The sequence below is a fragment of the Sapajus apella genome, unplaced genomic scaffold (genome assembly GCF_009761245.1).
Source record: "Sapajus apella isolate SASKATOON/1434 unplaced genomic scaffold, GSC_monkey_1.0 scaffold124, whole genome shotgun sequence".
NCBI classification, from domain to species: domain Eukaryota; kingdom Metazoa; phylum Chordata; class Mammalia; order Primates; family Cebidae; genus Sapajus; species Sapajus apella.
The window spans coordinates 3,749,307-3,892,409 of record NW_022437064.1 but is presented as its reverse complement, the minus strand read 5'-3'; the positions used below and the strand labels follow the sequence as shown (position 1 = coordinate 3,892,409).

At 37.9% G+C, this 143,103-nt stretch overlaps 2 protein-coding genes, 2 long non-coding RNA genes and 1 pseudogene across 12 annotated transcripts; 2 read left to right on the top strand and 3 right to left on the bottom strand.

Moving 5' to 3' along the window:
• Positions 1-19,281: 19,281 nt before the first annotated feature.
• Positions 19,282-20,212, bottom strand: LOC116538956 (annotated as a pseudogene).
• Positions 20,213-36,534: 16,322 nt separating this feature from the next.
• On the bottom strand, positions 36,535-91,976 carry LOC116538955 (alcohol dehydrogenase 1C-like). Of its 5 annotated transcripts, none has more exons than XM_032261555.1 (9): positions 91,832-91,976; positions 88,105-88,206; positions 46,760-46,898; positions 45,125-45,212; positions 44,811-45,030; positions 42,745-43,005; positions 40,541-40,676; positions 39,807-39,945; positions 36,535-36,816 (listed from the first exon to the last, which is right to left on the bottom strand). In XM_032261555.1, the coding sequence occupies exons 1-9, from the start codon at positions 91,847-91,849 to the stop codon at positions 36,792-36,794; spliced, it is 1,128 nt and encodes a 375-aa protein (XP_032117446.1). In that variant the 5' UTR covers positions 91,850-91,976; the 3' UTR covers positions 36,535-36,791. The 5 variants fall into 5 exon arrangements, with proteins under 5 accessions (XP_032117446.1, XP_032117445.1, XP_032117444.1 ...); XM_032261554.1 differs by lacking the exon at positions 88,105-88,206 and adding an exon at positions 47,479-47,580 and having other exon boundaries at positions 91,832-91,970; XM_032261553.1 differs by lacking the exons at positions 88,105-88,206; positions 91,832-91,976 and adding exons at positions 47,479-47,580; positions 51,205-51,299.
• On the top strand, positions 47,959-101,498 carry LOC116538958. Of its 2 annotated transcripts, none has more exons than XR_004263859.1 (3): positions 47,959-48,690; positions 91,872-91,927; positions 100,542-101,498. It is a non-coding gene; the product is annotated as an uncharacterized LOC116538958 (long non-coding RNA). The 2 variants fall into 2 exon arrangements; XR_004263860.1 differs by lacking the exon at positions 47,959-48,690 and adding an exon at positions 88,921-89,304.
• LOC116538959 lies at positions 65,312-70,574 on the top strand. Of its 3 annotated transcripts, none has more exons than XR_004263863.1 (3): positions 65,312-67,578; positions 68,427-68,531; positions 70,276-70,574. It is a non-coding gene; the product is annotated as an uncharacterized LOC116538959 (long non-coding RNA). The 3 variants fall into 3 exon arrangements; XR_004263862.1 differs by having other exon boundaries at positions 68,416-68,531; XR_004263861.1 differs by lacking the exon at positions 65,312-67,578 and having other exon boundaries at positions 68,302-68,531.
• A 4,232-nt stretch (positions 101,499-105,730) lies between the features above and the next one.
• Positions 105,731-133,571, bottom strand: LOC116538952 (all-trans-retinol dehydrogenase [NAD(+)] ADH1B). Of its 2 annotated transcripts, XM_032261549.1 has the most exons (10): positions 133,441-133,527; positions 132,869-132,945; positions 125,032-125,133; positions 123,982-124,120; positions 122,192-122,279; positions 121,873-122,092; positions 119,822-120,082; positions 117,604-117,739; positions 116,892-117,030; positions 105,731-106,011 (listed from the first exon to the last, which is right to left on the bottom strand). In XM_032261549.1, exons 4-10 carry the CDS (start codon positions 124,118-124,120, stop codon positions 105,987-105,989), a joined length of 1,008 nt encoding a protein of 335 aa, XP_032117440.1. In that variant the 5' UTR covers positions 125,032-125,133; positions 132,869-132,945; positions 133,441-133,527; the 3' UTR covers positions 105,731-105,986. The 2 variants fall into 2 exon arrangements, with proteins under 2 accessions (XP_032117440.1, XP_032117441.1); XM_032261550.1 differs by lacking the exon at positions 132,869-132,945 and having other exon boundaries at positions 133,441-133,571.
• Positions 133,572-143,103: the final 9,532 nt, after the last annotated feature.

Sequence of the window (143,103 nt, the reverse complement as noted above, 5' to 3'; positions counted from 1 at the left end):
AAGGCAGGAGAATTGCCTGAACCCAGGAGGCGGAGGTTGCGGTGAGCCGAGATCGCTCCATTGCACTCCAGCCTGGGTAACAAGAGCGAAACTCCGTCTCAAAAAAAAAAAAAAAAAAAAAAGAAATAGCATTCCATTGCATGTGCATACCACATTTTCTTCATCCATTCAACAACATTCTATAGCCAAACATTTAGGTTATTTCTACATTCAGATTGTTGTGAATAGTTCTTCAATGAACATTCAAGTGCAGATATCTCTTCAATATGCTGATTTCAGTTCTTTTGGATAAATACTAAGAAGTGAGATTGCTGAATCGTATGGTAGTTCTAGTTTTAATTTTTTGAGGACTTTCTATACTATTTTTGTATGACTGCATAATTTTAAATTACCACCAATAGTATGCAAGGATTCCAGTTTCTCTATATTCTCACCAACACTTGTTATCTTCGGTTTTTGATAATAGTGATGTAACAGATGTAAGTGATATCTCATTGTGATTTTGAGTTGCATTTTTTTAGTAATTAGTGATTTGAGAATTTTTTTCATATACCTGTCAGTCATTTGTATGTCTTCTTCAGAGGAATGCCTATTCAGGATTTTTTGCCCATTTTAAAGTTGGATTATTTGTTTTCTTGCTACTGAGCTGTTTGAGTTCCTTATACATTTTAGATGTTAACCCCTTATCAGTTGTATGGTTTGCAAATATTTTCTCCCATTCCATAGATTGTCTCTTCGTTGTTTTCTTTACTGGGCAGGAACTTTTTAGTATGATATAATCCCATTTGTCTATTTTGCTTTTGTTGCCTGTGTTTTGGGGTCATATTCAGGAAATCATTTCCTATACAAAAATTGCGGAGCTTCCCCTCTATGTTTTTTTCTAGTAGTTTTACAAGTTTCAAGTCTTTGTTTATGTTTTTAATCCATTTTGAGTTGATTTTTGTGTGTCGTGTGAGTACAATTTTATTCTTTTAGATGTGGATATTCAATTTTCCCTACACTAATTATTGAAGAGATTATCTTTTCTGCATTTTGTATTCTTTTTTTTTTTTTGAGACAGAGTCGTGCTCTGTTGTCCAGGCTGGAGTCCAGTGGTGTGATCTTGGCTCATTGCAACCTCTTTCTCTCAGATTAAGCAATTCTCCTGCCAACCTCCTGAGTAGCTGGGACTACAGGTCCATGCCACCATGCTTGGCTAATTTTTTTTTTTTCATTTTTAGTAGAGATGGGGTTTCACCATGCTGATGAGGCTGGTCTTGAACTTCTAACCTCATGATCTGCCTGCCTCAGCCTCCCAAAGTGCTGGGATTACAGGTGTGAGCCACCACGCCTGGATGATTTCCATTCTTTTGCATTTTCTGATGAGTGTTTTACTTTCAATTATGTGGTCGATTTAAGAATAAGTGCTCTGTGGTGCTGAGAAGAATGTATTTTTTGCTGATTTTGGGTGGAGAGTTCTGCAGATGTTTATTAGGTTTGTTTGGTCCAGAGCTGAGTTCAAGTCTTGAATATCCTTGTTAATTTTCTGTCTCGTTGATCTGTCTAATATTGACAGTGAGGTGTTAAAGTCTCCCACTATTATTGTGTGGGAGTCTAAGTCTCTTTGTGGGTCTCTAAGAACTTGCTATATGAATCTGGGTGCTCCTGTATTGGGTACATATACGTTTAGGATAGCTAACTCTTCTTGTTGCATTGATCCCTTTACCATTATGCAATGCCCTTCTTTGTCTTTTTTGATCTTTGTCGGTTTAAATTCTTTTGTATCAGAGACTAGGATTACAACCCTGTTTTTTTTCACTTTCCATTTGCTTGGTAAATCTTCCATCCCTTTATTTTGAGCCTATGTATGTCTTTGCCTATGAGATGGGTCTCCTGAATACAGCACACCGATGGAGGTCTTGATTCTATCCAATTTGCCAGACTGTGTCTTTTAATTGGGGCATCTAGCCCATTGACATTTAAGCGGCTGGCTAACATTTAAAAATTTTTTATATATATTTTATTGCGTTTTAGGTTTTGGGGTACATGTGAAGAACATGCAAGATTGTTGCTTAGGTACATACATGGCAAAGAGATTTGCTGCCTTCTTCCCCACCTGTATCTGGCATTTCTCCCCATGTTATCCCTCCCCAACTCCCCACTCCCTGCTGTCCCTCCCCTAGTTCCCCCGACAGACCTTAGTGTGTGATGTTCCCCTCTCTGTGTCCATGTGTTCTCATTGTTCAACACCCACCTATGAGTGAGAACATGCAGTGTTTGATTTTCTGTTCTTGTGTCAATTTGCTGAGAATGATGGTTTCCAGGTTCATCCATGTCCCTACAAAGGACACAAACTCATCATTTTTTATGACTGCATGGTATTCCATGGTACATATGTGCCACATTTTCCCTGTCCAGCCTATCATCGATGGGCATTTGGGTTGGTTCCAAGTCTTTGCTATTGTAAACAGTGCCACGGTGAACATTTGTGTGCATGTGTCTTTATAGTAGAACGATTTATAATCCTTTGAATGTATACCCAGTAATGGGATTGCTGGGTCAAATGGAATTTCTATTTCTAGGTCCTTAAGGAATAGCCACACTGTCTTCCACAATGGTTGAACTAATTTACACTCCCACCAACACTGTAAAAGTGTTCCTATTTCTCCACATCCTCTCCAGCTTCTGTTGTCTCCAGATTTTTAAATGATCGCCATTCAAACTGGCGTGAGATGGTATCTCAATGTAGTTTTGATTTGCATTTCTCTGATGACCAGTGATGATGAGCATTTTTTCATATGTTTGTTGGCCTTGTGTATATCTTCTGTAAAGTGTTCATATCCTTCACTCACTTTTGAATGGGCTTGTTTTTTTCTTGTAAATCTGTTTTAGTTCTTTGTAGATTCTGGATATTAGCCCTTTGTCAGATGGGTAGATTGCAAAAATTTTTTCCCATTCTGTTGGTTGCCGATTTATTCTAATGATTGTTTCTTTTGCTGTGCAGAAGCTGTGGAGTTTAATTAGATCCCATTTGTCTATTTTGGCTTTTGTTTCCAGTGCTTTTGGTGTTTTAGTCATGAAGTCCTTGCTTATGCCTATGTCCAGAATGGTTTTGCCTAGATTTTCTTCTAGGGTTTTTATGGCGTTAAGTCTTCTGTTTAAGTCTTTAATCCATCTGGAGTTAATTTTAGTGTAAGGTGTCAGGAAGGGGTCCAGTTTCTGCTTTCTGCACATGGCTATCCAGTTTTCCCAACGCCATTTATTATACAGGGAATCCTTTCCCCATTGCTTGTTTCTGTGAGGTTTGTCAAAGATCAGATGGTTGTAGATGTGTGGCATTGCCTCCAAGGCCTCTGTTCTGTTCCATTGGTCTATGTCTCTGTTTTGGTACCAGTACCATGCTGTTTTGAATACTGTAGCCTTGTAGTATAGTTTGAAGTCAGGTAGTGTGATGCCTCCAGCTTTGTTCTTTTTGCTTAGAATTGACTTGGCTGAGAGAGATCCAAGATGGCTGATCACTAGCAGCTCAGGATTGTAGCTCCCACTGAAAGAGCAGAGAACGAGAGGACGCCACACTTTCAGATCAATTTTTGTTGCTCACCCACCGGGAGATTCCCAGCAGAGGAGCCCCACGTGTCGCCAGCGCGACTGTTGAGGCCGGTGAGGCGGTTTTGCCGCTGCCTTGGAGCGGCGGTTCTTCGTGCAGAGTCAGAAAAGCACCATCAATCTTAAAGCTGCTGTTTTTTGGCTGGCGCAGTGGGTTGCTCAGATTCTAGCGCCAGGAATCAACAAGTTGGACATCCATTCAGAAACCCAACTATAAAGACGGTAATTATAAAGACCACAGATGGATAAATTTATAACGAAGGGAAGAAAACAGCCTTAAAAGGCTGAGAATACCCAAACTCAGAGCGCCTCTCCCTCTACAGAGGATTACAGTTCCTCATCAGCAACAGAACAAGGCCTGATGGAGAAAGACTGTGTTCCATTAGCAGAAGCAGACTTTAAAAAGTGGATGATAAGAAACTTCTGGGAATTAAAAGAACTTGTTCTAACCCAATGCAAAGAAACTAAGAAATTTGAAAAAAGGTTTGACGAAATGTTAAAAATAACACACAATTCAGAGAGGAATATAAGTGAATTAATGGAGCTGTAAAATACGACACGAGAACTTCGCGAACTATGTACAAGTTTTAACAGCACCATATTAGATACTCTGGTTTCCCCACATATTTCAACTTCTTTAGATTAGAATTCTCTAGCCATTTCTTAAAATAAGAAAATACATTTACAAATACCTGAAATGTGTCGGGCAGGATGCTTAGTGTGGGGGAAGATTTTTTGAAGCAGCACCACACATCTACAACCATCTGATCTTTGACAAACCTGACAAAAACAAGCAATGGAGAAAGGATTCCCTGTTTAACAAATGGTTTTGAGAAAACTGGCTAGCCATGAGCAGAAAGCAGAAACTGGACCCCTTCCTGTCACCTTATACAAAAGTTAACTCCAGATGGATTACAGATTTAAACATAAGATCTAATACCATAAAAACCCTCGAAGAAAACCTAGGCAAAACCATCCAGGACATAGGCAAAGTCAAGGACATCATGACTAAAACAACAAAAGCACTGGCAACAAAAGTTAAAATAGACAAATGGGATCTAATTAAACTCCAGAGCTTCTGCACAGCAAAAGAAACAATCATTAGTGCAAACCAGCAACCAAAAGAATGGGAAAAAAATTTTTGTAATCTACCCATCTGACAAAGGGCTAATATCCAGAATCTACAAAGAACTAAAACAGATTTATAAGAAAAAAACAAAGAAACCCATTCAGAAGTGGGTGAAGGATATGAACAGACACTTCACAAAAGAAGACATCTATGAGGCCAATAAACATATGAAAAAAATGCTCAACATCACTGGCCATTACAGAAATGCAAATCAAAACCACATTGAGATACCATCTCACGCCAGTGAGAACGGCGATCATTAAAAAATCTGGAGACAACAGAAGCTGTAGAGGATGTGGAGAAATAGGAACACCTTTACACTGTTGGTGGAGTGTAAATTAGTTCAACCATTGTGAAAGACAGTGTGGGGATTCCTCAAGGGTCTAGAAATAGGAATTCCATTTGACCCAGCAATTTCATTACTGGGTATATAACCAAAGGATTATAAATTGTTCTACTATAAAGACACATGCACAAGTATGTTCATTGCAGCACTGTTTACCATAGCAAAGACCTGGAGCCAACCCAAATGCCCATCAATGATAGACTAGACAAATAAAATGTGGCACATATACACCATGGAACACTATGCAGCCATAAAAAACGATGAGTTTGTGTCCTTTCTAGGGACTTGGATGAATCTGGAAACCATCATTCTCAGCAAACTGACACACGAACAGAAAATCAAACACTGCATGTTCTCATTCATAGGTGGGTGTTGAACAATCAGAACACATGGACACAGGGAGGGGAGCATCACACACTGGGGTCAGTTGAGGGGTCTAGGGGAGTGACAGTGGTGGGTGGGGAAGATGGGGAGGAATAACGTGGGGGAAATTGCCAAATGTAGATGATGGGAGAATGGAGGCAGTGAACCACCTTGCCAACCTATGCAACAATCCTGCAAAATCTGCACATGTACCCCAGAACCTAAAGTGCAATAAAAAAATACCTAGACACAAGAACCTATAAAAAATTTTAAAAGATGAACTGCAAAAAAAAAAAAAAAACCCAAAAAACCCCAACACTGCCTCAGTGTCTTCTCACAAATCAGTGTAGTTCTGTTAGTCAGAGATAGCCACTTTAACATTTGGCACAAAGACTCTCAAATTTATTTATTTATACATACCAAAACAAGATCATAACATACGTGTTGTTTTGCAAACTGCATTAGATACCTGGATTTATTTTTAAACCCAACAATGTATCATAGGTGTGTTTCCATATCAACAAATGGAGGACTATTTCATCATTTTAAAAAACTGTGTGGTATAACATTATATAGATAAATAATTATTTATTTAGTTGATTGTAACTGTTAGAAATTTAGGTTAAGTTTTTACTGTTATAAACCATGTTTATATAACTATCCTTATACAAACAGGTATGCAAAGTTCTTCATTCTCTGCCTCCTTCCTGCCTCTCTAGTCTCATTCATCGCTACTTCCAAACCCGTTCTCTGTATGTATATTATAATGAACTGCAATTCCTTACATGTACCACGTGTTCTCCTGTCTCTGAGCATTTGCACGTTATTCAGAGACTCAGAGTTTCCTCAGAATACTCTTCCTAATCACTCACTGCTAATTTTTACTCTACTGAAATCCTTTCCTCTGGGAAATTTCTTGGATTCTTTGAGTTACACTAGCTAATAGTGTAACTACATACTGCAGGAGAACCCTGACCTACCCAGGCTTTATTATAACTAAATATGTAGCCCAAAGTCTCTTCTTGTCTGTAACTCCAAGAAAACTGAGGATGGGGAGCACAGCATTTCATTCACTGCCAATCCCCCACATCTATAGGCATGTATGGCATATAGAAGATTCTCAAAATTATGTGTTGAATGAAATGGAGACATTTATTAATTTGTTGTGTGCTTAGGATACATTGTCAGAAGAAAAGTTGCTGGGTTAGGGAATGCTTAAGACTTTTGATATGTTACGGCAAATTGCCTCCAAATAGTAGCATAAGTTTCTCTACATCTTGGAAAATATTGAGTGTTATTTTATGTTTTGCCAACCTGATATACAGAATTATTATATTATTATTTGATTTTACATTTCTTTTTTGGTGAATTACTTATTAATGTCATTTTCCAATTTGTATTGTGGTATTTATCACATTTTTATTAATTTTTAAAGAATATTTATATATTTAGATATTTACATATTACTACTTTTTATAGAAGATATATATTTTTCAGGTATGTCATAAATATTCCCCTCTACCTTTTCACGGATCTTTTGCTTTATTTATAATCTTTTTCTGCAGTCAAAGTTTTAATTTTCTGGTAGTTGGATAGATGAGCTTTGTCTTCATGGTTTCTATCTTTAGCGTCATGCTAGGAAAGGCCTCCTCCATCCGAATGTAAAAAAAATTGCCTTTACCTTTTTTTTGAGGTATGGTCTCACTCCATTACCCAGGTAGGAGTGCAGTGGTGCCATCTCAGTTCATTGCAACTTCTGCCTCCAGGGCTCAAGTGATCCTCTCACCTCAACCTCGGGAATAGCTGGGACTATAGGTGTGCACCACCATACCCAGCTAATATTTGCATTTTTTTGTAGAGATGGGGTTTGGCTATGTCGTCCACGCTGATCTTGAATTCCTGGACTCAAGTGATCTGCCCACCTTGGCCTCCCAAAGTGCCAGGCTTACAGGCGTGAGCCATTGCTCCTGGCCTGCCTTTAGTTTAATTTAAGTATTTTTATTATTTAATTTCTATGTTTTAATTTTTAATCCATCTGGAATTTTGAGTGCAGACAGTGTAAGGAATCTAACTCAAGCCACTTCTCTCCACCAACACACACATGCCAAACTTAGCCAGTTGTCTCAAGCAAAGGATGAGAGTATTTATTAAGTGCTTCATTCTTCTTAGACTGAATTTGTGGTCTTCACATTAGCTGGATAATTTGGGGGCCATAGGGCCAACCTGATGTCTCTCTAATCAGGCCTGGTAACACCAGGCTGTCACTGAAGGCCAAGAAAACCCTCCCATGAGTGCTGCCTGCTACAGCCCTGCTGCATGCTTCATCTTTCCCGCTTCCAAGCTTCCCTGCAAGAGCAAGGTCCCCTAGCTGGGAAAACTGTCCTTGCTGGCTGGGTATTGCCAACCACAAACTTCTAATAAAGATGCAATTCTGCCTCCAGCTCTTTTCTCTTTTTTCCATTTGTGTTTTATTAAGAATATGTTCTGTTTCTGTTTAGTTATCTTTTCTTTCTCACGATTTTAGGTTGCTTTGATAGTTTTTATACCTTGAAATATTGTTTTACTTTTTTGAAACTAAATTCCTCCTAGTTTTAATTGTATCTTTATTCTTCACAATGTTTTGATTTGATAGTTATTTGTTCTAAATTTCTTAGTTTAAGTTCCAAATATTTTATTCTTTATAATTTTAGAATTTTTCTGTTTTAGTTCTGTACTTATTCACATTTCTTCAGTCTCAAAAATCATTCTACAACATTGCTCTTATTCCCCCCATTTTGGAATGAGAAAATGGATACTCAGAGATGGGAGGTTTGTGAGCTAGCCTGATATGATCGGATTTAAAATATTCACTTTTTTTGGGTCTTTCTTTATTCTCTTTGATACTTGGACCTTCCCCTATTAAGCAAATGATGCTATTCTGAGCCCCATATCTCAGGAAGGGATATTTTAAGTGAAACAGTGGTAAAAGGAATTCTTTTCTTGGCTTTTGTGTTTCTAAAGCTGAAGAATTGAGGAAAGAGGAAGTGACCCAAGGTTGAGATTAAAAAAATACATGTGAGGAGGAAAAAAAGCAGGATAAGACGAGCTAAGTTTTTCCCAACTTCCCAACCCCAAATAAGGAAATGATAACATCTTGGTGAAGACAAAAGGCTTGAAAGGAAATAGGTGGTAGATGTGGATGAGTCCTTCTGATAGGAGGCCTTCTCCTTGGGGGTGGAAGTGCCAACTTTTCCCATATGGTGGTGTATGTTTGCAAGCAGGTGAAGACCATGCCTCCCTTCTTGGATAGAGGTATATAAGATGATATGAAGACCCCAGCATAGAAAATGGCTCATTTCATCTTGAGATACCCTTTCAGAGATCTATGACACCCCAGCATGTTGGAGAAGCAACAAAGTCATCACGCCACTTCTAGAGTGGCATGAAATATGCAAAGAAATCTACCAGAAATGAAGGTATCTCAAGGATAAGAACAGGGGATAACTCAGGGGCAGCGTTGATGGGCTGATAACAGAGATCAGTTGGATTGATAGACATATTAGTGTTGTTTCCTTTCAAGCTGTGCTCTTTACCAGTTGAACCCCAGCATTTATCGTTTTAAAGTTGCAAGATGAGTTATATAACATCAGCTCTCAGAGCTTATTTTTATTATAATTACATTAAAGAGGCTAAATTCTAAGAAGTACTAACTGCAGAGAATAAAAGGAATTGCTCTTTCTTCACAGAGAGAGACTGTTTCTGAGGCATTTACTACAGAGGGTGGTTTTTGGGCTATCTATGGAGAGGATATTGATTATGTTTAGATCCTGTCATTAGCTAGCCTTTCTAGGCTCTAGGGTGACAGGCTGGGTGGGTGGGATCTGGGAAGAAAGTCAATTAACACAGTTATTGCAGATGTGAAATGAAACTGTAAATAAGACCTCAAGCTTTCGAGATGAGGTGGACTCACTGTGGTTGACAGAAACCAAATTAAGATAATAGGAATGCAGAGGTATGATGAGTGAGAGCAAGACCATCATGCCTTCTTTGCTCCAGAGAGGGCGCCTCTAAACATGTTTGTGTCTCTGAGCTAAGATGGCTGGTTGCTGTTCCTCGGAAACAGTGCTGGAAAACTCCTCCCACCAGCCACCTGAAAGGGGCACGCAACTCAGATGTCTGGGTTTGAGTTTGAAAACTATCTAACTGGGACTTAGTTGTTTTCAACCAATCAGGAATTAATGAGTTTTAATCCTTCAATTGCATATACAAACCTGATTGAGGGGTAAGGTGGAAACTTTCCCTGTTTAGCCCTATTCCCTCTTTGATTCCCATAGCACTTTCGTTTTATATCAGTGTCTCCCTGATCTGCAGATTTTTTTTTCTTGTTGTTAATAGATTGGTTTTTATAAAATTTGTTTTTTGTTTCAGTAAAAAAATAAAGGTCTCCCCCCTACCCTTTTTTTCCTCCTTAGGCCTCATGGTCTTTCGCTTACACAGACTTATTAAGACCTGGCCAGAAGTGTACAACATTGTTTTGTTAAATTTAGCCTAAAGCTGCCTCCTTACACATTTTAAGTTCACCCTAAAGATTTCTCCATACACAGTAAACGGCAACCTAACTGGCTGTGTAAACAGACTGTAACCTACTCTTATATCAATCACCAGGTTTCAGCTAATCAAGGGTGGCCAACTGTTCAAACCATGTTCAAATAAGGCAGGCACCGAGCCGAAACCAATCTGGCTCTTTCTGTACCTCACTTCCATTTGTTTTGTATATCACTTTCCTTTTTCTGTCCATAAATCCTCTTCTGCCACACAGCGGCACTGGAACCTCTCTGAGCCTATTCTGGTTTGGGAGCTGCCCAATTTGGGAATCATTCTTTGCACAACTTAACAGTTAAATTTGATTTGTTTAACTTTTTTTTTTTTTTTAAACAGTTTCCATGCTGGTTCTTATAAATATTTGTAGAACAAAAACAATTCCTCTTTGGCCTCTTGCAGAGATTAGATGGCATTAAAGGTGTCTGGTAAGTTTTGATAAGGCACACCTTGGCTTAATTGCCCTAAAAATTTCCAAAGATACTAGATCTCAGATTCAGAAGTTCTGCTCTCTTGTCTGGCCTTTTCCTTCCTATGCTTGTCATCATTTCCCACAAAACTTCCACTAGAGTTTTTCTGGCTAAATAGGAGTTAGACTGTGTATGTCTCCTACTTGCGTTATGTTGCTGGACACACAGACCATATCGTCTTACTTTTGTCCCTCCTACTATGCTTAGTGTCAGATGCATGGTAGCCACTTTATAGCTACCTGCTAATTGAATACACTCCTGCATGTCCTGACACAGAAGTGCTTTCCTCAGGTTGGCCAAATGAACAGCTGCCCCATAACCAATAGTTACCTCACAGCTCGTGAGATAAACTTTATCTACAGGAGCAGCATGGTCAATTTTTGCCACTGCAATCTCAGGCACAATAATATATTCAGTGAACATGCTCATGTGAAAGCGTGATAAGCTCACTTCTTGAATCACTTCAGTTTTTTAAATCTCTTCATGTGCCAGGCTGCAAGATGTGGGAGTCCCATGTTACCTTAATCATGTGATTTTCCTCATTCACTCTCATCATTTCAGGCATGCTAAGAATAACAATGTCAAGATCCTTTTTGATATGCCTGGGGAAGAGCATGTAATTGCTTTCTATTGATTCTTTGAAATGTTACTGTCATCCTGTCAACTGAAATTTAACCTCTATTTTCCAGTTGATTAGAACATTCATTCATTTGTCAAACATTCAGTGCATTCCAACTCTGAGACAGGCACTGTGCTGAGCACTCTGAGGGATGTGCATATGCATGTACATATATATACATATATATATAACCCTCAGAGAGTGATGTGAGAGAGAGAGAGAGAGAGAGAGTGTATGTGTGTGTGTGTGTGTGTGTGTGTGTGTGTATGGCAGTACCTATCCCAAGAAGTTCTCAATCTATTTAGAAGTACACTGGTTCTATCTCAACCTTCATTTGACTGTAAATATATAATCTTGGCTTGGTCACTGTCCCACTAGATTACCAGAATCAGAGGACACAGATAATAGTGATACAACTCTTGGAATCACAAGATATATCTGATATTGTGATTTGTCATTAGTTAGAAGACTCTAGAGGCATAATATGTGACTAGTTAGAATAATCTATAGCAAACTAATTTACTTTTCTGGTAAATATGTTAATGCACTTTAAGTTCCTCCTCTGTGCAGGAGGAGCTCTTTGGAATGCTGTGGTAGGAAGGTTTTTGCTGGCCCATTTTTCCCTTGGTTTCATAGAACTCACTCCATTGATAATATCTTCCACAATTTCAGCTCCTTCATAGCCTGGAATTAAAGGAAAATTTACTGGGAGTGCTCCTTTCAGAACATGTTCATCAGAACCACAGATCCTTGAAGATATCATCTGCATAGAAATAAAGTGATCAAGGATCAATTGGTTGGTGATTTTTTCTTACTTGTATCTGAGACTGAATATTAAAACATTTTTTACAGTAATTATCTCATTTGATCTCTATGGCAAGACTTAGAGGAACACAGGGCAGAGCTTATTATCCACAACTTAGAGATGAGAAAAGGGAGATTCAGGGACTTAGAATGACTTGTCCAAAGTCACATGGCTCATGTTCAGACCTGGTGATGAACTTAGGCTTTTGAAATCCAGTCTGTATACCTCATATCATCAAAGTTTTGAAATATGAGGGACAGTCTCATACAATAAAGGGCTTTTTTTGGACCAAATGTCAATAATACCATAACTGAGAAACACAGAATTTTAGGCCCCGTTTTGTGGAAGATTTCTCCAATGCTCTGGGAAGATAGACTTTCAAAATTTTAAACTTGTACATTGAAAACATTCTTTAGATTAATAATGCAAAGTAAGTTTAGGTTAAATAAAGTAACTACTGAAAAATTTAACCAACATTGAAAAGTTCAAAAACTTCTTAGTTTATGGCCTAAGTTTTCATTAGTGTGGTTAGGACAAACCCCATTACGTTGGATCATAAAAGTGAAATATTTTATGTACTGTTACCCATTTATTATTGTTCTTCTTGGAATGCTGCCAGAAAAGCATACTAACTAGTTTTCTGATATCTGTAGTGGGAGAGGCAGCATTTTATAGCTGGAGCACTGGAAACTGCTATGGTACAATTATAAAATGGGTGAAAAGATATACCCTTGAGAACGGCTGTGGCTTTGGCTCCACAGTCTTAAAATGACTTCAAGATGCTATTAAAGGGTAGGAGTTATTATCTTATGTATACAGTAGTTTTGTATTATATATCAAATAAGAATGTGCAACAGTCTATGGGAAGCTGTCCATAGCATAAGCTGGGTGTGAAATTATCTATTCTGAGAAACAGAGGCAACCATCAATTGATTTTATACAGGGTTCAGGGTCCGTGATCCTGCAACTTTTACCTTGGTGGGCTGATCTGGATTTATTATTTAGGGAATAGCCTTTGAAGTTAAAGAATATATCAGTGTGAGAACAGAAAATAGTGGCTAATTAACTAGTAAACATTTCAGTGAAAGGTGACCCAGGATACAGTAGCCATTGACTAAATACTGTTTGGATGAATGATAAACGGAAGAATATAGCTTCTGAAGAGCAGTCAGTTAAAACAGATTATTGAACTCTTTCCTTTGCGTACATTCTTATCAATTTTCATTTTGTTCTTCACTTTCTTTCATCAATAAAATGAAGTCCTTAGCGTACAGTCGGTCATGGAATTGATAATTTGTTGTGTTAGTTCTTTTTCGTTTTCCTGTTTTGTCTTTCATTCCCCATCTATCTTTCTCTTACCCCTTTTTCTCCTCCATCACTTTTTCTTTAAGCATCTTTCCAATATTCTTCATTTCTTTTCTCTCTTACTCTTGTAACCATACCCCAAACCTTCTCCCACTTTGACGGGTATAATATAGACTAGAAGTATATAGCTTTTTGTATTTGTTGTATTCATTGAATCAACTGTTAAATGTCCTGGACTTAATTTAAAAGATGTGTGAATTTAATGTGTAATGAGATTCTAATGAATAATATTCCTAATCTTGATATTTAGCAATTTCATAAAATTCGAGATGCACTGTTTGAGAGCTTGATTTGAGAGTGGCAAGGTGAGGACTTTGATAGGTCTATTTTTTCCAGTTCTAAGCTCTGTTCAATAATTGTTATCTCTTTCAATTCATGGAGTACTTGCTATTCATTCTTGTGAACTGAAATTTACCACATGGTACACTTTTGTCAGATGAATTTTCTGAGGCTCTTAAAGTTTGCAAGCACAAAGCAATACAGTAGGATAATTAGTCTGTTAGTCACTGAGGATGCATTTATTATCGGTTTGTATCACAGAAGTATGGGAAAATGCATTCCCTGTCCCTTCAAAAACCAAAACAGTGTAATACTTAAAAAACCTTCTAGGTCAAATTATAAAATATATAGATCTATGATATTATGTCACTTAAGTAGGAACTTCAATAATAAGAAAAATAATTATCAAGTGAGTGGGTTACCAATATTTTATAGTTATGAAGAATGTCATTAACTCTATTCATTTATCTTAGTTTTAAAAATTCTTTACTAAGCAAAGTGGACAGATTAAAAATGTGAATAAAAAATATATAACTCATTTGCATATATGTATATTTATCTTTTCAATGAAACAGGATTTCCTTTTATTTGCCTTCAAAAGTAAAGTCTAAATGACTTAAATTCACCTTAAGACAAACTCCCCTAGCCTTTAGAGGCTCAACTTGCATTTCTTCAATTGAAAGAGGAGAACTGGTTGCCTGGCATGTAATAGTCTGCAGATACAAGGAAAACAAAATGCCATTATTTAGCAGTAACATTTATGTATTAGTTCTTTCTTACAGTGCTATAAAGAAATACCTGAGACTGAGTAATTTATAAAGAAGAGAGGTTTACTTGGCTCACAGTTCTTCAGGCTGTATAGGAAGAATAGCGGCTTCTGCTTGGCTGTTGGGGAGAGCTCAAGGAAATTACAATCATGGTGGAGGCAACTGGGAAGCAGGAACATCTTATATGGCCAGAGCAGGAGGAAGAGAGTGAGGGGGAGGTGCTGCACACTTTAAACAAACAGATGTTATGAGAACTCTGTCACGAGAGCAGCACCAAAGGGATGGTGCTAAACCATTAATGAAAGATCCATTCCTGGGAGCCAGTCACTTCTCACCAGGCCCCACCTCCAACACTGGAGATTACAATTCAACATGGGTTACCGGTGGGGACACAAATCCAAATCATATCAATTTGTCTTTTTTTTCTGATTACACAGATGATTGCTACTTGTTATAATTTGTAAAAATGCAAAAGTCATTGAAAAAAATTCACATGCAATTTCAGGTACAAGCTATTGAAATTTTAGCATATTTCCTACCAGTCTTTTAGTGTAATTTTTACGTAGTTGAGATATTATATAAGCAATTTTGTAATCTGCTCATTAAAATTTTTTTTTTATTTTTAATTTTTGTGAGTACATAGTAGGTGTATATTTTTATGAGAACATTAGCTGTTTTGATATGGCCATATGATGCATAATAATCACATCATGCAAAATGGGGTACCCATCTTCTGAAACATTTATCCTTTGTGTTGCAAACAATCCAATTATACCTTTTAATTTATTTTAAAATGTGTAATCAAATTTTTGTTAACTGTTTTTAACTTCATGTGGTCTCATTTGTCCATGCTTGCTTTGGTTGCCTGTGCTCGTAGGGTGTTACTTAGGAAGTTTTTGCCCAGACCAATGTCCGGGAGAGTTTCCCCAATGTTTACTTTTAGTAGTTTCATAGTTTGAAGTCTTAGATTTAAGCCTTTAATCCATTTTGATTTGATTTTTGTATAAGATGAGAGATAGAGGTCAACATTCTTCTGCTTATGGATATGCAGTTTTCCTACACCATGTATAGAAGAGATCTTTCTTTATATTCTACATTTTTGTTAATAACAAGCACCATTTATTGAACAGTTACCATTACTTGTCCGTATGAATTTTCTCATGACTTTGAAATGCTTTCTAATCATAATTGTAAATAGCTACTTTTAGTAGTCTTTTTTTTTTTTTATTAAACTTTAAGTTTTGGGATACATGTGCAGAAGGTGCAGGTTTGTTACACAGGTATACATGTTCCATGGTAGTTTGCTGCACCTATCTACCTATTATCTACATTCGGTATTTCTCTTCCTGCTGTCCTTCCTCTTGCCCTTCACCCTCCAACAGGCCTTGGTGTGTGATATTCCCCTCCCTGTGTCCATGTGTTCTTATTGTTCAACTCCCACTTATGAGTGAGAACACGTGGTGTTTGGTTTTCTGTTCCTGTGTTAGTTTGCTAAGAATGATGGTTTCCAGCTTCATGCATGTCCCTGCAAAGGACATGAATTCATCCTTTTTTATGGCTACATAGTATTCTGTGGTGTTTATGTGCCACATTTTCTTTATCCAATCTATTATTGATGGGCATTTGGGTTGGTTCTAAGTCGTTGCTATTGTGAATAGTGCCACAATAAACATATGTGGGCATGTGTCTTCAGAGTAGAATGATTTATAATCCTTTGGGTAGATACTCAGTAATGGGATTTCTGGGTCAAATGGTATTTCTGGTTCTAGATCCTTGAGGAATTGCCACACTCTCTTCCACAATGGTTGAACTAATTTGCACTCCCACCAGCAGTGTAAAAGCATTCCTATTTCTTCACATCCTCGCCAGAATCTGTTGTTTCCTGACTTTGTAATGATTGCAAGTCTAACTTGTGTGATGTGGTATCTCACTGTGGTTTTGATTTGCATTGTTCTAGTGACCAGTGATGATGAACTTTTTTTTGTGCTTCTTGGCCACACAAATGCCTTCTTTTGAGAATTGTCTGTTTATATCCTTTTCCCACTTTTTGATGGGGTTGTTTTTTCTTATAAATTTGTTTAAGTTCTTTGTAGATTCTGAATATTAGCCCTTTGTCAGATGGATAGATTGCAAAATTTTTCTCCCATTCTGTAGGTTGCCTGTTCACTCTGATGATAGTTTCTTTTGCTGTGCAGAAAATCTTTAGTTTAATTAGATTCCATTTGTCAATTTTGGCTTTTGTTGCCATTGCTTTTGGTGTTTTAGATATGAAGTCTGTGCCCAAGCCTATGTCCTGAATACCACTGCCTTGGCTTTCTTCTAGGATTTTTATGGTTTTAGATTTTAAATTTAAGTCTTAAATTCATCTTGAGTTAACTTTTGTATAAGGTGTAAAAGGAGGGGTCCAGTTTCTGTTTTCTGCATATGGCTAGCCAGTTTTCCCAACACCATTTATTAAATAGGGAATCCTTTCCCCATTGCTTTTTTTTTTTTTTTGTCAGGTTTGTTGCAGATCAGATGTGTGGTGTTACTTCTAAGGTCTCTATTTTGTTCCATTGGTCTATATATCTGTTTTGGTACCAGTATCACCCCATTTTGGTAACTGTAGCCTTATGTATAGCTTGAAGTCAGGTAGCATGATGTCTCCAGCTTTGCTCTTGTGCTTAGGATTGTCTTGGTTATATGAGATCTTTTTTTTTTTTTTTGGTTCCATATGAAATTTAAAGTAGTATTTTTCTAATTCTGTGAAGAAAGTCAATGGTAGCTTGATAGGAATAGCATTGAATCTATATATTACTTTGGGCAGTATGGCCATTTTCAAGATATTGATTCTTTCTATCTGTAAGCATGGAATGTTTTTCCATTTGTGTCTTCTCTTATTTTCTTGAGCAGTAGTTTGAAGTCCTCCTTGAAGAGTTCCTTCAGATCCCTTGTAAGTTGTATTCCTAGGTATTTTATACTCTTTGTAGCAATTGTGAATGGGAGTTCGCTCATGGTTTGGCTCTCTGTTTGTCTATTATTGATGTATAGAAATGCTTGTGATTTTTGCTCATTGATTTTGTATCCTGAGACTTTGCTGAAGTTGCTGATTAGCTTAACAAGTTTTTCAGTTGAGACAATGGGGCTTTCTAAAATACAATCATGTCATCTGCAAACAGAGGCAATTTGACTTCCTCTCTTCCTATTTGAATACCCTTTGTTTCTTTCTCTTGCTTGACTGCCCTGGCCAGAGCTTCCAATACTACGTTGAATAGGAATGGTGAGAGAGGGCATCCTTGTCTTTTGCCAGTTTTCAAAGGGAATGCTTCCAGCTTTTGCCTATTCAGTATGATATTGGCTGTGGGTTTGTCACATATAGCTCTTATTATTTTGAGATATATTCCATCTATACCTAGTTTATTGAGTATTTTTAGCATAAATGGGTGCCAAATTTTATTGACTTTTTCTGCATCTATTGAAATAATCATGTGGTTTTTGTCATTGGTTCTGTTCATGTGATAGATCACGTTTATTGATTTGCATATGTTGAACCAGCCTTGCATCCTAGGGATCAACCTGACCTGATCATAGTGGATAAGCTTTTTGATGTGCTGCTGGATTTGCTTTGCCAGTATTTTATTGAGGATTTTCACATCAATGTTCATCAGAGATATTGGCCTAAGTTTTGTTGTTGTTGTGTCTGTGCTAGGTTTTTGTATCAGGATGATGCTGGCCTCATAAAATGAGTTAGGGAGGAGTGCTTCTTTTTGTATTGTTTGGAATAGTTTAGGAAGGGATGGTACCAGCTCCTCTTTGTACCTCTGGTAGAATTCGATTGTGAAACCATCTGGACCTGGGATATTTTTGGTTGGTAGGCTATTAATTACTGCCTCAATTTCAAAACCTGTTATTGGTCTATTTAGGAATTCCACTTCTTCCTGGTTTAGTCTTGGGAGACTGTATGTTTCCAGGAATTTGTCCATTTCTTCTAGATTTTCTAGTTTATTTGCATAGAAGTGTTAATAGTCTTCTCTGATGGTAGTTTGTATTTCTGTGGGATCAGTGATGATCTCCCCTTTATCATTTTTTATTGTGTCTATTTGATTCTTCTCTCTTTTCTTCTTTATTAGTCTGGCTAGAAGTCTATCTATTTTGTTAATCTTTTGAAAAACCAGCTCTTGGATTCAATGATTTTTTTTTAAAGGAAAAATGGTTGGTTTATACATTTGTACTTAAACTAGCCAAAGTAGTACTGATGCCATTATGATGGAGGAAATACAAGACCTCTTTTCACAAATATTAGCATAACCAACAAAACAGGGGCTATAGTACAACAGAGTCATAAAGGGCTGAGGAAATCAATGAAGTAAGTTACAGCTTAACCCTTCACCTCAATAAAGTTTTTTTTGTTGTTTTTGTTTTTTTTTGATATGAGGTTGCACCCTGTTGAGCATACTGGAATGCAGTGGCATGATCTTGGCTCACTGCAAAATCATTCAAGTGATTCTCCTGCTTCAGCCTCCCCAGTAGCTGGAACTACAGGCACGCACCACCACACCTGGCTAAATTTTTGTGTTTTTAGTATAGACAGGGTTTCACCATGTTGGCCAGACTGGTCTAAAACTTTTAATCTAAGGTGATCTGCTTGCCTTGGCCTCCCAAAGTGCTAGGATTAGAGGTGTGAGTCACCAAGCCTGACCTCAAGAGAGTATTTAAAAAAATCAGTAAAGCCTCTAGATCCCAAACAATCGGAATATAATTTAATCACGCCAATTTGTACTTTTGTTTCTTATTCTTGAGGTTAGATTCTAAACCCTAAAGATATCCAAACTAGGATTAGATCTATTTATCTGCAGCCAGAGATAGCTTCTATCATGGTGTCCTTAGCAGCCAAGGTTATTAAAATGTCTTTTCTCCAGGAATATCCAATAGGAGAAAAGAAAGAAACTTCTCTGATTAGGTTCCAACCCTACCCAACCTTCCATCAAATTGATTGGGTAGGCATAATGGAAACCAGAACACGTGGTTTCCAAACCAGAAAAATCCTTTGAGGGAGGGGAGGAGGGGAGAGGAAGGATTCAGCTAGTGCCCAGACTGAAATTGGGTGATATCAATTTCACTCGTCTTCACACCTCTTCAGGTTGCATGTTTGTGGAGTAGTTTAGGAATAAGTTCATGGTTTGTGGAGTACTAAAATACCTAGTGGTCTGCTATATTATATTATAGATTTCTCCTGCAGTTTCCAAGGCAGCCTCCAAGTCACTGGCAGGAGAATTTGGCTGGAACCGCATGCAGAACCGAAGAGATTCCTCTCCACAGTTATAGAAGGGAGTGTTCCAGTCCTGATTGTTCCAGAACAGGGTGCACCAGGTCTGAGTGTTCCAGGAGTGGTTGCTCCAGGATTGGATGTTCTGAGTTTGGTTGTTCCAGGTTGAATGGCTCCAGGTCTGTTTGCTCCACATTGGAAGGTTCCCAGTTGTGTTCACCAAGCTTCCCTGGTAGTAGGAAGAATAGAGGCTGGAACGGGTAGGTGCTGAGGCCTTCTGCATCACACCATTGTTATTGTTTGGCCAGTTGTTTTTCTGCCACCTCCTAGATTTCATTCTCAAGTTCTGGAACCAGGTCTTAATCTGCTTGTAGCGGAGTTTCAGGATGTTGGAAAGTTCTTGCATCTGCTGGAGGCTGAGGTATTTCTGTCTCTGAAATCTATCATTGAGTACACATAGCTTGGTGGAAGAGAACACAGTTCTGGTCTTCTGTTTCTTGACCAGGACCTTGTCTTTCTTTTTTGTGGCACCATTCTCTGCAGAAGTGGGTGGTTTGCCTTTGGGACTGGTAGAAGAATCAGGGCTGTCCTGAATAAGCAGATCTATGGAGGAGGGAAGAATAGAGACATTCTCCATGTGAGTCATCTCAGCAGAAGACATTTGCAGGGTGGATAGTTTTCTTCAGGCCCACAAATCACAGGTGTAGGTGAAGAGTCTTTATAGTCAGATGCTTTGGAATAAGGAAGGCTTTATGGACAAGCTGGATCCACACTCATGTTATTATTGGGGAAGAGGAGAAAAAAATTTAAGAGCTGGATTGGAAAAAAGGCTAAAGTGGTTTTAAGACTTTTTTTCTGGAAGATATTAGAGAAATATGATCTCCAGAAGTGAAAATATCAAGAAGTTTGGATGAAGTGAGTCACCTCCACAATAGCAGGAGGCAACCAGCTCAGTCCAGCAAAATGTTAAAGTCCTCAGGTTCAATGATTTTTTTTTAAAGGATTTTTTGTGTCTCTATCTCCTTCAGTTCTGCTCTGATCTTAGTGATTTCTTGTCTTCTGCTAGCTTTTGAATTTGTTTGATCTTGCTCCTATAGTTCTTTTAATTGTGACAATAGGGTGTTGATTTTAGATCTTTCCTCACTTCTCCTGTGGGCATTTATTGCTGTAAATTTCCCTCTAGACACTGCTTTAAATGTGTCCCAGAGATTCTGGTATGTTGTGTCTTCATTCTCATTGGTTTCGAAGAGCGTCTTTATTTCTGCCTTCATTCCATTATTTATCCCATAGTCATTCAGGGGCAGGTTGTTCAGTTTCCATGTAGTTGTGAGGTTATGAATGAGTTTCTTAATCCTGAGTTCTAATTTGATTGCACTGTGGTCTGAGAGACTGTTTGTTATGATTTTCATTCTTTTACATTGCTGAAGGGTGTTTTACTTCCAGTTATGTGGTCAATTTTAGAATAAGTGAGATGTGGTGCTGAGAAAAATGTATATTCTGTTGTTTTGGAGTGGAGAGTTCTGTAGATGTCTATTAGGTCCTGAGCTGAGTTCAAGTCCTGAATATTCTTGTTAATTTTCTGTCTCGTTGATATGTCTAATATTGACAGAGGAGTGTTATAGTCTCCCACTATTAGTGTGTAGGAGTCTAAGTCTCTCTGTAGGTCTCTAAGAACTTGTTTTATGAATCTGGATGCTCCTGTATTGAATGCATATACATTTAGGATGGTTAACTCTTCTTGTTGCATTGATCCCTTTACCATTATGTACCCTTCTTTGTCTTTTTTGTTCTTTGTTGTTTTAAAGTCTGTTTTATCAGAGATGAGAATGGCAATCTCTCCTTTTCTTTTTTTTCTTTCCATTTGCTTGATAAATCTTCCTCTATCCCTATATTTTGAGCCTATGTGTGTCTTTGCACATGAAATGGGTCTCCTAAATACAGCACACCAATGGCAGTCTTGACTCTTTATCCAATTTACCAGTCTGTCTTTTCATTGGGGGCATTTAGCCCATTTACATTTAAGGTTAATATTGTTATGTGTGAATTTGATTCTGTCATCGTGATGCTATGGTTTTTCCCATGATTTTGGAAACCCGCAGACCAGGAGATTTTCTCAGGTGCCTACACAATCTAAGCCCTGGGTTTCAAGCACAAAACTGGGCAGCTGTTTGGCAGACATTGTGCTAGCTGCAGGAATTTTTTTTTGTACCTCAGTGGTGCCTGGAACCCCAGCAAGACAGAACCATTCACTCCCCTGGAAAAGGGACTAAAGCCAGGGAGCCAACAGTTCTTGTTCAGTGAGTCCCATCCCCATGGAGCCCAGCAAGCTATGATCCACTGGCTTGAAATTCTCGCTGCCAGCACAGCAGTCTGAAGTCAACCCAGGACACTTGAGCTTGTTGGGGGAGAGGCATCTGCCATTACTGAGGCTTGAGCAGGCAGTTTTTCCCTCACGGTGTAAACAAAGCCACCAGGAAGTTCAGACTGGGTGGAGCCCACCACAGTGTGGCAAAGTCACTATAGCCAGAATACCTCTCTAGATTCCTCCTCTCTGTCCAGAGCATCTCTGAAAGAGAAACAGCAGCCCCAGTCAGGGGCTTATAGATAAAACTCCCATCTCCCTGGGACAAAGCACCTAGGGTAAGGGTGGCTGTGGGAGCAGCTTCAGCAGACTTAAACATTCCTGCCTGCTGGCTCTAAAGAGAGCAGCAGATCTCCCAGAACAGAGCTCGAGCTCTGCTAAGGGACAGGCTGCTTCCTCTAGTGGGTCCCTGACCCCTGTGCCTCCTGACTGGGAGACACTTCCCAGTAGGGGTCAACAGACACCTCATACAGGAAAGCTCCACCTGGCATCTGGCAGGTGCCCCTCTAGGACAAAACTTCCAGAGAAAAGAACAGGCAGCCATCTTTGCTGTTCTGCAGCCTCCACTGGTGATACTCCAGCAAACAGGTTCTGGAGTGGACCTCCAGCAAACTCCAGCAGACATGCAGCAGAGGGGCCTGACTATTGGAAGGAAAACTAACAAACGATATATTTACTAATATATCGTATTTTACTTAACCAGTTTGCTAGTACTTTACATATATTGCTTCCAGTATGACTTTCTTAAAAAAAAGTTACAGTTAATCTGTTTATGAAAAACACATATAATTACAAGTGCTCCTCCATACGTTGGAGTCATGTCCTGATAAACGCACTGCAAGTTGGAAATGGATTTAATATACCTAACCTGTGAAACATCTTAGCTCAGCCTAGCCTTCCTTAAACGTGCTCAGAACATTTATATTACCCTATAGTTGGACAAAGTCGTCTTGCAATACAGTACATTGAAAAGTCCTGGCTGTTTACCCTCACGTGGCTGACTGGGAGCTGCACTGGCTGCTGGTGACTAGCATTGCAAGAGAGTATCATACGGCATATAAGTAGCCCAGGAAAAGATCAAATTTCAAAATTTGAAGTATGGTTTCCACCAAATGCATATACCTTTTGCACCATTGTAAAGTCAAAAGACTGTAGGTCGAAGCATCTTAAATTGGGGATGTCTGCATTTTGTTGGATAAATTTCCAGGTCACATTTTTGAGGCTTTTGTTATAATATTGTCACTTTGCCCCAATTCACCTCATTAGACATCGTTTGTCTACCATCCTTCACAGCCTCCACAGAGGGAGCCGATGAAGCAGTTAGTCTGTTGAGGACTGTCACCTTCACAGTTTACAGCTACTGTAAGGGAAGGGTAGTTTGGGTAGGAAAAGGGTGAGACAGTAATTTGGGACAAGGTTCAGCAATTGCAGGCCTCTACATTTGGAGCTTTTCTGGCAACAGCAATCTCCTAATCTCCTGGTCAGTTGTTTATGTTTCATTTGAAGAGTTTTATATCTGAAGATAATTCAGAAATTCTCTCAGGATCCTGGCCCCTTACACTGTCTCTGTCTTAGCATACAGTCTGGGGATCTGCCTTATCTCTTAGGATTTTTTGAGGCTTTTGCTTTAAGACTTGAACCAGAACCTGGGCTAGGGTGAAGAGGCTTGGCTCAATTGTTCTGAAATCTGGCCAAGAGAATGCTCTTAGGAGGCATCCCAGATAATAATGCCTTACATAGGGATGTATTACATTTATGGGCAAGATGATTTAAGGAGACAGGTACTTGGATGGGGCTAAAGAGACTTAGGCCTGTTCATTTATCTCTCTCCTTAGATAAACTTCTTGCGCAGTATCCTGGTTTCCATTCTTTCTGTACCCATGCACCTACTCTTGCAATCTATTCATTGTTCCTGTTCAGCAGAATTTGGATGAAGTAACACCCAACAGCCCGAGGAGACTGACTGTTACTTGAAATAAAGGAGTGTTCTGCTTTGAACTCTCTTGCTCAGAAGGGCCGGTCTGGGCTTGCCTCTCTTGTAGTACCTTACTAAACCTTGCAGCAATAGTCACTTTTTTCTCTGCCAAGTTGTCTAAGTGTAGATCTTCCCGTAGTCTGAGTTTTAAGAGATTATAGATGATAATTAGCCAATTAATTGCTTTACTATAGAATCTATGTATAGGTGGAATCAAAGGTGGTGGAATCTTTACTGATTTCCTGACCCTTTTCACTCAGTGAGTTACATATTTGAGGGATATCAGTGAAGTGTATCATTATGGTTCACTTGTTTCCAACTTAAGAGCCAGCATGAATAACCTTGTTATTAGTGGGCTCTGTTTCCAAGTTACAAAAACTCGGCTTATATAACCTTAGGTAAAAGAGGGAAAATTTTGACTGACAGAAACCATGAAAGAAGTGAACAACCAAAGAAAGAAAGTGGGCAGAAATATAACTAGGAGAAGAAACTTGAAACCATTCAATTTAAAGAAGACTTTCCCTCTCTTTTATGTGAAGTGGTGTGGCATAGTGGTTAAGAGCAGAAATGCTAGCCCTAACAGATCTGAGCTTTATTTCTCACATTCTGTGACACAAGGCAAGAAACTCAAACCTTCTGTGCTCCAGTTTACCCATCAATAAGGTGAGGATGATAATAGTAGTAACCACCTCATATGTTTATTGTGAGCATCAAGAGAATTACGGCATGACAAATGTTTGAATTTGTGCCTAGCACATAGCAGGACCTACGTATAAGTGCTACCTGTTATTATTATGGTATCTCTCAGGATATTGGTTTCAGTTGTTCACCACTGACTTGCTTTTGTCATAGAGTTAGGAAATACAACCCCTAAAGATGTTTGATTCTTAAGTCTAACTGCAACAGGAGAGTTCTGATCTTTCCCTCATCTTAAGTACAAATATATAAGAAAGGCTCTCTTTGCTCAGCATGGGTTGAGTGCTCACTCCTCAGCCAATGAAATCTCACCAAATTTATGGGGTTTGGGACGAGTTTGGCAGCTGCTAAGGCAGTTATGTGGACATCCTTGAGCAGCTGAAGGTGGATGGGGAAAGTCACAAGGCATATTGGTTCCATTGTATATACAGTGTCCCTTGGAACCTGAGGGATTTGTTCCAGGACCCCTGCAGATACTAAAATCTGCCGATGCTCAAGTACCTGATATCATTTGCAGAGCATATGCATATAATCTATGCACACCCTCCTGTATACTTTAAATCATCTCTAGATTACTTATAATACTTAGGACAATGTAAATGCTATGTAAATAGTTGTTACACTGTATTTTAAAATTTGCATTTTTTATTTGTTGTATTATTATTTTTAATTGTTCTTTTAAAAAAATATTTTCTATTCATAGTTGGTTGAGTCCGTAGATGCAGAGCCCTAAAACCTGCAGATGTGGAGGACTGACTATGCTTGATCAGTGAGATCAAATGAAGCCTCAACATTGCCTGGCAATCCAATGACATTTTCTAGCCAGCTTTCTGCCCAGTTTTCTGAAATAGCTGTCTTAATCTTTCAACACTCGTGTCAAACTTTTGAACATCATCACCCTATTTTTCTCCATCTCCCTTTGCCTCATAAGAAGAACTTACTGTGCACAGAAAATTCGCCCTCTAGGGAAAAGTCTTTCCCCTCTAAATGAATAATACAATTCATTAACAACCCCTGCCAGCTCTGCCTCCAAAGTATATCTTAAAGTTTTTAGTGCTTAATGTCTAAATGCCTCCTCTAGAATTAAATTTCTATGAGAGTAGGGACCTTTAATCTCATATTTTTCTCTACCTTAACTGCCTGATACATACTGGGAAGTCAGTAAGTATAGAATAAATCAATTACAATATAAGTTAGACAGAAACTCACTCAGGTTCCTATTACTTCAGCACCCACACTCATTTTACCCTCCTTCTCCATCATCTACATCTCTTAAGAAAGCTCACGGTTATTTATTTTTGCTTCTTCACAATGTGATTTGTCAACTTTTAAACATATTCATCCCTCTCTCATTAAAAAGAAAAACATAGAAACAAACAACAAACTCCCCATTGCCCCACATCTTTCCAACTACCACTGGGAGAGTTAAAAGGGATATTTACATGCTCTCTGAATTAAGGGTTGGGAGCTCTAGGCCAAATGCTCCTTCTAGTATAGAAGTAGTAATACCACTTCTAGCCCAGATTTGGGCTTCCATTGATGGGCCTTGAGAAATTGTAATTATCCTGAAGTAATTGAGATTTTGCCATTTGACTAACCTATAAATTGACTTATAAATGGGAATAATTTGAATTTGACTTTATAATTTGAGTCAAGTGCCAATATGTATTTTGATTTTGTAATAGGGACTTGGTAGCTTCTGGAAGTTTCAATGTAGATTCAGGAGATGTCGGGCTGTGACTGCAAAGCCAGCAATAAACCCGGGTCATATTGTTTAAGAAAAGACATTTTAAGAAAAGACCCTTTGTACTTATTGCCTCCTTTTCCTCACCTCCCTAGCACTCCTCCATGCTGCTATTCTATTTCATACCTCCAGCCCTTCATTGAGACAGCTGCTGACTCCTTGACTTTGGGCTTCCAGCCTCCAGAACTGCCAAAGAATAAATTTCTGTTGTTTTAAGCCACTCAGTCTATGGTGATTTGTTACAGCAGCACTAGAAAACAAATACAGAATCTATGTTTATCATTTCCTGTATCTTTGTGTTTCCCTGATTCTCTTCTCTCTCCGGAGCAGGAGTGCGTCTTCTCCACTCTTTATGTGTCTGCTCCACTGTCCTTCAGCTCTGTCTCCACATTACTAATGCGGTGCTTCTTGTTTATGTAACTCATTTGGAACTTAGCATGCACATCCTATTTTGCTGTCTGTTTTATACGTAGAGACTGTTTTCTAGGTTAGATTTGAGTCAAGAAATGCAGAAGTCAAAATTGAAGAGTGAAGCTTTCTTCTTTTTTTCTTCTCTTTCTCTTCTTCTATACAGAAAAAGTGGGTTTGAATCTTTTTTTTCTTTGAGTCAGGGTCTTGCTCTGATACCCAGGCTGACATGCAGTAGCATGATCTCTGCTCACTGCAGCCTCCGCCTCCCTGGTTCAAGCAATTCTCCCACCTCAGCCTCTCAAGTAGCTGGGATTACAGGGTTGCGCCACCATGCTTGGCTAATTTTTGTATTTTTTGTAGAGATGGGGTTTCACCATGTTGGCCAGGCTGGCCATGAACTCCTGACCTCAGATGATCCACCCACCTTGGCCTCCTAAAGTGCTGGGATTATGGGTATGACCCACCACACCTGGCCAGTTTTGAACTTTTACCTCGGTTGGAGCTAGGAGATCTCTCGATTTCTGTGTCTCTCTTCCTGGGTGTTGTGCACCGGAGTTGTGTCTATTCGGCCATCTTGATTGTTTTCTCTATTTCTTTCTGTTTTTTAGTTTTCCTTCTAACAGTCAGGCCTCTCTGCTGTAGGACTGCTGGAGGTCCACTCCAGACCTTACTTGCCTGGGAATCATCAGTGGGGACTGCTGAACAGCAAGGATTACTGCCTGTTCCTTCTTCTGGTAGCCTTGCCCCAGAAGGGTTCCCACCAGATGTCAGCCAGAGCTTTCCTGTATGAGGCGTCTTTTTGGATATATGGGGTCAGGGAACCATTTGAGGAGGGTTTCTGCCCCATACCAGAGTTCAAGTGCTGTGCTGGGAACTCCTTTGCTCCCTTTAGAGCTGCTGGTCAGGAATGTTTAAGTCTGCTGAATTGGAACTCACAACCGCCCCTTTCCCCAGGTGCTCTTTCCTGGCAAGGTGGGGTTTTTTTTATAAGTCCCTGACTGGCTGCTGCCTTTTCTCAGAGATTCCCTGCCCAGCAAGGAGGGAATCTAGTCACAGTCTACCTGTAGAGACTTTGCTGAGCTGCCGCAGGCTCTGCCCGTCTGCTGTGTAAACTTCTTTGCAATCTTTTTTTTACAAAGGCAAGGTTAGAACTGCCTCAGTAATGGTGGACGCCCCTCCCCCCACTGAGCTTGGCCATCCCAGGTTGAGCTCAAACTGCTGTGCTGGCTGTGAAAATCTCAATACAGTTGGTCTCAGTTTGCTGGTCTTTGTGGGGGTGGGACCCACGAGCCAGATGGCTTGGCTCCCTGCATTCAGTCCCCTGTTTTTCAGGGGAGTGGGTGGTTCTGTCTCATAGGCATTCTTGGTGCTGGCTAACACAGCTGCCCAGTATTATGCTGGAAAGCTGCGGCGCTGGTGTTATTGGCACTGGTGGGAATCTCTTGGTCTGTGGGCTGTAAAGACAGTGGGAGAAGTGCAGTATCTGAACCGGAGTGCTGGAGTGCTGGGAAAAGTCCCCAGTGGCCTCCCTTGAGTAGAAGCAGGAGTCCTCCAGCCCTTTGCACTTCCCAGGTGAGGCAGCACCTCACCCTGCTTCAGTCTGCCCTCCTTGGGCTACACCCACTTTCCAACCAGTCCCATTTGGATGAACCTGGTACCTCGGCTGGAAATGCGGAGATCACCTGCCTTCTGCATCGCTCTAGCTGGGAACTGTGCTCTTGTGGGAAACTGAGAAAAATCCATACCGGATCATTTCTATTGACCTTTGAACAATGTGACTAGTATCCTCATGGCTTTCCAAGAATAGGAGTTTGATTTTTCTTTTATACACACTTATAGGTATTGTACAGACAGCTATTTAATCAGATGCAGTCTGTCAACATGAGCAAGTTAGCATAAAGAACATATTTCTCTAGAATTGCCAAGGGAACATTTCAGTAAGCTTTAATTATGTAGGCACTGAGACTCATGAGAAGACTGAGAAACATTCACCTAGTAGAGAAGAAAGGGAGGTCCTATAATTGCAGTTGCTTCTGGTTTGGAAAAGTATGAAGGAAAGAAGAAAGCCCCAGATAATCTGGTTTTGACCTTTCATCCACCTTCTCCTCCTCATTCTCCAATACAGTTGTTCTTTAGAAGCTTGTATCTCCATGGTCCTCCAAAGAGGAATCCATTCCTCATTCAAGCCCTTGCTCATCATGCTCTTTCTCTTCTTTCCTGTCGCTCTGGCTCATTTAAATCCTACCCAAATTCGAGACGCAGGACAAGGCTGCCCTCGTGGAGGTGTATTAACTGTACCTCACAGTCATGCTTTGCTTCTCTGCACCTCTGTGATACTGGAATCCCTCCTATGGTTTTAGGGTCTATTGCCTTTTGTTGTCCTCTATATTTAGTGTCGAGATTAGTCTCCTAAATTCTACTGGAAATTTCTAGTCAGGAATGTTCTTGAATTTCATTAGTGTCACCAACTGTACCTAATTCAGTGTATAGGCAGGTGTTTAATGAATGATTGTTGAATTCTTGTCCTCCTTTATGTTAGGACAGATACTGTGCCATGAGCAGTCCCATAATCCAGAAGATCTGGTGTCTCCTCTTTAAGGGATTACAGATTAGCAGTGGGATTGGCTGTGGTCAGGTAGACAAGACAGAGAACCCTCCTGTGAAGCAGGGAGTGGTCAGTGCCAGGAGAGAGTTCAACATGGAATTCAAAGGAGGAAGACACTACTCTGTCTTCATTGTGCATTCTCAGATCTTAGCTCAATGTCTGTCACAGAGTGAGTACAGAAATTCGTTGATTAAATTAAAGGAATGACTTCTACTTTGAAAGTGGGGAAGGCTTGAAAGAAAGTTGTTTTATTAAGATTTATCAAGAAAGATGAATTGCAATTGAGAGCTAGCAATTGATCAATTTATGAAGAAAGATGATTGCAATTCATGCAATCAAGAGTATGGACAAAGAATCTTAAATACTTTTTTTTCTCCTCATACCCCCATTTATACATTTTTCTGTTTACTCCTCTCTCACACCTGTAGATCTGGCATTTAAGGGAATCTTAGATTCCTAAATGATCTAATAAGAAAAACATTTCAATGTCTCTATGAGTAATATCTTCCCAAGGCTTTAGAGGCTGCTGAGATAGTTAATATTATTTTGACCTTTATTTGGCCAGAAGTTTTTTTAATAATAGAAATTACAGCTACAGTATTTTAAAGTTATTTCATAATTACATATATATGTTGGCAGCTGGAATTTTTGTTTATAGTTTCTTTATAAGGTAAAAAAGTAATAAAATTATAAATCTTATCATAACAGTAAAACCAAACAGTTCTGGTTAAAAAGTTAGCTTTAGTTCTTCAACTGTTTTCAGATCTAGATTCCTCAGGTGAGCAGCCTGTTTTGTACATTTCTATATCTTTCACCACGCTCATACCAACCTATATCCTAATAAGTAGGAATTTAAATTTGTTTTGTCTTTCACAAAAATTGGATCATGCACTACAAATTACTCTGTACTTTGCTTTTTATGCTTAGTGATTCATGATATTAATACTGCCAGATTTTAACATATATATATATATAATTTTTTTTTTTTTAAGACAGGGTCTTTCTCTGTTGCCCAAGCTGCAGTGCAGTGGATGATCATGGCTCACTGAAACCTCTGCTTTCTGAGATCCAATGATTCTCCCATCTCAGCCACCCAAATAGCTGGGACTACAGTCACGTGCCACTATGCCTGGCTAATTTTGTATAGACGACTTTTTGCCATGTTGCCCAGGCTGGTCTTGAACTCCTGAGCTCAGGCAATCCTCACATCTTGGCCTCCCAAAGTGCTGGGATTACAGGCATGAGCCACCACACCCAGCCCTCTGTTTTTAAAGAAAGATCCCACTTACCATTCAAAATAGGGTGTTATCATTCCTTATTCTTTCAATCAATTAGACAGTTTAAAAATTTTTGTTTCTTCTACAAATAAGGCTGCAGTAAGTAGCCTTGTTTCTATGTCCTTATGCACAGATATTTTTATTTATATGGAGTCTATTCCAAAATATGGTATTGCTTGGGACATGCATGTTGTAAATTTTAATAAATATCACTGTCAGAAACCTATGATAATGCATATTTTTACCCATACTGAAAGCTAATAGTGTGATATCTCATTTTGCTTTAGTTTGTATTTTTTGACAACCACCAAGGCTCAGTATCATTTTATATGCCTATTGGCCATTTTAATTTCCTCCCCAATGAATTTTCATCATTGTCCATTTTCCTATTGTCTATTTTTAAATAGAAATCACTTGGATATGGAAATTAGAAATATGATTTTTTAATTAATAACATGTTGAAATATTTTTTCCTTGTCTGTTATTTTCTTTTTTAGTTTATTTCTTTATACTAGAATTGGAAATTAGTCTTTGTGCTAAGAATTTTATTTTAAATACATTCATGAAATTATTTAAGTCAACCTCCCATTTTGTTTTCATTTTATTTTGTTTACCCCATAATAAAAATTTCTTTACATAATATTCCTGAAAGTCTTTAACAGAGGCAGGACAATCAAATTTCTTTAATAATTTCTTCAAGAATGTCAATCACATCCTTTAGTAATTTATAGGAACTTGACATCAAGAGCTTCCTGATGAATTCTATTGTCATGTTGTGTGCTATGGACTAGTTTGTGCTCCATCAAAATTCATGTGTTGAAGTCTAATCCCCAATGTGACGGTATCTGGAGGTGGGGCTTTTGGGAGGTGATTCCCCATTCATGAATGGGGTTAGTGCCCTTATAAGAAGAGACACAGGTGACCATTCTGTCAGTCATGTGAGGATACAGAGGGAAAGCATCTGTCTACAGACTAGGAAGTTGGCCTTCACCTGGCGTCAGATCTGTTGACCCCTTGGTCTTGTGCTCTTCAGCCTCCATAATGGTGAGAAATAAATATTTGTTGTTTAAGCCACCCAGTCTGTCATGTTTGCTATAGCTGCCCAAACTTATTGAAACATGATGGTAGACAGAATTCTAAGCTGACTTCCAAGACTCCAGCTCCCTGGTATACATACCTTGTATGATCCCTTATCTTATATGAGGATGGAACCTTTGAATATGATGGAACAGCCACCCATCACATTTATATTACAAAGGAAGTGCTGATGAAAGAGTCATGTGTGTGATTATCTGACATTACAGGATACTATGTTGTGTTAGACTGGAGGGATTTGGGGGTCAGGAGTTTGCAAGCATGAGAGGGTGTGCTGAGGGAGCCATGCTGAGATTGTTCCCTGGTCCACAGCCAGCAAGAAACTGGAAGCCTCAGTCCCACAGCCACCAGGAAATGAATTCTGGCAACAGAAACGTGAGTGTGAAAGAGGGCCCCAAGCTCCAGAAAGGAACACAGACCAGCCAATATCATTGAGACCCCAGTTGGAGCAACCAGTTCAGCTGTTCCCAGATTTTTGACCTGCAAAAACCATGAGAGAATAAATGATGTTCATTCAAGCCAATAATTGTGTGGTAATTTGTTATTCAGAAATAGAAAATTAATATACATGTGAATGAATACTTTTTATAATTAACTATCTTCAACTGTGCTTATTTTTTCAAGTAAATTTAAAAAAATTCAGAGTAAACTTTTATTAGTAATCGAGGAGACATTTAGAAAGGGATCTAAGAATCACTGTTAGTTGACCACGGACCTTTTCCATTATGAAATTTACAGGCCATGAATATTAAATGCTTGTAATTTCCTAAATATGTTCTGCTCTTTCCTGCTGAACCCTTGGTCTTGGATGCCTTCCCCCAGTTTTGCTTCTGTTAAACTCCTCCTCATTCTTTAAATTTAGAAATAAATATTTGCATTGGGTACCAATGAACAGAATGGAACTTTTGGGTTAAACATTGCCATTTTCTCCTTTAGGCATTCGTTTTGGATGTAATGGTTATTTCTGCCCCCTCACTTTTCTTTTTGCTCAGAACTATTAGAGATGAAGAACAAATAGCTAAGAGAGCCTCAAATCTCTTTCGCTCCCAAAAGTCAACCAGCACATTCTTGAATGTCCTCTGTCTTTAAATGTCCCTGAAGGAGGAGAAGGTAGCAAAGGTAAAATAAATGGTATTTCACTGGTCTAAATTCTTTCTTCCACTCATTATAGTTTGGAGATATTGGAAAGATTAAATCAAAAGCCTTAGAATTTCCTTGCAGTAATCAAAAAATTTATTCCAGCTTTCATTTTGCTTCCAAATTCTTGAGGCTTGGATTCAGGTTTGGAATATTTAGTCTTGAAGTCCAACTCTTTCCTCCCACACACCCAACAGCATATCATCTATGTGACGTTTATTATTTAAATCTACAATGGCCTAAAAATGTTTGTTTCAAAACTGTAGTTATCATTTGGTTTCCATTTATAAGACAGAATATGCTATATTTGGTTTACTGTTCCTGCAATAGTTTGCTAGGGATAATAGCCTCCTGTTCCATCCATGTTCCTACAAAGAATAGAATCTCCTTTTATATGGCTGCATAATACTCCACGGTGTATATGAACCATGTTTTCTTTATGCACTCTACCATTGATGAGCAGTTACGTTGATTCTATTTTTTTGCTACTGTGAATAGTCCTGCAATAAAGATACCCATACAGATGTCATTGGGTAGAATGATTTATATTCCTTGGGGTATGTATCCAATAATGGGATTAGTGAGTCAAATGGTAGTTCTGTTTTTAGCTCTTTGAGGAATTGTCACATTGTTTTCCACAATGGATGAACTAATTTAAACTCTCACCAACAGTGTATAAGCACTTCCTTTTCTCTGCAACCTTGCCAACATCTCTTTTTTTCCTTCTTAAAAACAGCATTCTGACTGGTGTGAGATGGGAGCTAAATGATGAGAACATATGGATGAAAAGAAGGGAACAAAAGACACTGGGATCTACTTGAAGGGGGAGGATGGAAGGGAGAAGGTCAGGAAAAAGAACTATTGGATACTAGGTCTAGTATGTGGGCGATGAAATAAGCTGTACAATCTCCTATGACTTGAGTTTACTTGTATAACTAACCAGCATACGACTCACTAAACCTAAAATGAAAGTTTTAAAAATAAAAATAGAAAACAAAAAACCCTAAAAAACCCCAAAAGTGTAGTTATATCTTCTTAAGGAGATTAGATATCTTACAAACACAGTAAATTATTGGTTTCTGAGTGAGTAGTAGTCTCTAAATATATTTATGTAAAAATTATCTGTTGATCCCTCTGACCTGCTTTCACGATAATTACTGAGTTATTAGTTGAAGTGTCAAATACCTCAAAAAGCAATGTTGAAACTGAAACCAGATATTTTTCTCTCTCTGGTTATCTTAGTTCATTAGTTTTGTTGGTGAGGTGTTAAGTAGCCTGTGGGTTCTGTGGTGATTGTGACAGTGCCGTGCAGATGATCAGGACGCTAAGAGCCAAGTAAATGAAATGAGCAAAACAAGTTCACATATGTAACCATCCATCTCATCGAAACAGTGTCTGGCAACAAGTATTCTGCTCCCATTTTACTTTTATTCTTGCCCCACCAATTTTACTTTCTCTTTTTATCGGATGGCCCACTTCCTAAATATTGCTAGGGATTTGGTAGGCAAATAGAATTTAATGTACTTTAATAAAACAGTTACTTTAACATTTTCAGGGAACACCTAACTAGCAGTTATTTGCGCAACAATTGTTTGGTAACAGAATTGAAGAGTCAGGTGCCTAAGCCTGTATTTATCAGATACAGACTTGCTCTCACTGTACTTCAATGCCTGAGCAATTTTCTAATAATTCTGTCAAGATGACTTTCTTTCTAGACCCAGAGAAGCATGTATGATTTGTAAAGTTGCAAAAGGTTATTTCAGAATTTTGTTTGTGTGCTCTTTCTGGAGGTGCTAAGTCAGTACGTCAGAGTTATTAATTAAACCATCAATATAAACTTTTGTTTCTTTGAAGTTCAAGAAGATTTTTTGACTAAGGTTTTTGCTTCTGGCTAAAATAAGTGCAAACTATGTACATTCACAGAGTTCCATTATGGAGAGGGTATTGGCAAATATAGAAGTTTTTGATTCCAGAGTCAAAATTTGCTGGAAGTCACCCTGATCATGTGCACCACTTTAGGCCCACCAGGACACAAGCCAGTCTGGGGTTCCACTTCTATATTTCAATTTTGAGTTGCCTCCTTCCCCACAGTGTCAATGTAACTAGGAGCCAGTGCATGGTGCAGAAGGCTCCCATGTGCCACTCCTACCCCATGGAGAAATGTTCCACTCTATGACAACACTGGCAGTGCCCACCTAATGCCCCTCACTCTACTTGCTCCCCAAACCTGGGAGGAAGGATGGTGAAAGCTAGATGCCAGCCTCTGTGCCACTGGCAGGATTTGATGGTTACTGCTGTGTGATGGGGCATGTTGAACCTCCTTTACTTTTTCTAGCTCTCCCACCATCAGCATCAGTATAAAAGCCACAGAGCACCCAGCAACAGGTAGTGTCCCATGATGTTGTCTTAGGGACATTCTGAAAACTATCTTGACCCTAAATATCTCCTTCAGCATTCTTGACAAAACAATCGCATATTCCCTACATTTACATGGCCCTTCCCAGTTGGCAAGGTGCTTTCATTAACATCATCCCTGCTTGGTAAAGCTGTTAGGGGTTGGTTGAGTAATTTTTTCAAAACAGTGTATGAACAAGCTCAGGGAGATTGAGTGACTTACTGAAGGTCACATAGTAAATGATAGACTATTTTACTTTATGTCTAGGGTCTTCCATAATATGATATAGATTGTAGATACTGCAACAAGTAGCAAGTTTGGTGACAGGTGTAGCTTCTTTACCAGGAATAACTTTTGCATGTCACATTTAGAGATAAAGCTAAAACACTAATCTCCTGAGTGTGGGAAAGCATTAACAAATGGGCACCACAGGCCTTTGCATATTCAAAATATTAAATGAATTCTAGGTTTGTAGACTTGATGTAAGACATGGTAGTTAATAGAAAAGTTCTAGATTGAAAACAATTTTGCAAAAATGGATCCTTGTATACATGTTTATATATGTCCATTTGAAAAACATAGTGCTCTATGTGTTTTTGCCATTTCTTAGTTACCGATTTTACATTCTGTGCTCACAGCATTTGCCACCGCATCCACACTCTTAAAGCCACCATATTCCTTTAAATTACTTTATATCTCATTTTCAATCAACTGGAATCATAAACTAAGACTGTTTAGCCAATGAAGCACTTTCATGAGCAAAAATTACAGATTTTTTTGAACACGATTCGAGGAATAGTTCGGTTTTCACATTCAGTATCTGAACTTAAGTTTGTCATGTGGAACACAAAATCTGCTTTTGTTGTTAAAATTCAGTTATAATTTCACTGTAAAAAATAGTATAAAAACAATAAAAACACTTTCCTTCACTATATGAAAATATGCAGCATTTTATTTGAGTTCCCAAGAAATTTTCTGGGTTTAGAACTTCTGGACCTTCTTCACTTATAAATTTGAGTCTATTCTTTACTATACTGAAGTTTTTGTTTTAGGGCTTTGGTACATTTTATTAACAAAAGGAAAATTCTGACAGTGAAAATTGAGATACAGGGTTGGAGACTTCAAGCACAATAGCCCAGCATGGGTAAGTTCAGGGCAAGTGAAGGGTCCCCTCCACTGGGATTCAGTGACTGAAGATTATGAAGATACCAAAAAATGAAAGAAGTCACAGGAAATATTTTTCTCACAGGAAATATTTTCCTCAATGGGAAAGATGACACAAGTAGAATGGTTAAGAAAAAAGGTTTATTGGCTTCAATTGCCCAGCTGATTTTCAATGATTTATTTGGTTCTCATTTGGATTTTAAACATTTGCTTGAAAAATCATTTCACATCAATTTCTATTTTTTTAGAAATCTCCCACACGCAACTTATTGATAACAGCTCTGAAGAATAGAATTAATGATATTGCCCAGCTGTTGCTCTAGATTGTGTAGGGTAGAGGAGGCTGAAGACTGCTACAAGGGAAGGCATCTGTATTATCTCAAAACGTCAGGACAGTACGAATACTGCAACGGGAAAGAAGAGACATCATGTTAACATGCATCCATGTGAGAGTCCAGGGAGCATCTGAGGTGACTTAGTGAAGATATGCCTACATTCTCAGCCACTCCATTTCCATCCCGATGCATTTGGGTGAAGTTAAATAAAAGGGCAGTTCATGTTTTTTGGTTCTCTCTTGTGTTTTCTCCAATCTTAACCTCACTCATAACATCCTGAGTATGCCTGTCATTTAGACTTCAATTCTTTATTAGCATATTCAAACAATCATTTTTGTGTGCTCATGTTCCTGGTATAATAAGGCATATAAAACAACAATGGAGGCCAGGCACAGTGGCTCATATCTGTAATCCCAGCACTTTGGGAAGCTGAGGCGGACGGGTCACCTGAGGTTGGGAATTTGAGACCAGCCTGACCAACATGGAGAAACCCTGCCTCTACTAAACATACAAAATTAGCCAGCTGTGGTGGCTCATGTCTGTAGTCCCAGCTACTTGGGAGGCTGAGGCAGGAGAATCATTTGAACTGGGGAAGCGGAGGTTGCAATGAGTGGAGATTGCGCCATTGCACTCCAGCCTGGGCAATAATAGTGAAACCCTGTCTCAAAAAAAATGAAACAAAAACATTGGAATAATAACTTGCAATAAGTTCTTCCTATTTGTCACATTCTTCATGCATTTTCTTACTGAAACTTCAACCTACACCATGATAATAGGAGGTAGGTTTTCATATTATTTCCATTTTAGAGATTATAAAAACTGACAGCAGAATTTGTAACTTGCTCTGGTCATTAGTATAGAGCTCGAGGTTTAATAGACCTTTGATATAGAGATGTTTAAGGATTCATAGAAGTAGAGAATAAAGTTGATTTGTATTAATTCTAAGATACTTCATTTTTTTCTTTGTTTGAGATGGAGTCTTGCTTTGCCACCCAGGTGGGAGTGCAATGGCACAATCTCTGCTCACTGCAACATCCTCCTCCCAGGTTCAAGGGATTCTTCCACCTCAGCCTCTTGAGTAGCTGAGATTATAGGCATGCACCACCATGCCTGGCTACTTTTGCATTTTTAGTAGAGACAGGGTTTCACCATGTTGGCTAGGCTTGTCTTGAACTCCTGACCTCAGGTGATCCACTTGCTTCATTTACACTGGAATTAATGCCATTTCTATAAACCAACTTCTAATGATAAATATTTTTAGAAAAAGATGGTCTTTGTGACTCTTTAAAAATCACGTGTGTGTGTGTGTTTGTGTGTGTGTCTGTGTGTATATATATATGAAAAATATATGCACATAATTTGGAGAATTGGTTGGAATTTATTAAATCATGTTCTCAATGTTGGAGTTTTAGAATGTTTCTAATTTTTGACATTACAGATAATAAGTAAACACACTTAAACCTATATGTATGTTTGAACAGTTGATTATTTCTACAGAATAGGTTTCTAGAAATGGACTCACTGGGACAAAGAATCTAGTTTTTTTTTTTTTTTAAGATTTCTAATACAAATTGCCAAATTGCTTTCCCAAAAGGATATATCAGTTATTATTGAAAGCATATGAAAGTGCCCATGTCACCTTATCTTTACCAATATTGATCATTAAAGTTTTTAATCTTTGGTTATTGATAGAAATTATTTTATTTAATATGCATATTACTATATGACATTCTCATAAAGTGAATTTAGGCATGCTTCATGACTTTTTTTGCTGTTCAACACTGTCCTCTGGTTTCCGTCATCTCTGTATTTGCCATCATCTTTTCAATTCTGTGATGATGATCATGATGATGATGTCATTGATAATAATGATGACAATGATGACTAACCTTTGATGACTGTTGTTTTCCATATAAGTGTATGTTTGCATACACATGCACTCTTGAGGGGCGGTGTGGTTTAATGGAAAGTGGATAGATTTGCTAACAACAAGATCTATCTTTGAATTCTACTTCCCCTTCCTATCACCTGATGATTTTGACCAAGTTATGTCTTCTCCGAGTCTCAGTTTTCTCTTCCCTAGATAGCGAGATTGAGACTGATACTGAGCATTGTCTGGGAATCACATGAGATAATGCAGGTGAGACACTTAGTAGAACAGCTTGTGCTCTGTGGGTGCTAGTTTCTTTCCCTCCTCAAGAATATTTGTTGATAAAGCATCTAGTATAATAGTTTTGTGAGTGCCTAAGAGATGCTACTTAAACTTGAAAACCTCATGAAAATAAGTGTGGGATAGCAGAAAAAGCACAGACTCTGGAGCTAGAAGGCAGAGTCTAGATATAACTGCCTGTTTTCAGTTATGCCTCATATAAATGCAGGCAACAAAATTTATTTTATTGGGTGATTGTAAGTGTTAAAAAGAGATAGGAAATGTAATTGGCTTATTTTTCTGAGCTTTAGTGAAAATGTAAAACAAACACTTAAAATAGGGTTTAGTACCCTTCTCTTTTACAATAACTTTTATTGGTAAAAAAATTTTTTTTGTAAACTGCAAAGAAAAAAAAAGAAAAAGATAAAACTAGTAATATCTACTTAGAAAACAATCTCAGTGTAGTTCCACCTACTCCCATAATGAAAATGTTGAGGATGTCCTGAAAATAATTTAAATTCATAGCCATTGAATGTCAGCATTATTTAGGTGACATGCAGAACCTTCAGTGACTCTATGTTATAATTATGGTTGTTTAAATAGAGTTTTATTTATCTATTTATTTATTTGATCAAAGGTGAGTGTTCTTTTTTAAAGAAGGTTGAGTGGCTCTGATCATTCAGATTTGCTGTAATCAATATAATTTGGCTTCAGCAGAATAGGAAATGCAAAGCAACTGTTTTTAGCTTCTCACAGTATTATCTTACATGCGCCCCATGCAAAGACTGAACTGGTAATGTAAAAACCAAGGCACTCTAATTTTCTCTCATCCTTCTACCTTTTCATTGTCTGCCAGACAACCCCCTACTGTAAAAAACTAAGCAAAACAAAAAATCAACTTTAAATCTACCTTTTTCCAGAGCGAAGCAGGTCAAATCCTTCATTTATTTTTTCAAATGGTAAAACATTGGTTATTAACGCATCCAGTGAAAACTTCTTAGCCATAAAATCAGCCACAAGTCTGGGGACATCTTCTTTACTCTTAAAGCCTGAAAAGAAGATAATATTATTGTCAGATTCAACCAGGGGTAAGTAGGAGAATTGAAGAGAAGAATTTCCACATAAATGAAAGTTTAGAAAAAGTGTATTCCAGACTGCTGTGACTGAGGTTAATAAGAGATAGAGCACTTCCATAAGCTTTTACAGTGCTTTGACCTAAAAAACATTTGTAGATAACAGATGTTCTTACTTATTATCTTTCTTTAGTACAGATGAGAAATTATAGTACAGATGCTTATGCCCAAAGTTAAGGAGTAAATTTATCGGTTGTCCTAATTTGGGTGTAGATATGAATTGTTGTTATAGATTGCTATGTTCTCCTTAGAAATTTCCATGCCTTACACAGTCACAACTTCAAAAACAGATGGGGATGAAATGTTCTGGTTAATAGCGATATAAAAAAGTCTATTTTGGGATCTTCTGTCTGCATTAGTTCTACATCTAGTAGATTTGGAGCCCATAAATAGAATAGGAATCTTAACTTATTTTTGATCATGTTGCTTTAAAAAACTTTTCCTTGTCACTTGTAAAAGGGAAGAAATTCTGAGGTTAATGAGAATTAGGCTCTGAAGCCTAACTACATACCTCCAAAAACAGCTCCTTTCCAGGTGCGCCCAGTCAGTAGCAGCATAGGGTTCATTGAGAGGCTTTGGGAAACAGGAGGTACCCCTACAACGACACTTGTGCCACATGCCTCATGACAACATAACAGGGAAGCCATCTGGAATACAGTGAATAATTAGTATCCTTTACATGGAGTGGCATAGTTCCTATTTATAATGTACAATATCATGTAATAGGCTTAGCTAGATTGTGAGTGTGTAGAGGAAAGAAATCATATCTTTTGCCCCTTCATTTCCCCCCTTTGTTTTGCATAGGATAGTGCCGTGGATTTAGGAAATGCCCAGAAAATGGTTTTTGAATGAATGAATGGATGAATAAATTGATGTGCACTTAATTCTGCCTAATAAAGAAATAAAGAAGAAAACGTAATTACAAACATATATAAAAGCTGGTTCCTTGTATAAGCATATAGTTTCATCATCACATCATTCTTAGGCAATCTGTGAGTGGGTTAATTTATTTTTCATTGATTTATTAAGTATTTTGAACACTGTACTTTCAAGCAGATATTTTAATGGTGCACAAGAGGAATGATTAAATCACTAGAATTAGTCTCTTGTCCCCTTGATGGCCTCCATTTTAAATGGACTTCTATTCTACTGTCCATCTCTAAAATGGCCATGTTTTAAACATTGTTTTTATCTCTCCAAATATGTATTGGTTTTGCACTGATTATTCGGGAACCTCAAAAGACAGTCTAGTTGGGGTTTTTAACATGTTGTGTAGCAAGAACATGGTTTAGAATCCCCCCAAGATATATAACTATATAATGATTATTTTTTTGATTTTGGCTTCTGACCTTTGGAACGCCAGCTCAGAACATGTAGCTGTCAGATATTTTGTGTCTTGAGTTAAGGAACACTCCAGTTCCACATGAGAAAATGGAGAAAAACATAGAAAAAGAGCATAAGGAGAAAAGCTATAGCCCTGGAAAAAGTTGGATTCTCTTGACATTGAATTCATCTGTGGCATTTGTCCCAGGTCAAGGCTGCTGAGAGCTTTGATCTCAGGATGCTTCTCCCCGTTACCCACACTGCTGGACCTTCTAGAATACCTCAGCAATGGAAACTTGTTGGTTTCTGGACACTTTTTCAGTAGGATTCTAGATAATTCTGGGTAGGTGAAATACAGCTAGAGATGCATTTCCCATTGCAATTGATATTTGTAATTATTTTAAAGTAACATCATGTATAAGCCCAAGACGATGTAAGCACTGCAAGATTGGAAATAATATTTGATACCAAGAATGCCAACTAAGGCTGAGTGTGGTTGCTCATTCCTCTAATCCCTGCATTTTTGGCTGAGGTAGGAGAATTACTTAAGCCCAGGAGGTAAAGGCTATAGTGAGCTATAATCATGTCATTGAACTTCAGCCTGGATCACAGAGTGAGACCTAGACTTAAAAAAAAAAAAGGCAGCGAAAAAAAAGGCAGCGGACATTTATTAAGAGCTTTCCATATGACAGGTGGCACTGTGCTAAGTATGCTATATGTATTGTCTCATGTAATCTATAAACAATGTTATGAGATATGTAGCTCTTAAGTTTTGGGGGTGGTAAAAATCGGTTGACTTTTTAAATATTCAGTTCAACTAATATTGGGTGCCAGCTGTGTGCCAGGCACTGTCCTGTCTCTGTGGTAAAAGATAGTGATGTATTAAAGCAGTCACTTTCTTTAGAGCATATTTAATAATGTTAATAAAATAATAGTTGGCCTAAGTTGTTCATTTCTTCTGGCCAAAGAATAATGTGTAAAAATGTCCGGAATTCATTAAGAACATACACAAAATTGTTAAACTGGTTTTGTTAAAATTGTGGGTTAAAAATAAAACTTGCCAATTTGAGAGCGCAATTTTCATCATTTATATTTACTTGAGTTTGAAGTGTTAACTAAAAATTAATAAAGTAAATATGTAATGGCTCAGTTAAGAAAAACAAGCCCTTTTTCTTTCCTCAAGAGGAAATATGACTTGAGACAGGTTTATGTACCTGATTGAATGAAAGATTTCTCATGAAAATAAATTAAATGAGCCAGGTAACAAACAGATGATGGGAAATTTCCACTCATAAGTAAAATATTTTTTATATATAATATGTATATTCTGTTGATTAAAAGCATCCTCCATGTTGCAGAGGCAGAAATCTCAGGGCACGTCATGGTACATACCACGGTGTCAAGCCGTCCGATGACTTCAAATGAAAAATCCACACCTCCATCAGTCATTTCCTTTAGCACCTCCTGGATGGGTTTCTTGTAGTCTTGAGGGTTGATGCATTCAGTGGCACCCAACTCTTTGGCCTTTGCAAATTTGGCCTTGTTGATGTCCACTGTAATGATCCTGGCCGCTCCGGCTGCCTTACATCCCATAACGACAGATAGGCCGACCCCTCCCAGGCCAAACACAGCACAGGTAGAGCCTGGGGTGACCTGCGTTTTCAGAAAATGCAAAAATGGATTAAGTAATGATTGTTAGAAATTGCTTCAGCTTTAAAGTGCCATTTCCAGTGTTTACCAAGAGCTACCCAGACTCTTCTGTCCAAACTGTTATCACAACCTCTTTTGGCTTGAGTTGATTCATGTTTAAATTTAAGGGGTTGAACTTGTCAGTGGTTCTTAAACTGCTGCATATTAGATTTATCTGGGGAGCTTTAAAAAAAATCCCGCTATCCAGGCCACAACCCATGCCAATTAAATCAGAATCTCTGCAGGTGGAACTCAGTCTCCAGGTGATTCTAATGGGAAGGTCAGGCTGGGAACCAGGTGACTGGATGATTTTTGAGATCCAGATGGCAGTGATTACTATCTTGAAGGGACTTTTTATTGCTGAAATCCTTTGATAGCCAGCTTCAGCATCTCATACATACACAAAGGCAATATTTGAAAAATGAAATAAGTGGAAAGGGTACTCCAGAAGACAGAAAAATATTCCATTAAATCCTCAATAAATAACTCGTTGGTTCATTAACATTCAGTAGTTGTGAATAATATATCCGTGCTTTAAGAAATACACTAGTGAACAAGAGCAATGAAATGTTTCTCTATATTTTAATAACGAATAAAATCTATTGTTATGAGTATTCTCAGCTTCAGTTCTTAGGTAGGCTCAATTAGACCACCTGCTAAAACAGATGAGATATATGAACAAGGGATTAAGTGCTAACGTCACAGAAATTTGGAAAAGATATGCTCTAAATTGTTTACATTGGCTAGGGTTTATTTATTCAACCTAGTGTCCCATAGTCAGCTTTCATTGTAGGTAAAATGCTTTCCTGTACCAAATAATCTCATTCTTATATTCCCTTAAAGGTATATATTCACTCATTCATTCACCCATCAAGTGTTACTCAATATTATGAGGGACAACACCACTTTCTACCTTACTTAGAAAATTACAAGTTTGTGACTGTGATTTAAACGTGCTAATAATATGTATTGTGATTTAAGACTCAACAGGAGATTTGAGAAAGATGCTGTTCTAGTCTCAGCTCTCATTTAACAAGCAGCGAGATTTTGGACAATTATCTTTATATGTCTGGACCTCAGTTTCATAAAACAAAGATACTATTAGATTTTTAGTCTTTTGAGATGAGGAGTCTTTAAAGAATTTCTGCTTGAAATTGACCACTTCTGAAGTATGTGTGTTTTACGTGTTCATGGCAGGAGAGTTAGTTAAGTAGTGAAATTCCATAATAAGTGAATTATGCATCATGGAAGCTTCATTACTTTCCTTCTAAGAATCCGCAGAGTGGGTGAGCCTTGGTTTGGAGGTGAATCAGGTAGAGCTTTGGACTCTACTGTTGATCCTAATTCTGGGAGTAGGGGATCCACAGACTAGATGCTCCTCAAGGGCAAACGCTTCATTTCATTTGCTTTTGCTGTCTCAGAACCTAGCAGAGCTAAGGTGCCTGAGACATATGTAGGTGCTAATTGTTGAATGAATTACTAAATGAGTTCTCCAGCCTAACATTTCATGCTTTAATAAAGAGCAAACACAGGATAATAATTATTGAAAATGACATCTTTACTTTTTCTTAATTCTCAGCAACTTTTTATCTATGATAAACAGGTGAAATTTCTAGCATGTGCTCTCAATTCTTTATGGGCCATTTTTCTACTCTTAATTGACAATCCAAATCTACAAAAATAATCTTTGATTCTTGTGAGAAATTGCTTCTCTTTTGGTTCCTGACGGTCTGCTTGTAACCAGTTTTACCACCCATTATCATTCCTACCTTGGCAACTTTGACTGCAGACCCATAACCAGTCGAAAATCCACAGCCAAAGAGGCAGACTTTCTCCAGAGGAGAGGCTGCATCAATTTTGGCCACTGCAATCTCATCCACTACTGTGTATTGGGAGAAGGTGCTGACGCCGATGAAGTGGTGGACAGGCTTCCCTCTGCATGTGAACCTGCTGGTGCCATCTTGCAGGGTCCCCTGAGGATTAGTCAGACTGGGCAGTGCAATACAGACATACAAAGGCATGAGACACAACATAACTAATGAGCAAACTCAAAGTCTATGCAAAGAGAGCATCAGAAACCTACTCATTTTTGAGGCAGAAGTTGCTTTCCGGGTTTTTACAAATTCTGCATTTTCCACACTGAGGAATAAAGAGTGGTATGACTTTATCACCTGGAGAGGAATAAAACAAATTCTTTTACAACATCTATCCAGGAATTAATAGAGCAAAAACTTAAAGCTCACATGTATAGACGAGAAGCATGTGTCTTTAAAAGTCGCCGAGAAATACGTTCAATCACAACTATGTCATTTGTCATTGCCTGCCACAGCCTTGTTTTCAGTTTGGGGCTATAAGTGCCTGAAGATTCCTAAAGAGGAAATGCAAATGTGGGAAACAACACAGATTAAAAAAATTACTTCCACAGCATTGATAGTTAACTTTTATGCAGTGTACTGATTTCTCCTGGAGGCTTTACAAACATTTAATTCAATCCTTAACTATTTAAATCTTACTGTAAGTATAAATATAAATTTTAGTTGAAAGTAGAACATAATAGTCCCACTAGATGTTGGTATGACCTGTTTTTTGTTATAGTTTGATTTAGAGTAAAAATGAGAAGTTTGAATTCATTCTTTGCTTTTCAAAGTGACTAGGTTTGTCTTTATTATGAAATGAATGCTTTTAAGATGATCTTAGTTCTTTTTTGAGGAAAAGTAACAAAAATGGGACAAAGAACAATTGCAGAAATTCCTCTAGAAATTTCAACCCTCCACAATAAGTTAGGCCTTTTTGGATAAGAACTGACTTTGAAATGTTTTTAGCTGATGATAATTTGTGAATTAGCTATTTTTCCTGTTGTGGTGGAGGGAGCATGGGTGAAAAGGTGGCAAGTCCAACCCAGGCCAAAGTGATTTCTTAGAAATAAACATAATTTTTATTTTTGATCACCTATGCTACCTTTTCCATAAGACCAAGAAAAAAGGTTGGCTCATAACATTTTATAGGTAAAATTTATGTGAATATGATGGTATGGAAATGTCCTATTTATTCTCTCTATATAATTAGTAATTCATAACCATTCACATTGAAGCATGGCTGAAGGTAATAAGGCAGACATAGTTGATGGTGGATGGCTCCTGTTATGTTTCTTTCATTTCCTTTCACCTAGTCTGTTTCATTGAGTCCATGCTCGGGAAGAGACACCATGCTGGAAGAGGAAATTGGTGAAGGGGCTGCATAAGTCACCTAAGAAAAAGTCATGTTTATTCAGCCATAGCCATGTAGACTCCATTTTCTGAACTCACACAGAACAGTGTCTATACTTACGTTTTTTCCCTCCTCGCATTTCTAGTTATCTGGCCTTGACAGAAGACAGTGTTCAGCAACACTAACAAGTAAGTTATTAGATTATGAATTCCACACTGGTAGGCATTGTGTCTCTTTTGACCCTCACATATCTCCAGGCTCCAACCTGGTGCCTGGCATCTAGCAGTAGATGCTCACTACATAATTGTTGAAGGGTAGAATACATATGTGCCTCAATGCATACATGCCTGAGTCAGGTAGGCAGAGAGGGAAGGAGGAAATCCTGGAAGTCCCAGCTGCCCTGTGACCTTGTGCAAGCCCTTTCATCTCTCATTGCCTCTGTTTCCTCATCCAGGCTGGGAAATCCTGGACTGGTGAACCAATGCATGTTCCCTGAGTGTGAGTCCTGTACCTGGTTTGACTGTAGTCACCCCTTCACCAACGCTCTCCACAATGCCGGCTGCCTCATGGCCTAAAATCGCAGGAACGGGAGTCATCATGGTGCCAGTAACTGCATGGTCATCTGAGCGACAGATTCCTACAGCCACAATCTACAGAGTAAAGAGATGTTTAGATTCAGAAAAGATTATGAGTCTCAAATGAACTTAAAAATCCCAATTTCATGAAATTGTGCTTCCAAAATACTTTCAAGGGTTTTGCTAATAATCCCTACTATTCCCAAATATGAAATATACAGTTTATCTTCAAGGTTATTCAGGCTGAAACCCTCCTCTACCTTCCTTTCTTGAATTAATAAATTTAGAATAATTTGTGAAATAACTGATCCTGAAATAGTTAATTCTTAAATAATATACAAGAAGGCATGCTTTAAAAAAAATAGAAGTAGAAATTGCAAATCAACACATAAAAATGTCTAATGCTAATTGATTTTGAAGTCTTGATATATATCCCTTGGAAAATTTTTTTTCTTTTTTACTGGAATTACACTGTATGTACTCTTTGATCATTTAAAAAATTTAATAATTTATATTTATACCTTTCTTTGAAACAACTGTATTCTATTTTCTGTATGATCATATAAAAATAACTCTGGTGATTGTTGGTTGTTTCTGTTTTTAATTTTTCTGAGTTTTTAAAAAACGTAACTACAAATGGAAAATTGTATTTCACCTTAATTCGAACTTCATGGGCCTTAGGAGGTGCCACCTCCACCTCCTCAATGGAAAAGGGTTTGTTTAACTCCCATAGCACAGCTGCTTTGCATTTGATTACCTAGAAAATCAAACAGAGAGATGGTACCAGTGTTTTCCCACTCTTGAATCCAGAAATTGTGTCATTTCATCTTTGTACTTGCAACATCTAGTCCTATGTCTCGTACCTAATAAGTGCTCCACAGGAATGATTATTTTTGGTTTATAAAGAGATAAAAATACCTTAAAAAAAGCAATAACATAAAAAACAATAAACAGAGTTAACTATAATAACACACCGAGATAAAATGGAATATATTCATTAAGGCTATCCTTGTGTTTTTTTCCTCCAAAGGTGTTTAATCCTGACATTTCCTAATGCTGTGCTGAAAACATTTGTTTACCTTCTATTGGCTGGTACATGAAGTTCTATGTCACCTTCACATTGCTGACAGTCACTGTTCAAATAAAATACACTGCTTTCTTGCTCAATTTTCTGATTAGGACAACAGGATCCATCTCTATAAGAATATATTTACCTTCCTGTCTTGAATGACATCTCTATTTCTTTCTATTTGCCTATTCTCCTCTTTTAATTTTCTCTCTCCACCCCTTCTGTGTGTTACTTGTTTCCAGCACCCATTTGCCACTTACCTTTGGCAGCATGTTCTGTTATCTGATTTATGTGTAGAGACTCTTTCCAGCTTCGATTTCAGCCAAAAATTATGGAGGTTAGAGTTGGTGATGATGGTGTGTGTGTGTGTGTGTGTGTGAGCGTATACACACTCACACCCACACATACATATTTCAAAATTGAGACATTGTGTGTTTGAATTTCTGGCTAGCAGATCTTATCCATAGATGTTCTTAACAATAAATGTTGAACACATATTTCCAGTGCTTGGTAGTGTAGTGTAAAATCTGTCTTCATTGTGGTAAAGCATGTATAATTCACAGAATTATTTCTAGAGAGAATCAACAAAATTGCAAGAATGACAAAATATTCATTTGAAATTTATTGTTCTGAAAATCATTTTTGTTATGTATTTGTTTAATTATTTAACTTTGCAGGATGTTCAACATGGTCAATGCCAAAATAAACATCAGAATACTTGGAAATAAGGTACTAATAGTAGGAGTTCCTGATTATCAGGTGCCTATGATGTGACAGGCACATTGTGGCCTTTGCTTGGTGAATTATATGCATTATAATTATATTTAAGTTTATTTATTTATTTTTAATTTCAACAGTTTTTTGGTGCAGGTGATTTTTGGTTACCTGTATAGGTTCTTTAGTGGTGATTTCTGAGATTTTGGTGTACCCTTCACTCAAGCAGAGTCCACTGCCCCCAATATACAGTCTTTTAGCTCTTACCTCCCCCCTTGAGTTCCTAAAGTTCATTATATCATTCTTATGTCTTTGCATCCTCATAGCTTAGCTCCCTCTCATAAATGCGAACATATGATATTCAAACATCTATTTCATAAGGTAGTTATGAAAATTCGGCAAATTAATACTATAAAGAACTTAAAATAGTATCTGGGACGTAGAAATGTCAATAAATATTAGCCACTATTATTATTGTTGCTATTTACCTCTTTTTTTTGGAGACAGAGTCTTGCTCTGTTGCCCAGGCTGGAGTGCAGTGGCACTATCTTGGCTCATGTAACCTCTGACTCCCAGGTTTAAGCGATTCTCCTGCCTCAGTCTCTTAGAATAATAGAACATTATTCTAAGTTAATTCACTTAGAATGATGATCTGTAGCTCCATTCAAGTTGATGCAAAGGTGATTTTTTTTAATTTTATTGTGTTTAATGGCTAAGTAGTAATTTCATGGTGTATACATACCATATTTTCTTTACTTATTTGTTGATGGTCATTTAGGTTGGTTCTGTAATTTTGTAATTGCAAATTGTGCTGCTATAAACAACATGCATTATTTTTAAACCTTGGAAGGATGCTACCAGGGCAGTACTATTGCATTATTGGCTTTATTTTACAGCTGAAATAATTGAGGATCAGTTGACTCAGTGATTGAATAATTTTTTCTGGTCTCAAAGCTGGCTGTCCAGAGAATAACAATCAATCTAGTCTTATGTTTCACTTCTCTGTGGCAGTAAAAAGTGAGCAAAAATACAAAAATTAGTCAGGCATGGTGGCATGTGCCTGCAGTCCCAGCTACTCGAGAGGCTGAGGCAGGAGAATTGCTTAAACCTGGGAGGCAAAGGTTGCAGTCAGCCAAGATAGCACCACTGCACTCTAGCCTGGGCAACAGAGAGAGACTCTGTCTCCAAAAATAAAAAAGTTAAGTAGCAACAATAATAATAGTGACTAATATTTATTGACATTTCTATGTACCAGATACTATTTTAAATTCTTTACAGTCTTAATTTATTGAATTCTTACAATTACCTTATGAAATAGATGTTAGTATTGTCACCATCTAGCATTTGAGGAAAGTAAAATGCTGGATAGGTAAACATAAATGAAATGCTGTCAAAAAACTAAGTTATTGATACTGTGTCCAAGGGGGGAGGAATAATTATCTATTTCATTAGTTATTATTTTCATTAATCTGATTGGTGTATACTTTTGCTCTAGGGACTCATTGTTTCTTTTTAGTTGAGTTTGGTAAATTGAATTCTTTTCCTAATTATTTTCTATGCAGAATGTATGTATTAATCGGTAATGAATGAAATAAAGTGAAGTGGAATAACAGCAACAATGGGTCACTCAGATGATTTCCAGTCAGGCTTATTGATATGAGCCTGTTTTGTCACAGAGTGTATAGAGAAGCCTCAGAACCTTTAAACTGAGTTATCATAGTGAGATATTTTACTGTGTGATACACTCCTAACACAACAAAAGGTCTGGAAATAGTTGCATAGGTTTATGTGATTAAGCAATTAAAAAATGTCAATTGATTATATTGTATGACCACATGCATTTTTGTGCACCTGTAAACTCATTGGACAATCAAGAAATTTACAAAAGGCAAAACCAAATACCTGTGTTTCCAGTGCTAATAAGTGATTCAAATTGTATTATTAATTTTCTGTAAAACCATATTGACTTTTATGTGGGGAAGATACTGTTCCATAGGAGTACTGTGGAAATTGCCTGAATTGTGTCATAATGGACACTTTTAAATCAGAATTTGAATGTTGATATTGTCTTCCTTAACCTTGATGATTCTAATGCTGTGAGACCAATGAGCATTTTGTAAGGTATTTTATGTTAAGGTTAAAGGGTGTTTCAAAGTCTTCGAAATCAAATCCTCTCATAAAACTTTTGTCAGGCTTAACTTACTTGTGTTCACAAAAAATATAAATAATAATGCTTTTACATAGTGGTTTTTTATTATAAAGACAACTTGTTGGTGAAAGTCTTTTCTAACTTTGGATTTACAAATTAGTCATGATTAGCTTGAAATAAAGTATCACTTTACTGCAAATATCTTTAATGTAGGAAATAAAGACTTAATAGATACATATTCTGTACATTCTTTTTGAAGGTATTTAGGAATAACTTATTTCTACTGTAGTTCACTATACATTACAAATTGTAGCATAAATTGCACACTGTATTTCAGTGTATCACTTCTAATTTGGATATGAATTTTAAATTATTCATCAAATACTGTATTCTTTTCTTTGTTATATTGATGAGAACATATTTCCAACAGTAATACATTTTTTGCTTACTTTTCTTGCTGTGCTCATGTTGTTTCTATCTTCTCTGCAGACCAGGAGGCGGGTGAGTCCTTGTGGATTCTTCCCTGTTCATGTGTATAAAACAGGTTTATTGCACCATCTTGTTTTTTTTTGCTTGAGTAACACCCAACACGTGATCTAGTTCGTTAAGCCACACCCGTCAAATTATTCTCAGACATGAAATCATAAAAAAATGGGTGCTGAGCCAGCACTCAAAACCTTGACTTTTCAAATTTCAGATAAGGTTTTGCTTTCATTAGGTTAAATATTAAGTTAAAGTGATGGAATTTAGTCACTTTCTCTTTTCCTCATTTTGGTTCTTATCTGTCAACTTTCTTGTTTCTCTTTTCTCAGTGCAACAGGGGTCATTCAGGGTTCTGTTTTCCCTTTCTCTGCACTAAGCTCCAGCTTTGAATGTAAATGGTGCAGTTAGGAAGAAGGAGGAGCAAAGGAGCAGGTTAAATAAAGATGACAGCAAGGAGCCAGAGGACTCAGTGTTTGATCCAGGACTCCCCTTCTCTTCACAGAGAATCAGAAATTCAATCACAGCAAAGGTGCTCACCGTGCCAGGAATTTTTGCTCCACCTAAAATCAATCAGCATTGACTGAGCCCCTCTCTACATCAGGCACTAAGCTGGGTCCAGTGCAGTAATACTGATGAATAAGACAGGACCTCTACCTGTGCCAGATGCATTATGGGACAGCAGTGATGATGTGGCTTTTGGGACCTGTCAGACCCTAGTCCTTACTAGCTCTGTGTACTTGCACTTATTATTTCACTGTTTGTCTTTTTTTTTTTTTTGCCTTAGTTTTCTTATCCATTAGATGAAGTAGAATAATAGCACCATTTGAAAGGACTGTTTAGTGAATAAATAAAATAATCCATGTAAAGCACTCATCATGAAGTTCAGCAGATAGGAGCACCCTCCTAAATGTAGCTACAATTATTTATCATAAAAGGAAGCTCACGGTTTATGGGGAAAAGATACACAGGCAGCCAAGTCTACATGTCAGCCTGGCTGGCAAATGCCCTATCACAGGTGTCAGTTAGTGCTTTGGGAGCAGAGACAGAGGTGCTATTTAAAATGAAGGCCTAAGGGGAGGCATGGTAGAGGAACAGGTATTTGAGGTAGATTTTAAATAATTGTGGGAAATTCAGAAAAATCCTCACTGGATCATTTCTGTTGCCCTTTGATCCATGTAACTAGTATACGCATGGCTTTCCAAGAATATGAGTTTGATTTTTCTTTTACCTATACTTGGAGGCATTGTACAAGCAGCTATTTAATCATATATAGTCTGTTAACATCAACAAGTCAACATAAAAGACGTATGTCTCTAGAATTGCCAAAGGACCATTTCAGTAAGCTTTAACTACGAGACTCACACCAAGACTGAGAAGCATTTACCCAACAGAGAAGAAAAGAAGGTCCGATGATTTCAGTTGCTTCTAGTTTGGAAATGTATGAAGATAAGAAGATAGCCCCAGATCTATGTCTGGAATTCAAGGCTTCATAATGTGGCTTTAACCTTCTCATTCACTTACTCCTCCCCATTCTTCAATACAGGGCCTATGTATTTTAGAAGCTTGTATCTCCATGGTCACCCAAAAAGGAATATATTCCTTACTCAAGTCCTTGCTCATCATGCTCTTTCTCTTCTTTTCTGTCCTTCTCACCCATCCAAATCCTACTGAAACTTTGAGACCAGGACAAGGTTGCCCCTGTGGAGGTATATTAACTCCATCTCACTGTTGTGCTTTGTGTCTCTGCATTCCTGTCATGCTAGTATCCCTCCTGAGGTATTTGTGGTCTGTTCCCTTTTATTGTCCTCTATATTAACTGTAAAGATTAGTCTCCTAAATTCTACTGGAAATTTCTAGTCAGGAATATTCTTAAATTTTATTTATATCAACAACTGTACCTAGTTCCATGTATACACTAGATGCTTAATGAATGATTGTTGAATTCTTGTGCTCCTTTATGTTAGGACAGGCACTGTTTTATGAGCAGTCCCATAATCCAGAAGATCCGGTGCCTCCTCTTTACAGGTTTATAGATTAGCAGTGGGATTGGCTGTGGTCAGGTAGACAAGACAGAGAATCCTCCTGTGAAGCAGGAAGTGGTCAGTGCCAGGAGAGAGTTCGACGTGGAATTCAAAAGAAGACTCTACTCTGTCTTTTTATTGTGCATTCTCAGCTCTTGACTCAATGCCTATCACAGAGTGAGTGCTCAGATATTTGTTGATTAAATTAAAGGAATGCCTTCTACTTTGAGAGTGAGAAAGCCTTGAAAGAAAGATATTTTATTAAGATTTATCAATAAAAATAGGCCATTAGGAGGCAAAATGGAGGACAGGAGGCAGGACTAACTTGCACCTGCAACTCTGATGAACAGAGCAGCTTGTGGAGACCCACATCATGAACATTTGCTCTACGAACTCCTCCAGGAACATATCACAAAAGTGGAGAGAATTCACAGACCCTTTGAAGGAGATGGATTGCTGCTTGCTGCAGGCTCTGTGGGAAAGCAGAGGAAATGTGAAATCTGCTTGCTTTCTCAGGTGGGAGGCTTGTAGCCTGAGGCAATTTCTGAGCTCTGCTCACAGGCTGACTGGAAATAAACTTGTTAATGTTGGGCGGATCATGGTGGGCGTGAGATCAGTCCTTCAGAGTGTGGGCTGCATGGGAGTTGTGTGAGGCCTGTGGCTGCCAGCTTCCTCCCACTCCCCTGGTGACCTGTGTGACACAGCAGAGGAAGCTACAATCCCCCTGAGAACATAACTCCATTGGTCTGGGATCTATACCCCCATCCTTCAAAGCAGCCACAGTAAGCCCTGCCCTAAGAGAGTCTAAGCTCAGACAAACCTAACCCTGCCCCTAGCTGATGATCTTTCTCTAGCCACCTAGTAGTTGAAGCCAAAGGACATAATCTCTTGGGAATGCTATGGTCCTGTCAACCACCTGATCCTCCCTATAATACCACAGTTGATGTGCTCTTGAAAGTGCCACCTCCTGGCTGGAGGCCAACCAACATAAAACCAGCACACTGAACAAATATACACCCAAGTACCCTCACAGAATCCACTTCACTCTTCTGTTACCTCTGCTGGAGCAGATGTTGGTATCTACACTGAGATCTGAAGATGGATCACATCACAGGACTCTTTGAATACATTCCCCAGTACCAGCCCAGAGCCTGGTAGCTCCACTGGGTGGCTAGATCCGGAAGAGAAAAAGCAATTACTACAGTTCAGCTCTCAGGAAACCCCATCCCTTGGGAAAAGGGGACAGTACCACATCAAGGGAACCTCCCATGGGACAAAAGACTGAACAGCAGCCCATGAGTCCTAGATCTCCCCTCCAATGTAATCTACCTAAATGGGAAGAAACCAGAAAAAACAATTCTGGTAATATGACAAAACAAGATTCTTCAACATCCCCAAAAGATTCCACTATCCCACCAGTCATGGATCTAAACAAAGATGAAATCTCTGGATTTCCAGAAACAAATTCAGCAGGTTGACTACTAAGCCAATCAAGAAGGCACCAGAGAAAGGTGAGGAACAACTTAAAGGAATCGAAAAACCTAATACAGGACATGAATGGAGAAATATGTAGTAAAATAGATAGCATAAATGAAAAATAATAAAAACTTCTGGAAATGAAGGATACACTTGGAGAACTGAAAAATGCATTGGAAAGTCTCAGCAATAGTATCAAATAAGTAGAAGAAAGAACTTCAGAACTCAGAGACAAGACTATTAAATTAACACAATTCAACAAAGACAAAGAAAAAAGAATTATATAAAAGGACAAAGCATGTAAGAAATTTGGGATTATGATAAATAACCAAACCTCAGAATGATTGGTGTTCCTGAGGAAGAAGAAAAATATAAAATTTGCATGACATTTGAGGGAATAAGCAAGGAAAGCTTCCCTGGCCTTGCTAGAGATCTAGACCGACCCCCAAATATGAGAAGTTAAAAGAACCCCTGAGAAATTCTTCACAAAAAGATCACCACCTATGCACATAGTTATCAGGATGAAGGAAGGAATCTTAAGAGCTGTGAGGGAAAAGCATCAGGTAACCTATAGGCCAAAATAATAGAGAGCAGACCTACACCATATCTACTTAAGAATTAGTCCGCTTCTGTTTAATAAGTTAGCCTTAGTTTAAGACTTATAGTTTACAGAAGTTTGTGCATTATACTAGCTAAACAAAAAGTTCAGCATTGTAAAACAATGCTGGATTGGTGAGAAAGCTTGTAAATTGCTCATCACAGCACTAGAACATTTGGGCATCAAAGACTGGAACATTGCTCAAGCTCCTGCTGCTTGAACCCCTCAGTAAGGGTCTCGTGGCCTGGAGGAGGGGACTCTGCTCACAGGCTCATAAAGGGTCTTGCAGGAGGCTTCTGGGCTGGTTGAGATAGGAGTGGCATTCTCTGGTCTCCCACCTGTTCCATGGGTGACTGGGCTCAAAGGAGATCATCTCTCCTTTGAGGTATGTCATGTAGTCAGAACTTGCTGGCTTTTACCCATTCCCACACTCCTGCAGCTGCACTTCAATGTTTATCCATTGTTTAACTATATAGTACTAGTTTAGTTTTTTAGAATAACCACATACGCCCTACTAAATGTAGGTGGTGTAAACTGTTCCATTGTGTGTACTCACCCCATGATCACCCCATCTCGAGTGATATGATCAAACTATGTGCGTGTTGCAATAAATATGTGTGAAGCCTAGAGCTCAGGGTCTTCATGGTCCTAATCTTGTGAATAACCCCTGGACCCATGCTAATGATTTCTATTTCTGTGTCTGTGTTTTTTTTCCCTTAATTCCCTTGTTGCTGCGGGGGCTTGGAACACCCATGGGTTGTACTGTGGCTGGTCTGCAACATCTGGAGCCCAACAAGGTTTTCATAGGCTCCCAGTGAAGGAACGCAGGAGCATGGTCAATTGAGGAGCGTTCATCGTCGAGGGACTCCCGGGAACACACCTGTTTTCACCTGTGCGGTAAGCTTGGGCGCCTGGAGCATCCCAGGGTAACATGGGGCAATCAGAGAGTAAGTACTTCACCTATCTTAGTCTTGTTGGAGAGCTCTTAAAGAAAGGGAAAGTTAAGGTTAGTACTACTAATCTTATTATCTTTTTTGAGGCAATAGATCAATATTGCCCTTGGTTCCCAGAACTTGGAACTTTAGATGTACAGGAATGGGGAAAAGTTGGTTCAGAATTAAAAGCAGCCTGTACAGAAGGTCATTTTATCCCAGTAACAATTTGGAAAGACTGGGCTATGATTAAAGCAATTTCGGAACCTCTTCAAACTTCTGATGGAAGTGAAGCAGTGGATCGTAGCAGTAAACAAGTAGAGTGATGAATTGCTACAAAAGACTGAACCTGTCGCTGCTGCTGCAGAAGCTGCTGAGCCAGATAGTGATGACTCTTCTGAAGATTCTATCCAATGAGAAGGAGAATTATTAAATATGGACAAAACAGGGAGACAGATCAAGTAGATCAGCAAAAAGGAGAAGTGATTTATGCTAATGTACATATGGATTTAGAAAAAATTAGAGAACCCTCTGTTCCAACTTGCAATAATTCAGAGTGGCCCCTTCTGCTTTCAAGTCAAAATTCTGAACCAAGAACTTAAGTCTCAGAACAATGGGCTGTGAAAATGCCACCAAAAGTGGCAGCACCTGTAACTTTTGCCACTCCATATCAGAAGGGGACTGCTTCAAATTGGAACATCGAGAAAGTTCTATGCAAGCAGCTATATGACAGGCTGGCATCACAGGAGATCCTGATGCCTGACAGTTCCCTGTGACTTTAATCCCACCCCAGCAAGGGGCAGGGAGCAACAGCTAGCTCAGTGGGAACCATTCCCTTTTAAAATGTTAAAGGATATAAAGAAGGCAGTTCAAAAATATGGTCCAAATTTTCCTTTTGTTCGATCATTATTACAGTCAATTGCCTATGATCGGATTTTAGTACCTTATGATTGGATAATTTTGGCCAAATCAGCATTAACACCTTCACAATTTTTACAATTTAAAACATGGTGGACTGATATGGCTCAGGAGCAAGCTCAAATAAATCGAACTGTAAATCCTCCCATTAATGTCACTGAGGAACAATTATTGGGCACAGGGCCTCAGTGGAGTAATGTGCAACAGCAACTTAATTTAACCTATGAGGCAATTGCACAATTTCGTACTTACTGTCTGAGAGCATGGGAAAAAATTCAAGACTCAGGTACTAGTTATCCATCTTTTGGATGGATATTGCAGTAAAATGTTTCAAAAATTTTTATCACAGTGGAGAATCACACACATCACAGGAATTCCCTGTTATTCCCAAGGTCAAACAATTGTTGAAAGAGTAAAAAGAACACTAAAAACTCAATTAGCAAAGCAGAAGAAAGGGGGAAACGGTTGCAGTAAGGAGTGTTATACTCCTCATGTGCAGCTACATCTAGCTCTACTGTTTTAAATTTTTAAAACATTTCCAAAGGTCAAGTGTCTACTGCAGCAGAACAGCATTTTACTGGACACAAAATCAATCAAACAAAGGGAAAGTAGTCTTGTAGAGGGACACTAAGGACAAAGATTGGCAATTAGGGAAGGTGATTACTTGGAGAAGGGTTTTGCTTATATTTCACCAGGAGAAAAACAACCTCACATCTGGCTACCCACTAGACATTTAAAGTTCTACAATGAGCCCTTCCAGCAATGATCAGAGAAGGAGAAACCGAAGAAGGAGATTGATGGAAAGGGTTCCTGGGCTCCTGTATCAGAAATGAGAAGGATGAGGATTGTGGAAGACTGGGAACAAAGGGAGGCACAACTGGAGGAGACATCACTGACCTGGGTACAGATACAAAGATGGGCACAGATGGCAGAGGAAGGTTTGAGAGAGAGACAGTTGCCAATGATCTCAATCTGATGATTGCAGCCATGGTGATACTCATTACAGGGGTTAGTATTCCCGCTGCATCAGCCGAACAAAATTACACATATTGGACTTATGTGTCTTTTCCGCCTTAAATCAGGCCAGTTACCTGGATGGATTCCCCTATTGAGGTACATATTAACGATAGTATATGGATGCCTGGCCCAATAGATGATAGGGTTCTAGCTCAACCAGAGGAAGAAAGCATGTACATGAATGTATCCATGAGTTATTGCTTTCCACCAATGTGTCTGGGTAAAGCCTCTGGATGCCTTGCTTTAAAAGGACAAAGTTGGTTAATATATGTGCCAGGCTGTAATAAGACTGTGGCTGAATATCATCACATGGTTGCTGGTGCATCCTTTTGCCCCAGTTCTATTTCTATGTTTCTGAGAGACACATTTCAAGACGTTTATGTAAAAACTGGCAAATTAAAACCTACAAAAATAAAAAATTGTCCTCATAACAACCCTGAATTGTCAAAGCAGCTAGAAGTCTTAACATTCGAGGACTGCATGGCTGAGAAAGCTGCTATCCTTTTAAATAATACTTATGGGACTATTGCTGATTGGACACCTAAAGCAGTATTATCAAAATATTGCTCACAACAAAATTCTGGTTGCATAGAAATACCTTACGTGATAGGATATACAGAAGAATTGCTCGGCCATAAAGGGGTTACACGTAAAATTGTATCAGGATATCCATTAAAATGGGAAGATAAAGGGACTGCACCTCCTCGACCTCAAATCCTCAAATGATTAGGCCAGTTTTGAGTTCGGAGCACCCAGAATTGTGGAAATTGGCTATGGCCACAGCCTATGTGAGAGTGTGGATGGGAACTTACCGTATAGAAAGAAATAGAGAAAATTGTGAATATTCTATGTCTTTTTACTCTGATTTAACTATTCCATTTCAGGGCTGTGTTAAACCACCATATATGATGGTTGTGGGAGAAGTAAAAATTATGCCAGATTCTCAAACAATTTGTGAAAATTGTAGACTTTTTGCATGCATTGATTCAACTTTTGATCTTTCTAATAGTATCCTCTTGGTAAGAGCATGTGAAGGAGTATGGATTCCTGTTACCCTTAATTGGCCCTGGGAAGCATCACCTTCTGTTCATATTATCACAGAAATCTTAAAGGGTATTTTAAACAAATCTAAGAGATTTATTTTCACTTTAATGGCAGTGATAATGGGAATTAGAGCAGTTACCGCCACTGCAGCTGCAGTGGGGGTTGCTCTGTACTCTTCTATACAAAGTACTGATTTTGTAGACAAATGGCAGAAAAATTCCTCCAGATTGTGGAACTCTCAAACTCGAATTGATAAAAAATTGGCAAATCAAATTAATGATCTTAGGCAAACTGTAATTTGGATGGGAAATAAAATTATGAGTTTGAAACATTGGCTTCAGCTTCAGTGTGATTGAATACTTCAGATTCATGCTCTTATAATGCTACTGAACACCACTGGGAGCAAGTAAAATGCCATTTACAAGGCAATGAAGGTAATCTTACATTGGATGTTGCCAAACTCAAAGAACAAATTTTTGAGGCATCTCAAGCTCATTTAAATATTGTCTCAGGTGCTGAGATATTTGCTGGTGCAGCAGATGGACTTTCCAAACTTAACCCTATAAAATGGGTTGAAACACTCGGTGATTCAACCATGGTCAATTTTACTTTGTTATGTTTCTGTTTAATTTGTCTGTTCTTAGTCTACAGATGCAACTGAGGACTTTGCAAAGAGAGAATCGTCATCATGAACGAGCCATGATAGTTTTAACCTCCTTAGCCAAAAAGAAAAGGGGAAGTGTAAGCCAAAATAATAGCAGGCCTACACCATATCTACTTAAGAGTTAATCTGCTTCTGTTTAATAAGTTAGCCTGAGTTTAAGATTTATAGTTTACAGAAGTTTGTGCATTGTAATAGCTAAACAAAGAGTGTAGCTTGTATTTTGTAAGACAATGCTGGGTTAGTGAGAAAGCTTGTAAAATTCTGATTACAGCCCTGGAATGTTTGGGCATTGAAGACTTGAACACCTGGTCCATTGCTCAACCTCATGCTGCTTGAACCTCTTAGTAAGGGTCTCGTGACCTGGAGGAGGGGACCCTACTCACAGGCTCATAAAGGGTCTTGCAGGAGGCTTCTGGGCTGGTTGAGATAAGAGTGGCATTCTCTGGTCTCCCTCCTGTTCCATGGGTGACTGGGCTCAGGAGATAGTCTCTCCTTTGAGGTACATCATGTGGTCAGAATTTTCTGGCTCTTACCCATTCCCACACTCCTGCAGCTGCACCTCAATGTTTATCCATTGTTTAACTATACAATACTAGTTTAGTTTTTTAGAATAACTACATACCCCCAACTAAATGTAGATGGCATAAACTGTTCCATTGTGTGTACTCACCCCATGATCACCCTAGCTTGAGCGATACGATCAAACTATGTGTGTGTTGCAATAAATATATGTGGAGCCTAGAGCTCAGGGTCTTCATGGTCCTCATCTTGTGAAGAACTCCTTGGCCCATGCTAATGATTTCTCTTTCTGTGCCTGTGTCTTTTTTTCCTTAATTTCCTTGTCACTGCTGGGGCTTAGAACACCCACGGGTTGTGCTGTGGCTGGTCTGCAACAGTAACCTATAAAAGAAAACCTGTCAGAATAATAGCAGATTTCTCAGCAGAAACCCTGCAAGCTAGAAGACATTGGGGTTCTTTCTTTGGCCTCCTTAAACATAACAATTACCAGTTAAGAATCTTGTATCCAGCAAAACTAAGCTTCATAAATGAAGAAAATATAGACACTCTTCATACAAACAAATGCTGAGAGAATTCATCGTTACCAAGCCAGCATTACAAGAACTGCTAAAAGGAGCTGTAAATCTTGAAACAAATCCTGGAAACACATGAAAGCAGAACGCTTTTAAAGCATCTATCTCACAGGATGTATAAAACAACTACACAATGAAAAAAAAATAACCCAAGGTATACAGGCAACAAATGACATGACGAATAGAATAGCACTTCCCATCTCAATACTAATGTTGAATGCAAATGGCCTTAAAATACTCCACTTAAAATATGAAGAATTGCAGAATGGATAGGAATTTACCAACCAAGCATCTGCTGTCTTCAAGAGATTCACCTGACACATAAGGACTCACATAAACTTAAGGTAAAGGGGTGCAAGATGATATTCCATGCAAATGGAAAATAAAAGTGAGCAAGAGTAGCCATTCTTATGTCAGACAAAACAAACTTTAAAGCAACAGAAGTTAAAAAAGACAAAGAGGAACATTATATAATGATAAAAGGACCAGTCCAACAGGAAAATACACAATCCTAAATATATAAGCACCTAATACTGGAGCTCCCAAATTTACAAAACAAGTACTACCAAACCTAAGAAATGAGATGGACAGCAACACAATAATAATAGGAGATTTCAATACTCCACTGACAGCTCTAGACAGGTCAAGCACTGAAACAATGTCCATTCAAGGCAGAAACAATGGACTTAAACTATAGCCTACAACAAACTGACTTAACAGATATTTATAGAACATTCTACCCAATAGCTGAAGAATATACATTCTATTCATCAGCACATGGAACAGTGTCCAAAGTAGACCATATGATAGGTGACAAAACAAGTCTCAATAAATTCAAGAAAATTGAAATTATAGCAAGTACTCAAATAAAATTTGAAATCAACTCCAAAAGGAAGCTTCAAAACCATGCAAATACATGAAAATTAAATTACCTTCTTCTGAATGATCATTGGGTCAACAATAAAATCAAGATGGAAATTTAAAAGTTCCTGAACTGAATGATAATAGTGACACAACCTATCAAAACCTTTGGGATACAGAAAAGTGATGCCAAAGGAAAGTTCATAGCATTCACTAATACCTACATCAAAAAGTTTGAAACAGTGCAAATAGACTATCTGAAGTCATACCTCAAGTAGCTTGAGAAAGAATAACAAACCAAACCCAAACCCAGCAGAAAAGAAATAACCAAGATCAGAGAAGAATTAAATGAAATTGGAACAAAAAAAAAAAAACAAAAGATAAATTTTAAAAAGCAGATTCTTTGAAAAAATAAATAAAATTGATAGACCATGGGCAATGTTAACTATGAAAAGAAGAGGGGAGATCCAAATAAGCTCAATTAGAAATGAAACGGGAAAAACTACAACCAATATCATAGAAATACAAAAGATTATTCAAGGCTACTATGAACACCTTTTTGTGCATAAACTAGAAAACCTAGAGGAGATGGATAAATTCCTGGAAAGATACAACCTAGATTAAACTGAGAAGTAACAGAAAGTCTGAACAGACCAATAAGAAGCAGTGCAATTGAAATAATAATTAAAAAGTTACTTCCCCAAAAACATTCAGGACCAGACATAGTCACAGCTGAATTCTATCAGACATTCAAGGAAGATTTATTACCTATCCTATTGACACTATTCCAAATGGTAGAGAAAGAGGGAATCTTCCTTAAGCCACCTATGAAGCCAGTGTCACCCTAATACCAAAACCAGGAAAGGACATAACAAAAAAAGAAAACTTCAGACCAATATTTCTGATGAACATAAATACAAAAATTCTCACAGAAGTACTAGTGACCTGAACCCAACAGTATATCAAACAGATAACCTACCATATTCAAATGGGTTTCATACCAGGGATGCATGAATGGTTTAACACACACAAGTCAATAAATGTGATACATCACATAAACAGAATTAAAAACAAAATCACATGATCATGTCAGTAGATGTAGAAAAAGCATTTGACAAAATCCAGCATCCTTTATGATTAAAACCCTCAGCAAAGTCAGCATAAAAGGGACATAACCGAAGGTAATAAAAGCCATCTGTGACAAACCCACAGCCAACATAATACTGAATGGGGAAAAGTTGAAAGCATTCTCCCTGAGAATTGAAACAAGACAAGCCTGCCCACTTTCATGACTTCTATTCGACACAGTACTGGAAGTTCTAGATGGAGCAAACGGATAAGAGAAAGAAATAAAGGGCATCCAAATTGGTAAAGAGGAAGTAAAACTGTTTCTGTTTGCTGATGACATGATTGTATGCCTAAAAATCTTAAAAACTCATCCAAAAATCTCCTAGAACTGGTAAATGAATTCAGCAAAGCTTCAGAATACAAAAGTAATGTACACAAATCAGTAGCCCTGCTATATACCAACAGTAATGAAGCTGAGAATCAAATCAACTCAACCTGTTTAACAATAGCTGCAAAAAATTAAACACTTAGGAATATACTTAGCTAAGGAGGTGAACTACCTCTACAAGAAAAACTACAAAGCACTGCTGAAAAAAATATAAATGACACAAACAAGTGGAAACACATCCCATGCTTATGAATGGGTAGAATCAATATTGTGAAAATGACCATACTGCCAAAAACAATCTATAAATTCAATGCAATTCATATCAAAAGATCACCATCATTCTTCACAGAACTAGAAAAAAAATTTAAAATTCATATGGAACCAAAAAAGACCCTGCATAGCCACAGCAAGACTAAGCAGAAAGAACAAATCTGTAGGCATTACATTACCCGACTTCAAACTGTACTGTAAGGCTACAGTCACCCAAACAGCATGGTACTGGTATAAAAACAATCTTGTAGACCAATGGAACAGAATAGAGAATCCAGAAATAAACCCAAATACTTACAGCCCACTGATCTCCAACAAAGCAAACAGAAACATAAAATGGGGAAAGGACACTCTATTCAACAAATGGTGCGGAATAGTTGGCAAGCCACATGTAGAAGAATGAAACTGGATTCTTATCTCTCACCTTATACAAAAATCAACTCAAGATGGATCAAAGACTTAAATAAAATACCTGAAATCTTAAAAATTCTAGAAGATAATATTGGAAAAACCATTTTAGACATTGGCTTAGGCAGTGACTTCTTGAACAAAAAATCAAAAGCAAATGCAACAAAAACAATGATAAACAGACAAGACATAATTAAACTAAAAAGTTTCTGCACAGCAAAGGAAATAATTAGCAGATTAAAGAGGCAACCCACAGAGTGGGAGAAAACCTTGGCAATCTATACATCTGACAAAGACTAACATCCAGAATCTACAAAGAACTCAAACAAATCAGCAAGAAGAAAAAAATCCAAACAATCCCATTCAAAAGTGGGCTAAGGACATGAGTAGGCAATTCTCAAAAGAAAACAAACAAATAGCCAACAAACGTATGAGAAAATGCCCAATATCACTAATAATCAGGGAAATGCAAATTGAAACCACAATGGCATACCACCTGATTCCTGCAAGAATGGCCATAATAAAAAAATTTAAAAAAAAAAGATGTTGGTGTGGATATGGTGAACAGGGAACACTTTTACACTCTTGGTGGGAATATAAACTAGTACAACCTCTTTGGAAGACAGAGAGGAGGTTCCTTAAAGAACTGAAAGAAGATCTACCATTTGATTTAGCAATCCCACTACTGGGTATCTACCCAAAGGAAAAGAAGTCATTATATGAAAGAGATACTTGAACATGCATATTTATAGCAGCACAACTCACAATTGCAAAAATATGGAGCCAGCCCAAATGCCCATCAATTGTCAATATTAGTCAATGATAGATAAGGAAAAGGTACACGCACACATGTGCACATGCACGCGCGCACGCGTGCGCGCGCACACACACACACACACACGTGCTCTATGGAATACTACTGAGCCATAAAAAGGAACTGAGTAATGGCATTGGTAGCAACCTGGGTGGAATTGAAGAACACTATTCAAAGTGAAGTAACTCAGGAATGAGAAACCAAATATCACAGTTTTTCACTCATAAGTGGGAGCTGAGCTTTGAGGATGCAGATGCAAAAGGAATGATACAATGGACTTTGGAGACTCAGTGATAAGGGAGGGATGGGGGTCAGTGATAAGATACACACATAGGTACAGTGTATACTGCTTGAATGATGGGTACACCAAAATCTCAGAAATCACCACTAAAGAATTTATTCATGTAAACAAACACCACCTGTTCCCCCAAAACCTATTAAAATAGAAAAAATAAATAAAAAATGTTTTCAATCCAAAATAATATTATTGGTCATTGAAAAAAAAAGATTTATCAAGAAAGATGAGGTGGAATTGAGAGGTATATATGCAATTAACAGTATAGACAAATTATATTGAATATCTTTTTTTCTTTAATATGCCCTTTTATAAATATTTCTGTTTAATCTTCTCTCACATCTGGAGACATTCTAGCATTTAAGGGAATAGTAGCCACTACCACCTTGTTTTCAAAGCCCAAATGAATTTGGGAATGTGGTATTTGCTTAAGAGCTTCCATCACTTTGTGAACACATGACTCCATGATCTGCCAAAAGCACTTTGGGACAAACACCGCAGAGTCAGGAGATCTTTCTTAATACCATCTGACAACTACTTTTTGCTTACTTTTTGCCCTACCTCCTAAAAGTTTAGATGGGCAGATGGGAAGAGCAGGGGACACATGATTGAGTGTCAACATTCTCATGTCAGAGTACTATGGCAGGCCTGGAGCAATATCTGGAATGTCCAAAGGTAATCCTAACAATCCCAAGGGTCACAGGGCATCACTTTCCTCTGCTTCGCTCTCTCTGTGTGTCTCTGTAAGCCAGTCCAATTTTATATTACATTTCCACTAAGTACTATATTCTAAATTCAGCTTATCTAGAGAGATGATATGTTTGGTTCAGTATGGGTCAGTGATGCCCTATGTTGTAGGCAGAATAATGGCCCTCAAATACATCTACCCCTAATCCCTGGAATCTAGGAATATGTTGCTTTACATGGCAAAAAATGGATTTTGGAAATGGGATTCAGTTAAAGGTCTTGAGGTGGGAAGATTAGCTTGGATTATCCAGGTGAACCTAATTTAATCATATGGCTTCCTAAAATTGGAGAGCTTTTCCAGGCTCTGGTGAAAGATGAAGATGTGTCTACCCATAGATGGTAGATGGCCATGTTTCCAACAGAGATATGTCAATTTTCTATTGCCGATGTAACAAATTACCACAAGTGCTCTTGGACGGTTAGTGAAAGTCAAGGACTGGCATCTCTAATATACTTATATAGGTAACGGTGAGTAGTGTGGAGATGTGACTCCAAAGCCTAGAGAAGGACAAGCCAGCGTCTCTGCAAGAGATACAGCTGTCTCCTTTTCCTCCAGAGGTCCATAATTTACATGGAAACAAGAAAGAGTATTGTAACTGGCAGAAATTATCTTCAGTTCAAAGCTTTCATTTTGGTGTTAAATAACTTGGCAAAATTTTTAAAAAATTATTTTAAAAATTGCTAAAAAATATGCAACATTTCATGTATGTGCCTAAATAGCAAACTTTAAAGCATGTTTGGGGCTGAGGTGCCAAATGAAGAGCGGGAGAGGGACTTCAATGGCAATAAATAGAACTTGAGAATGGAATAGATACTCTGTAGAATATTACAATGAATAGAATACATTTTAAGTTCCTAGAGCAATATTTGAAAATCCCACATTCAAAGCCATCTATTCCTATTCAATTAACATTTCATTTTGATTTTGGGACTGAAGCCAAAGATGTCCAGGTAGCTAAAATGCTTGCTGAACTGGCTGTGGCCATGGAGCCTGGAATCCTGCCAAGAAGAGCATGTGTGAGAGAGCACAATGTTTACATTCCTCCTGAGAAGGGAGTTGGGAAATAATCTAAAAAGCTCAATCCAAAAGCAAAGATGTTCCATCCAGTCTTGTTTGTTTAAGCCAAACTAGAAACCATCTGAATGTTCCACAAATGTTTTGATGATTTATTGATGTATTTTAAATTATCTGGTAATGTGCTTGGCAGAGGCTTAAAAGTGCAATTACTGAGATGATGTAGAAATACCAAGTGTTTAATAAAACAATACAGAGTAATACAAGTGGTATGGTTGTTACAATATAAAAACATCTAACAGCTAAACAGTTCTTTAATTGTAGAGATTTTCTTCATTTTCAAAGTTAAAAATATAAATTTTTGTAAAAAATACAAATGATTACTATCCATATCTAATGTTTATGGAGTGCTGACTGCTCACTTTTGTGCATGCATTGCCTCATTTAGTGCAACATTTAGCATTAACTTTTGAGGTAGATACCATTGCCATGCACTTTGTATAGATGAAGACATTGAGGTTTAGAGAGATTGCATAAATTTCCCAATGGAACACAGCTGGTGGTGGAGCCAGGATTCTAGGAAGCCTATCTCTGGAGTTTAGTAACCTAAATAATGATAATAGCTAATATCCTAGTCACTCAGCATGTGCCAGCTGCTGTTCCAAATGCTTCACATTTGTCCACTCATGTAAACCTCAGAATAACTCCATGAGGTACGTTCTACTATTATTTTCATTTTTTGGACACATATTTTGTGTGTCTTCGTCAGCCTTAAAGCCACTCTTGAGATTTTTAGCATATTTTCACAGAACATGTCAACTTCTTTCCATTTAAATTGCTTGAGACACAGCATGATTGTTGGCATAGTTACTGGAATTTTATTCCCAGCTGTGTATCTCTCTGGAGTGTTGCACTTACCCCCATGTGGGCAGGAGGTGCTCTGCATCTGGCCACACCTGCCATCCTGGAACCTCCCCACTCTCATCCTGGGGAATCCTTTTCCTCTCCCTAGGGAGAGAGCATCAGCTTCTCAGATACCACGTCTTTCTTTGAATATTAATTATCTGTTTGGGGGCACTTTATTAGTTATCTTCTGGAGAAAAGGTACACCAAGGAGTACATTTTTTGAAGTCCTTCATGTTTCTATTGGATTTCTACTGTGCTGTGATGATTTTCAATTCTCAAGAGAGATTTTTAAATGGTATCATATTCTTCTTTCATTCACATACTATTTTTTCTCTTTGCAAATATTAATAACAGATTTTAAAAAGATTTGGTACTTTTTCATTTCATGGATTATTTCTTTCAGTGTCTTTTTTCCTTGTTTTGTTTATATCTTTCCTATTACAAAGCTGGAATCACCCCACACGTCTGATGATCTTGGTTGTCTTCTGTTGCAGGATGAGGCACTAACAAGCTACTGGGAAACTCTGAATACATGGGTGATTTTGGAGCTCTCTGGTGGACTTAATTGCTGGGGAATATAATGTCAGTCAGGGTGGGTATTTTCTCTTGGGCTGGTCAGAGTTTTCAAAGGATGATTTTGGAAGTTTTCTTATAGAAGACACATGGCCAGCTGCCAACACTCTGGGGCCCAAGGAGCTCATTGAAAATCCAATTATAATAGCCACTTGGGAGAAAAAAGGCAATATCCAGGACTACCCAGGTAACTCTAAAAGCTTCTTTGCATTAATATTTCAAGTCTATAGCTAAAAATCTATTGGACTTTGTAATAATCTAATTTTTAATAGCTCTAAAAGTTTTCTATTAAAGTCTGTGAGAATTTTCTTATATCCAGACTTGTATGTCTGCCATTGATAATTTTAGGTTCCTGAGTGATCCAGTAAGAAAAACATTTCTGTGACTCTGTGAGTAATATCATTCCAAGGCTCTAGAGGTGGCTGAGATAGTTTATATTATTTTGACCTATATTAGGTCAGAAGATTTTTTTAAGTGATTAAAATCTCAATTATGGTACATTTAAATTATTTCACAATTACATATATAAATTAGCAGCTAGAATCTTTCATTATAGCTTTATAAGTGAAAAAGTAATACAATCATACATCTTACCATAACTGACAATCTTGATGTCAAGTGTCACTCTGTCACCCAGGCTGGAATGCAGTGGCATGATCTCGGCTCACTGCAATCTCCGCCTCCCGAGTTCCAGCGATTCTCCTGCCTCAGCCTCCCTAGTAGCTGGACCACAGGCATGTGCCACCACACCCAGCTAATTTTTGTATTTTTAGTAGAGATAAGGTTTTGCCATGTTGGCCAGGCTGGTCTCGATCTCTGCTGATCTTTGTTATCCAACTGCCTCGTCCTCCCGAAGTGCTGGGATTATGGGTGTGAGCCACAACGAACTTGTTTTCATATATCTTGAAATGTCAAAGAATCAAAGCAATATATTCACACAACCATACACATTTCCTCCCTGTCCTCTTCAGCCCTGTGTCTGTCACTCGTATAATCCTGTTTCAGCACCTATGAAACCACTTCCATGGAATACTTGATCACAGGCCTAGCCAATAATTATTACACTGGAATACATATTTATATACAAATACAATGAAGTACCTATATATGCCACTTTCCCCATAGTAAAAATTTCTTTTCACATTATTCTTTAAAGTATTGAATAGAGGCAGGAAAATCAAATTTCTTTAATAATTTCTTCAAGAATGTCAAGAAATTCTTCAAATTAAAGAAGCTTTAATAATTTATAGATACTCGACATTGGGAGCTTTCTAATGAAATCTATTGTCATGTTGTGTGCTATGGACTGAAGTTTCGTGTTCCACCAAATTCATGTGTTGAAGTCTAATCTCCAATGTGACAGTATCTGGAGGTGGGGCTTTGAGGAGGTGATTCCACCCTCATGAATGGGGTTAGTGCTCTTATAAGAAGAGACACAGGTGATCATTCTGTCAGTCATGTGAGGATACAGAGGGAAGGCTTCCTTACAGTCCAGGAAGCTGACCTTCCCCAGACACCAGGTGTGTTGGCCCCTTGGTCTTGTACTTTCCAGCCTCCATAATGGTGAGAAATAAGTGTTTGTTGTTTAAGCCACCCAATCTCTTATGTTTGTTTTAGCAGTGCAAACTTATTAAAACATGATGGTAGACAGAATTCTAAGCTGACTCCCAAGATTCCAGCTCCTTGGTGTACATGCCTTGCATGATATCTTATGCTTAAATGAGTATGAAATCTTTGAATGTGATGGGACAGCCACTCCCTGCATTAGGTTGTGTTACGGAGCAAGTGCTGATGGAAGAGTCATGTGTGTGATCGTCTGACATTATATGGGACTCTGTTGTGTTTGACTGGAGGGATTTGGGAGTCAGGAGTTTGGGAGCATGAGAGGGTGTGCTGAGGGAGCCAGGCTGAGACCGTTCCCTGGTTGACAGCCAGCAAGAAGCCGGAAGCCTCAGTCCCATAGCCACCAGGAAATGAATTCTGGCAACAGCAATGTCAGCAATGCCAGCCTGAAAGAGGGCCCCAAGCTCCAGAAAGGAACACAGGCCAGCCAATACTGTTGAGGTCCCAGTTGGAGCAACTAGTTCAGCTGTTGCCAGATTTTTGGCCTGCAGAAACCATAAGAGAATAGACGGTGTTCATTCAAGCCAATAATTATGTGGTAGTTTGTTACTCAGAAATATAAAACTAACATACATGTGAAGAAATGTTTTATATAATAAACCACCTTCAACTGTGTTTATATTTTCAAGTACATTTCACAAATTTAGAGTAAACTTTTATGTGTAATCAAGGGATGTGTTTTGAAAGGGTTTTCTTCAAAGAAAGGTTTCAGAAAGGAGGGAGAATTTGGGGAAACTTTTCCATGATATGAAGAAGACTGGTAAGTAGAGTTGGGAATGTCACTTGGAATAAGATTTTGACTTGTAGGAAGGCATGGAAGAAATTGAAAATATAATGCTACATGCTAAAATTATTTAAAAATGAAAAGTTGAGTTTAAAATGGAAAAAATTATAGAATAGAAAAAAAGTCTAGCATAGCTTATGAAAGATTATGTTATATCATTGAAACATGGTATAATATAATTTAAAAAGTCCTAGATACCAGATACTGGCTAAAATTATTTTTATTTCTACTCCTGATATTCACATTAAGGAGTTTTAAGTAGAAAATTTAACCAACAGTTTTTGCAGTTATGAAAAGGTAACAAAGAGACTGTATGAACTCCATTATTAATTGGCTTCGCATATCTTTGTTCCACAAAGATGACTAAGGATTGTTCCTACAACAACTGTACCTCCCATTTTTAGCTTCAGACTTTGTATAAACAACTGCATTTGAAAATCCTAGAGGAACTTCATCAAGTCCATTTCGTTGTTAATCTTTGCTGTAGTTTGAATGTCTGTCTCCTTCAAAACCCATGCTGAAATTTGGTTGCCATTGTAGTGGTATTAAGATGTGGAGCCACTTGGGAAATAAGTAGGCCAGGAGGCTCCACCATTACGGGCGGGGTTAATTACACTGCAAAAAGATGAGTTCAGCCTCTTTTTTGCTCTCTCTCTCTCTTACCTTCTACCACGTGATGATGTAGCAAGAAGCCTCTCAACACATGTTGGCACCTGGATATTGAAATTCCCAGTGTCTAGGACTGTGAGCTAATAAATTTCTTCATTATAAATCATGCCTTCTCAGCTATTCTGTTATAGCAGCATAAAACGGACTAAGGCAACTATATTCACCACAAATACCTAACATTGTTTTGAGACTGCAAGCTGGTAAGGGGACCGACCATCCACACCACGTTGTCAGGTCGGCATTTTGGAATTAGCCTCCTCCCTATCCCTTGTGTCCCACACTCTCTTGATCTTGATGCCGTGTCACCGATACTTCCTAGGAATGTCTCATTTATCGTGTGCCCTGCTTTCCCTTTGCCACTGCTTGAAACAGAATTCATTCTGTCTTGCCTCTACGTAGCTAAAACCTCCTAATTCTCTCAATTCCTCTCCTCACCTCTAATACACAGGCCTCACGGTCAAAGGAATTAGTTTCTAATATGCCAATCTGAGCTTATCACCAATCTGCTCAGAAAAATTTTAATAGAGCTTTTGTTCTTAGATAGTTAAGGTTAAATCTGAACTTCTTATATGGAATCCAGGAATCACTGTCACTTGGCCACAGACCTTTCCTATCGTGAAGTTTACAGGCCCTTAATACTAAGTGCTTGTAATTCCTGAAACATGTTCTATTCTTTCCTGCTGAAACCTTATGGGTGCCCTCCTCCAGTTTTGCTTCTGTCAAACTCCTCCTCATCCTTAAAATTTAGGCATAAATATTTGCATTAGGTACCAATCAATGGAATAGAAATTTCAGGCTAAACATTGCCATGTTATCCTTTAGGTATTCATTTTGGATGTAATGGTTATACCTGGCCCCCTTCACTCTTCTTTTCGCTCAGAACTATTGCAGAGATGGAGAGCAGATAGCTCAGAGAGCCTTAAATCTCTTTCACTCTCAGAAGTCAACCAGCACATTCTTGAATGCCCTCTGTCTTTAAATGTCCTGAAGGAGGAGAGGATACCAAACGTGAAATAAACGGTATTTAACTGTTCAAAATTCATTCTGCTATTTATTATAGTTATAAGATTTTGGAAAGATTAAATAAAAAGCCATAGAATCTTCCTCTATTAATGAAAGAATTTATTCCGGCTTTCATTTTGCTTCCAAATTCCTGAGGTTTGGATTCAGTTTTAAAATAAAGTTACTTCCCAGCTACTTCCTCCCACCCACACTGCAACATGGTATCGTCTAAGTGATGTTTATTATTTAAATTTACTATGAACTAAAAATGTTTGTTACAAAACTGTAGTTATCATTTATCTTCCACTTTTAAGAGAGAACATACAGTTTTTTGATTTTCTATTTCTGTGTTACTATTGCTGAGAATGATATTCCCCAGCTCCATACATGTTCCTGTAAAGGACATGATATCATTCTATTTTATGGCTACATAGTATTCCATGGTGTATATGTACTACATTTTTTAGCAGTCTACCAATTGACAGCCATTTAGCTTGATTCAATGTTTTTGGTATTGTGAATTGTGCTGCAATAAATATATGCATGCCCATGTCTTTATGGTAGAATGATTAAGATTCCTCTGGGAATCACATACATCCAGTAACGGGCTTGCTGTGCAAATGGTAGTTCTGTTTTTAGCTTGTTGAGAAATGGACACTTTGCTTTCCACAATGGTTGAACTAATTTAAGTTCCCACCATCAGTGTATAGCATTCCCTTTTCTCTGCAAACTCAGTGGCATCTGTTATTTGTTTCCTTTTTAATAATAGCCATTTTGACTGATATGAGATGGGAGCTAAATGATGAGAACATACTTAATTATTAGATACTAGGCCTAGTACCTGGGTGATGAAATAATCTGTACAACCCCCTATGACATGAGTTCACCTGTATAACTAATCTGTATATGTCCCCTTGAACCAAAGTAAAAGCTTAAAAATAAAAATAAGAAAACAAAAAACCCCTCAAGAAACTAAAAAACTGTAGTTATATCTCTTTTTGACCATTAGATATCTTCCAAAATGCTGTAAATTGTTGGTTTCTGAGTAGTAGTCTTTAAATACATTTACATAAAAATTACTTGTTGATCTCTCTGACCTGCTTTCATTGAGAAATTCTGAGTTATTTATTGCAGTGTCAGATACCTCAAAGAGCAAGCCTGGAAACGGAAACAGATATTTTTCTCTATCCAGTTATCTTAGTTTTCTTGGTGAAGTGTTAAGTAGCCTGTGGGTTCTCTTGGTGACTGTGATAGTACTGTGCAGATGATCTGGACTCTGAGGTCCAAGCAAATGAAACGAACAAACCAAATTCACATATGTAACCATCCATCTCATCGAAACAATGTTTGGCACCAACTATACTAATCTCATTGAACCTTTACTCTTGCCCTACCAATTTCTCTTTCTCTTTTTATGCAGTGGCTCACTTCTTGAATATGGCTATGTATTTATCTGACAGGCCAAAAAAAAATTAAAGTGCTTTAATAAAATAGTTACTTTAATATTTTCAGGGAACACCCAACTAGAGGTTATTTGTGCAATAATCTCTAACTGTACTTCAACGCCTGAGCAATTTTCTAATAATTCTGTCAAGATGACTTTTGTTCTAATCCCAGAGCAGCATGTATGATTTGTAAACTAGCAAAAGGTTAATTCAGAGTTTTGTTTGTGTGCTCTTTCTGGAGGTGCTAAGTTACTGCATCAGAGTTATTAAACCATCAACATGAACTTTTTTCTCTTTGAACTTTGAAAGTTTCTTCATTTTGACTAAGCTTTTTGCTGCTGGCTAAAATGAGTGTAAGCTATTTACATTCACAGAGTTACATTATGGAGGGGGTGATCGCCAAATGTGGAAGTTCTTGATTCCGGAGTCAAAATTTGCTGGAAGTCACCCTGATCATGTGCACCACTTAGACACACCAGGACACAAGCCACTCTGGGATTCCACTTTTATATTTTGATTTTGACTTGCTTCCTTCCCACCAATATCAATGTAACTAGACACCAGTGCATGGTGCCGAAGGCTCCCATGTGCTACTCCCACCCCATGGAGGAGCATGTCACTCTATGAGAACACTGGCAGTGCCCACCTAATGCCCCCACTCTACCTGCTACCCTAGCCTGGGAGGTAGGAGGGTGGGAGTTAGAGCCAGACTCTGTGCAACTGGCAGGATTTGATCACTGCTGTGAGATGGGCACATAGAACCCCCTTTTCTTTTTCTGGATCTCACACCATCAGCATCAGAGTAAAAGCCACAGAGCACCAGCAACAGGTAGTGTTCCATGATGTTATCCTAGGGACGTTCTGAAAACTTTCTTGACCCTGAGTATCTCTTTCAGGTTTTTTTTTTTTTTTTTTTTTTTTTTTTTGAGACAGGGTTTCACTCTTGTCGCACAGTCTGGAGTGCAGTGGTGCGATCTTGGCTCACTGTAATCTCCGCCTCCCAGGCTCAGCCATTCTGCCTCGCCCTCCTGAGTAGCTGGTATTACTGGCACCCACCACCATGTCCGGCTAATTTTTGTATCTTTAGTAGAGGCGGGGTTTCACCATTGTTGGCCAGGTTGGTCTTGAATCCCAGACCCTGGTTAATCTGTCTGCCTCAGCCTCCCAGAGTGCTGTTGAGTACAAGCATAAGCCACCGCACCCTGCCTCTCCTTCAGCATTTTTGACAAAACCGTCACATGTTCCCCACACTTACATGGCCTTTCTCAGTTGGCAAAGCTCTTTCATTAACATCATCCCATTTAATCTTGGTTAAGCTGTAATGGGTTGGTCGAGTAACTTTTTCAAAACAAAGGATGAACAAGCTCAGAGAGCCTGAGGGACTTATTGAAGATCACACAGTAAATGATAAACAATTTTACTTTATGTCTAAGGTCTTTCATAATATGAAATAGATTGTAGATATTTCAACAAGTAGCGTTTTTGGAGACAGCTGTAACTCCTTTAACAGGAGTAACCTTTGCATGTCACCTTTAGAGATAAAGCTGAAAATGCAAATCATTTCCCTGAGAGTGGGAAAGCATTAACAAATGGGCACCACAGGCCTTTACATATTCAAAATATTAAACTAATTCGAGGATTGTACACTTGATGTAAGACATGGTAGATAATAGAAAGTTCTGGATTAAAAATAGTTTTGCAAAAATACACATTTGTATATGTGTATACATGTATGTGTGTAGATATATATCTATATCTACTGGAAAATATATTGCTTAAGGTGTTTGTGCCATTTCTTAGTTACCAATTTTATACTCTGTGTTCACAGCTTTTGCCACCCCATCTCTACACATAAAGCCACCATATTACTTTTCATTACTTTGTACTGATTTTCAGTCATCATCTAAATAATCATTTACAGTCATATACTAATACAGTTAAGCCAATGAAGCACTTTCATGAGCAAAAATTACAGATTTTTTAACATGATTCCAGGAATACTTCAGTTTTTGCAATTAGTAATAGAACCTGAGTCATATGAAGCATGAAATCTGCTTTAATTTTAAAAAATAAATTCTATATTGACCAGGAAGAAATAGTACATAAAAGTCAGAAAAACACTTCCTTCCACTGTATGAAAATGTGTGATGTGGATTTAGAACTCTTGGACTTGCACCACTTGTAAATACGAATCTATTTTTTACCATAGTGTAGCTTTTACCATAGGGCTTCGGTGCATTTTATTTAAAAAAAAAAAAAAAAAGGAAAATGCCGACAGTGAAAATTGAGATACAGGTAGGAGACTTCAAGCGCAAGAGCCTAGCATGGGTAAGTTCAGGGCAAATGAAGGGTCGCCTCCACTGGGATTCAGTGACTGAGGATTGTGAAGATACCAAAAATGCAAGAAGTCATAGGAAATAGTTTTTCTCAATGGAAAAGATGACACAAGTAGAATGGTTAAGAAGGAAGATTTATTAGCTTCAATTCCCCAGCTGATGTAAACATTTACTTGAAAGATAATTTCCCATCAATTTTCATTTCATTGGAAATCCCCCATGTGTAATTTATTGATTACATCTCTGAAGAGCAGAATTAATGATGTTTTTCAGCTGTTGCTCCAGATCGTGTAGGATAGAGGAGGCTGAAGACTGCTACAAGGAAAGGCATCTGTATTATCTCAAAACATCAGGACAGTACGGATACTGCAGTGGGAAAGAAGGGAAAATGCGTTAACATTTAGGCAACCCACGTTTCCATGTGAGAGCATTTCCACATCCAAGGAGCATTTGAGGTGACTTATTAAAAATCTGTCTGTTTTCAGCCACTCTAATCCAAACCTCCTGCATTTGGGTTAAGTCAAGTCAAAGGGAAGCTCATCTTTGTTTTCTCTTGTTTTACTTCAACCTTAACCTCACTCACAACAATCTGAGTATGCCTGCCATTTCGACTTCAATTCTACATTAGGATCTTCAAAAAATCATTCTTTTGTGCCCACGTTCCGGGTATAATAAGGAATATAAAACAACAATGGATAATAACTTGCAACAAGTTATTGCTATTTGTTACATTTTTCATGCATTTTCTCATTTAAACTTCAACCTAAACATTAACACTAGGAGGTAGGTTTCCATATTATTTCCAGTTTAAAGTTTATAAAAATTGAGACTTAGAAATATTTGTAACTTGCTCTGGTCACACATCTAGTATAGAGTGTTGGGATTCAAACCCAAGTACAAATTTGCACAAATTTAAGATGATGGATAACTTGCTTGAAAGAACTGATAAATTAACAAAGTTAAGGCCATGCTGGAAGTTTAAAAGACTGTTGATACAGAGATGTTTGAGGATTCTTAGAAGTAGAGAATAAAGTTGATTTGTATTAATTCTAAGATACTTCATTGTTGTGAAGATTAGAAATGTAACATTTACACTAGAACTATGCCCTTTGTATAAACTAACTCCTTATTAATTAATATTTTTAGAAAATTATGGTCTTTGTGACTCTTTGCTAATTTTTGTATATGCATATATAAGAAAAATATATGCACATGATTTAGAAAATACAAGACAGCAGAAAGAAGAAAGTCAAAGTAATCTGAATCCCACAACCTAGAAATAATCATTCTCAATATTTTCTTGAATTTCTATCAACTTTTCTGAGACATATGTACAAGTTTTACGGCTCTTGTTGACAATTTGATACATTGTGTATAAAATTTATATTCTTTATTATATGAGCCTAAAGTATATCATGAGAATTTCCCAATGAAGTCATTTCTTTTTGATGGCTTTATTCATTTCTAATAGATGATTGGAATTTATTAATCATTTTTTCTCATGTTAAAATTTAGAATGTTTCTAATTTTTGACATTACAGAAACAAGTAAGCATGCTTAAACACATATGTATATTTGAATAGTTATTTCTGTAGAATAGATTTCTAGAAATGAAATTGTTAGAACAAAAGATCCATTTTTTATAAGGGTTTCTGATACATATTACCAAATTGCTTACCTAAAAGAATGTATCAATTACTACTGAAAGTACAGGAAGGGACCCAGTCACCTTACTCTTACCAATATTGAATATTACAATTTTTAATCTTTGCTTATTGTTAGGATTCATTTTATTTACATATGCATATTACTATATGACATTCTCATAAAGTGAATTTAGGCATGCTTAATGACTTTTTATGTTGTTGAACATTGTTCTCTGGTTTTGGTTATCTATCTGTTTGCCATCATCTCTCCAATGCTGTGATGATGATGATCCCAATGATGATGTCAATGATAATAATGATGACAATGATAACTAACCTTTGATGACTACCGTGTTCCATATACACATGTACTCTTGAGGGGTGGTGTGGTTTAACAGAAAGTGAATAGATTTGCTAAAACAAGATCTACCTTTGAATTCTGGCTCCCCTTCCTACCACCTGATGATTTTGGCCAAGTTATATCTTCTCTGAGTCTCAGTATTCTCCTCTCTAAGATAGTGAGATTGAGACTGATACTAAGCATTGTCTGGGAATCACACGAGATAATACAGAAGACACTTAGTAGAACAGCTGGTGCTCTGTGGGTGCTAGTTCTTTCCCTCCTCAAGAATATTTGTCAGTTAGAGTATCTAGTATAATAGTTTTGTGAGTGTCAAGGAAACATTATTTAAAGCTGAAAACCTCATTAAAATAAGTGTGGGATAGCATAAAAATGAACAGACTCTGGAGCTAGAAGGCAGATAACTGCCTGTTTTCAGTTGTGCCTCATATAAATGCAGTTGACAGAATTTATTTTATTAGCTGGTTGTAAGTGCTAAATGTTAGAGACAAAATAAAATTGGCTTATTTTTCTATGCTTCAGAGAAAATGCAAGACAAACATTTACAATAGTGTTTAGTACATTTCTCTTTTCCAATAACTTTTATTGAAAACAAATTTTTGTAAACTGCAAAAGAAAAAAAAGAAAAAACTAGTAATATCTACTTGGAAAACAATTCCAATGTAGTTCTACCTACTCCCATAATGAAAATGTTGAGGATATCCTGAAAATTATTCAAATATATGGACACTTAATGTCAGCCTCATATAGGTGGCAGGTAGAGGCTTCAGTGACACAGTGTTATAATTATGGTTTTTAAAATACACGTATATGTATGTGTGTATGTGGTTTTTTTTTTAGGGGAGGGGGCAAAGGTGAGTGTTCTCTTTTAAAGAAGGCTGAGAGGCTTTGATCATTCAGATTGGCTGTAATCAACGTATTTTGGCTTCAGCAGAATGGGAAATGCAAAGCAACTGTTTTTAGCTTCTCACAGTATAATCCTACATGTGCTCCATGCAAAGACTGAACTAATAGTGGGAAAACCAAGGCACTCTAATGTTTCTCATTCTTACCTCTTTTTTTTTTTTTTTTTTTTCTGATAGACAATCCTCTATTGGAGAAAACAAAGCAAAACAGAAAACTAACTTAAAATCTACCTTTTCCCAGAACGAAGCAGGTCAAATCCTTCATTTATTTTTTCAAAAGGTAAAACATTGGTTATTAATGCATCCAGTGAAAATTTCTTAGCCATAAAATCAGCCACAAGTCTGGGGACATCTTCTTTACTCTTATAGCCTGAAAAGAAGATAATATCATTGTTAGAGTCAGCCCAGGTAAGTAGGAGAATTGAAGAGAAGATTTTCCAAATAAATGAAAGTTTAGAAAAGGTGCTGCGTTCCAGACTGCAATGTCTGAGGTTAATAAGAGATAGAGCACTTTCACATGCTTTTACCGTGCTTTGACTTAAAAAACAATGCAGAGAAACAAGGGTCCTTAGTTATTTTCTCTCACACAGAGAAATCATAGCACAGATGTTAGGCCCAAAGTCAAGAAAAAATTTATCAGTTGTCTAAATTTGAGTGTAGATATGAAATATTGATGTAGATTCTGTGTCTTACTAGAAATTTCCATGCCTTACACAGTCACAAGTACAAAACAGATGGAGATGAAAGGTCTTGGTTAATGGTGACATCAGAAAAGTCTATTTTGGGACCTCTATCTGCATTAGTTCCATACCTAGTTGATTTGGAGACTATAGATAGAAAAGGAATTTTAAATTATTTTCAGTTTGTTTTTCAAAACCTTGCCTTGTCATTTGTAAAAGGGGAGATAGACTGAGGTTAATGAAAATTTGGCTCGAAGCCTAACTACATACCACCAAAAACAGCTCCTTTCCAGGTGCGTCCAGCCAGTAGCAGCATAGGGTTCACTGAGAGGTTTTGGGAATCAGGAGGTAACCCTACGACAACACTTGTGCCACATGCCACATGACAACATAACAGGGAAGCCATCTGCAATACAGTGAATATTTGGCATCCTTAACGTGGGTAGCATAGTTCCTACTCATATAATGCACAATATCATGTAATAGGCTTAGCTAGATAGTGAGTGTATAGAGGGAAGAGATCATGTCTTTTGCTTCTTCATTCCCCCTTTCTTTGCAAGGGATGGTGCTGTGGATTTAGGAAATGCCCAGAAAATGGTTTTTGAATGAAAGAATGGATGAATAAATTGGTGCACACTTAATTCTTCCTAAAAAGGAATAGAGAGGTAGACATCATTACAAACATATATTATGTCTGGTTCCTTATATAAGCATACAATTTCATCATCACATCAATCTTAGGTAATCTGTGAGTTGATTCGTTTTTCATTGATTTTTTACATATGTATTTTGAACCCAGTACTTTCAACCACATATTTTAAAGGGGAACAAGATAAATGATTATATCACCAAAATTAGCTTCTTGTCCACTTGTTGGCCTCCTTTTTTTTTTTTTTTAACAAATAAGTATTCTACTGTCCCTTTTTCAAATGGACATGTTTTAAACATTGTTTTTACCTCCCCAAATATATATTGGATTTACATTAAAATACACTGATTATTTGGAAACCTCAAAAGACAGTTCAGAAAGTCTTTTCCAGTCAGCTTTTTGAACATGTTTTGTAGTTAGAAAATGGTTTAAAATCCCCCCAAGGTATTTAATGATTAGTTTTTTGATTTCTGATTCTGACCTTTGGAAAACCAGACATCCTCAGAACATGTGGCTGTCAGATATTTGGTATCTTGAGATAAGGTACACTCCAGTTCCACATGAGAAAATGGAGGACAATGTGGAAAAAGAACATTAGAGGAAAATCTATAGCCCTGGAAAAAGTTGGATTCTCTTGACACTTTATTCCTCTGTGACATTTGTCCCAGGACAAGGCTGCTGAGAGCTTTGATCTCAGAGTACTGCTCCCCATTATCCACACTGCTGGCCCTTCTAGAAAATATCAGCAATGGAAACTTGTTGGTCTCTGGAGACTTTTTCAGTAAGACTCTAGAGAATTCTGGGTAGATGAAATATAGCTAGAGATGTGTTTCCCATTGCCTTTGATATTTGTAACTGAAAGTAATATCATGTAATAAGCCAAAGGTGATGTAAGCTCTATAAGATTGGAAATATTTCACATCTCTAATGTCAACTGAGGCTGGGCATGGTGGCTCATGTCTATGCCCTCAGCATTTTTGGAGGCTGAGGTAGGAGAATCGCTTAAGCCCTAGAGGTCAAGGCTGCAGTGAGTTATAATTATGACACTGCAACTCAGCCTGGGCAACAGAGTGAGACCCTGTCTCAAAAAAAAGAAAGAAAGAAAGAAAGAAAGAAAGAAAGAAAGAAAGAAAGAAAGAAAGAAAAAAGACAGCTGACATTTATTGGGAGCTCACCATATGACAGGTGGTAGTATGCTAAGTATATTACATGCATTGTCTCATGTAATCCATGAACAATGCTATGTGCTATGTACCTTTTAAATTTGAGGGCTGGTAAATCTGTTGACTGTTCAAAGTATTCACTCCCACTAGTATTGGATACTAGCTGTGTGCCAGGCACTGTCCAGTTTCTGTGATAAAATATAGTGATGCATTTGAGCAGTCACTTTCCTAAGGGCATATTTTTGTTAATAAAACAATGGTTGGCTGAAAATTACTTATTTCTTTTGGCCAAATACTAATATGTGAAAAATTTTGGAATTTATTAAGAACACATGCAAAATTATTAAGCCATTTTTGTTAAGAATGTGAGAGAAAAATAAAACGTTCCAATTTGAGAACAGAACTTGTGTTATTTATGTTTACTTGAGTTTATACTTTTTAACTAAAAATTAGTAAAGTAAACCTGTAATCGCTCAGTTAAGAAAAACAAGCTCTTTTCTTTTCCTCTCGAGGAAATATGACTTGAGACAGGTTTAATTAGTCTATGGAATAAAATATTTCTCATAACAATAAATTCAACAAGCCAGGTAACAAACAGATGATGGGAAATTTCCATTCATCATTAAATATATCCTTTATATATACAACATATATTCTGCTGTGTAAATGCATCCTCCAAATTGCAGAGGCAGAAATCTCAGGGCACATCATGGTACATACCATGGTGTCAAGACGACCGATGACTTCAAACGAAAAATCCACACCTCCATCAGTCATTTCCTTTAGTACCTCCTGGATGGGTTTCTTGTAGTCTTGAGGGGCGATGCATTCAGTGGCACCCAACTCTTTGGCCTTTGCAAATTTGTCCTTGTTGATGTCCACCGCAATGATCCTGGCTGCTCCGGCTGCTTTGCAGCCCATAACGACAGATAGGCCGACCCCTCCCAGGCCAAACACAGCACAGGTAGAGCCTGGGGTGACCTGTGTTTTCAGAAAATGCAAAAACTGGATTAAGTAATACTTGTTAGAAAGTGCCTAAGCTTTACAAAGTGCCATTCCCAGTGTTTATCAAGAGCTACTCAGACTCTTCTGTCCAACCAGGTATGGAAACCTCTTTTGGCTTCAGTTGCTTTACTTTTAACTTCAAGGGATTGAACTAGTTGAGTGATTCTCAAATGGCTGCATGTTAGATTCATCTGTGAAGCTTTACAAACTATCCCACTGTCCAGGTCACAGCCCATGCGAATTAAATCGGAATCTCTGCAGGTGAAACTCAGTCATCAGGTGACTCCAATGGGGAGGTCAGGCTGTGAACCAGGGGACTGGATGAGCCTTGAGATCCAGATGGTAGTGAGTAGAGTCTTGAAGGGACTCTCGATTGTTGAAAGCCATGAGAGTCAGCTTCAGTATCTCACATATACACAAAGGCAATGTTTGGAAAAGAAAATAAGTGGAAAAGGCTACTCCAGGAGAACAAGAAATATTCTACTGAAACTCTCAATAATTAGCTCCTTGGTTCATTTATGTTCAGTAGTTGTGACCAGTATATCCCTGCTTTAAAAAATCTACTAGTGAACAACACAGCAATGAAACATTCATCCATTCATCTGTATTTTAATAATAAATAAAATTTATCGTTATGAGTATCCTTTGCTTCTATTCTTGGGTAGGCTTAATTAGATCACCTATTGAAACAGATGAGGTAATTGAACAAGGGAGTAAGTGCTAAACTCAGTGAAATTTGGAAAAGATGCCCTCTAATTGGTTTAAATTGGCCAGGGGTTATTTATTAAACCTAATCTCCCATAGTCAGCCTTCATTGTGGGTAACATGTTCTTCCTGTTCCAAATAATCTCATTCTTATATTTCCTTAAGGGTTTATATTCATTCATTCACCAAGTGTTATTCAACACTATGGAGGACAACACCGCTTTCTACCTTACTTACAAAAATACAAGGCTTGTGACTGTGATTTAAAGGCACTAATAATTATGGACTCTGATTTAATATTCAGCAGGAGATTTGTAAGTAATATTTTAGTCTCAGCTCTCATATTAACCAGCAGTGAGACTTTGGGCAAATATCTTTATGTATCTGGACCTCAGTTTCATAAAATAAAGATACTACTAGATTTTTAGCCATTTTAGATGAGGAGCTTTAAAAAATTTCTGCTTAAAATTTACTACTTCGGAAGTATATATGTGTGCTCATGGCAGGGGATTTCGTTTTAGCAGTGAATTCCAATAATGAGTGCAGCAAACCACCATGGCATGTGTTTACTTATATAACAAACATACACGTTCTGCACATGTACCACAGAACTTAAAGTATAATCATAATAATAAAAAAGAACTTGCTGCAGGGCACGTTGGCTGCTCACACCTGAATTCCCAGCACTTTGAGAGGCCCAGGCGGGCAGATCACCTAAGGTCAAGTGTTCAAGACCAGCTTGGCTAACATGGTGAAACCCCATCTCAACTAAAAATACAAAAATTAGCTGAGCATGGTGGTGCTGGCCTGTAGTCACAGCTACTTGGGAGGCTGAGGCAGGAAAATCGCTTGAAACCTGGAGGCAGAGGTTGTGGTAAGCCCAGATTACGCCGCTGCAATTCAGCGTTGGCGACAGAGCAAGACTGCATCTCAAAACAAAACAAAACAAAATAAAACAAAACGAAAGTATATTCTAGAAACCAGAAGCATCAGCAGCTCGAACTTGGTAGAAATGCAAATGATCATGGCCCATTACTGAGTGAGAAACTTTTGGGGTAGGACCCAGCAATCTGTATTTTCAGAGGTCCTCCAGGTGCTCCTGTTGTAGGCTAAAGCTTGTACCACACTAAGATATAAAAAGCTAAGTATATAACATGTACAACTGATGCTAAGAAACAGATATCTTGATGTTACAAATGCTGCACTGGGTATGGGATAAAGACTTGCCAGGAAACTTTGGCTTTTAAGTGAAGTGGAAACATTTTCTATAAAGCTATAAAATGTGAAACCTACATTATTTGAACAATCTTAAAATGTGTTAAACAATGTTAATAATTTTGCAATCTTTTTAAAAATTATGAGCAATATCATTATTAAAGCCTCAGAATGCAATAATACTAAATACCCTCATTTGTAACTCAAAAAAAAATCCCATAATGAGTGAATTATGGATCACTGAAGCTTCATTACTTTCCACAAATCCACAGAGTGGGTGAGCCTTGGTTTGGAGGTGCATCAGGTAGAACTTTGGACTCTACTGTTGATCCTAATTCTGGGAATAGAGAATCCACAGACTAGATGCTTCTCAAGGACAATCGCTTCATTTCATTTCTGGTTGCTGTCTCAGAACCTAGCAGAACCTGCCATACCTGAGACATGTGTGGGTGCTCTCTCATTGTTGAATGAATTACCACATGAGTTCACAGGCCTAGCATTTCAAGTTCTCATAAAGAGCAAATACAGAAGAATAATTATTGAAATGACATCTTTACTTTTTCTTAACTCTTAACAACTTTTTTATCTGTCATAAACAGGTGAAATTTCTAGCATGTGCTCTCAATTCTTTTTGGGCCATTTTTCTATTCTTAATGGACACTCCAAATCTACAAAAATAATCTTTGATTCTTATGAGAAAGTCCTTCCCTTTTGGTTCCTGACAGTCTGTGTGTAACCGGTTTTATCACCCATTGTCATTCCTACCTTGGCAACTTTGACTGCAGACCCATAACCAGTTGAAAATCCACAGCCAATGAGGCAGACTTTCTCCAGGGGCGAGGCTGCATCAATTTTGGCCACTGCACTCTCATCCACCACCGTGTACTGGGAGAAGGTGCTGACGCCGATGAAGTGGTGGATGGGCTTCCCTTTGCAGGTGAATCTACTGGTGCCATCCGGCAGGGTCCCCTGAGCATTGCTGACACTGGGCAGTGCAATACACAGACACACACACAGGCATGAGACAGGAGCATAACTAATGTGCAAACTCAAAGTCTGTGCAAAGAGAGCATCAGAAACCTACTCATTTTTTAAGCAGTAGTTGCTTTCCGGGTTTTTACAAATTCTGCATTTTCCACACTGAGGAATAATGAGTGGGATGACTTTATCACCTGGAGAGGAATAAAACAAATTCTTTTAAAATTTCTATCCAGGAATTAGTAGAGCAAAAACTTAAAGTTCAAGGGTATGGATGAGAAGCTGTCTTTAAAAGTCTCCACAAATACATCCAATCACAACTGTGTCATTTGTCATTGCCTGCCACAGCATTGTTTTCAGTTTAGGGCTATAAGTGCCTGAAGATTCCTAAAAAGGAAATGCAAATGTGGGAAACAACACGGATTAAAAAAATTACTTCCACAGCATTGATAGTTAACCTTTATATAGTGTACCAATTTCTCCTGGAGGCTTTACAAACATTTTATTTAATCCTTAACTATTTAAATCTTAAATATTCTTACTGTAAGTATAAATATAAATTTTAGTTGAAAGTAGAATATAATAGTCCCGCTAGATTTTGGTAAGACCTGTTTTTTGTTATAGTTTGATTTATAATAAAAATGAGAAGTTTGAACTATTCTTTGCTTTTCAAAATGACTTGGCTTATCTTTATTATGAAATGAATGCTTTTAAAGTGATCTTAGTTCTTTTTTTGAAGAAAACTAACAAAAATGGGACAAAGAACAATTGCAGAAATTCCTCTAGAAATTTCAACCCTCCACAATAAGTTAGACCTTTTTGGATAAGAACTGACTTTGAAATGTTTTTAGCTGATGATAATTTGTGAATTATCTACTTTTCCTATTGTGGTGGAGGGAGCATGGGTGAAAACTAAGGGTGTCATTTTGTTATTAATTTATTTCTAACTAAAGAAGTTAGTAAGAGCTGAAACTCAAATTGGACGGTTCATTTTATTTTTCTGTTCACCATTCAAATTGGTAAAGTGGTAGGTCCAATCTACACCTAAAGCAAGTTTTTAGAATTAAACATAATATTTATTTTAATTACCTATGCTACCTATTCCACAAGACCAAGAAAAATGGTTGGCCCATAACATTTTATAGGTAAAATTTATGTGAAACTGATGGTATGGAAATGTCCTACTTATTCTCTCTATATAATTAGCAATTCACAACCAGTCGCATTGAAGCATGGCTGAAGGTAATAAGGCAGACATTGTTGATGGTGGATGGCTCCTGCTATGTTTCTTTCATTTCCTTTCACCTAGTCTGTTTCATTGAGTCCATGCTCTGGAAGAGACACTATGTCAGAAGAGGAAACTGGTGAAGGGGCTGCATAAGTCACCTAAGAAAAAGTCATGTTTATTCAGCCATAGCCATGTAGCCTCCATTTCATGAACTCAGCACAGAACAGTGTCTATACTTATGTCTTTTCCCTCCTCCCATTGCTAGTTGTCTGGCCCTGACAGGAGACAGAGTTCAGCAACACTAACACGGAGGTTATTAGATTATGAACTCACACTGGTAGGCACCGTGTCTCTTTTGATCCTCACATATCTCCAGGCTCTAAACTGTTGCCTGGCATCTAGCAGATCCTCAGTACATAATTGTTGAAGGGTAGAATACACGCATGCCTGAAAGCACACATGCCTGAGTCAGGCAGGCACAGAGGGAAGGAGGAAACCCCTGAAGTCATGGCTGCCCTGTGACCTTGTGCAAGCCCTTTCATCTCTCATTGCCTCGGTTTCCTCACCCAGGCTGGGAAATCCTGGAATGGTGAACCAAGGCGTGTTCTCAGTGTGTGAGTCCTGTACCTGGTTTGACTGTAGTCACCCCTTCTCCAACACTCTCCACAATGCCGGCTGCCTCATGGCCTAAAATCGCAGGAAGTGGGGTCACCATGTTGCCACTAACCACGTGGTCATCTGAGCGACAGATTCCTACAGCCCCTATCTACAGAGTGAAGAGAAGATGTTGAGATTCAGGAAATATTATGAATCTCAGATGAATTTAAAAATCCCAATTTCCTGAAATTGCGCTTCCAAATTGTATTCAAGAATTTTGCTAATAATCCCTACTATTCCCAAATAGGAAAGATTCAGTTTATCCCCGAGGTTAACCAGGCTAAAACCCTCCCCTACCTTCCTTTCTTGAATTAAACAATTGAGAATGATCTGTGAAATAACTGATCCTGAAATTAAGTCTTAAGTAATATACAAGAAGGCATACTTCATAAGAACAGAAGTAGAAATAGCAAATCGACACATAAAAAATCTACTGCCAATTGATTTTGAAGTCTTGATGTATATCTGTTCAAATATATTTTCTGTGCAAACACATAAATTCTTTTGTATTTTATTGGAATTATACTTTATGTACTCTTTGATCACTGTTTAAATATTCAATAATTTATATTTATACCTTTCCTTGACAACAAGTATATTCTATTTTCTGGATGATCACATAAAAAATGACTAAGATTTTTGATTCTTTCCATTTTTAAATTTTTCTGAGATTTTTAGACTTAAATACAAATGGAAAAATGTATTTCACCTTAATACGAACTTCATGGGCCTTAGGAGGTGCCACCTCCACCTCCTCAATAGAAAAGGGTTTGTTTAACTCCCACAGCACAGCTGCTTTGCATTTGATTACCTAGAAAATCAAACAGAGAGATGGTACCAGTGTTTTCTCACTCTTGACATCAGAAATTGTGTCATTTCATCTTTGTACTTGCAGCATCTAGTCCTATGTCTGGTTCCTAACAAGTCCTTCATGGAAATGATCACCTCTGATTTATGAAGAGAATAAAAACATATTTTATAAAAGCAATAATATAAGGAAAGATAAACAGAGTTAACTATAACAACACACTGAGATAAAATGGAATATATTCATGAAGGCCATCCTCATGTTGTTGTTTTTTTCTCCCAAGGTGTTTCATCCTGACATTTCCTAATGCTGTGCTGAAAACGTTTCTTTACCCGCAACTATTGGCTGGCACATGAATTTCTAAGTCACCTTCATTTTGCTGACAGAGTCAGTGTGTGTTAATAAAATACACTGCTTTCTTGCTCAATTTTCTGCTTAGACCCAAAGGATCTGACTCTGTAAGATATATTTATCTTACTGCCTGGGATGATGTCTCTTTCGCTATTTGCCTATTCTCCTCTTTTACTTTTCTCTCTCCACCACTTCTATGTGTGACTTGTTCCAACACCCATTTGCAGCTTAGCTTTCAGAGCCATTGTGTTATCTGATTTGTGTGTAGAGACTCCTTCCAGCTTTGATTTGAGCCCAAAATTACAGAGGTTAGAGTTGGTGGTGGTGGTGTGTGTGTGTGTACAATCAGACCCATACATACATATTTCAAAATTGGAGACATTGTGTTTGAATTTCTAGCTAGCAGATCTTATCCATAGATGTTTTTAAAAATAAAAGTTGAACATATATTTCCAGTGCTTGTCAGTATACTGTAACATTTGTCTTCATGTGGTTAAGCCTGTACAATTCACAGAACTTTTTCTAAAGAAAATCAACAAAATTGCAATTATGATAAAAATTCAATTGAAATTTATTCTTCTGACAATTTATTTTCATTATTTATTTGTCAAATTATTCAACTTTGCAGGGTGTTGAACACGGTCAATGCCAAAATAAATATCATAACACTTGGAAGGAAGGTACTAATAGCAGGAAGTTTCTGATTATCAGGTGCCCATGATGTGATAGGCACACTGTGGCCTGTGCTGGGTGAGTGATAAGCATTATGTTTATTTATAAAATTTATCTTTAATTTCAATAGTTTTTGAAATTAAACTATTTAATTTGACTGTAGTCAAATTAATTGACTGGTTACCTGGGTAGGTTCTTTAGTGGCAATTTCTGAGGTTTTGGTGAACCCTTCACTCAAGTAGTGTACACTGTACTCAGTATGCAGTCCTTTATCCCTCACCTCCGCCCTCAAACTTCCCCCTTGAGTTCCCAAAGTTTCAAGCCAGTGGATCTTAGCTTTCTGGTCTTCATAGGGGGTGGAACCTGCCAAGCCAGATCATTTGGCTGTCTGGCTTCAGCTCCCTTTTTCAGGGGAATGAGTGGTTTTCTCTCTCTGGTGTTCCAGGTGCCACTGCGTATGAGAAAAAACAAAAAACTGCTGTGGCTAAAATGACCACCCAGTTTTGTGCTGGAAACCCAGCGCACCGGCAGTGTAGGCACCTGAGAGGATCTCCTGGTATGCAGGTTGTGAAGACCATGGGAAAACACAAGGGGTGGGAGGACTCCCTCTCCTACCAAAGGGAAGCCATTAGGGACTTCTGCGCACTGGAGCTGTTCCTATTTGGCCATCTTGGTGGAAATTCCACAACATTCATTATTTTTAAACCTCTCAAAGATGCTACCAGGACAGTATTATTGAATTAATTGGCTTTGTTTTACAGCTGAAATAGTTGAGGATCAGTTGATTCAGTGATTAAATAATTTCTGAAGTATCAGTGATTAAATAATTTTTCTGCAATCTTTTCTAGAGAATAAAGATGAATCTAGCCTTATGTTTTTTCTACTCTGTGGCAATAAAACATTAGCAAAAAATTAAATAGAAACAATAATAATTGTGGCTAATATTTATTGACTTGTTTCTATCTACCAGATACAATTTTAATTTCTTTATAGTATTAATTTATTGAATTATCATAACACAACTACCTTATGAAATAGTGTTGTCAACATTCAGCATTTGAGGAAAATAAAATGCAGGACAGATAAACATAAATGAAATGCTGACAAAAAGCTAAGTTATTGATATTGTGCCCAGGAGGGGAGGATTAATTACTGATTTCATCAGTTATTATTTTTGTTAATATGATTGGTTTATACTTTTGTTCTAGGAACTCATTGTTTCTTTTGAGTTTGGTAAATTTAATTTTTTTCCTAATTATTTTCTATGTGGAATGTACATATTAATCAGTAATGAATGAAAGTAAAGTGAGGTGGAATAAGAACAGTAACAATGAGGCACTCATGTGATTTCTAACCAGGCTTATTAATATGAGCGTGTTTTCTCACAGAATGTATAGAGAAGCCTCAGAACCTTTAAACTGAATTATCATAGTAATATATTTTACTGTGTGATATACTCCTAACACAAAAAAAGATCTGGAAATAGTTGCACAGGCTTATGTGATTAAGCAATTAAAAAAATTAAAAATGTCAATTGATCATATTGTATGACAACATGCATATTTGTACACCTGTAAACACATTAAACAAGTAAGAAATTTATGGAAGGCAAAACCAAATATCTGTGTTCCTAATGCTAATTGTATTATTAATTTTCTGTAAAACCGTATTGACTTTCATATGGGGAAGACACTGTTCCATAAGATTACTGTGGAAATTGCCTAAATTTTGTCATACTGAACCTTTTTTTTTGGAGTCAGAGTCTCTCTCTGTCACCCCAGCTGGAGGGCAGTGGCATGATCTCAGCTTGCTGCAACCTGTGCCTCCTGGGTTCAAGCGATTCTCTTGCCTCAGCCTCCTGAGTAGCTGGGATTACAGGGGCATACTACCATGCCCAGCTAATTTTTGTATTTTTAGTTGAGATAAGGTTTCACCATGTTGGTCAGGCTGGTTTCAAACTCCTGACCTCTTGATCCACCCACTTCGGATCCCCAAAGTGCTGAGACTATAGGCCTGAGCCACTGTGTCCGACCACTGAATCTTTTTAAATCACAGTTTGAATGTTGATGTTGTCTTGCTTAATCTTGATGATTCTAATGCTGTGAGACCAATAAGCAGTTTGTAAGGTATTTTCTGTTAAGGTTAAAAGGGTATTTCAATGTCTTCTAAATCAAATCCTCTCATAAAACTTTCATCAGACTTAACTTTCTTCTTTTCATGAAAAAATGAATAGAAATAATACATTTAAATGATGCTACTTAATATAAAGAAAGCTTCTTGATGAAAGACATTTCTAAATTTGGCTTTACAAATTAGTCATGATTAGCTCGGAATAAACAATCACTTTACTTTAAATTTACTTAATGTAGGAAATAAAGACTTAATAGATACAGATTCTATACATTCTATTTGAAGGTATTTAAAGACAGCTTATTTCCACTGTAGTTTAGTATACATTACATATTGTAGCATATATTATGTATCATGTTTCAGTGTATCATTTCTAATTTAGATGTGAATTTTAAATTGTTCATCAAATACTGTATTTCTTTCTTTGTTCTATTGATGAGAATATATTTCCAACAGTAATGTATATGTTGCTTACTTTTCCTGCCGTGCTCATGTTGTTTCTGTCTTCTCTGCAGACCAGGAGATGGGTAAGTCCTTGCGGATTTCTTCCCTGCTTAAGTGCATAAAGCAGGTATATTGCACAGGTATTTATGTTTGCGTGAGTAATACCCAATTCCAATTTTACTTGTGATCAAGTTCTTTAAGCCACACCCATTAGATTGTTCTCAGACTGTCAAATCATAAAGAAAGGGCGCTGAATCATCATTTAAAACATTGATCTTTCCAACATCAGGTAAGATTTTATTATCATTCAGTTAAATATTAAGTCGAAGTAATAAATTTTAATCACTTTATCTTTTCCCCACTTTATTCCTCATCTGTCGAATTTCTTGTTTCTCCTCTCTGAGTCCAACAGGGGTCATTCAGGGTTCTGTTTTCCCTTTCTCTGCTCTAAGCTCTAGCTTTGAATGCAAATGGTGCAGTTAGGAAGAAGGAGGAGCAAAGGAGGAAGTTAAATAAAGATGACAGCAAGGAGCCAGAGGACTCAGTGTTTGATCCAGGACTCCCCTTCTCTTCACAGAGAATCAAAAACTCAATCACAGCAAAGGTGCTCACCATGCCAGGAATGTTTACTCCACCTAAAACCAATCATCAATGATTCATCCCCTCCCTGTGTCAGGCACTAAGCTGGGTCCAGTGGATGGCAGTGATGAATAAGGCATGACCTTTACCCAGCCATGGGCAGTATGGACAGCAATTGCTTTTGGGGGACATAGCAGACCCTATTCTTTACTAGTTCTGTGTACTGGCACTTATTATTTCACTGTTTTCTTTTCGGAGACAAAGTCTTGCACTGTCACGCATGCTGGAGTGCAGTGGTGCAATCTCGGCTCACTGCAACCTCCGCCACCCAGGGTCAAGCGATTCTCCTGCCTCAGCCTCCTGAGTAGCAGAGATTACAGGCAAGCACCATGATGCCTGGCTAGTATTTTTAGTAGAGATCGGGTTTCACCATGTGGGCCAGGCTGCTCTAAAAATCCTGACCTCAAGGGATCGCCTATCTTGGCGTCCCAAAGTGCTGGGATTACAGGCGTGAGCCGCTGTGCCCACCCGTTTTTTTCCCCTTAGTTTCTTTGCTGTAAGATGAAAAGCAATAATAGCACCATTTTAAAGTACTGCTTAGTGAATATAGCACAATTTTAAAGGACTGTTTAGTGAATATAGTATCATTTTAAAGGACTGTTTGGTGAAGAAAATGAAATAATCCGTGTAAAGCACTCATCATGGAGTTTAGACAGTAGGAACAGCCTCCTAAATGTTAGCTACAATTATATTCATAAAAGGAAGCTCAAAGTCTACGGGGAAAAGACACACAGGGAGCCAAGTCTACATGTCAGCCTGGCTGGGAAATGTCCTATCACAGGGGTCAGTTAGTGCTTTGGGAGTAGAGACAGAGGTGCTATTTGGAATGAAGGACTTGGTGAGGCATGGTAGAGCAACAGGTGTTTGAGGTAGATTTTAAGTAATTGTGAGAAATTCAGAAAAATCCTCACTGGATCATTTCTATTGCCCTTTGATCAATGTAACTAGTATATGCATGGTTTTCCAAGAATACGAGTTTGATTTTTCTTTTATCCACACTTGGAGGCATTGTACAGGCAGCTATTTAATCAGATGTAGTCTTTCAACATGAACAAGTCAACATAAAGGACATATTTCTTTGGAATGTCTAGGAAACATTTCAGTAAGCTTTAATTGTGTAGGCACTGAGACTCACACCAAGACTGAGAAACATTCACTTAATAGAGAAGAAAGGGAGGTCCTATGATTTTAGTTGTGTCTGAAATGTATCAAGGTAAGAATATAGCCTCAGATCTGATGTTCGGCATTCAAGGCTTCATAATCTGGCTTTAACCTCATCCGCCTATTCCTCCCCATTCTCCAATACAGGGCCTATGTGTTTTAGACGCTTGTATCTCCATGGTCCCCCAAAGAAGAATCAATTCCTCACTCAAGCCCTTGCCCATCATGCTCTTTCTCTTCTTTTCTGCCCCTCTTGCCCATTCAAATCCTACCCAAACTTTGAGAACCAGGACAAGGTCACCCTGGTGGAGATATATTAACTCCATCTCACTGCTGTTCTTTGTGTCTCTGCATTCCTGTCAAGTTAGCATCCCTCCTGTGGTTTAGGGTCTATTCCCTTTTGTTGCCCTTTATATTTAGTGTAGAGATCAGTCTCACAAATTCTACAGGAAAATTCCAGTTAGGAATGTTCTTAAATTTCATTGATATCATCAACTGTACCTAGTTTAATATATACAGTAGATGTTTAATGAATGATTGTTGAATTATTGTGCACATTTATGTTAAACAGACACTGTTCTATGAGAGTCTCATAATCCAGGAGATCCAGTGTCTCCTATTTAAGGGTTTACAGATTAGCAGTGGGATTGGCCATGGTCAGGTAGACAAGACAGAGAGCCTTCCTGTGAAGCAGGAAGTGGTCAGTGTCAGGGAAGACTTTGACATGGAATTCAAAAGAGGAAGACCCTACGCTATCTTTTCATTACGGATTCTCTGCTCTTAACTCAATGTCTGGCACAGAATGAGTGCTCAGATACTTGTTGATTAAATTTAAGGAATGGTTTCTACTTTGAGAATGAGGAAGTCTTGAAAGAAAGATATTTTATTAAGATTTATCAAGAAAAATAGGTCATCAGGAGGCAAAATGGAGGAAGAAGGCAGGACTAACTTGCACCTGCCACTTGGAGGAACAGAGCAGCTTGTGGAGACCCACATCATGAACATTTGCTCCAACGACTCCCACAGGAGGATACCAGGAAAGCAGAGAGAATCCTCAGATACTTTGAAGGAGATGGACTGCTGCTGCAGGGGATAGCAGAGGAACTGCAAGTCAGCTTGCTTTCTCAGTTGGGAGGCTAGTAGCCTGGGACGGTCTCTCGGCTCTGCTCATTGGTTGCCTGGAAATAAACTCATTGCTGTTGGGGGTTCACGGTGGCAGTGAGACTGGCCCTTTAAACTGTGGGCTGCATGGGAGTTGTGCCTACCAGCTTTCCCCTACTCCCCTGGTGACCTGTGTGACGCAGCAGAGGCAGCCATAATCCCCCTGGGACCATAACTCCATTGGCCTGGAAACCACACCCCTATCCCTCAAAGAAGCTGCAGCAAGCCCTGACCAGGGATAGTCTAAGCTCAGACATGCCTAACCCTGCCCCTAGCTGGTGGTCTTTTTCTACCCACGGTGGTAACTGAAGCTAAAGGAAACAATCTCTTGGGAGCACTATGGTCCTGCCCACCACCTGGTCCTCCCATACTACCATAGCTGATGTGCTTCTGAAAGCTCCACTTCCTGGCTGGAGGCCAACCAACACAAAACCAGCACACTTAACACAAATGCACCCAAGGACCCTCACAGAATCCACTTCATTCTCCTGTTACTTCCACTGGAGCAGGTGCTGGTATCCATGGCTAAGAGACCTGAAGATGGATCACATCACAGGACTCTTTGAATACACTCCCTAGTACAAGCCCAGAGCCAGGTAGCTCCACTGGGTGGCTAGATCCAGAAGAGAAAAAGCAATTACTACAGTTCAGCCTTCAGGAAGCCCCATCCCTTGGGAAAAGGATACAGCACCACATCAAGGGAAACTCCCATGGGACAAAAGACTGAACAGCAGCACATGAGTCCTAGACCTTCCTGCTGATGTAATTTACCTAAATGAGAAGAAACCAGAAAAACAATTCTGGTAATATGACAAAACAAGATTCTTCAACACCCCCAAAAGATCCCACTAGATCACCAGCCATGGATCCAAATCAAGATGAAATCTATGGATTGACATTAAAAGAAATCAGAAGGTTGACTATCAAAGCAATTAAGGAGGCACCAGAGAAGGTGAAGTCTAACTTATAGTAATAAAAAAAAATACAGGATATGAATGGGAAAATATGCATTGAAATAGATAGTGTAAATGAAAAACAATCAAAACTTCTGGAAATGAAGGACACACTTAGAGAATTGCAAAATGCACTGGAAAGTCCCAGCAATAGACTCAAAAAAGTAGAAAAAAACCTTTCAGAACCAAAACCAAGGCTTTTAAATTAACTCAATTCAACAAGGACAAAGAAAATAGAATTAAAAAAAAAGGAAAAAGCCTGGAAAAAGTTTGTGATTATGTTAAGTAACTAAATCTTAGAATAGTTGAATTCTTGGGGAAGAAGAGAAATCTAAACGTTGCAAAACATATTTGAGGAAATAAACAAGGAAGACTTCCCTGGCCTTGCTAGAGATCTAGACATCCAAATTTAAGATGATCAAAGAACATCAGAGAAATTCATCACAAAAAGATCACCACGTAGGCATATAGTGATCAGGTTATCTAAAGTCAAGACAAAGGGAAGAATCTTAAGAATTGTGAGGCAAAAGCAACAGGCAACCTATAAAGGAATACCTGTCAGATTCACAGCAGATTTCTCAGCAGAAACCCTACAAGGTAGAAGGGATTGGGCTCCTATCTTTAATCTCCTTAAACTTAACAATTACCAGCCAAGAATTTTGTATTGAGCAAAACCAAGCTTCATAAATGAAGGAACGATACAGTCTTTTTCAGAAAAACAAATGCTGAGGGAACTCATCATTTCTAAGCCAGCACTATAAGAACTGCTAAACGGAACTCTAAATCTTCAAACAAATCCTGGAAACACATCACAACAGAACCTATTTAAAGCATAAATCTCACAAGATCTATAAAACAACAACACAATAATAATAAAAAAAAAAAAGCAAGAAAGTATACAGGCAACAAATAGCACAATGAATAGAAGAGCACCTCACATCTCAATACTAATGTTGAATGTAAATGGCCTAAATGCTCCACCAAAAATATGTAGAATGGCAGAATGGATAAGAATTAATCAACCAAGTATCTGCTGTCTTCAAGAGACTCACCTGACACAAAAGGACTCACATAAACTTAAGGTAAAGGGATAGCAAAGAGTTTTCTTGCAAATGGAAATCAAAAGCAAGCAAGAGTAGCTATTCCTATATTAGACAAACAAATTCTAAAGCAACAAAATTTAAAAAAGCAAAGAGAAATATTATACAATGATAAAAGGACTAGTGCAAGAGGAAAATATCAGAATCCTAAGTATATAAGCACCTAACACTTGAGGTCCCAAATTTACAAAGCAATTACCTACTAGTTCTAAGAAATGAGATAGACAGCAACACAATAATAGTAAGAGACTTCAGTACTCCACTGACAGCACTAGATAGGTCATCAAGGCAGAAAGCCAAGAAAGAAACAATGGACTTAAACTATAGCCTACAACAAATTGACTTAACAGATATTTATAGAACATTCTACCCAACAACTGCATAATATAAATTCTATTCATCAGCACATGGAGTCTTCTCCAAGGTAGACGATTTGATAGATGACAAAACAAGTCTCAATAAATTTAAGGAAATTGAAATTTTAGCAATTACTTTCTCAGACTACAGTGGAATAAAATTTGAAATAAACTCCAAAAGGAACCCACAAAACCATGCAAATACATGAAAATTAAATTACCTTCTCCTGAATGAGAATTTGGTCAACAGTGAAATGAAGATGGATATCAAAAATTCTTTGACTGAATGATAATCAAAACCTCTGGGACACAGTAAGGCGATACAAGGAAGAAAGTTTATAGCATTCATTAAATGTCCACATCAAAAAGTTTAGAAGAGCACAAATACACAATCTCAAGTCCACACCTCAAGGAACTAGAGAAACATGAACAAACCAAACCCAAATCCAGCAGAAAAGAAATAAACAAGATCAGAGCAGAACTAAGTAAAGTTGAAACAACAATGACAACAACAAAAAGACAAAAGATAAAAAATCTCGTTCTTTGAAAAGATCAATAAAAGTGATAGACCATTGGCAAGATTCACCATGAAAAGAAGAGGAAGGATCCAAATATGCTCAATTAGAAATGAAATGGGAAAAATTATAACTGATACCATGGAAATACGAAAGATAGTTCAAGGCTACTATAAACACCTCTTTGTGCATAAACTAGCAAAACTAGAGGAGACAGATAAATTTCTGGAAAGATATGCCTGGAAGATTAAACCAGGAAATAATGGAAACTCTGAACTGACCAATAACAGCCCCAGACTAGAGAGACTCACAGCTGAATTCTATCAAACATTCAAAGAAGAATTGGTACCAATCCTATTGATACTATTCCAAATGACAGAGAGAAAGAGCGATCTTCCTTAAGTCATTCTATGAAGCCGGTGTCACTCTAATACCAGAACCAGGAAAGAACATAACAAAACAAACAAAACAGAACTATAGACCAATATCTCTGATGAACGTAAATACAAAAGTTCTCAGCAAAATACTAGTGACCCAAATCTAACAGTATATCAAAAAGATAATCCACCATGAAAAGTGAGTTTCATACCAGGAATGTAGGGAAGGTTTCACATATGCAAGTCAATAAATGTGATACATCACATAAAGAAAATTAAAAACAAAAATCACATGATCATATTAATAGATGCAGAAAAAGCATTTGACAAAATCCAGCATCCTTTATGGTTAAATCCTTAGTAAAATTGGCATAAAAGGGACATTGAAGGTAACAAAAGCCATCTATGACAAATTCATGGCCAACATAATACTGAATGGGGAAAAGTTGAAAGCATTCCCTTGAGAACTGGAAGAAGATATGGCTGCTGACTTTCACCACTTCTATTAAACACAGTACTGGAAGTTCTAGACAGGGCAAGCGGATAACAGAAAGAAACAAAGGGCATCCAAAGAGATAAAGAGGAAGTCAAACTGTTGCTGTTTGCTGATGATATGATTGTATACTTAGAACACTTTAAATACTACTCATTCATCCAAAAAGCTCCTAGAACTGGTAAATGAATTCATCCAAGTTTCGGGATACAAAAGTAGTGTACACAAATCAGTAGCCCTGCTATATACCAACAGTGACCAAGCTGAGAATCAAATCAAGAACTCAACCCATTTTACAATAGCTGCAAAAACAAAAATTAAATACTTTGGAATATACCTAACAAGGGAGGTAAAATACCTCTACAAAGAAAACTACAAAACATTCCTGAAAAAAATCATAGATGACACAAACAATTGGAAACACATCCCATGCTCACGAATGGGTAGAATCAATATTGTGAAAATGACAATGTTGTCAAAAGCAATGTACAAATTCAATGCAATTCCCATCAAAATGCTGCCATCATTCTTCACAGAACTAGAAAAAAAAACTCTAAAATTCATATGGAACCAAAAAATACCCTGCATAGTCAAAGCAAGACTAAGCAAAGAAAACAAACCTGGAAGCATTACACTACCCAACTTCAAACCATAGCGTAAAGCTATATTCACCAAAACAGCATGGTACTGGTATAAAAACAGGCCTGTAGATCAATGGAACAAGGTAGAGAACCCAGAAACAAACCCAGATATATACAGCCAACTGATGTTTGACAAAGCAAACAAAAGCATAAAGTGGGGAAAGGACACTCTATTCAACAAATAGTGCTGGGATAGTTGGCAAGTCACAGGTAGAAGAATGAAACTGGATCCTCATCTCTCACCTTATACATAAACTCAAGATGGATCAAAGACTTACATCAAATAAGTGAAACCGTAAAAATTCTAGAAGGTAACATTGGAAAAACCCTTCTAGACATTGGCTTAGGCAGAGACTTCATGACCAAAAACCCAAAAGCAAATGCGACAAAAACAACAATAAATAGATGAGACTTAATTAAACTAAAAAGCTTCTGCACAACAAAAGAAATAATTAGCAGATTAAACAGACAACCCAGAGAGTGGGAGAAAATCTTGGCAATCTATACATCTGAAAAAGGACTAATATCCAAATATACAAAGAACTCAAACAAATTAGCAAGAAAAAAACAAGGAATCCCATTGAAAAGTGAACACATGGCTCCATGAAATACCAAAAGCACTTTGGCATAAACTCCATAGAATCAGGAGATCTTTCAGTAATAGCATCTGGTAACTATTCTGTGCATATGCTTTGCCCTACCTTCTAAAAGTTTAGATGGGTAGGTGGAAAGAGCAGTTGTCACATTATTGAGAGTCAGTGTTCTAGTACCAGAGGACTATGGTAGGCCTGGAGCAACATCTGCAATGTACAAAGGTAACCTTATCTCTCTAGGGGTCACAGGGTATCACTCTCCTCTGCTTCTCTCTCTCTTCGTGTCTCTTTATACCAGCCCAATTCTATATTACATTTCCAGCAAGTACCATATTCTAAATTCAGCTTATCCAGAGAGATGATGTGCTTGATTCAGTTTGGGTCAGTGATACCATGTGGTAGGCAGAATAATGGCCCTCAAAGATGTCCACTCCTAATTCCAGGAATTTAGGAATATGTTGCTTTACATGGCAAAAAACAGATTTTGTATATGTGATTTAGTTAAAGGTCTTGAGATGGGACGATCAGCTTTGATTAACGAGGTGGATCTAATCTAATCTGACGGCTTCTTAAAAGTGATGAGTTTTTCCTGGCTGAGATCAAAGAGGGAGACATGTCTATCCGCACACCTTAGATGGCCATGTTTGCAACAGGGGTGTGTTAATTTTCTATTGCCGATGTAACAAACACCACAAGCTCTCTTGGAAGGTTAGTGGAAGGTAAGGATTTGTATTTCTAATATAATTATACAGGTAATGATGAGTAGTGCGGAGATGTGACTACAAAGCCTCAAGAAGGACAGACCAGCATTCGTGCAAGAGATCCAGCTGTCTTCTTTTCCCCAGGAGCCCATAATTTACATGAACCTGAGAAAGAATATTGTAACTGGCAGAAATTATCTTCAGTTTAAATCCTTTATTTTAGGGGTTAAATAACTTGGCAAAATAATGAGATTAATATTATTTTAAAGATTGCTAGAAAAAATTGTAACATTTCATGTAGATGCGTAAATAACAAACTTAAAGCTTGTTTCAGGATGAGGTGCAAAATGAATAGCAGGAGAAGGACTTTAGTCGCAGTACATAGAACTTGAGAATGGAATAGGTAAATAAATACTCTATAGAATATTACAATAAATAGAATAAATTTTAAGTTCATAGAGCAATATTTGAAAATCCCACTTTCAAAGCCATCAATTTCTACACAGCGTTTCATTTTGATTTTGGAACTGAAGCCAAAGATGTCCAGGGAGCTGAAATGCTAGCTGGTCTTGCTGTGGCCGTGGAGGTTGGAATTCTGCCAAGAAGAGCATCTGTGAGAGAGCAAAATGGCTGTTTACATTCCTCCTGTGAAGGGAGTTGGGAAATAATCTAAGAAGCCTAATCCAAAAGCAAAGATGTTCCATCCAGTCTTCTCTGTGAGAGTCAAAGGACAAACCATCTGAATGTTCCAAAAGTGTTTATATTAATGTATTTTAAATTATTCTGATAATGTTCTTGGCAGAGGCTTAAAGGTGTAATTACTGAGACGATGTAGAAATACCAAGTATTTATTCAAACAATATGGAATAATACAAATGGTATGGTTGTCACAATACAAAAATATCTATAAACTAAAGAGTTCTTTAATGGTGGAACTTTTTTTTACTTTTTGAAGTTGAAATATAAATTTTTGTAAAAAATACAAATGATTACTATCTATAACATTTATGGAGTGCTCACTTTACTCACTTTTGTGCATACATTGCCTCATTTAGTGCAACATTTAGCATTAACTTGTGAGGTAAGTACCATTGCCATGCACATTTTACAGATGAAGACATTGAGGTTTAGAGAGATTGCATAAAAATGTCCCAATGGAACACAGCTAGTGGTGGAGCCAGGATTCCAGGAAGCCTAACTTTAGAGCTTAATAATCTAAAGAATAATAATAGCTAACATCCCAGTCACTCTCAGCACGTGCCAGTTGTTGTTCCAAATGCTTCGCATTTATCTATTGACATAAACCTCAGAATAACTCTATGAAGTAGCTTCTATTATTTTCACTTTATAGACACTTATTTTGTAAGTCGATGTCAGCCTGAAAGCCACTTTTGAGTTTTCTAGCCTATTTTCCCAGAACATGTCAACTTTATTTTCATTTAAATTGCTTGAGAAACAGCATGATTGTTCATATAGTCACTGGAAATGTTATTCCCAGCTGCGTATCTCTCTGAAGTGTTTGACTTACTTCCAAGTGTGGAGGAGGTGCTTTGCGTGGTCACACCTGCCATCCTGGAGCCTCCCCATCCTTGTCCTGGGGAATCCCTTCTCTCTCCCCAGGGAGAGAGCATCAGCTTCTCAGATATCACATCTTTCTTTGAATTAATTATCAGTTTGGGGAAACTTCATTAGTTATCTTCTGGAGAAAAGGTACATGAAGGGGTAAATTTATTTAGATATTTTATGTTTCTATTGGATTTCTACTCTGTTGTGATGATTTTTGATTCTCAAGGCATTTTTTTTATGGCATGATATTCTTCTTTCATGCATATAATATCTTTTCTCTTTGCAAATATTAATAACAGCTTTTAAAAAGATTTTGTATTTTTTCCTTCATGGATTATTTCTTCCAGCTTTTTATCTTGTTTTGTTTCTATCTTTCCTATTACAAAGCTAGAATCACCCCACACATCTTATGATCTTGGTTGTCTTCTGTTGCAGGATGGGGACTAACAAGCTATTGGGAAGCTCTGAATACATGGGCGGCATCTGTGTCATGTGAGATTTGCTGTAGAACTATCTGGTGGGCTTAATTGCTGGGGAATATAATGTCAGTCAGGGTGGGTATTTTCTATTTGACTGGTCAGATTTTTCAAAGGATGATTTTGGAAGTTTCCATGTAGAAGACCCACGTCCAGCTGCCAACACTCTGGGGCCCAAGAGGGTAATTGAAAATCCAATTATAAGCCACTTGGGAGAAAAAAGGCAAAATCCGGGACTACCCAGGTAACTCCAAAAGCTTGTTCACATTAATCTTGCAAAACTACAGCCAAAAATCTATTGGATCCTGTAATAATCTCATTTTTAATAGCTCTAAAAGTTTTCTGTTAAGGCCTGTGAGCATTTTCTTATATCCAGACTTATATGTCTGCCATTGATAATTTTAGGTTCCTGAGTGATTCAGTAAGAAAAACATTTCTGTGACTCTCTGAGTAATATCATTCCAAGGCTCTAGAGGCGACCGAGATAGTTCATATTATTTTGACCTTTATTTGATCAGAAGTTTTTTTAAGTAAAATCTCAATTACGGTACCTTTAAATTATTTCACAATTACAGATACATATTAGCAGCTAGAATATTTCATTATAGCTTCTTTATAAGGGTAATAAAATAATAAATCTTATCATAACTGACAATCTCTACATCAAGTTCCTACAAATTATTTAAAAATGTGATTAACATTCTTGAAGAAGTTATTAAAGAAATTTGATTGTCCTGCCTCTATTCAAGACTCTCAAGAATATTATGTAATCATTCAAAAGTTAATGCTAGCTCTTCAACTCTTTTCAGATCCAGGTTTCTGAGGGGAACAGCCTCTTTTATACATTTCTGTATCTTTCTCCATGCTCATATAAACCTATATACTAATAAATACGAATTTTTATTTGTTTTGTTTTATCTTTCACAAAAATTGGATCATAGAATACATATTAATCTGTACCTTGCTTTTTATACTTTCTGATGCATAATATTAATTTCTCCAGATTTTTAGATATAATGTTTATTTTGAAATGAGGACTTGCTTTACTGCCCAAGCTGGAGTGCAGTGGCACCATCATGGCTCACTGCAACCTGTGCCTCCTGGGCTTCAGTGATCCTCCCACCTCAGCCTCCCAAGTAGCTGGGACTACAGTCACATGCCACTATGCCTGGCTAATTTTTGTGTTTTTTTGTAGAGACAAGTTTTTGCCATGCTGCCCAGGCTGGTCTCCAACTCCTGAGCTCAAGGGATCCAACTGCCTCGGCCTCCCATGGTGCTGGGGTTGTAGGAATGAGTCACTATGCCCAGCCCCTTATTTATTTTATAAGATCAACTTACCATTCATAATAGGGAGTTATCATTCCTTATTCTGTCAATCAATCAGAGAGTTTGTAAATTTTTGTTTCTTCTACAAGTAAGGCTGCAGCTAATAGCCTTGTTTCTACATCCTTACACACAGATACTTTTAATTACACAGTCAATTCCCAAGGGTGATATTGCTTGGGATATTCATGTTTTACATTTTAATAAATATCAAAAATTGCCTGTCAGAAATGTATGACATGCACATTTCTACCAACAGTGTAAACTAATAGGTAAGCAGCAATATCTTATTTTGCTTTATTTTTTGACAACTATGGAGGCTCAGTGCAATTTATGCCTTTTGGCCATTTTAATTTCCCCTCCTATGAGTTTCCATCATTGTTCATTTTCTTCTTCAGTTGTTTATATAATAAAAAAGCACCAGGATTTTAGAAACATCATTTTTTTGGTCAATCATATATGTGAAAATATTTTTTCTTTGTCTACATTTTTAGTTTATTTGTTTATACCAAAATTTGAAAATTTTCTCCATGCTCAGAATTTCATTTTAAATCTGTTCATGAAATTATTGAAGCCAATCCCCACTTTATTTGTTTTTAAATATCATGAGAAGTCAAAGAGTCAAAGCAATATATCCTCAAAACCATGCAAATTTTCTCCCTTCCCTCTTCAGCCCTGTGTCTGTCACTCCCGTAATCCTATTTCAGCACCTATGAAGACACTTCTGTGGAACACTAGATTATAGGCCTAGCCAACAATTTCTACACTGGAATACATATTTAGATATAAGTACGATCACTTAACTATGTGAGCCACTTGCCCCATAGTAAAAATTTCTTTTTTCATAGTGCATGATGCCAAAGACCCCCACATGCCACTTGCACCCCATGGAGGACTGTGCCACTCTGTGATAATACCTGCAGTGCCCACCTAATGGCCCTCACTCTATTTGCTTCCCAAACCTGGAAGGAAGAGAGGAGGGAGCTGGATGTCAGCCTCTGTGTCACTGGCAGGATTTGATGAGCCTGTTGTGAGGTGGGTATGTAGAACATGTTCTTTTTCTGGATCAGCATCAATGTAAAGGCCACAGAGCACCCATCAACAGGTAGTGTGCCAGGATCTAATCTTAGGGACATTCTGAAAACTTTCTTGACCCTGAGTAACTCCTTCAGAATTTTCTTCTTCTTCTTTTTTCTTGAGATGGAGTTTCACTTTTGTCACCCAGGCTGGAGTGCAGTGACACAATTTCAGCTCACTTCAACCTCTGCCTCCTGGGCTCCAGTGATTCTCCTGCCTCAGCCTCCTGAGTAACTGGGATTACAGGTGACTGCCACCATACCTGGCTAATGTTCATATTTTAGTAGAGATGGGGTTTTACCATGTTGACCAGGCTTGTCTGGAACTCCTGACCTCAGGTGATCTGCCCGCCTTGGCCCCCCAAAGTGCTGGGATTACAGACATAAGCCACTGCACTGTGCCTCTCCTTTAGTATTTTTGACAAAGCAATGACGTTTAGCCATTTACATGGCTTTTCTTAGTTGGCAAAACTCTTTCATTAACATCGTCCCATTTAATCTTGGTTAAGTTATAATGGGTTGGTTAAGTAACTTTTTCAAAACAAAGAATGAACAAGCTCAGAGAGCCTTAAGGACTTACTGAAGATCACACAGTAAATGATAACTATTTTACTTTATGTCTAAGGTCTTTCATAATATGAAATAGATCGTAGGAGACTTCAAGCGTAAGAGCCCAGCATGGTTATGTTCAGGGCAAGTGAAGCGCCCCCTCCACTGGGATTCAATGACTGAAGATTATGAAGATACCAAAAACGCAAGAAGTCACAGGAAATATTTTTCCTCAATGGCAAAGATGACAGAATGTTTAAGAAGGAAGGTTTATTGGCTTCAATTCCCCAGCTGTTGTTCAACAATTTATTTAGTTCTCATTTGGATTTTAAACTTTTTCTAAAAATAATTTCCCATCAATTTTCATTTACTTGGAAAGCCCCCATGTGCAATGTATTGATTATATCTCTGAAGAGCAGAATTAATGATATTGCCCACGTGTTGCTACAGATTGTGCAGAGTAGAGGAGGCTGAAGACCGCTACAAGGGAAGACATCTGTATTGTCTCAAAATATCAGGACGGTACGGACACTGCAATAGGAAAGAAGAGACATTGTGTTAACATTTAGACAACGCACATGCTTCCATGTGAGAGTCCAAGGAACATCTGAGGTGTCTTAGTGAAAATCTGTGTTCCCAGCCATCCTAGTCCCATCCCCATACATTTGGTTCAAGTCAAAGGAAGTTCATCTTTTTCAGTTTTCTCTTGTTTTTTTTTTTTTTTTTCTCCAATCTTCAGCCTACTCACAACATTGAGTATGCCTGTCATTTAGACTTCAATTCTACATTAGCATCTTCAAAAATTATTTTTGTGTGCCCACATACCTGGTATAAGAAATATAAAACAACAATGGATAATAACTTGCAATAAGTTCTTGCTATTTGTCACATTCTTCATGCATTTTCTCATTTAAACGTCAACCTAAAAATCAACACTAGGAGGTAGGTTTCCATATTATTTCCATTTTAGAGATTATACAAATTGAGACTTAGTATGATTCGTAACTTGCTCTGGTCTCATACCTAGTATAGAGTGTTGGGATTCAAACCCAAATACAAATTTGCACAAATTATAAGATGATGGATAACTTACTTGAAAGAACTGATAATTTAACAAAGGTAAGACCATACTAGAAGTTTAAAAGACCTTTGATACGGAGATGCTTGAGAATTCTTAGAAGTAGAGAATGAAGTTGATTTGTATTAATTCTAAGATTCTTCATTCTTGTGAAGATTAGAAATGTAACATTTACACTAGAAGTAATGATTTTCTATAAACCAACTTCTCATGATAAGTGTTTTTAGAAAATGATGGTCTTTGTGACTCTTTAATAACTTTTAACAAATATTTGTATATGCATATATAAGAAAAATATATGCACATAATTTAGAGAATATAAGACAGCAGAAAGAAGAAAGTCGAAGTATTCCATAATCCCACAACCTAGAAATAATCATTCTCAATGTTTTCTTGAAATTCTATTAACGTTTTTCTAGACATATGTACAAGTTTTACAGTTTTTGATGAAAACTTGAGACATTGTATATACAATTTATATTCTTTTTCATATGAGCCTAAAATTACATCATGAGAATTTCTCAATAAAGTCATTTCTTTTTGATGGCTTCATTCATTTCTAATAGATAATTGGAATTTATTAAATTATTTTCCTCATGTTGAACTTTAGAATGTTTCTAATCTTTTGATATTACAGAAACCAGTAAACTTGCTTAAACATATATATACGTTTGAATAGTTGATTATTTCTGTAGAATCGATTTCTAGAAATGGAATTGCTGGGACAAAGGATCCAGTTTTTTTTTTTTAGGGGTTTCTAATACCTACTACCAAATTGCTTTTACAAAAGTATATATCAATTACTACTGAAAGTACGTGAACATGCCAAAGTCACCTTATTCTTATCAATATTGTATATTATAATTTCTAATCTTTGTGTATTGATAGGATTTATTTTATTTACATATACGTATTACTTTATGACATTCTCATAAAGTGAATTTAGGCATCCTTAATGACTTCTTAGGTTGCTCATCACTGTCCTCTGGTTTTGTTCATCTCTCTATTTGCCATCACCTTTCCAATGCTGTAACGATGATGACGTCGATGATGATGTCAATGATAATAATGATGACAATGATAACTAACCTTTGATGACTACTGTGTTCCATATACACATGCTTTCTTGTGGGGCAGTGTAGTTTAATAGAAAGGGAACAGGTCTGCTAACAACAAGATCTACTTTTGAATTCTGGCTTCCCTTCCTACCACCTGATGATTTTTGCCAGTCACGTCTTCTGTGAGTTGCTGTTTCTCTTCCCTAAGATAGTGAGATTGAGACTGACACTGAGTATTGTCTGGGAATCACATGAGATAATGCAGGTAAGACACTTAGTAGAACAGCCAGTGCTCTGTGGGTGCTAGTTTCTTTCCCTCCTTAAGAGTGTTGTTGATTTAAGTATCTAGTATAATAATTTTGTGAGTGCCAAAGAAATACTATTTAAAGTTGAAAACCTCATGAAAATAAGTGTGGGATAGCAGAAAAATCTCAGACTCTGGAGCTAGAAAGCAGAGGTAAGCTATAACTGCCTGTTTTCAGTTGTGCTTCATATAAATGCAGGTGACAAAAGTCATTATATTAGCTGGTTGTAAGTGTTAAATGTTAGAGATAGGAAATAGAATTGACTTATTTTTCTGAGCTTCAGAAAAAAATGTAAGAAAAAAGTTATTAGTGTTTAGTATACTTCTATTTTACAATAACTTTTATTGATAAAAAATCGTTTGCAAACTGCAAAATAAAAAAAAAGAAAAAACTGGTAATATCTACTTAGAAAACAATCCCAGCGTAGTTCTCATACTACTGAAAAAGTCTCCAGAGACCAAGTTTCCATTGCTGAGGTTGTCTAGAAGGTCCAGCAATGTGGGTAACAGAGTGATGAAAATGTTGAGGATGTCCTGAAAATTATTTAAATATACAGACACGAGATCCATGTAAAGATGGCCGATTAGGAGCAGCTCAAGATTGCAGCTCCCAGTGAAAGTGCAGAAGGTGAGTGGACACCACATTTCCAGATGGATTTTTGTTGCCCACAGACCAGGAGATTCCCAGGTGGAGGAGTCCCATGGGTCGCCAGCATGGCTGTTTTGGCCGGCGTGCCTGTTTTGGCTGGCAAGGCTGTTTTGGCTGGCTTGGCCTCTGCACAAAATACATGGGTCCAGGTGCTGTTTTAGCCAGTGATTGGAGCCATTGGGAGTCAGAGTCACCCATTCAACCCATAAAAAGGGGGACTGATAGACTGGACAGGGAAAATGTGGCACATATACACCATGGAATATTATGCAGCCATCAAAAACGATGAGTTCATGTCCTTTGTAGGGACATGGATGAACCTGGAAACCATCATTCTCAGCAAACTGGCACAAGAACAGAAAATCAAACACTGCATGTTCTCACTCATAGGCGGGTGTTGAACAATGAGAACACATGGACACAGGGAGGGGAGCACTACACACTGGGGTCTGTTTGGGGGAAATAGGGGAGGGACAGCGGGGGGTGGGGAGTTGGGGAGAGATAGCATGGGGAGAAATGCCAGATATAGGTGAAGGGGAGGAAGGCAGCAAATCACACTGCCATGAGTGTACCTATGCAACAATTTTGCATGTTCTTCACATATACCCCAAAGCCTAAAATGCAATAAAAAAAGGGGGGCACTGAAACAGGGAGCCAGGCCAGGAGATTCCCAGGCAAAAAAGCACCATGAGTCTAGCATGGCTGTTTCAGCCAGCACAGTGGGTCGCCACACAGGAAATCACACAGATCCCAGCACCTTTTCAACAGAGTCGCCTTTTCATCAGAGTCACCTCGGAGACAGAGTCGCCCATTCAACTGAAAAAAAAAAAAGGGGGTCTGAGGCAGGGAGCCATGTGATCAGGCTTGGCTGGTCCCACCCCCACAAAAAAACAGCAGTCTGAAACACTCTGGATTGAGAGTTTCACAGCAAGCACAGCTGAATCCAGGACGGTCCAGCTCTGTTGGGGAGGGGCGTGTGCCATTACCAAGGCAGTCCACCACTATGGAGGTAGTCCACCATTGCTGAGGCAGCGGCCATTGTCAGGGCAGCCCACCATTAATAGAGAGTCTGCCATTACAGGCCGGGTGCGGTGGCTCAAGCCTGTAATCCCAGCACTGTGGGAGGCCGAGGCGGGTGGATCACGAGGTCAAGAGATCGAGACCATCGTGGTCAACATGGTGAAACCCCATCTCTACTAAAAATACAAAAAATTAGCTGGGCATGGTGGCGCGTGCCTGTAATCCCAGTGACTCAGGAGGCTGGGGCAGGAGAATTGCCTGAATCCGGGAGGCAGAGGTTGCAGTGAGCCAAGATCACGCCATTGCACCCCAGCCTGGGTAACAAGAGCGAAACTCCATCTCAAGAAAAAAAAAAAAATTAGAGAGTCTGCCATTACAGAGGTGGGCTGCCATTGTCTAGGCAGTTCTAATTATACCTGTATAAACAGGACTGCAGGGAAGTTGACACGGCAGCTGGGCAGAGTGCACAGCAGCTCAGCAAAGCCTCTGCAGGCAAACAGTGACCAGGCTGCCTTCTCGCTGGGCAGGGCAGCCCTGAAAAAAGCAGCAGCACGACAAAAACGTATAAATAAAGCCCTAACTCCCTGGGACAGAGCACCTGGGGAAAAAAAAAGGGGTTTATGAGTTCTGCTGCAGCGGACATAAATGTACCTTCCCAGCATCTCTGAATGAACAATGGAGCTCACAGCTCAGCACTTGAGCTCCTATAAAGGACAAACTGTCTCCTCAAGCAGCTCCCTGACCCCCATATATCCAAAGAGTCACCTCATAAAGGAGAGCTCAGACTGACATCTGGCAGGTATCCTTCTGGGACAAAGATAGCAGAATAAGAAACTAGCAGCAACCCTTACTGCTCTGCAGCTGCTGCAAGTGATCCCCAGGCAAGCAGGGCCTGGAGTGGACCTCAGCAGTCCTACAGCAGAGGGGCCTGAATGTTAGAAGGAAAACTAAGAAACAGAAAGAAACAACTTCATCATCAACAAACTGAATGTCCACTCAGAGACCCAATCTGAAAGTCAACAACTACAAAGATGATAACAGGTGGATAAATCCACAAAGTTGGAAAGAAACCAGTGCAAAAAAGATGAAAACATCCGAAACCAGAACACCTGCCCTCCTACAAGGGATCACAACTCCTCACCAGCAAGGAAAAAGGCTGGATGGAGAATGAGTGTGATGAATTGACAGAAACAGGCTTCAGAAGGTGAGTAATAAGAAACTTCTCTGAGCTAAAAGAACATGGTCTAACTCAATGCAAAGAAACTAACAACCTTGAAAAAAGATTTGACGAAATGCTAATGAGTATAAACAACTTAGGGAGGAATATAAGTGAATTGATGGTGCTGAAAAACACAACATGAGAACTTCACGAAGCATACACAAGTTTCAACAGTCGAGTTGACTAAGCAGAAGAAAGGATATCAGAGGTCGAAGATCAACTCAATGAAATAAAACAAGAAGGGAAGATTAGAGAAAAAAGGGTAAAAAGGAATGAACAAAGTCTCTAAGAAATATGGGACTATGTGAAAAGAGCTAATCTACGTTTGATAGGTGTACCTGAATGTGATGGAGAGAATGAATCCAAGCTGGAAAATACTCTTCAGGATATTATCCAGGAAAATGTCCCCAAACTAGCAAGGCAGGCCAATATTCAAGTTCAGGAAATAAGAGAATACCAAAAAGATATTCCTCAAGAAGAGCAACCACAAGGCACATAATCGTCAGATTCACCAGGGTTTAAATGAAGGAGAAAATGCTAAGGGCAGCCAGAGAGAAAGGTCAGATTACCCACAAAGGGAAGCCCATCAGACTCACAGCAGATCTCTCAGCGAGAACCCTACAGGCCAAAAGAGAGTCGGGGCCAATATTCAACATCCTTAAAGAAAAGAACTTTCAACCCAGAATTTCATATCCAGCCAAACTAAGCTTCATAAATGAAGGAGAAATAAAATCCTTTATGAACAAGCAAGTACTCAGAGATTTCATCATAATCAGGACTGATTTATAAGAGCTCCTGAAAGGAGCACTAAACATAGAAAGGAACAACCAGTACCAGCCACTCAAAAAACATACCAATGGTAAAGAGCATCGACACAATGAAGAAACTGCATCAACTAACGGGCAAAACAGCCAGCTAACGTCAAAATGGCAGGATCAAATTCACACATAACAATATTAATGCTAAATGTAAATGGGCTAAATGCCCCAATCAAAAGACACAGATTGGCAAACTGGATAAAAAGCCAAAACCCATTGGTGAGCTGTATCCAGGAAACCCATCTCACATGCAAGGATACACATAGTCTCAAAATAAAGGGATAGAGGAAGATTTACCAAGCAAATGGAGAGCAAAAAAAAGCAGGAGTTGCAAATCTCATCTCTGATAAAATAGACTGTAAACGAACAAAGATCAAAAGAGACAAAGAAGGACATTACATAATGGTAAAAGGATCAATGCAACAAGAAGAGCTAACGATCCTAAATACAAATGCACCCAATATAGGAGCACCCAGATACATAAAGCAAGTTCTTAATAACTTGCAAAGAGACTTAGACTCCCACACAATAATAGTGGGAGACTTTAACACCCCATTGTCAATATTAGACAGATCGATGAGACAGAAAATTAGCAAAGATATCCAGCACTTGAATTCAGACCTGGACCAAGCAAACCTAATAGACATTTACAGAACTCTCCACCCCAAATCCACAGGATATACATTCTTCTCAGAACCACATCAGACATACTCTAAATTTGACCACATAATTGGAAATAAATCACTCCTCAGCAAATGCAAAAGAAAGGAAATCATAACAAACAGTCTCTCAGACCACAGTGCCATCAGGTTAGAGCTCAGAATTCAGAAACTAACTCAGAACTGCACAGCTTCATGGAAACTGAACAACTGGCTCTTGAATGTTGACTGGATGTACAATGAGATGAAGGCATAAATAAATATGTTCTTCAAAACCAATGAGAATTAAGATACAATATACCAGAATCTCTGGGACACATTTAACACAATCTCTAGAGGAAAATATATAGCAATAAATGCCCACATGAGAAGCAAGGAAAGAACGAAAATCAAGACCCTATCATCAAAATTGAAAGAGCTAGAGGGGCAAGATCAAAAAAATTCAAAACCTAGCAGAAGACAAGAAATAACTAAGATTAGAGCAGAACAGAAGGAGATAGAGACACAAAAAACCCTTCAAAAAATCAATAAATCCAGGAGTTGGTTTTTTGAAAAGATCAACAAAATAGACAACTAGCCAGATTAACAAAAAAGAAGAGAATAATCAAATAGATGCAATAAAAAATGAAAAAGGGGATATCATCACAGATTCCACAGAAATACAAACCATCATCAGAGATTATTACAAACAAGTCTATGCACATAAACTAGTAAAACTGGAAGAAATGGATAAATTCCTGGACACTTGCATCCTCCCAAGACTAAACCAGGAAGAAGTCAAAACCTTGAATAGACCAATAACAAGGGCAGAAGTTGAGGCAGCAATTAAGAGCCTACCTCCCAAAAAAAGCCTAGGTCCAGGTGGGTTCCCAATCAAATTCTACCAGACATACAAAGAGGAGCTGGTACCATTCCTTCTGAAACTATTCCAAAAAATCCAAAAAGAGGGAATCCTTTCCAAATCATTTTATGAGACCAACATCATCCTGATACCAAAATGCGGCAGAGACTCAGCAAGAAAAGAAAACTTCAGGTCAATATTCATGATGAACATAGATGCAAAAATCTTCAATGAAATACTGGCAAACCGATTGCACCAGCACATCAAAAAGCTTGTCCACCATGATTAAGTAGGCTTCATCCTGGGGATGCAGGGCTGGTTCATCATACTCAAGTCTATAAACGTAATTGACCACATAAACAGAACCAAAGACAAAAACCACATGATTATCTCAATTGATGCAGAGAAGGCCTTCGACAAAATTCAACAGCCCTTCATGCTAAAAACCCTCAATAATCTAGGTATTGATGGAACGTATCTCAAAATAATAAAGCTATTTATGACAAACCAACAGCCAATATCATACTGAGTGGGCAAAAACTGGAAGCATTCCCTTTGAAATCCGGCACTAGACAAGGATGCCCTCTCTCACCACTCCTATTCAATATAGTACTAGAAGTTCTAGCCAGAGCAATCAGGCAAGAAGAAGAAATAAAGGGTATTCAAATAGGAAAGTGGAAGTCAAATTGTCTCTATTTGCAGATGACATGATTGTATATTTACAAGACCCCATCATCTCAGTCCAAAATCTCCTGAAACTGATAAGCAACTTCAGCAAAGTCTCAGGATACAAAATCAATGTGCAGAAATCACAAGCATTCCTAAACACCAATAACAGACTTAAAGAGAGCCAAATCAAGAACAAACTGCCATTCACAACTGCTACAAAGAGAATAAAATACCTAGGAATACAACTAACAAGGAACGTAAAGGACCTCTTCAAGGAGAACTACAAACCACTTCTCAACGAAATAAGAGAGGAGACAAACATATGGAGAAACATTCCATGCTCATGGTTAGGAGGAATCAATATCATGAAAATGGCCCTACTGCCCAAAGTAATTTACAGATTCAATGCTATACCCATCAAGCTATCAATCACTTTCTTCACAGAACTGGAAAAAGCCACCTTAAACTTCATAAGGAACCAAAAGAGAGCCTGCATAGCCCAGTCAATTCTAAGCAAAAAGAACAAAACTGGAGGCATCACACTACCGGACTTCAAACTGTACTACAAGGCTACAGTAATCAAAACAGCATGGTACTGGCACCAAAACGGAGATATAGACAAATGAAACAGAAGAGAGGCCTTGGAGGCAACACTACACATCTACAAACATCTGATCTTTGGCAAATCTGACAAAAACAAGCAGTGGGGAAAGGATTCCCTGTTTAATAAGTGGTGTTGGGAAAACTGGCTAGCCATGTGTAGAAAGCAGAAACTGGACCCTTTCCTGACACTTTACACTAAAATTAACTCCAGATGGATCAAAGACTTAATCATAAGACCTAACACCATAAAAACCCTGGAAGAAAATCTAGGCAAAACCATTCAGGTCATAGGCATAAGCGAGGACTTTATGACCAAAACACCAAAAGCTTTGACAACAAAAGCCAAAATAGACAAATGGGACCTAATCAAATGCCATGGCTTCTGCACAGCAAAAGAAACAGTCATTAGAGTAAATCCGCAACCAAAAGAATGGGAAAAAATTTTTGCAATCTACCCATCTGACAAAGGACTTATATCAAGAATCAACAAAGAACTAAAACAGATTTACAATAAAAAAACAAATAAGCCCATTCAAAAGTGGGCAAAGGATATAAACAGACACTTTACAAAAGAAGACATACGTGAGGCCAACAAACATATGAAAAAATGTTCATCATCACTGGTCATTAGAGAAATGCAAATCAAAATGGCATTGAGATACCATCTCACGGCAGTTAGACTGGATAGGGAAAATGTGGCACATATACACCATGGAATATTATGCAGCCATCAAAAACGATGAGTTTGGGTCCTTTGTAGGGACATGGATGAACCTGGAAACCATCATTCTCATCAAACTGACAGAAGAGCAGAAGATCAAACACCGCATGTTCTCACTCATAGGCGGGTGTTGAACAATGAGAACACATGGACACAGGGAGGGGAGCACGACACACTGGGGTCAGTTGGGGGGAAATAGGGGAGGGACGGTGGGGGGTGGGAAGCTGGGGAGAGATAGCAGGGGGAGAAATGCCAGATGTAGGTGATGGGGAGGAAGGCAGCAAATCACACTGCCACGTGTGTTCCTATGCAACAATTTTGCATGTTCTTCACATGTACCCCAAAACCTAAAATGCAATAAAATAAATAAATGGGAAAAAAAAGTCAAAAAATAACAGATGCTGGTGAGGTTGTGGAGAAAAAGGAATGTTCACACACTGTTGGTGAGAAGGTAAATTAGTTCAACCATTGTGGAAGACACTGTGGTGATTCCTCAAAAACCTAAAGACAGAAATACTATTTGACCCTCAGTTCCACTGGTACATACTCAGTAATGGGCTTGATTGGTTAAATAGTATTTCTATGTTTAGGTCTTTGAATATAAGAAATAAAAATCATTCTATCAAAAAGAAAAAAAAAAGAATGGCGATCAGTAAAAGATCTGGAGACAACAGATGCTTCAGAGGATGTGGAGAAATAGAAACACTTTTACACTGTTGGTGGGAGTGTAACTTAGTTCAACCATTGTGGAAGACAGTGCGGCGCTTCCTCAAGGATCTAGAAATAGAAATACCATTTGACTCAGCAATCCCATTACCAGGTATATATCCAAAGGATTATAAATCATTCTACTATAAGAACACATGCACATGAATGCTCATTGTGGCACTGTTTACAATAGCAAAGACCTGGACCCAACCCAAATGCCCATCGATGATAGACTGGACAGGGAAAATGTGGCACATATACACCATGGAATACTATGCAGCCATCAAAAACGATGAGTTCATGTCCTTTGTAGGGACATGGATGAACCTGGAAACCATCATTCTCAGCAAACTGACACAAGAACAGAAAATCAAACACTGCATGTTCTCACTCATAGGTGGGTGTTGAACAATAACACATGGACACAGGGAGGGAGCATCACACACTGGGGTCTGTCAGGAGGAAATAGGGGAGGGACAGTGGGGGGTGGGGCACTGGGGAGGGATAACATGGGGAGAAATGCCAGATATAGGTGAAGGGGAGGAAGGCAGCAAATCACACTGCCATGAGTGTACCTATGCAACAATGTTGCATGTTCTTCACACGTACCCCAAAACCTAAAATGCAATAAAAAAAAGAAAAAAGAAAATGAAAAAAATAAAAAATAACAAAATAAAATAAAAAAATAAATACACAGACACTTAATGTCAGCTGTGTATAGATAGCAGCTAGAGGCTTCAATGACACCATGTTATAATTATGGGGGTGTGTGTGTGTGTGTGTTTGTGTGTGGTTCTCTTTTAAAGAAGGCTGAATGGCTCTGATGATTCAGATTTGTTGTAATCGACAAAATTTGGCATCAGCAGAATAGAATATGCAAAGCAACTGTTTTTAGCTTCTCACAACTGTTTTAGCTTCTCACATGTACTCCATGCAAAGACTGAACTGATAATGGAAAACCAAGGCACTCTAATTTTTTCTCATCCTTCCAACTTTTCATTCTCTGCTAGACAATTTTCTATTGTAGAAAACAAAGCAAAACAGAAAACTAAGTTAAAATCTACCTTTTTCCAGAGCGGAGCAGGTCAAATCCTTCATTTATTTTTTCAAAAGGTAAAACATTGGTTATTAATGCATCCAATGAAAACTTCTTAGCCATAAAATCAGCCACAAGTTTGGGAATATCTTCTTTACTCTTATAGCCTGAAAAGAAGACAATATCATTGTTAGAGTCAACCCAGTTAAGTAGAGGAATTGAAGAGAAAATTTTCCAAACAAATGAAAATTTAGAAAAGGTGCAGCATTCCGGATTGCTATAACTGAAGAGAACAAGCGATAAAACAATATGCTTTTACAGTGCTTTGACTTGAAAAAAAAATCACAGATAAACAGGGTCCTTAGTTATTCTCTCTCACACAGAGAAATCATAGTACAGATGTTTATGCCCAAATTAAGGAGAAATTTATCAGTTGTCTAAATTCGAATGTAGTTATGAAATATTATTGTAGATTTTTGTGTCCTACTAAAAATTTCCATGCCTTACACAAACTACAAAAACAGATGCAGATAAAAGGTCCTGGTTAATGATGACATCAGAAAAGGTTATCTTGGGACCTTCTGTCTATGTTAGTTCTATATCTAGTTGATTTGGAGACTATAGATAGAAAAGGAATTTTAATTTATTTTTGTTTGTTTTCAAAACCTTGCCTTGTCTGTTGTAAAAGGGGAGATATATCGAGTTTAATGAGAATTTGGCACTGGAGCCTAACTACATACCACCATAAACAGCTCCTTTCCAGGTGCGTCCAGTCAGTAGCAGCATAGGGTTCATTGAGAGGTTTTGGGAATTAGGAGGTACCCCTACAACGACGCTTGTGCCACATCCCTCATGACAACATAACAGGGAAGCCATCTGGAATAAAGTGAATATTTAGCATCCTTATGATGGAGTCACATAGTTCCTACTCATAATGCACAATATCATGTAATTGGCTTAACTGGACTGAGTGTGTAGAAGGAAAAGATCATGTCTTTTGCTCCCTCATTCCCCTTTCTTTGCAAAGGATACTGCTGTGGATTTAGGAAATGCCCAGAAAATGGTTTTTGAATAGAAGAATGGATGAATAAATTGGTGTGCATTTAATTCTTCCTAATAAAGGAATAAGGAGGCAGACAGCATTGCAAACATATATTAAGTCTAATTCCTTATATAAGCATACAATTTCATCATCACATCATTCTTAGGCATCTGTGAATTGGTTAATTCATTTTACATTGATTTGTCACATAGGTATTTTGAACCCAGTACTTTTCAACCAGATATTTTGATTGTGAACAAGACAAACATTATATTACCAAAAGTCGTCTCTTGTCCACATGATTGTCTCTCTCTTAAGTGGATTCCTATTCTATTGTTCATTTTACAAATGGACATGTTTTAAACATTGTTTTTTACCTCCCCAAATACATGTTGGTTTTACATTAAAATACCCTGATTATTTGGAAACCTCAAAAACAGTTTAGAAAATCTTTTCCAGTCAGCTTTTTAAACATGTTCTGTAGTTAGAAAGTGGTTTAAGATCGCCTCAAGGTATGTAATGATTAGTTTTTTGATTTTGGATTCTGACCTTTGGAAGACCAGATATCCTCAGAACATGTGCCTGTCAGACATTTGATATATTGAGATAAGGAACACTCCAGTTCCACATGAGAAAATGGATGAAAATATAGAAAAGGAGCATAAGGAGAAAAGCTATAACCCTGGAAAAAGTTGGATTCTCTTGACACTGAATTCGTCTGTGGCATTTGTCTTAGGTTAAGGCTGCTGAGACCTTTGATCTCAGGGTGCTCTCCCTGTTACCTACACTGCTGAAACTTCAAGAAACTTCAGCATTGAAAACGTGTTGGCCCTGGAGACTTTTTCAGTAGAATTCTAGAGAATTCTGGGTAGGTGAAATATAGCTAGAGATGTGTTTCTCATTGCAATTGATGTTTGTAACTGTTTGAAAGTAACACCACGTAATAAACCAAAGATGATGTAAGCACTGCAAGATTGGAAATAGTGTTTTATATCAATAATGCCAACTGAGGCTACGCATGGTGGCTCATGCATTACTCAGCCTCTGAAAATGCTATACTCTCAGCATTTTCAGAGGCTGAGGTAGGAGAATCACTTGAGCCAAAGAGGTTGAGGCTGCAGGGACTTATAATTATGCCACTGCAACTCAGCCTGGGCAGCAGAGTGAGACCCTGTCTCAAAAAAAAAAAAAAAACTGACATTTATTGGGAGCTCACCGTATGACAGGTGGTAGTATGCTAAGCATATTACATACATTGTCTCATGTAATCCATAAACAATGCTATGTGATATGTAGCTTTTAAATTTGGGGGCTGGTAAAATCTGTTGACTTTTCAAAGTATCCACTCCTACTAGTATTGGATACTAGCTATGTGTCAGGCACTGTCCAAGTTCTGTGATAAAATATAGTGATGCATTTAAGCAGTCACTTTCCTAAGGGCATATTTTTGTTAATAAAACAATAGTTGGCTTAAAATTACTTATTTCTTTTGGCCAAATACTAATATGTGAAAAAATTTGGAATTTATTAAGAACATATGCAAAACTATTAAACTATTGTTAAGAATGTGGGAGAAAAATAAAATGTTCCAATTTGAGAATAGAATTTGTATTATTTGTGTTTACTTGAGTTTATAGTTTTTAACTAAAAATTAATAAAGTAAATCTCTAATTGCTCACTTAAGAAAAAAAAGCCCTTCTCTCCCTCTAGAAGAAGTATGACTTGAGACAGGTTTGCTTAGTTGATAGAATCAAATGTTTCTCATAACAATAAATTCAACAAGCCAGGTAACAGATGATGGGAAATTTCCATTCATCATTAAATATATCCTTTATACATATAACATATGTTCTGCTGCGTAAATGCATCCTCCAAATTGCAGAGGCAGAAATCTCAGGGCACGTCATGGTACATACCATGGTGTCAAGACGACCGATGACTTCAAACGAAAAATCCACGCCTCCATCAGTCATTTCCTTTAGCACCTCCTGGATGGGTTTCTTGTAGTCTTGAGGGTTGATGCATTCAGTGGCACCCAACTCTTTGGCCTTTGCAAATTTGGCCTTGTTGATGTCCACCGCAATGATCCTGGCTGCTCCGGCTGCTTTACATCCCATAACGACAGATAGGCCGACCCCTCCCAGGCCAAACACAGCACAGGTAGAGCCTGGGGTGACCTGTGTTTTCAGAAAATGCAAAAATGGATTAAGTAATAATTGTTAGAAAGTGCCTAAGCTTTATAAAGTGCCATTCCCAATGTTTACCGAGAGCTGCTCAGACTCTTCTGTTCAACCTGCTGTGGAAACCTCTTTTGGCTTCAGTTCCTTTATTTTTAGATTCAAGGGGTTGAACTAGTTGAGTGATTCTCATGTGTCTGCACATTTGATTTATCTGGGGAGCTTTACAAACTATCCCACTGACCAAGTCATAGCCCATGCCAATTAAATCAGAATCTCTGCAGGTGAAACTCAGTCATCAGGTGACTCCAATGGTCAGGCTGTGAACCAGGGGACTGGATGAGCCTTGAGATCTAGATGGCAGTGGTTACAATATTGAGGAGACTCTCAATTGCTGAAATCCCATGATAGCCAGGTTCAGTATCTCACACATACACAAAGGCAATATTTGGAAAATAAAATAAGTGGAAAAGGCTACTACAGGGGAATAAAAAATATTTCACTTAAACCATCAATAATTAACTCCTTGATTCATTTATGTTTGGTAGTCATGACCAATATATCCCTGCTTTAAAAAATATGCTAGTGAAAAATGCAGCAATGAAATGTTTGTCTATATTTTAGTAATAAATAAAATCTATTATTATGAGTATCCTCAGCTTCTGTTCTTTGGTAGGGTCACTTAGACCACTGCTAAAACAGATGAGGCAATTGAACAAGGGACTAAGTGCTAAAGTCACAGAAATTTGGAAAAGATGCCCTCTAAATTCTTTTTAGTTTGCTAGGGCCTTTTGATATACCCAGTCTCCCATAGTCAGCCTTCATTGGGGTAGCATGTTTTAGTGTCCCAGGTAATCTCATTATTACATTTCCGTAAGTGTGTCTATTCAGTCATGCATTCACCAAGTGTTATGCAATATTATGGTAGATAACACTATTTTCTACCTTGCTTAGAAAAATGGAAGACCTGTGACTATGATTTAAAAGCACTAATAATCATGTATTGTGATCTAAATTTCAGCAGGAGATTTGAAAAAGATATTTTAGTCTCAGCTCTCATATTAGCCAGCAGTGAGAATTTGGGCAAATATCTTTTATCACTGGACCTCGGTTTCATAAAATAAAGCATACTACTAGACTTTCAGCCTTTCCAGATGAGGAGCCTTTAAAGAATTTCTGCTTGAAATTTGCCACATCTGAAGTATATGTGTGTGTTCATGACAGGGGAGTCAGTTGTAGCAGTGAAATCCCGTAATGAGTGAATGACGCATCACTGAAGCTTCTTTACTTTCCTCTAAGAATCCACAGAGTGGGGTGAGCTTTGGTTTGGGGGTACATCAGGTAAGGCTTTGGACTTTACTGTTGATCCAATTTCTGGGAGTAGAGGAGCCACAGACTAGATGCTCCTCAAGGGCAATCGCTTCATTTCATTTATTTTTGCTGTCTGAGAACCTAGCAGAAACTATGGTGCCTGAGACATGTGTGGGTGCTCTCTAATTGTTGAATGAATTACTACATGAGTTCTCAGGCCTAACATTTCATTCTCTCATAAAGAGCAAATACAGAAGAATAATTATTGAAATGACATCTTTACTCTCAACAACTTTTTATCTATGATAAACAGGTGAAATTTCTAGCATGTGCTCTCAATTCTTTTTGGGCCATTTTTCTGCTCTTAATCAACACTCAAAATCTCTAAAAATAATCTTTGATTCTTGTGAGAAAGTGCTTCCTTTTTGGTTCCTGACAGTCTGCATGTAACCGGTTTTATCACCCATTATCATTCTTACCTTGGCAACTTTGACTGCAGACCCATAACCAGTTGAAAATCCACAGCCAATGAGGCAGACTTTCTCCAGGGGCGAGGCTGCATCAATTTTGGCCACTGCACTCTCATCCACCACCGTGTACTGGGAGAAGGTGCTGACGCCAACAAAGTGGTGGATGGGCTTCCCTTTGCAGGTGAATCTACTGGTGCCATCCTGCAGGGTCCCCCGAGGGTTGCTGAGACTGGGCAGTGCAATACACAGACACACACACAGGCATGAGACAGGAACATAACTAATGTGCAAACTCAAAGTCTGTGCAAACAGAGCATCAGAAACCTACTCGTTTTTCAAGCAGTAGTTGCTTTCCGGGTTTTTACAAATTCTGCATTTTCCGCACTGAGGAGTAAACAGCGGGATGACTTTATCACCTGGAGAGGAATAAAACAAGTTCTTAAATTTCTATCCAGAAATTAATAAAAACTTAAATCTCAAGTGTATTGACTAGAAAAGCATGTTTCTTTAAAAGTCTTTAAGGAATAAAGTTCAGTCACAACTAGGTCATTGTTCACTGCGTGCCACAGCCTTGTTTTCAATTTTAGTTTATAAATGCCTGATGACTCCTAAAGAGAATGCAAATGTGAGAAACAACATGGATTACAAAAATTACTTCCACAGCATTGATAGTTAACTTTTATGCAGTGTCCTGATTTCCTCTAGAGGCTTTGCAAATGTCATTTTATTTAAACTTTAATTAAATATTAGATATTCTTACTGTAAATATAAATATAAATTTGAGTTGAAAGTCAGCTATTACAGTGCCTGAAGATCTGGTATTTTGTAAAAGTTTGATTTACAATAAAATGGGCATTTGAACCAGTTCTTGGCTTTTCAAAGTGACTGTGCTTATCTTTATTATGAAATAAATGCTTTAAAAAGCATTTTTTTTGAGGAAAACAAACAAAAATGGGACAAAGAATTCCAGAAATTTATCTGAGAACTCCAGCCCTTCACAAAAAGTTAGGCACTTTCTTTTAGGATAAGAATTGACTTACAAATGTTTCCAGCTGATAATTTGTAAATTATCTACTTTTCCTTTTATGGTGGAGGGAACGGGTAAAAAGCAAGGGTGTCATTTTGTTGTTAATTTATTTCTGACTAAAGGAAATAGAGCTAAAATATAATTCGGACAATTTCTTTCCTTATTTTCTGTTTACCATTTAAATTAGTATTTGATAAGGAGTGTGAATCTATAGGCTAAAGCAATTTTTTAGAATTAAACATAATTTTCATTTTTAATTACCTATGCTATACATTCTAAATGATCATGAAAAATGGTTGGTGCATTAATATTTTATAGGTGAAATTTACGTGAAAATGATGGTATGGCAATGTCCTAGTTATTCACCCTTTACTTCTAAAAGTATTTATATTAATACATAATAAGATTAGGATAAAATAAATATTGAAGATAAAATAATTAGTAATCTGTAACCAGTCGCATTTAAGCATGACTGAAGGTAATAAGGCAGACGTTGTTGGTGGATGGCTCCTGCTATGTTTCTTTCATTTCTTTTCACCTAGTCTGTTTCATTGAGTCCATGCTTGGGAAGAAACACCATGTTGGAAGAAGAAATTGGTGAAGGGGCTGCATAAGTCATCTAAGAAAAAGTCATGTTTATTCAGCCATAGCCATGTGGCCTCTGTTTTGTGAACTTAGCACAGAACAGTTTCCATATTTATATTTTTTCCTTTCTCCATTTCTGCTTCTGTGTGGGCCCTGACAGAACACAGTGTTCAGCAACACCAACACGGAAGTTATTAGACTATGAATTCCACACTGGTAGGCACTGTGTCTCTTTTGATCCTCACATATCTCCAGGTTCTAATCTGGTGCCTGGTGTATAGCAGAAACTCAACAAATAATTGTTGAAGGGTAGAATACACGCATGCCTGAACGCATACATGCTTGAGTCAGGCAGGCAGAAAGGGAAAGAGGAAACCCCTGAAGTCCTGGCTGCCCTGTGACCTTGTACAAGCCCTTTCATCTCTCATTGCCTCGGTTTCCTCATCCAGGCTGAGCAATCTTGTGACGGTGAACCAAGGTGTGTTCCCTGAGTGTGAATCCTGTACCTGGTTTGATTGTAGTCACCCCTTCTCCAACACTCTCCACGATGCCGGCTGCCTCATGGCCTAAAATCGCAGGAAGAGGGGTCACCAGGTTGCCACTAACCACGTGGTCATCTGTGCGACAGATTCCTACTGCCACCATCTACAGAGCAAGGAGAAAAGTAGATTCAGAAGAGATTATGACTCTCAGATGGGTTTAACATACTCAGTTTCCTGAAATTGTGCTTCTAAAATGTATCCAAGAATTTTGCTAATAATCTCTACTATTTCCAAATATGAAAGATTCAGTTTATCTTCAAGGTCGTTCAGTCTAAAACCCTTCTCTACCTTCTCTTCTTGAATTAAACAATTTAGAATAATCTATGAAGTAACTAATCCTGAAATATTTGTCTTATAAAATATACAAGAATGCATGCTTTAAAAAAATAGAAATAGAAATAGCAAAGTAACACATAGAAAATATCTAATGCTAATTGATTTTGAAGTCTTGATATGCAACACTTGGAATTTTTTTCTGTACAAACACATTCTTTTGTGTTTTACTCTAATTATACTGTATGTTCTCTTTGACCACTTTTTAGACATTTAAAATTTATATTTATACTTTTCCTTGACAACAAAAGTAACTCGATTTTCTGGATGATCATATAAAATATGCCTGTTGGCCAGGTGCAGTACCTCATGCCTGCAATCCCAGCACTTTGGGAGTCTGAGGTGGGCAGATCATGAGGTCAGGAGATCGAAATCATCCTGGCCAACATGGTGAAACCCTGTCTCTACTAAAAAATACAAAAATTAGCTGGGCATGGTGGCGTGTGCCTGTAGTCCCAGCTACTTGGGAGGCTGAGGCAGGAAAATTGCTTGAATGAGGGAGGTGGAGGTTGCAGTGAGCCAAGATTGTGCCACTGCACTCTAGCCTCGTGCCTAGTAACAGAGTGAGACTCTGTCTCAAAAAAAAAAAAATGCCTTTTAGTGGATTTTTTGATGTTTCCATTTTTAATATTCTCTAGTTTTTTAAACTTAAAATGAAATAAAAACGGAAAAATATTTCACCTTAATGCGAACTTCATAAGCCTTAGGAGGTGCCACCTCCACATCCTCAATGGAAAAGGGTTTCTTTGCCTCCCATAGCACAGCTGCTTTGCATTTGATTACCTAGAAAATCAAACAGAGAGATGGTGACAGTGTTTTCTCACTCTTGAAGTCAGAAATTGTGTCTTTTCATTTTTGTACATGCAACATTGAGTCCCATGTCTGGTACCTAGAAAGTGCTCCATAGAAATGAAGACCTCTCGTTTATAAAGAGAATAAAAATATTATTTAAAAAAGCATAACATAAAGAAAGATAAAGTATAATAAGACATTGAGAAAAATGAAATATATTCGGGTGGCTGGCAAGATAGCTGAACAGGAACAGCTCAGGTCTGCTGTACCCAGTGAGATCAACACAGAAGGGCAGGTGATTTCTGCATTTCCAACTGAGGCACCCAACTCATCTCACTGGGACTGGTTAGACAGTGGGTGCAACCTAAAAACAGTGAGCCAAAGCAGGGTGGGATGTCCCCTCACCCAGGAAGAGTAAGGGGTCAGGGAACTCCCTCTCCTAGTCAAGAGAAGCCATAAGGGGCTGTACCTTGAGAAATAGGGCACTTTGGCCCAGATACTACTCATTTCCCATTGTCTTCACAATTGGTAGACCAGGAGATTTCCTAGGGTGCCTATGCCACCAGGGCCCTGGTTTCAAGCACAAAATGGGGTGATCATTTGGGCAGACACTGAGCCGGCTGCAGGAGTTTTTTTTTTTTTTTTTTTTCATACCCCAGTATTGCCTATAATGACAGTGAGACAGAACCTTTTACTCCCCTGGAAAGGGGGCTGAAGCCAGGGAGCCAAGTGTTCAAGCTCAGCAGATCCCACCCCCATGGAGCCAAGCAAGCTAAGATTCACTGGCTTGAATTCTCAATGCCAGCACAGCAGTCTGAAGTCAACCTGGGATACTCAAGCTTGGTGAGGGGAGAGGCATCCACCATTACTGAGGCTTGAGTAGGTGGTTTTCCCCTCACAGTGTAAACAAACCCACAGAAAAGTTTAGACTGGGTGGGGACCACCACACCTTGGCAAAGCTGCTATAGCCAGACTAGATTCCTACTCTTTGTACAGGGCATCTCTGAAAGAAAGGAAGCAGCCCCAATCAGGGGCTTATAGATAAAACTCCCATCTCCCTGGAACAGAGCACCTGAGGGAGGGGGCAGCTGTGGGCACAGCTTCAGAAAATGTAAACGTTCCTGCATGCTGGCTCTGAAGAAAGCAGTGGATCTCCTAGCACAGTGGTTGAGCTCTGCTAAGGGACAGAATTCCTCCTCAAATGGGTCCCTGACTCCCTTGCCTCCTGACTGGGAGACACATCCCAGCAGGGGTCAACAGACATCACATACAGGAGATCTCTAGCTGGCCTCTGGTGGGTGCCTCTCTGGGAAGAAGTTTTCAGAGGAAGGAACATCCAGCAATCTTTGCTGCAGCCTCTGCTGGTCATACCCAGGCAAACAGCATCTGGAGTGGACCTCCAGCAAACTCCAGCAGACCTGCAGCACAGAAGCCTGACTGTTAGAAGGAAAACTAACAAATAGAAAGAAATAGCATCAGCATCAACAAAAAGGACGTCCACATAAAAACCCAATCTGAAGGTCACCAGCATCAAAGAACAAAGGTAGAAAATCCACTAAGATGAGGAAAAACCAGCACAAAAAGGCTGAAAATCCCCAAAACCAGAATGCCTCTTCTCCTCCAAAGGATGACAATTCCTCACCAGCAAGGTAACAAAACTGGATGAAGGATGAGTTTGATGAATTGACAGAAGCAGGCTTCAGAAAGGGGGTAATAACAAACTCCTCTGAGCTAAAGAAGCATGTTCTAACCCAATGCAAGGAAGTTAAGAACCCTGAAAAAAGGTTTGAGAAATTGCTAACTAGGCTAACCAGTTTAGAGAAGAACACAAATGACCTTATGGAGCTGAAAAACACAGCATGAGAACTTCATGAAGCTTACACAAGAATCAATAGCCAAATCAATCAAGTGGAAGAAAGATATTAGAGATTGAAGATCAACTTAATGAAATAAAGCATGAAGATAAGATTAGAGAAAAAACAATGAAAAAGAATGAACAAAGCCTCTAAGAAATATGGGACTATGTGAAAAGAACAAACCTATGTTTGCTTGGTGTACATAAAAGTGAAAGGGAGAATGGAACCACGTTGGAAAACACTCTTGAGGATATTATCCAGGAGAACTTCCCCAACCTAGTAAGATAGGCCAACGTTCAAATCCAGGAAACACAGAGAACACCAGAAAGATACTCCTCGAGAGGAGCAACCCCAAGACACATAATTGTCAGATTCACTAAGGTTGAAATGAAGGAAAAAATGTTAAGGGCAGCCAGAAAGAAAGGTTGAGTTACCCACAAAGGGAAGTCCATAAGAATACCAGTGGATCTCTCTGCAGAAACCCTACATGCCAGAAGAGAGTGGGGGCCAATATTCAACATCCTTAAAGAAAAGAATTTTCAACTGACAATTTCATATTCAGCCAAACTAATCTTCATAAGTGACAGAGAAATATCCTTTACAGACAAGCAAATGCTGAGAGATTTTGTTATCACCAGGCCTACCTTACAAAAGCTCCTGAAGGAAGCCCTAAATATGGAAAGGAAAAACTGATACCAGCCACTGCAAAAACACACTAAATTGGAAAGACCATTGACACTATGAAGAAACTGCATCAATCTATAGGCAAAAAACCAGCTAGCATCAAAATGATAGGATCAAATTCACACATGACAATATTAACTTACAATGTAAATGGACTACATGTCCCAATTAAAAGACACACACTGGCAAACTGAATAAAGAGTCAAGACCCATCAGTGTGCTGTACTCAGGAGATGCATCTCACATGCAAAGATACACAGAGACTCAATATAAAAGGATGGCAGAATATTTACCAATCAAAAGGAAAGCAAAAAAAAAAAAAAAAAAAAAAAAAAGAGTTTTCCAACCTAGTCTCTGATACAACAGAATTTAAACCAACAAAGATCAAAAAAGACAAAGAAGAGCATTACATAATGCTTAATGGATCAATGCAACAAGAAGAGTTAATTATCCTAAATATATATTCATGCAATACAGGAGCACCCAGATTTATAAAGAAAGTTCTTAGAGACCTACAAAGAGACTTAGACTCCCACACAATAATAGTGGGAGAGTTTTAACACCCCACTGTCAATATTAGACAGGTCAACAAGACAGAAAATTAACAAGGATATTCAGAACTTGAATTCAGCTCTGGATCAAGCAGACCTAATAGACATCTACAGAACCCTCCACCCCAAATCAACAGAATATAAATTTTTCTCAGTACCACCTCGCAATTATTCTAAAATTGACCACAGAATTGGATGTAAATACTCCCCAGCAATTGCAAAAAATGGAAATCATAACAGTCTCTCAGAACTCAGGATTAAGAAACTCACTTAAAAACACACAACTACACGAAAACTGAGCAACCTACTCCTGAATGACTACTGGGTAAATAACAAAATTAAGGCAGAAAAAAATAGGTTCTTTGAAACCAATGAAAACAAAGACACAATGTATCAGCATCTCTGGGACACAACTCAAGCAGTGTGTAGAGGGAAATTTATAGCATTAAATACCCACAAGAGAAAGCAGGAAAGATCTAGAATTGGTACCACAGGAGACACAAAAAACCCTTCAAACGTTAATGAATGTAGGAGCTGGTTTTTTGAAAAGATTTACAAAATAGACCACTAGCTACACTAAAAAAGAAGCAAAGAGAGAAGAATCAAACAGATGCAATAAAAAATGATAAATGGGAGATCACCACTGATCCCACAGAAATACAAACTACCATGAGAGAATACTATAAACACCTCTACACAAATAAACTAGAAAATCTAGAAGAAATGGTAAATTCCTGGACACATAAACCTGCCCAAGACTAAACCAAGAAGTCAAATCCCTCAATACTCAATAACAAGTTCTGAAATTAAGGCAGTAATTAATAGATTATCAACCAAAAAAAGCCCAGGACCAGACGGATTCACAGACAAATTCTACCAGAGGTACAAAGAGGAGCTGATACTATTCCTTCTGAAACTATTCCAAACAATAGAAAAAGAGGGACACCTCCATTAATTATTTTACGATGCCAGCATCATCCTGATACCAAAGCCTGGCAGAGATACAACAAAAAAAGAAATTTTCAGGCCCAAATCTCTGATGAACATTGATGTAAAAATCCTCAATAAAATACAGGCAAATCAAATCCAGCAGCACACTGAAAAGCTTATCCACCATGATCAAGTTGGTTTTATTTCTGGGATGCAAGGCTGGTTCAACACAATGCAAATCAATAAACATAATCCATCACATAAATAGAACCAATAACAAAACCCACATAATTATCTCAATAGATGCAGAAAAGGCCTTGAACAAAATTCAACAGCCCTTCATGCTAAAAACTCTTAATAAACTAGGTGTTGATGGAATGTATCTCAAAATAATAAGAGCTATTTATGACAAACCCACAAAAACTGGCACAAGACAAGGATACCCTTTGTCACCACTCCTATTCAACATAGTATTGGAGGTTCTGGCCAGGGTAATCAGGCAAGAGAAATAAATTAAAGGCATTCAACTAGGAAAAGAGGAAGTCAAATTGTCTCTGTTTGCAGATGACATGACTGTATATTTAGAGAGCCCCATCATCTCAGCCCAAAATATTCTTAAGCAGATAAACAACTTTGGCAAAGTCTCAGGATACAAAATCAATGTGCAAAAATTACAAACATTCCTATACACCAGTAATAGACAGAGAGCCAAATTTTGAGTGAACTCCCATTCACAATTGCTACAAAGAGAATAAAATACCTAGTATACAACTTACAAGGGATGTGAAGGACCTCTTCAAGGAGAACTACAAACCACTGCTCAAGGAGATAAGAGAGGACACAAACAAATGGAAAAACATTCCATGCTCATGGATAGGAAGAATCAATATTTTGAAAATGGCCATAAAGCCCAAAGTAATTTATAGTTTCAATGCGATCCTCATCAAGCTATCACTGACTTTCTTCATAGAATTGGAAAAAAACCACTTTAAATTTCATATGGAACCAAAAGAGAGCCCATATATTCAAGACAATCCTAAGCAAAAAGAACAAAGTTGGAGGCATCATGCTACCTGACTTCAAACTATACTGCAAAGCTACCGTAACCAAACAACATGGTACTGGCACCAAAACAGAGATATAGAACAATGGAACAGAACAGAGGCCTCAGAAATAACACCACACTTCTACAACCATATGATTCTTGACAAACCTGACAAAAACATGCAACGGGGAGAGGATTCGCTAGTTAATAGTGTTGGGAAAACAGGCTAGCTATATGCAGAAAGCTGAAACTGGACCTCTTCCTTACACCGTATACAAAAATTAACTCAAGTTGGATTAAAGACTTAAATGTAAGACCAAAAACTGTAAAAACCCTAGAAGAAAACTTAGGTAATACAATTCAGAGCATAGGCATAGGCAAAGACTTCATGACTAAAACACTACATTAGTAAAGCAATGGCAACAAAAGCCAAAATTGACAAATGGGATCTAATTAAACTAAAGATCTCTGGAGAGCAGAGAAAGTATCATCAGAGTGAACAGGCAACCCACAGAATGGGAGAAAATTTTTGCAATCTATCCATCTGACAAAGATCTAATATCCAGAATCTACAAGGAACTTAAACAAATTTACAAGAAAAAACCAACAACCCCATCAAAAATTGAGCAAAGGATATGAACAGACACTTCTCAAAAGAAGATATTTACATGGCCAACAAATATATTTTAAAAACCTCATCACCACTGGTCATTAGAGAAATGCAAATCAAAACCACAATGAAAAACCATCTCACACCAGTTAGAATGGCAATCATTAAAAAGTCAGGAAACGACAGATGCTGGCAAGGATGTGGAGAAATAGAAATGCTTTTACACTGTTGGTGGGAGGGTAAATTAGTTCAATAATTGTGCAAGACAATGTGTGGCGATTCCTCAAGGATCTAAACCTAGAATTACCATTCGGCCCAGCAGTCCCATTACTGGGTATATACCCAAAGGATTATAAATCACTCTAAAGTCACATGCACATATGTGTTTATTGTGGCACTGTTCACAATTGCAAATACTTGGAACCAATCCAAATGCCCACCAATGATAGGCTGGACAAAGAAAATGTGGCACAAATACACCATGAAATATGGTGCAGCCATAAAAAAGGATGAGTTTATGCCCTTTGTAGGGACAAGGATGAAGCTGGAAACCATCACTCTCAGCAAACTAACATGTGATCAGAAAACCAAACACCATATGTTCTCACTCATAGGTGGGAGTTGAACAATGAGAAACATGGACACAGGGAAGAGAACATCACACACCGAGACCTGTTGGTGGGGGGTGGGGAGGAATAGCATTAGGAGAAATACCTAATGTAGATGACAGGTTGATGGGTGCAGCAAACCACCATGGCACATGTATACCTGTGTAACAAACCTGCAGATTCTGCCCATGTATCCCAGAACTTAAAGTATAATAATAATTAAAAAATAGCTTCAGTTTGAAGACGGCACCCTCTTTGTCTTAGAGGAGACCATTACATGGTGTTTTCTTTCCTATGTTCAAAATATATGGCCCGAGAACTGAGGAGTGAAAGTAGAGTGAACCTTCTCACTAATATGCCACAGAACATCAGCACTGCAGGTTTTGAGGAAATGGTTCCACTGGAAAACATAAAAATGAATCCACTGATGTTGAAGCTGAGACTTTCACCTGGCCATTTTGCATGTCTTATGCCACTGAAGGAATAAATGAAAAGGGGAATTACCCTAATGGCTGAAGTGATTGATTTGAACTACCAGAGAGAAATTGAGTTTCTCTTGGACTTAACCTTATCTACTTTTTCCCCTTTGCTAATTTTAACCTGTATCTTTGTCTGTAGTACAATATAACCATAAAAGCCAAAAAAAAAAAAAATAGCCAAAAATTAAATAGCAACAATAATAGTGGCTAATAGTTATTGACTTATTTCTATGTACCAAATACAATTCTAAGTGCTTTACAGTATTAATTCATTGAATTCTCCAAACTATGTTATGAAATAGATGTTAATATTGTCACCATTTAGCATTTGAGGAAAATAAAATGCAGGATAGGTAAACACAAATGAAATGCTGTCAAAAAGCTGTTATTGATGTTGTGCCCAAGAGGGTCTATTTCATCAGTTATTATTTTCATTAATATAATTGGTTTATACTTTTGCTTTATGAACTCATTATTTATTTTGAGTTTGGAGAATTTGAATTTTCTTTTTCTTAATCATTTTTTATTAGGAATGTAAATATTAATTAGTAATAAAGTAAATGAGGTGGAATAAGAACAGTAACAATAGGCTACTGGTGATTTCCGGCTAGTCTTACCGTTATGAGACTGTTTGTTACACAGTGTAGAAAGAAACCTCAGAACCTTTAATGAGTTACCATAATGAGATATTTTACTGTGTGGTACATTCCTAACACAAAGACTGACTGACAATAGTTGCACAGGTTTATGTAATTAATCAATTAAAAAATATCAATGGATTATATTTGATGACCACGTGCACCTGTAAACACATTGAACAAATAAGTATAAATGTATGGAGACCAAACCAAACATCTGTATTCCTAGTGCTAAGTGATTCAAATTGTATTATTAATTTTCTGTAAAGCCATATTACTTTTACACAGGGAAGATACTGTCCCATAGGATTTCTGTGGAAATTGCCTGAATTGTATCATAGTGGAACCCTTTTAATTGGAATTTGCATGTTGATGTCTTGCTTAACCTTGATGATTCTAATGCTGTGAGATTCACGAGCATTAGTAAGATATTTTATAGTAAGGGTAAATGGTATTTTGAAGTCTTCTGAATCCAATTCCTCTCACAAAACTTTTGTCAGACAAATTTAATGTGTTCATAAAAATATATTCAAATAATAACATGTTTGAATTATCACTTTTTAATGTAAACATAACTTCTGATTAAAGACTTTTCTAACTCTAGATTTACTAAATCAGTCATAATTAGCTTGGATAAACTACCATTTTACTGAAAATTTATTTAACGTAGGAAACAAAGACAATAAATATAGGTTCTATATATTCTCGTTAAAGTTATTTAGGAATAACTTATTTCCACAGTAGTTCAGTATATATTACATATTGAGGCATATATTGCATATCATTTTAGTGTAGCATTTCTAATTCACCTATGGTTTTTAAATTATTCATCAAATACTGTCTTTCTTTGTTATATTGATGAGAATATATTTCCAACAGTAATATATTTTTGCTTACTTTCCCTGCTGTGCTCATGTTGTTTCTTTCTTCTCTGCTGACCGGGAGACTGATGAGTCCTTGTGGATTTCTTCTCTGCTTGAATGCATAAGCAGATATTTATTGCACAGATATTTATTCTGTTTGCTTGTGTAACACTCATTTCCAATTCCACATGTGATCTATGTCTTTAAGCCACATCCATTGGATTATTCTCAGATTATCAAAACGTAATGAGAAGAATATTGAACCAGCACTCAAAATATTGACTTTTCAAATTCCAGATAAGATTTTGTTTTCATTAGGTTAAATATTAAGTTTAAATTATACATTTTAATAACTGTCTCTTTTCCTCACTCTCCCTCACTTCTTGAATTCCTTGTTTCTCTTCTCTCAATCATACATAGGTTGTTCTGCGTCCTGTTTTCCCTTTGTCTGCACTAAGCTGTAAGTTTGAATCCACATGGGGCAGTTAGGAAGGACGAGGAGTAAGAAAACTCGTTAAACAAAATAGGACAAAGAGAGCACCCTCGCTGTCCTTACAGCAGAGAATCAGACACCCAGTCAGTCACAGCAAAGGGGATCACTATGCCTGGCAATTCTGCTCCACTCAAAACTACTAAGTATGGACTGTGAACCTCCCTGTGTCAGGCACTAAGCTGGGTCTGGTGGAGAAGCAGTGATAGATAAGACACGACCTCTGCTTGTGCCAAGAGGCAGTATGGGGTAGAGGTGATGGCATGGCTTTTAGGACCAGGCAGACCCTATTCCTTACCAGTTCTGTGTACTTGGACTTACTATTTCACTGATTTTTTTTTTTGCCTTAGTTTCCTTATCTGTAAGATGAAGATGAATAATGGCATCATTTTAAAGGACCATTTAGCGAATAAATAAAATAATCCACGTAAAGCACTCATAATGGAATTTGGCAGATAAGAGCACCCTCCTAAATGTTAGCCAGGATCATTATCCATAAAATGAATCTCACAGTTTATGGGGAAAAGACACATAGCCTCAAAATTTACGTATCAGCCTGGCTGGGAAGTGCCCCATCACAGGGGTCAGTTCGTGCTTTGGGAGCAGAGAAGAAGGTGCAATTCAGAATTAAGGACTCCGAGGAGGCATTGTAGAGGAACAGGCATTTAAGGTAGATTTTAAGTAATTGTGAGAAATCAAGCAAAATCCTCACTGGATCATTTCCATTGTCCTTTGATCAATGTAACTAGTATCCTCATGACTTTTCAGGAATAGGAGTTTGATTTTTCTTTTATCCACACTTGGAAGCATCATAAAATTATACAAGCAACTATTTAATTAGATATAGTCTGTCAATATGAACAAGTTAGCATAAAGGACATATTTCTCTAAAATTGCCACAGAGACATTTCAGCAAGCTTTAATTATGTAGACACTGAGACCCACACCAAAACCGAGAAACAGTCACCCAATAGAGAAGCAAAGGAGGTCCTATGATTTCAGTTGCTTCTAGGTTGGAAATGTACGAGGGATAGAAGACAGCCCCAGATAACCTGGCTTTAACCTTCTCATCCAACTATTCCTCCCCATTCTCCAGTACAGGGCCTATGTTCTTTAGAAGCTTATATCTCTGTGGTCCTCCAAAGAGGAATCCATTCCTCACTCAAGCTCTTGCTCATCATGCGCTCTCTCTTCTTTTCTCTCCTTCTTGCCCATTCAAATCCTATCCAAACTTTGAGACCAGGACAAGGTTGCCCTTGTGGAGGTACAATAACTCCATCTCACACTTGTGCTTCACTTCTCTGCATCCCTGTCATACTAGCATTCCTGCTATGGTTTTAAGGTCTATTCCTTTTTGTTGCCCTTTATATTTAGTGTAGAGATCAGTCTCATAAATTCTATTAGAAATTTCTAGTCGGGAATGTTCTTAAATTTCATGTAAATCTTCAACTACACCTAGTTCCATGTATACAAGTAGATGTTTAATGAATGATTGTTGAATTCTTGTGCTCCTTTATGTTAGGACAGACACTGTTCTATGAGCAGTCCCATAATCCAGAAGATCCGGTGCCTCCTCTTTAGGAGATTGTAGATTAACACACTACGTGTGGTCTGGTAGACAAGACAGAGAACACTCCTGTGAAGCAGGAAGTGGTCAGTGCCAGGAGAATTTATTGTGGAATTGAAGGAGGAAGACACTACTCTATCTTTTCATTGTGCATTCTCAGCTCTTAATGCCTGGCTGGGGGTAAGTGCTCAGATATTTGTTGACTAAATTAAGTGAATGAATTCTACTTTGATAGTGAGAAAGCCTTGAAAGAAAGATATTTTATTAAGATTTATTAAGAAATATCAGTGCAATTGAGAGGTATAGATACAATCAACACAAGGACAAAGAATAGCAAAAACTTTTTTTTTTCTCATAGTACCCTCTTTTATACATTTTTCTGTTTAATCCTGTCTCACACCTGTAGACATAGCATTTAAGGGAACTATAGCCACTACCACCTTGTTTTCAAGTCCCAAATGAATTTAGAAATGTGGTATCCACTTAAGAGCTTCCATCACTTCGTGAACACATGGCTCCACGAACTGCCAAAAGAACTTTGGTACAAACTCCATAAAATCAAGAGATCTTTCTTAATACCATCTGGCAACTACTCTGTGCTTACTCTCTGCCCTACATTCTAAAAGTTTAAATGGTCAGGGGGAAAGAGCAGTTGTCACTTGATTGAGAGTCAGTGTTCTAGTATCATAGGGCCATGGCAGGACTGGAGCAACATCTATAATGTCCAAAGGTAACCCGATCAATCTCTAAGGGTCATTGGGTCAGCAATCCCCTGTGTGGTAGGCAGAATAATGGCCCTCAAAGATAGCAGTCTAGGAATATGTTGCTTTACATGGCAAAAAATGGATTTTGTATATGCGATTCAGTTAAAGGTCTTGAGACAGGAAGATTAGCTTGGATTATCCAGGTGGACCTAATCTAATCTTATGGCTTCTTAAAATTCAAGAGCTTTTCCAGGTTGTGGTGAAAGAGGGAGATGTGTCTACTCACAGTCCATAGGTGGCCATGTTTGCAACAGGGGCATGTTAATTTTCTATTGCTGACGTAGCAAACACCACAAGTGCTCTTGGAAGGTTAGCAGAAGGCAAGAACTGGCATCTCTAATATAATTATACAGGTAATGATGAGCAGTGTGGAGATGTGAATCCAACGCCTCAAGAAGGACAGACCAGCACCTCTGTAAAAGATCTGTCTCCTTTTTCCCATGGGGCCATAATTTACCTGCATCTAAGGAATAATATTGTAACTGGAAGAAAGTATCTTCAGTACAAATTCTTCATTTTTGAGGTTAAATGATTAGAAAAAATGGTGAGATTAATATTAAAGATTGATAGAAAAAATTGTAACATTTCATGTATGTGTGTAAATAAACTTTAACGCATGTTTGGGATGAGGTGCAAAATGAAAAGTGAGAGAGGGACTTTAGCAGCAATAAATAGAACTTGAGAATGAAATAAATACTCTATAGAAATATTACAATAAATAGAATAAATTTTAAGTTCCTAGAGAAATTTTTGAAAATACCCACATTCAAAGTCATGAATTCTTACTCAATTAGTATTTAATTTTGATTTTGGCACTGAAGCCAAAGATGTCGAAGGAGCTGAACTGCATGCTGGATTGCTTGTGGCTGTGGAGCCTGCAATTCTGCCATGAAGAACATGTGTGAGAGAGCAAAATGTCTGTTTACATTCCTCCTGTGAAGGGAGTTGGGAAATAATCTAGGAAGCCCAATCCAAAAGCAAAGATGTTCAATCCAGTCTTCTCTGTGAGAGCCAAATTATAAATCATCTAAATGTTCCACGAATGATTTACTGATGTATTTTAAATGAGTTAGTGATGTATTTTAATTGAGTTAGTGATGTGTTTTAAATGAGTTATTGATGTTTCCTTTTTCCTATGGGGCCATAATTTACATGGATCTAAGAAATAATACTGTAACTGGAAGAAAGTATCTTCAGTACAAATTCTTCATTTTGGGGGTTAATCTGATGATGTGCTTGGCAGGTGCTGTAAAGTATAATTACTGAGATGATGTAGAAATACCAAGCGTTTATTAAAACAATGCAAAGTAATACAAATGGTATGATTGTCACAATATAAAAATATCTAAAAGCCAAAGAGTTCTTTAATAGTGGAGATTTTTTCCTTTTTGAAATTAAAAATATAATGTTTTATAAAAAATACAAATGATTACTATTAATATCTAACATTCATGGAGGGTTGAATTTGCTCATTTCTGTGCATACATTGCCTCATTTTGTGCAATGTTTAGCATTAACTTATCAGGTAGGTACCATTGCCATGCACATTTTACAGATGAAGACATTGAGATTTAGAGGGATTACATAAATTTCCCAACGGAACACAGCTAGCGGTGGAGCCAAGATCCCAGGAAGCCTAACTCCAGAGCTTAATAACCTAAATAGCAATAAAATAGCTAATATCCTTGTCACTCTCAGCATGTGCCATTTGCTGTTCTAAATGCTTTGCAATGAACAGATCATGTAAACCTCACAGTAACTCTATGAGGTAGATTCTACTATTATTACGTTTTTATAGACACATATTTTGTATGTCTTTGTCAGGCTTAAAGCCACTTTTGAGTTTTCTAGCATATTTTCCCAGAACATGTCAACTTTATTTTCATTTAAATTGCTTGAGACACAGCATAATTGTTGACATAGTCACTGGCAATGTTGTTCACAGCTGTGTATCTCCCTGGAGTCTTTGACTTACTCCCAAGTGTGGAGGAGGTGCTTTGCATCTGGCCACGCCTGCTTTCCTGGAGCCTCCCCATCCTTGTCCTAGGGAATTCCTTCCCTCTCCCCAGGGTGAGCGCATCAGCTTCTCAGATACCACATCTTTCTTTGAATTAATTTATCAGTTTGGGGCACTTCATTAGTTATTTTCTGGAGAAAAGGCACACCCAGGGGTGAATTTATGAGATCCTTATGCTTCTATTGGCGTTCTACTCTGTCGTGATGAGTTTTAATTCTCAATAGTTTTTTTACGGCATCATATTCTTTTTTATGTATATAATATCTTTTTACAAATATTAACAGCTTTTAAAAAGATTTTGTATTTTTTCATTTTATGGATTATTTCTTCCAACTTCTTTTTTCCTTGCTTTGTTTTTATCTTTCCTATTACAAAGCTGGAATCACCCCACACGTCTGATGATCTTGGTTGTCTTCTGTTGCAGGATGAGGCACTAACAAGCTACTGGGAAGCTCTGAATACATGGGTGATTTTGGAGCTCTCTGGTGGACTTAATTGCTGGGGAATATAATGTCAGTCAGGGTGGGTATTTTCTCTTGGGCTGGTCAGATACTGTCTTTAGATCCTAAGTTGGTAAAGGGACCAACCATCCACACCCAGTTGTTAGGCTGACACTTTGGAATTAGCCTTCTCCCTCTTCCTTGTGTCCCACACTTTCTTGATATTGATGCCATGTCACTGATATGTTTTATGAGTTTATCTGGTGTCCTGCTTTTCCTTTGTCACTGCTTGAAACAGAAGACATCTGTCTTGTTATTAATAGCTGAAACCTTCTCATTCTCTCTGTTCTTCTCCTCAGCTCTAGTGTACCCTCCTCAAGACCAAATGAATGAGTTTAATATGCCAATCTGATCATATCATCAATCTTCTCCAAAAAGTTTTAATAGAGTTCTTGTTCTTAGAGGGTAAAATCTAAATTTCCTGTAAGGAATCCAGGAATCACTGTTACTTGACCACAGACCTTTTCCATTGTGAAGTTTACAGGCCTTTAATACTAAGAGCTTGTAATCCCCTAACATGCTCTGCTGTTTCCTGCTGAACCCTTGGTCTTGGATGCCTTCTTCTAGTTTTGCTTCTGTCAAACTCTTCTTCATTCTTTAAATTTAAGCATAAATATTTGTATTAGGTAACAATCAAAAGAATGTAACTTTCAGGTTAAACATTGCCATTTTCACCTTGAGATATTCATTTTGGATGTAATGGTTATCTCTGCTCCCCTACACTCTTCTTTTTGCCCAGAATTATTGGTGAGATGGAGAGCAGAAAGCTCAGAGAGCCTCAAACCTCTTTCAATCTCAGAAGTCAACCAGCACATTCTTGAATGTCCTCTGCCTTTAAATGTCCCTGAAGGATGAGAAGATATCAAATGTAAAATAAATGGTATTTAACTGCTCCATATTCTTTCTGCTATTCATTACAGTTTGAAGATTTTGGAAAGATTAAATCAAAAGCCTTAGAATTTCCTTTCATTAATGAAATAATCTATATCAGCTTTTGTTTTACTTCCAATTTCCTGAGGCTTTCACTAAGGTTTAAAATAAATATTTAGTCTTGAAGTTATTTCTTAACTTTTTTCTCCCATCTACCTGCAACATGGTATCATCTAAGTGATGTTTATTATTTAGGTTTACAATAATCTAAAAATGTTTCAACTTTATAGCTATAATTTAGCTTCCATTTACAAATAAATACACGTGGTATTTGATTTTCTGTTCTTGTTAGTTTGCTAAGCATAATGGCCTTCAACCCCATCTGTGTTCTTGCAAAGAACATGATCTCTTTCTTTTTTATGGCTGCATAGTGTTCCATGGGGTATGTGTACCACATTTTATTTATCCAATTGGCCATTGATGGGCATTTAGGTTGATTTCATGTCTTTGCTATTGTGAATCATGCTGCAATAAACATATGCATGCATGTGTCTTTATGGTAGAACAATTTTTATTTATCTGGGTATATACCCAGTAATGAACCTGCTGGGTCAAATGGTAGTTCTGTTTTTAGCTCTTTGAGAAATTGCCATATTGCTTTCCACAATGGTTGAACTAATTTAAACTCCCACCAACAGTGTATAAGTGTATCCTTTTCTCTGCAACCTTGTCAGCATTTGCTATTTTTTGCCTTTTTAATAAATGATAGCCATTCTGACTGGTATAAGATGGGAGTTAAATGATGAGAACATATAGACACAAAGAGGGGAACAAGAGACACTGGGGCTTACGTGAGGGTAAAGCATGGGAGGGAGAGGAGCAGAGAAAAGAACATGGGATACTAGACCTAGTACCTGGGTGATAAAATAATCTGTACAACCGCCCATCACACAAGTTTACCTATGTTACTAACCTGCACATGTACCCCTGAATCTGTAATAAAAGTTTAAAAAATAAAAATAGAAAAAGCAAAGAAACAAACAAGAAACTCAAAAACTGTAGTTATATCTACTTAAGGCGATTAGATATAGATATCTTCCAAAACACAGTACATGATTGGTTTCCGAGTGTGTAGTAGTCTTTAAATATATTTCCATAAGAATTATCTGTTGATCTCTCTAACCTGCTTTCACTGATAACTACTGATTATTTGCTGAAGTGTCAAATACCTCAAAGAGCAAGACTGGGAAACAATGGAAACCAGCAATTTTTATCTCCGGTTATTTTTGTTCATTTGTTTTATTGGTGAGGTGTTAAGCAAACTGTGGGTTCCGTGGTGACTGTGATAGTGTTGTGCAGATGATCTGGAACCTGGGATGTAAGTAAAAGAAATGAGCAAATAAAGTTCACATATGTAACCATCCATCTCATCACAACAGTGTTTGATACCAGCTCCACTTTTAAGCCCCACCAATTTTTCTTTCTCTTTTCATGCGATAGACCACTTCCTGAATATTGCTAGATATTTCACAGGAAAATAGAATTTAATGTACTTTAATAAAATTGTTACTTTAACATTTTCAGTGAATGCCTAACTAGAGGTTATTTGTGCAATAATCATTTGGTGACAGAAAAGAATAGTCGGATGTCTAAGCACGTATTTATCAGATACAGAATTGCTCTCACTGTACCTCAACATCTGAGCAATTTTCTAGTAATTCTGTCAAGATGATTTTCTTTCTAATGCCAGAGCAGCATGTGTGATTTATAAAGTAGCAAAAGGTTAATTCAGAGTTTTGTTTGAGTGCTCTTTCTGGAGGTGCTAAGTCAGTGCACCTGACAGAGTTATTAATTACACTATCAACATAAACTTTTCACTTTTTAAAGTTTGAAAAGTTTCTTTGTATTGACGAAGCCTTTTCCTGCTGGCTAAAATGAGTGCAGACTATGTACTTACCCAGAGTTACATCATGGAGGGGATGATCAGCAAATCTAGAAGTTCTTGATTCCAGAGTCAAAATTTGCTGGAAGTCACCCTAATCACATGCAGCACTTTAGGCCCACCAGGACACAAGCCACTCTGGGGTTCCACTTTTATATTTTGATTTTGACTTGCCTCCTTCCCACTAATGTCAATGTAACTAGGAGCCAGTGCATGGTGCAGAAGTCTCCCACGTGCCACTCTCACCCTGTGGAGGAGTGTGCCACTCTACGAGAACACTGGCAGTGCCCACCTAATGCCACCACTCTACCTGCTACTCTAGCCTGGGAGGAAGGAGACTGGTAGCTGGATGTCAGCCTCTCTGTCACTGCAGGATTTGATGACCCTGTTGTGGGGTGTGCACATAGAACTACTTCTTCTTTTTCTGGATCTAACACCATCAGCAACAATGTAAAACCACAGAACACCCAGCAACAGGTAGTGTCCCATGATGTTATCTTAGGGAGGTTCTCAAAACTGTCTTAAACCTGAGTGCCTCCTTCAGCATTTTTGAAAAAACAGTCACATGTTCTCTACATTTAGAAGGCCTCTTCCAGTTGGCAAAGTGCTTTATTTGATAACATCGCATTTAGCCTCAGTAAAGCAATAATGGGTTGGTTATTTTTTTCAAAACGAAGGATGAATAAGCTCAGAGAGATTCAGTGACTTACTGAAGGTTACACAGTAAATAATAGACTATTTTACTTTATGTCTAGAGTCTTCCACAGTATGAAATAGATTGTGGATACTGCAACAAGTAACATTTTTGGAGACAGCTGTAACTTCTTTACCAGGAATAACCTTTGCATGTCACATTTAGAGACAAAATTCAAAATGCAAATTTTCTCCTGACAGTGGGAAAGCATTAACAAGTGGGCACCACAGGGCTTTACATATTCAAAATATTAAGCTAATTCTAGGATCATAGACTTGATGTAAGGCATGGTAGTTAATAGGAAAGTTCTAGATTGAAAACAATTTTGCACAAATGTACGTGTGTGTGTGTGTGTGTGTATGTTTGTGTGTTTATTTGGAAAACATATTGCTTTAGGTGTTTTTGCCATTTCTTAGATACCAATTTTATATTCTGTGCTCACAGCATTTGGCATCCAATCTCTATGCATAAAGCCACCATAATGCTTTAAATTACTTTACATTTCATTTTTAGTCAATTGAAATAATAAACTAAGACAGTTTTGCTAATGAAGTACTTTCATGAGCAAAAATTAGAGATTTTTTGAACATGAGTCTAGAAATAGTTCAGTTTTCATATTTAGTGTCTGAATCTAAGTTTGTCACATGAAGCACAAAATCTGCTTTTTAAAAAATCAATTATAAATACTTTAAACTTTAAGTTCTGGGATACATGTGCAGAACGTGCAGGTTTGTTACATAGGTATACACATGCCATGTGGTTTGCTGCACCCATCAATCCATCATCTACATTAGGTATTTCTCCTAATGGTATCCCTCCCTTAGCCCCTTACCTCATGACAGGCCCTGGTGTG

Bases quoted from the DNA above. Each gene is read 5' to 3' on its own strand.
- LOC116538955 (XM_032261555.1), bottom strand. The intron at 43,006-44,810 runs GTAGGAATGATA...CTGAAAACGCAG, and splicing joins CTGCAGTCAAAGTTGCCAAG to GTCACCCCAGGCTCTACCTG. The intron at 36,817-39,806 runs GTAGATTTAAAG...TTCCCGTTGCAG, and splicing joins CTGCTTCGCTCTGGAAAAAG to TATTCGTACTGTCCTGACGT.
- LOC116538952 (XM_032261550.1), bottom strand. The intron at 122,093-122,191 runs GTAGGTTTCTGA...TGCACTGCCCAG, and splicing joins AACTACTGCTTGAAAAACGA to TCTCAGCAACCCTCGGGGGA. The intron at 120,083-121,872 runs GTAAGAATGATA...CTGAAAACACAG, and splicing joins CTGCAGTCAAAGTTGCCAAG to GTCACCCCAGGCTCTACCTG.